The following is a 144179-nucleotide window of genomic DNA, read 5'->3' as shown; positions in this document are numbered from 1 at the left end:
AATTGATAATGTTCTTTATTATTTAGTCTAATGTTTGCTTCAGCTACCGAAATGCAATGATTCTGCAGTTAACACATGATTCTTTAGCCAATTCCATGGTTTGACAAGTTCCAAGGTGCCAACTGGGAAGCAAAATATATGGATAGGTGGAAATTGATGCACTCAATGATTTTCTCATATTATCATGAACCAGATTGATGGAAGTAGGTCCCAATGATGCAATCAAAGATAAAGTCAAACCTTGTGAATTGGAAACAGGCGAGCGAGAACGAGATATGCACGTCATGATTTGCTTTGATAATAGAAAATCATGAGCGAATTATGCTATATTATATTTTCTAGTTAAAATTAGTATTTTGTTGACAAGGATTAGGCGTAGAACTCTAAACAATTAATGCTATGATATTTATAAATAAACCTCTCGGTAGGAATGAAATGTTGTTAAGAAGTACGCGACAGTGAAGACTTAAACTTTGTTTTTAATATCCATCTTATGAAAGAACCTTTTCATTTCCATGTGTGGTTGATTATTTGATTGATAGCATGATTACCTGCTTCTCGTGGAGGGCCCCCTCGAGAAGTAAGGATTCTTGTTCGTTTCCAATAGATATAATTTATTTATAATTTCATAAGCTTTTTTTTCTGTTCAATTGGGTAGATTTTTAATTTCTTTCATATTCGAACTATGATTGTTTTACTAATCATTTCCTTTATTTATAGATTCTGGATACACATGAATTAAGTTTAGCAGCAGTGATAGAAACGATATGATTCTATACTTAGACATAAATTTATTTTCCTTATAGAACAGAGGATTTGTTTGCATAACTAGATGTTTCATTTCAAGCATGCGTGATTTATAATTCAATCAAGTGTGGATGTATTTAAGCAGATATTTATTTCATTTTGGTTTCAAACAATTATGAATGTTATTTTTACAAATGTGTGATGAGATTAACAATAGCCTTTCCCTTTGAAATTGAGTGTGTATATAATTGGTGTGAAGAGTGTAATTAATTTCCATTTACAATAAGTATGGGATTGATTTACTTATACGCAAAGTTGTGTGATTTTATTTTAAAGTAGAGTGTGAGATTTTCCATAAGTCATTTTCAATAAAAGAGTTTGATTATTTCATTTTCTAGGAATAATTACTTTTCTCATGTGCATTTCAATAACTTAAGTTAGAATGTATAGTTTGATAACTCAATTTAATTTAGAACTTATGTGAATAATCAATGACTTCTAGTACATACAGTACACTTACACTTCATCATCTTACCAACCCTAGTCGATAATATATGCAACTAATTTAAGATAATTAAATTACCAAACATTTTGGCATCATTGTCGGGGAAGTGAATATAGGAGTCTTTTCTTTTTTACTTAAAAAAAATGATATGCATAGGGAAAGAGATTATAGAGGTAGATTTGTAGGTAGAGGTAAAAGCTTAATTCCAACATCATCACTCACCCAACCATGACCTTGTAGTGCCTCACCACCCAATCAAACTCATATTCCATCATTTTCAAGAAAACATAAACTTATTGAGGTACTAAGATTTGAAATCCAACCTAGCGATTCACCAACCTCATTAACTGAAGCAGTAATAGAAGAAGAAGATCCTACATCCCCAATAGAAGAAGTAGTTTTCCTATATTCAACTGGAGAAAGACTTCTAGGAGAAGAGATAGAGATCCCTAGTGAAGAATAAGAGGAAGAAACTTTTTTTTAACTTACCATTGATAGAAGAACCAGAACCAGAAGAGATAGAAGAGGAATTAGAAAAACCAATTTTGGAACCCTATCTTAGTCTTGAAGAATCTACAATGGTTGGAGAAGGGGAAGGAGAGGTACATAATGTTAATGGTGAACAACCTAGGATTGGAGGAGGAAGAGGAGGAAATAGAGGAGGAATAGATGGAAGAGGTGGAGGAATAGGGAGAGGAGGAGGTAGAGGAGATCCAGAACCCTTTGGATTTCCTATCCTCGATGAAGATACAATAGCTACAATGAAAAACATCTCACCCTCCATCCTTCCAAATTTTCATTAATTAAGAAGTGAGGATCCTGAAACATTTCTCCTTGAGTTTGAACTTTTGTGTAGATCTTATGATTACTTGATTGACACTCAAAAGTTGAAATTGTATCGAGCAACTTTTAAGGATGCAGCATTAAAATGGTTCATGGTCTTAGGATTACATTCTATAAGAACATGGGAATATATGAAAAATATACTAACAGAGAAATATAAGGACTACTGTATGCCCCATAATCTTAAGGATGAAGTCTTTAAAATTATGCAAAAAGAAGATGAAAATATTGAAGATTCCATTGAAATCTTTTCCTATAATGTTAAAAGGGATCAAACGCATGAACTAGATGAAGAAACTTTGAAAGCTCTCTTATTAAAATCCATCAAAGATGATTGGATTCATCTTCTCAATTTGATGGGTAAGGGAGATATTTCTCAGTTATCATTTGGAGAAATTTGTGAGTTATGCATACACATTTCAAGAGGTAAGGCAAGAACTGGGACAAATTCAAGAGATCCTCTCATGTCTAGGACTAATAAATCTACAACTGGGACAGTAAGTAGAGCTGAATTAGGCAATTTTCTTGACAACTTTAAAACAGACATTTTGGGAAGTCTGTGAACAAATAGATACCCTTAAAGTACAAAACAAGAAATATGTTGAAAATGTTGCATTATCAATCTTTTTTCCCAAATGTAGAAAAAAATATGCTCTGAGAGAATGCCCTCTTGACTTAAAAAGTGTAGAAACTTGTGTTATATGTGCAAAAAATCATGATACAAAAGAAATTCCTTCAATATCAGGTCTTAAAGTTGTTTATCAGGAGGAAATAATACCAAATCAAGTATATCCCCTATGTTTTATTGCTAAGAGACCATGGCAAAACTCACAACCAAATATGACTCAGGGTTTTAACACTCAAGAATTTTCACAACCATCACAAAACAATTGGACTGCACCCATGCCTTGGCAATCTTGGCCTCAAACTTGGGCACAAGGATAGAAAAATATTTATGGAAAATATCCTCAATATCAACAACCTTACCCTACTTTTCCACCACAATATTTTCCTCAACATGTTCAAACAACTCAACCTCAAAATTCAAATCCACAACTTTCATTACCATTCCCTCAAAGACCAAATCAATTGCCTGCTCAACCACTTCCAAATCCAAATAGTAATAAAAATCCACAACCTGTTTACAATATGGAAGGACAGAATTTCCAAACCTACATGATAACTCCATTAGATCTAAACAATGTCCAACTTAGATATGATAGAATATTGGAAAAGAAGTCCCCATCAGTTGTTATTTAGGAATCTAAAAAGGAGAATCTCTCTGAAAAAGAGAAGTCTCTTAATCAAGAAGAAAATATATAAAAAAACCACCCCTGTACATTCCGATGATATTCTAATAAACGCAACTCCCATCATAGACCAACCTTTAATATTTGTCCAAACACCACCTTTTCCTGAGAGATTAAAAATTGATAAAGGGGTAGAAAAACATATTTTATTGCCTTATTATGATATGATAAATGAACTAAAGAATGTTTGTATAAAAATTCCTTTGTTACAAGATATCAAAGAAATACCAATATTTGCAAAGACAATCAAAGAGTTGAGTATTAAAAGGTCAAGAAGAAAGAGAAAAAAAATCAAAAGAATTCAATTAGTTGGAAAAATTGCAGATTTCATGATGGGAAAAACAACAATTCATAAATATTTTGATCCAGGAAGTCCCATTGTGAAAACACATGTCAATGGTATTGAAATTCCAAACACATTGATTGATTTAGGATCAGCTTTAAACATCATGGGTAAACAAACTATGAATCAATTGAAACTTCCTAAGCTTCAATATACACCTACATTATTGCAATTAGCAGACAGGTCTGTTATTAAATTTGATGATGTATTAGAAGACATATTTGTATCCTAATTAGATTCTTGGGAGTATCCTATTGATTTTATGATTCTAACACCCAAGAGTAATTTAGGAGGACATCCATTGATTCTAGGAATACCATGGTTAGATACAGTTGATGCTTTTATAAGTTGTTGATCTGGTGATATGTTTATTTATGATGGAAGTTCACAAAAGAAATTCACATTATATCCTCCTGCAAAAACAAAAATAGATGTAGAAAGTGAAGAATGGATAGATGATGATATTTATATACGACCAATCTTTATTACTTCACAAATAGATGAAGAAGATCAGATTTTGAATTTAATGGAAAATAATGAGTCTTCCTCATTTTGAATATAATCAAAGTTTTAAAGAACAATGTAATATTGAATATTTATCATCTCGTCAATTATATTTACATTCTATGGAAAAATTTGGCAATTCTCCAATAGAAATGTTCCCAAAAAAAACCTTGAATATCAATAATAATCTGGAAGAATTTCAAAAGGAGGACTTAATAAAGATGTTACAAGAACATTTCTCTACTTATGCATGGGAATACACTGACATGAAATAAATTGATTCTAATACTTGTATACATCATATTTACATTAAATAAAATGTTAAACCGATTTGACAGACTCAAAGAAGAATGAATCCAAATTTGAGAGAAATTGTTAAAGAGGAATTACAAAAATTGTTAAATGTGAATTTCATTTATCCAATATCAGATAGCCAGTGGGTTTCATCATTGGTAATTGTTCCTAAAAATAATGGAAAATGGAGAGTATGCATTGACTATAGGGAATTGAATAAAGCTACCTTAAAAGATCATTTTCCACTTCCTTTCATAGATCAAGTTTTAAACACATTGGCAGGAAAGAAATATTTCTTATTTCTAGATGATTTTAGTGGATATAACAAGATCCAAGTAGCTCCAGAAGATCAAGATAAAACCACTTTTACCTATCAATGGGGAACCTATGCCTACCGAGTACTTCCTATTGGGTTGTGTAATGCACCTGCAACATTCCAAAGGGAAATATTATGAATTTTCTCTAATATAATTCATGGTTGTGTGGAAGTTTACATGGATGATTTTACTATCTATGGAAATTATTTTTAACAAGCTCTTAAAAATTTTGAAAAATCTCTCATTAGATGTAAGGAAGAAAATCTCTCATTAAACCATGAAAAATGTTTTATGATTTTTACAGAGGAGATTGCTTTAGGACACCATATTTCAGTGAATGGAATTAGAGTGGATACATCTAAAGTAGAAGTTATTTCTAAATTATCAATTCCAACTTGTCAAAGAGATGTTAGAAGTTTTCTATGTTTTACTAGTTATTATAGAAGATTCATAGAAAACTTTACAAAAATTGCTTCTCAACTTTTCAAATTTCTCAAAAAAAATTGTGAATTCATTTGGAATTTTAATTGCCAAAAAGATTTTGAAACATTGAAAGAAAACATTTCTTAAGAACCCATTCTAAGAGGAACAAGTTGGAAGTTACATTTTCACATTTCAACCAATGCTTCAGATACAACATTATGAGTTGTATTAGGACAAAAGTATTTAACTCTTTATGCCATTTACTATACCAATAAAAATTTGACTCCTGCAAAGTTAAATTATACTGTAACAGAAAAGGATTTTTTAGCTGTTGTCCATGCCATTAATAAATTTAGACATTACATCATTGGTTACGAAACCTTTGTACATACATATCATTCTTCAATTAGGTACTTAATGAATAAACCAATCATTAATGGAAAAATTACAGGATGGTTATTGTTGTTACAATAATTCAATATTACTATTTTGGATCGACCTGGAAAACAAAATACAGTTGTTGAATTTCTATCTAGGATTCAAAATGATAATAATGATGTACTTGTAGAAGATAATTTTCCTGATGAATATATTTTTGCAGTATCTATTAAATCTCCTTGGTTTGCAGATATTGCTAATTATTTGGCTACAAGGAAGTTACCATTATATTTGTCTCCTCAAGAGAAAAGAAAGGTAATTCAAATTAGTGCATATTACTCATGGATAAATGGAGAATTGTACAAAACAGGGCCATATCTAATTATTCAAAGATGTGTCAGAGAAGATGAAGTACCAGAGATATTAAAGGCTTGTCATGATGAACCATGTGGAGGACACTTCATTGATAAAAGAACTACTTACAAAGTCCTTCTCTTAGGATATTATTGGCCTTCCATTTTCAAGGATGCCAAAGAATATGTAAAGAGATGTGATAGTTGTCAAAGAATGGGGAAACCTGTTCCTTCAGATGAAATGCCTCTACAACCTCAGGTACTCATTGAAACTTTTGAGAAATGGGCTATGGATTTTGTTGGTCCAATTAATCCACCATCAAGACAAAAAAGGTACATTATTGTTTGCACTGATTATGTTACAAAATGGGTAGAAGCTAAAGAACTTTATTTTGCTACTGAAAATGTTGTAGTTTCATTTCTTTTTGAGGATATTTTTACTCGTTTTGGTGTCCCAAGGGAAATTGTGACAAATTAAGGTACTCAATTTACATCTAATTTGGTACAGAAGATAATGGAGGAATACAAAATCAAACATCAAGGTCCACTCCATATCATCCACAGGCAAATGGACAGGTGGAATCTACTAATAAATTAATTGAAGCAATTCTTACCAAGACTGTGCATCTGCATAGAAGAGACTGGGCAGAAAATCTTCCAGAAGCTTTATGGGCATACCATACCACATGGAGAAACACTACAGGACATACTCCCTATGAACTTGTTTATGGGAAGCAAGTCTTATTTCCTATTGAGTTCCAAGTAAAGATCTTCAAAACAACAATTAAATTAGGTCTTGATCTATCTGAAGCACAGAAACAAAGAATGGAGTAGCCGAATGAACTAGATGTGATAAGACAATATGATATTAAAAGAACCAACATAGTTCAACAACAAAGATCTAGGTGGCATGACAAGTACATAAAGAAAGGAAATTTCAGCCCGAAGATTGGGCATTACTTTTTGACTCAAAGTTTAAAGATTTTCAAGGAAAAATTCAAATTCATTGGCTTGGGCCCTATGAGATTGAAATTGTATTTGATAATGGTGCAGTCAGGATCAGAACCATTGATGAAGAAAGAGTGACCTTCCTTGTAAATGGTCATCAATTGAGAATTTACAACAAGCCATTGACAAAGGAGGAATTTGTTAAAAATCTGCAAGACAATATTGATTTGAAGATGGTTAGGAAGGATTTCCCTTCCTCTACAACTTGATTTGCAAAGATTAAATTTTCTGTATAAACATGTTAGTGTTGGTTTTCATGTATATATATATAAACATGAAAACCAACACTCACATGTTTATACAGAAAATTTAGGATGAAAACCAGGAATTCTTGGCACCCTAGATTATTATTTTTAAACCCTGTTCTATTCCCATTTTCCTTGAAACCCTCTTTTTCTTTTTCAAAATAAGAAGCTACAGAATTGTTGAGAATCTACAACTTTAACAAAATTATGCAGCTGATATTGACATGGATCATCAACTGGGATAATTGAAGATTTTGGCAGAAAAGAATGATCAAGCTTGTAATTGAAGGCATCCAAGGACAATCTACAAAGATCAATCAAAGAATTAGAATTATAAGTCCAAAGGTATGTACTTATTAGATTAAAAAATAAAGGTACAAAACATTAGATTATGAAATAATATAGACGTTGCTACCACAATTAAAAATAATCATTTCTATTCCAAATTTGAATTGAGTTACAAATACTATGTCTTATCAATGAAGTTGGTTGTAAGCCCATTCATCATTCATCATTATGCAGACACTCCACTCCATAAATCCATTTCATTGATAATTTCTCTCTCATTCATATTCCATTTTCCGGGAGGCCTTTTCACCCTTTTCCATTAAACTATTTCACTCTCATCCATTCTCAGACAGCCAAAACCATTTTCACTCCATAACCCTAACAAAGGAAATAATTGCAAGTTAAAAATTCTCCAACGTGGGGGTTATTGTGAGGACAAAGTCGAATGGGAAGAAATTCATGGAAGGATATCCACAAGTCAAATAGATGTTACAGCAGGCACAATGGTTGGATTTGTAGAAAAATTGACAGTTATGACAGAGAGGTGACCAAGTCTTTTGCCCGAGCGTTTGATGGAGTGGAAGTAGAAATTGGGGATATTAAAATAGTGGTGACAGAATATTTCATGGCAGAAGTAACTGGATTACCTAGGGTTGGTGAGAGATGGTTCAAAAATAAAGGAATTGAAGGAAATGAATGGAAGACATTTCTTAAAAACCCAGGTATGGATACTTCAATTTTTAAGAAAGGCATCCCAAGTACAACTCTTAAAAGAAAATGGAGAAATTTACTGTTGGTTATCCAAAAATTCATTACTTGTGAAGGAAGGTTCGGTTGTATGTTTTTCTATCATATACGTTTGATGATGCATTTTCTTGAGGGTAATGAAATTAATCTGCCTTATTTCTTACTCAATAGTCTAAAGAAAATGATCGGTAATACTCAAAGGAAAATACAGTCTATTGAGAATACTATGTATCATCATGGTCTAATAAAAATGTTAATTGAAGCCCACCTCAAGAGTATAGGAGATGATTGGGAAATTTTTCTAGTCAAGAATCATTTTAAAGAGATAGAACAAGAAGAACCCAGCAGCAAAATAAAAAGAAGTAGAAGAAAGCTATCTCTAAACCCTAAATATGACCTACCTCTACAACCAGAGCAACCCTCAAAAGATGAAACTCCTCTTGTTGATGTATTAGAAAATCTTAAGAAGAAGAATATTAGAAGAAGAAAAACCAGTGATAAAGAAGAAAGTATGTCTAGAAAGAAATCAAAGGAAATAGAACAGGAAAAGACTGAACAAACAAAGGTTCAAAAGAAAACTGCTCTTACTAAACCTCATCTACTATTAGTGTTAGGTTCCTATACTAATAGGTTTCATTTTTCATGATTGACAGTGGAAGTGCCAAATATGTTCATCTTTTCATACTGCAAAGGTTCCATATTTTGTAAAAGGATTAGAGAGGATTAAAAAATGTAAAGAGGGTATGCCCTAAAAGAACAATCAAAGGGCAAAAAGAGTGAATTGGTCAAGAAAAAGTAATAAAAATGAACCCCAAAGAAAGACCAGGAAAGTGGCCAGCCAAAATGCCACTGCTAGCTGATTTGCAAGTTCACAATGTGCAAAGTCTTGTTGTTTATCACACTTGATGGGTGGCCCAACAGTTCAATCTGGACCAGTCCAAGTTTAAATTGCTTGTTGTAGAATAGAGAAAAAATATCTGTCCAAACAGTTTAAGCTTGGCAGATCACTAGCTAGGTAGAGAAATTAAGGAGCCCAACTACTTAATCTAGGCCCTTGGAAGAAATAAGGGTAGATTTAGCTAGGAGGGCAGATAAAAGAAAAGAGAACAATCAGGGTTTGCAAGTCTAAGTGCACCCATTCAAAAGGAAGAAAAAATGCTAGGTGTATTAGGCTGGGTAGGTAGTTTGAGGTTGCAGAATCAAGGAGAGCTCATCTCATCGATGAAAGAAATGTCAAACCAGTTGTTTGATGGCACCACTTTGGAAGCATGTCTAATTCCCCTTCAATCCCCCTAAAAAGTCTCTTACTAACATCCCCTTAAGGGCCTTGGGATCTGCCCAATAAATCCTTCTTTCACTTCATTTTTGTCAAATACTGAGTCAAGTTTTGGGTTTTCTTAAGGAAAAGAAACCACATTTCTTGTGTAAAAATCCTCATTCCAAATTCCATTCACTTCTCATATCCAAGTTTTCTTTCATAAACTTAGCTTCATGCCCCTACACTTTCATCTCACATGGTCATATTAACTTCTAACTCTATTATCTAGCTCCCTAGATCACTTCCTTACCCCCTATTATACAAAAAACTATATAAAATTCCAAAAAATATTACATATTCCACCCCAGGGCACTATAGCCCTATAACATGAGTTCGAGGAAATGCTAAGTTCATTTGGGGCTTGGCATTAGCCTTTTCGCGTTCAAACCTGGGGTTAATTTAACATTTGGTTAAGTTAATAACCATTCCCTCCCCCTTTTTACCCGTAAACCTTATTGTTTTACCCTGCGCGCTCACATTTTCGGGTTTTGTTTAAATATTTGATTAAACAATTAAACTCTACCCCCGGCGCATAACCATATAAAACCCACAAACCCAAAGTTCTGAACCCCCGCAGCATTATATAAAGATTAAATATTCAAGCGGGTCCCATACGTTAACATCCCGCCAGCTCGCAGTTCCATCCACCGTCAGATTGGGCCCTCCCCATCCGACGGCTCTCAGTGATATTAGAGCGCCCCCGACGTACGGGAGTTAGCGTCCGATAGCATGACGGTTTTGCCGTCGTACAAAAGACGCGTGGCCTGTTTTCATTGCGTCGGGCCTCCTCTGACACTTACCGCCCCCGTACAAAAGGTGGTCCGATAAAACCATTTACCGCCTTCTGTTTTGGCGCCACGTCCCCGTGATGTCACCTCCGCGTCAACCCGCCGCTGCTCTGTGTCACCGCCACCTCATCTGTCTGCGTCCCCATCCTGCCACCGTGTCTTGTGCCACATCATTGCCCCAATCAACTACCACGTCACCCTGCCGTACCCGGGACTCACCGATGACGTCATCGCAAAAAAGCACCAAAATGCCGCAAAAACACAAATTTGCGTTAAAACTCGCGAAAGTGTCGTTTTTGTTTGTTTTTTATGCAACTAAACGGTGCCAGTTCTTGCATGAAACTTACGTCTAGTTCGCATTCGACGTTCCCATCAGCCACCCAGGCGTACTCGACCTGCAACCCAACCTCTTCGGCCTCCACGTGCAACTCTTCACCACAGCAATCTCTCGAAAGAACAGGTATTTACCCGAAAAAACGCCCATAACCCTGTTTTTCATAATTTCTCTGCAAAAAGTTGCCAATACACCTAAAAATTCACCTGAAAGATGTTGGAACCCGCAAGCTTCTCCTCTCTGCCCCATTGTATAACCCGATTTGCGACGAAAACCCGGTAACTCTGTTATCCCCTGCAAAATTTCCATTAAACTCGAAATTCAGCTCCACTTCTCCCGCAAAACCACTGAAGACTGTCTGCAAAAGTCCTTTTATTTTTCTCCCTTTCAGGTGAACTTAGTGCAGAGCCCTGCACAGTCTTCATTTCATTGAGTTTTACTCATCAATAACATCTCTGCACAGAACTTAAAACTGTGAGTTCCTTGCCCAAAAAACCATTATCAGAACTCTGTTCCTTGCTGAAATACAAGCCTAATCCAACTGTAATCACAGTCAAAACATGGAGGCCCCAGTTGCCCTCAATATTGCACCACTAAATGCACCCCATAGACAGTTAGAATGGATTCCACTGGCAGATAGAGACTATCAAATTGCTGATATGGAAGGAGACAAGCCTCACCTTCAAGCTTTCTGTGAGATAAGGAATAAATTCAGAAACAAAGATGACCCATTGGGAATATGGGAGTCCAACATGCCCATGTACTACTTGCCCTCAGTAAATGTCTTTCCTGACCTCATCCATCAATGTTGTTCCAATTATGAGCCTTCTCAAAGGGCAGTGATGGGCCCTGCTAGTAAATTCCTCTTTTACATTACTCCTCAGTCTATAAATGAGATGTTGCAATTCAAACCAACTCAGCCTTTGGTCCCCCTTTCCATGAAGAATCTGTTGGATCAAGCCTCAAAGTTGCCCTCTGCAGAGATTGACTGAATTGCTAAGTTGTTTATGCCACCGGACTGTTACTCCAGATTCAAAATCCCCTATCTCCATGTTGCATTCACTGAGGAGGGAAAAATTCTTATAGATATGATCTCCTACATCCTGGGATTCAGAACAAGTGAAATTGTGGACAGCACTGTCTTTGCCTTGATGTCTATCTTCACTCCAGGACAGCCCCCTGCTGTCAAGTATGACTATGCTACCTTCATAGCCGACAAGATTCATGAGCAGTTCATGAACCTAGAAAGGGAAAGGGTATTCAAATACACCTCATATATCTATCATTTGTTGCTATATTATCAGTCTGAAAGTTTCCCAGTCTTCCTCAAAAAATTGGATGCTAGGGGGGAAAGAAGGTCAGTCATATTTTGGTCATCAGTATTCCATCATGTTAGTTACTCCCCATACACATATTGTGAGTTCATTGACCTTTTTGTCTATCCAGCTACCTGCTTATTATCAACAGATCCTCCTCCCAGACTCACTGATGAGATGCAAAAGATTCTACAGCTTTCCAAAAGCTACAGCATTGGTGACTGGTATTTTTACCAAAACCACACAGTAATTAGGGTTTATGGCTGTGAATTAGCCCCCTACCAACTGCCAAAATATGTCCCTATGAGACTCTTTGCCTTAGAATACTTTCGGCAATTTGGTAATGCAGATATGATTCATTTCCATGGCAAAAGCAAAAAGGCACAGCTGAAAATCAGACATCAATTGGGCCCCTTTATTTTCAATAAGAGAGAAGAAGCATGGAAGGATGCTGACCAGATGCTGGGAGAGAAACTTAAGCTCAAACTAAGTTTCATTTGGTCACCATATGATCCCAATCACTTTATAAGCCTTAGAAGAATCAAATATAAGCTTGCAGGATATGTACATTGCAATATCCCTCAAATTGAACAATATGCCAATCAACAAGAATGGGTAGAGGGCACATTAGTGGAAGAGCTTACTGAAGAAGAGATAACAGAAAAAGCAATAAAGAACCTGGAAAAATCAGTTGACTTGGAATCTTTTGGATAGGTCTTTTTTACAGCTCCTCGGCACCTTGGAGAAGGCACCTCATCTGCCACGGCCTCCCAACAACCAGCTCAAGAAAGTGCTCCACTACCAGGGACATCTAAAGGAAAAGTGGTGCAGCATTCAGAAGAACAAGTGCACAATTTAGAGCAGCAAGAAACAATGGCAGACCGGCCGGTTTCTACAGATGAACAGAGTCAAGGGCAAGACCCTTTAACTCAAGCAAAAGTGACTGAAATTCCTGTGTTGCAGACTCCTGCCAATGAAGAAAGAGCAAAGAAGAGGGATAGACAGGAAGAAACACCTCCAGGGACATCCACAGAGCAGCAAGGAGAAAAAAGACAGAGATTAAATCCTTTTTTAGAAGAAGAAATGCCAGAGGGGCCCACTGAACAACAAGTTCCCCCAAGCATGGAAACATCGGCCAGCTCCTTTCACCAGGAGCAAGAGAGACAACAGGGGGTAGAGGTAACATCCACCAGGCAACAGGGCTGACAGGGCTCTGACATTAAAAAAGCATTCACTGATATCAAAGCTAGGAATGAGCCAGTGAGATTACAGTTGTACAACCAGTTAATAAGGATGGCTCCCACCAATCAGCAAAGGCTAATGGCAGCCTATGACATCCAGGAAGGGAAAATGACCCTCGGTCATTTCAGACCTACAATTCAGCAACCACAATCAGCTGCCGACTACATCAGAACCAATCTGGAAGTTTTCGCCAGGGATATCCATCCGATGGACCAGATTGAATTACATAAGCAGACCGGGGAAATGCTTTATTCTACCTTGGCAGATAAAACATTATTAGCCCATAGATTACAAAACTCTCTGCACAATACTTCTGCACAACTAGAATTGGAGAAAGCTTCATCACAGGCCAAGGACAATAGAATCAAGTCCTTGGAGGAGATCATCATAGAGCTGGGACATGATCCCACTGATCCCAAGGGTGTGCAAGCTTTGATAAAAAAGAAAGATGAAGACATAGCCGCCCTTAGAAGACAAATCAAGCTGCCAGCTACACTGCGTCCTCAAACTACAGAGCTGGCACAACAAAAGGAAGAGCAGGATGTGGTAGCTTTGCTTATGACCTTACATAAAAGGTTGGTAGAGACAGAGAGTTCCTGGGAGGCATCATTACAGGGAAGATAGGGAGAGTTGGCCTCTCAGCCAATTCAAACAGCTCATATTCTTACAGCTGCTCCTCCTACGGCCACCACAACAGTCCCTCCCACTATCCTAGCATCAGAAGCAGGTACCACAAGCTCAGCACCAATTTCAGCAACTACTATAGCACCTGCAGAGCAAGGCACCAGCTTGAGAATGGACAATATGATGAAAGAAATAGAAGCCCTGGAATTGCAAATGGTGGAATTAAAAGAAACCAAGGAAAAGCTGGCTAGAATTGAGGAAAAATATGACAAGTCAAAGCAGGATGTAGCTGAGAATACAAGGGAAGTGAAAGCCTTGGAAAGAAGAATAAAGGAGCTGGAGAAAGAGCTTACTTTTGATAAAACTCTAGTAGATATCAAGAAAATTTTGTGGGCCAAGATTGGCCAATCCATTACAAACCAATGGCAAGCCATTGAAACCATCATGAGCAAATGGATTTGATCAGCTTGGCTCAATTTGAAAACCAAAAGGCTAGAGCATCTTTAGGAAATATGCCCGAGCAAGCTAATAGAATGATCCAATTCCTGAATACTCACACCAAAGGGCAGTTGGCAGCAATAGGAATCAGGAACAGGACTGAAACTATCTTGCTAATAAAAGGGTGTTAACCCTTAGGAATTTTGTGCAGACATTGGAAAGAAAATGTCAAGAGATGCAAGCAGAGGTGGATGAGTTCAGAATAAAGATCACAGCATTACAGAGCAGAGGGCTACCTAGCCTAGTAACCAGTGCTGGAAGACTGCTGTCACATGAGAATTATGCCAACAGGGTGAACAATTATGCTTCCAATCAAATCACAGCTTCCTCAAGCACATCAGAAGAAACAGGGCCTCCATCTGGACAGAGTGTCTTTGATAAATTAGAAAATCTATTCTACATTGCACATGAGATAAACCATCTCTTTGAAGCCCAGCCAAACTTTTATAGATACACAGAAGCTGATGAAACACTGATAAAGATACAAAGGCATCAGCTACCTACAGAAGATTGGTGGAGAGGAATGATGGAGACATTGCTCAGGTGATTTTGGTTATTAATTCTTTTTTGTAAACTACAGTTCAGCATATACAGATGGCACGGCCCACCTGTCAAAGGATTAAAGCAGCGTAAAGCAGAATTGGAATGGTAACTACAGCTCATTAAATGTAAAGAAACCTAGCACCAAGGATGAAGACCAAGACAGCAACAGACAGCGTACTAGCATCGGGACAGCACACGCAAAATGAATACGCATCAAGCAGCCGACTCACCCAGCCCAGAAAAGTCAAAATTTTCTGACAAAATGGATAGCTAGCAAGCCAATATTAACTATAGTGTTTAATTCTTCATTTACTCCCTTGGAAGAGTTGGTGATGTAATTTATTGCATGAAAACTCATCATCTAGATATTTTGTATCTTATTTTTGTATATATACCTCCCCATAGAACGTATTTGGGGTTGGTTGGTGATTCTCTCTAAGAGCTACGCTGTAAATTTTCAGACTTTTAATACAAATTGCTGGTGAAGTTGATGGTCTCTGCACTGTCTGGATGTGAAAGTAATGAACTGCGTTCTGCTACAGAATTCCTGTGTCGTTTAATGGAACAATAAGTTATTCTAAACCGTGTTTTGTCTTTCTGTGTTTGCAAATTTCACATATGTTTCATGATCTTAGTAACAGAGAAGAAGAATAGCTCAGGACTTGTTTGAATACACCCTCTCCTCAATCTCTGTTTCTAATTGTGTTTTCTTCAGAATTAGTCATAAATATGAATTCTTAATTGCTCATGTTTGAATTGATTCTCTCATTATGGATGCTATTTAGGAATTCTTAGCTGCTCCTAGATAATATTCTCACACTTTCCCTCTATCAGCATAGTGAAAGATCCTTGACTGCCAATCATTCCCTGATTTCATGCCATCGATTCCCAGAGTTGAAGAATTGTTCCATAGATGCCTGTCTGGCTCTGTAACATTACCTTTTCCACAAGAAACACTTACAGCAGTACACCATCATTGACTCCATTGCCCAATAGTCTAGACTGTTCTAAAATTGCATCCCAGTTCTGCCTAAAATCATCATCCAACCAAATTCAAAACAAAACTCTGTACATCATAACTAGCCTAAAATTACACCAAAAACAAAGTTAAATTATAAAGAGAGAGCCCTCTCTGGTTGCAAGTAGGCTAGGACTTGCAGCTAAAAGATTGGTTAGTGGTTACCTCAGCCGTATTCCCTTAGGAGCCAGGGAACAACCTGAGTGATAACAGTTAGGAGAAGTGTAAGACTCAACAAATCAACAAAATAATCATCTCGACAATCTGTAGAGTTTTTCAATCTTGAGGAGGATTAATAATTGGATATTCCATCAGCTATAGTTCCATCACTAGTTTCATCACCAATTGCTCATACAGTAGGAAGAACACCTGAAATTGACCTAGTTCAACAAGAGAGATATGATTATATAGCCTTTGGAGAAGAAAGCTACAAAAAAGGCCACTGCATCCTCAAATCAAGAAAAATGAATTCAATCTGATAGTCCACAAGAACCTCCAATTGTGATACTCTCAAACAAGAATTTTTTGAATTGGAGACACTAAACAGACACTTAAAACAGGAACATGAAACATTGAAAGTGCATGATGAAATACAAAGGACTCAAAATGACAACATTCTCTTACATCTTGCTCTATGGTATGATAAGAATAAAAAGCTAAAGGAAAAGAACAAATCCCTTAAGAGAAAAGTCATAAGTCTGAAGTATAAGATTCTGATGAAGAAACCAAGGATGGAAATCACTAAGAAAAAGGAAAAGAAGACAAATCTGGATGTTTTAGCTCAAGTTTCTGAAGGGGTTCAGTAATAGGCAAGGTTCATTAGTTTTGAAATTTTTGCATGAGGACATGCAATGACTTCTGTGTGGGAGAATGTTGAGCCTCATAATTGCTTCTTTGTGACACCCTTTCTCACTCTTTTTATTGCCTTTTTATCTCCATAATAAAACAGTAGGCATCAAAATGCAAGATTATGACATTGCAGGTATATAAGTGTCTTGTATTTCATAAATTGATAATGCTCTTTATTATTTAGTCTAATGTTTGCTTCAGCTACCGAATTGCAATGATTTTATAGCTAACACATGATTCTGCAACCAAGTCTGTGGTTTGACAGGTTCCAAGGTGCCAACTGGGAAGCAAAATATATGGATAGGTGGAAATTGATGCACTCAACAATTTCCTCCTATTCTCATGAACTAGATTGATGGAAGTAGGTCCTGGTGATGCATTCAAAGATAAAGTCAACCCTTGTAAATTGGCAACAATCGAGCGAGAACGAGATATGTGCCTCATGATTTTCTTTGATAATAGAAAATCATGAGCAAATTATGCTATATTATCTTTTCAAGTTAAAATTAGTATTTTGTTGACAAGGATTAGGCATAGATCTCTGAATAGTTAATGCTATGAGCTTTATAAATAAACCTCTCAGCAAGAATGAAATTTTGTTAAGAAGTACGTGACAATGAAGACTTAAACTTTGTTTTTAATATCCATTTTATGAAAGAACCATTTCATTTCCATGCATGGTTGATTGTTTGATTGATAGAGTGATTACCTACTTCTCATGGAGGGCCCCCTCGAGCAGTGACGATTCTTGTTAGTTTCTAGTAGATAGAATTTATGTATAATTTCATAAGCTTTATGTTATGATGAATTGAGTAGATGTGTTTTTAATTTCTTTCAGATTCGAACTATGATTGTTTTACTAATGATTTCTTTGGTTTATAGATTCAGGATGCAGCAGTGATAACATCGATATGATTTTATACTTAGACATAACTTTATTTTCCTTATAGAACAAAGGATTTATTTGCAGAATTAGATGTTTCATTTCAAGCATGTGTGATTTATAATTCAAGCAAGTGTGGATGTATTTAAGCAGAGATTTATTTCATTTTGGTTTCAAACAATTATGAATGCTATTTTTACATATGTGTGATGAGATTAATAGTATCCTTTCCCTTTGAAATCGAGTGTGTATGTAATTGGTGTGAAGAGTGTAATTAATTTTCATTTACAATAAGTGTGGGATTGATTTACTTATATGCAAAGTTGTGAGATTTTATTTTAAAGAAGAGTGTGAGATTTTCCATAAGTAGTTTTCAATAAAAGAGTGTGATTATTTCATTTTCTAGGAATAATTACTTTTCTCATGTGCATTTCAATAACTCAATTTAGAATTTATATTTCAATAACTCAATTTAATTTAGAATTTGTGTGAATAACCAAAGACTTCTAGTACATACAGTACACTTACACTTCATCAGCTTACTAGCCCCGGCCGATAATTTATGCAAGTAATTTAAGATCAATTAAATTACCAAACAACAACTTTTAGGACTGGGTATGGACTATATGATTTTTTTGTAGTTCCATTTGGTTTGACTAATGCTCTTACTAATTTTATGTGCTTGATGAATAGTGTGTTGCGTCCTTATCTAGACAAGCTTGTTATTATATTCATTGATGATATATTGGTATATTCTAAGAATGAGGAAGACCATGACGAGCACTTAGCAGTAGTGGTAAGATTGTTGAGAGAGCATCAGTTGTATGCCAAGCTTAGCAAATGCAGTTCTTTCAAACATAGGTACATTACTTGGTACATGTTGCTTCCAAGAAAGGAATAGCAGTGGATCGAGAGAAGATACGGGCTATCATGGAATGGGGAGCTCCTAGAAATGTGGATGAGGTAAGATCATTTATGGGTCTAGCAGGGTATTATAGGAGTTTCATCAGGAAATTCTCTCACATTGCATATCTGATTACGTCACTGCAGAGGCAAGGTAAGAAATTTGAGTGGACGGAGGAATGTGTAGCAAGTTTTTAGCAATTGAAGCAGTTGTTGACGAATGCTCCAGTGTTAAAGGTTGTAGATCTGGAAAAAGGATTTCTGGTGTGTACAGATGCTTGCAAGAGAGGACTCGGTGGAGTCCTTATACAGGAAGGAAAGTTAGTGTGTTGTGAGTCACAAAAACTGGATGAACATAAGTAGAATTATCTGACACATGATCTTGAGTTGGAACCGATCATCCATGCATTGAGGATGTGGAGACATTATCTTCTTGGTAAGAGGTTTGTATTGATGAGTGATCACAATGGATTAGGGTATCTATTTGACCAACTGAACCTGAATTCTAGGTAAGCCAGATGGTTGGCCATGATTAGTGAGTTTGACTTTGAGATTAGGTACATTAAAGGTAAAGATAACATGGTTTCATATTCTCTTAGTAGGTGGATACAGGTAAATCACATAGCATCCATGAGTTCTTATGGGACATATTTGCAAGATCGGATCTTGCAGGAAGGTCAGTAGGATAACAAGTATATGGAACTTATGCATAGGTTACAGTAGGGTATAGGTGGTCGGGACGTATACTATCATCCTAGAGTAGATGGTTTGATCAGATTTAGGGACAGGATATATGTTCCATACAACAGTGAGCTCAAGAAGACAATCTTGAGAGAGTTTCATGTAAAATTGTATTCAAGTCACCCATGATACCAGAATACCTTGACAACAGTGAAGAATTTTTATATTTGGTTGAATATGAAGAAGGACATGGAAAATTTTATGGCCATATGCTTGTACTATCAGCGGGTAAAAGCAAACTATAAGCATCCAAGTGGATTACTTTAGCCGATTCTGATTCCAAAGTGGAAGTGGGAGGTCATTTCTATGGGCTTCATGATAGGTTTTCCAAGGACATCTAGATAGCATGATTCCATCATGGTTGTGGTCAACAGGTTGACCAAGGTAGCGCACTTCATTCCAATGAAGTCTATTTATTTAGCTAATGATGTAGAAAAGGTCTTCATCAGAGATGTAGTGAGGTTGCATGGTCTTCCAAGGAAGATTGTGTTAGACAGGGATGCTAAGTTCACTTTCAAGTTTTGGAAGGAGTTGTTTGTGGCTTTGGGTATAGAGTTTCCCTTCAGCACATCTTATCATCCACAGATAGATGGGCAAAAAGATAGTGTAAACATGATATTGGAGGACATTTTTAGGATGTATGTGATGCATCAGTAGAGGAAATGGGAGGAGTACCTTCTGTTGGTTGAGTTTTCTTATAACAATGGGTATCAGGAGTCATTGAGGATGAGTACTCCTGAGCATGAGTCTGTTTGAGGCAATATATATGCAGAGTTGTAATACTCCCATCAGTTGGAGTGATCTAGTGAACAGGGTGTTGATTGGACTGAATATACTAGCAGAGATGGAACAAGAAATATAGGTTATCAAAAATAATATAAAGGTAACATACGACAGGAAGAAAATCTATACATCATAACAGATTGTTTAAGGAGTTTTAGGTTGGGGAACATGTGTATTTTCACATCAAGCCGAAGAATATATCCTTAAGGATTGGATCCTATGCCAAGCTGGAACCTCGGTTTTGTGGACCTTTCAAGATTATTGAAAGGATTGGACCAGTAGCCTATCAACTTGCACCTCCTCTGACAATGAAATTCCATTATTTTTTCCATGTGTCATTTCTTAAGAAGTATGTTAAAGATGTTGTTCATGTGATTAAATGGTGTATATTGTAGGTGGAGCTAGATGGAGAATTCCAGCCAAAACCTCACTGTATATTGAAGAGAAATATGCTCATGCTTCGAAACCAAACAATCAACCAGGTTAAAGTGCAGTGGAAGCACTTTGAGCCTGATGAAGCTACATGGGAGATGGTGGATCAAATGTGAGCTATGTATCCTTCTCTATTAGTTGGTTGAGAGAATTTTTAAGGTATATGTTTTGATGTGATTTTTTTGGTATAAGTACATATTTAGATGGATGTAAATACCGCCATGAGTTGTGTTATAAAGCTCCAATAAGCAGTATGGGTGTCATGTTGTTATGGTTGTGATGTTGTTATGTGTCATGTTGGCTTGATTCTCAACAGGTTGATCATTGTAAATATTACATCGAACTAAGTTATAAAGATCCATGGGTAGTATGTTTTTCTTACAACAGTGTTATTGGTTGTAGGTGTCATTGAACACCAAGGGCAATGTTCCACCAAGGGGGTGGGTTCTGTAACAACCTTGGTCAAAATTCCATGTAATAAAGTTAATAAAGGAAAAATAATAACCAAGGTCATGGGACACTGTTGTGGGGAAAAATGCCTATGCAGGACGATCCTATCCACCTAAGGCGTGACAGTACCTTAGCAACAAACGAACACAGCTACTTCGGTTTCTTCCTTTATGAAATATGAAAGAGAGGAGATTGGTAGACTTACCGTTATCTCTCGGTTGTCCCTTGATCTAGATCCTCTCCTCTTTGTGTGTCCATAGCTACTTGCTTCCTCGCTTTTGCACCCACGAGATCACAAGAGAACAGCGACCTGTGACAAGAGAGCAGCTACATGCAGTAAGAGAAGGACACAATACAAAGACAAATATACATATTCATAAATGATTCAGGATTAGAAGTAAATCAAATACACTAATGCAAATCATACAATAAACACCAGCATATAGGAAAGAACCAAGAAGCTTTATTGATTGATAAACAGGGTTCAGGAAGAGATACAACCCATAGGGTTCCAACCCAGCATCTCCTTCCCAGCAGCAAGGAATTCCTTCTTCAGCCCCTTTCAAAAGCATAAACACCCAATGATCCAACCACAATCCAACAGCAATTCTTTGCAATACAATCCAGCCTCCCTAGACCTCATGAGAGAGCTCTATATATAGGAGTTTTGGAGAAAGGATGAGTCAGCTTGAGGCTTGCATGAAGCTGACTAGTGTCCTCTCCCACTTCAGTTCTTGAGTCCACTTGGAGATTTGGAACCTCTTACTCATCACCAGTCGAATTCCTTGATCCAAGTGTCATTTTGGAAGCTTCCTGGGCATTGACACCTTGAGGAATGAGTCTGCCACTTGTCCAAGTACGCTCAGCGCAGGTGGCCTTCTTTGCAGTTGACATTCAGCGCAGGTACAGAGTGGAGCACTTGACATTCAGCGCAGATGCTCAGTGGAGCAGTTGACATGATCCAGAAATTGCTTGTTTTTGAGTGTTTTCAGGTGGAGAACTTTTATAAACTGCTGTGGTTTGCTGGCCTTGTTCCTCTAGGGGTAGGAACAACATGTTTAGGGACTTTAGATCCCTTAATTATTGACATTTCATTCTCAGTGATGCAAGGCACAAAAATGTCTATAACAGACACGTATTCCAACTTGAATGTTGGGAAATACATCCTAGTGTGGGTGTTCATTTGGTTTATTATGGCTAAGGAAATTGGCAAACACAATGGAAAGGGCCTTGGAAAGGAAAAATAGCATTTTTGGTAATTTATTTATGAAAATGATGGAAATTAGGAGAAAATGAAGGTGAAAGGTCGCAGGTTGCATGTGAGGAGGAAAATAAAGAAAAATAATGGAAATTTGAAGAATATAGAGGCCTCATTAATATAAAGGATTATGAGGATCAGTTGGTACATTTTTTCAGTTCCATTTTGGAGCTCTCTCTATTCTCTCTCTCACACGCTCTTGGAAACTTATAGTTTTATTGAAGCACTTCAGCTTTGGATCAAAGAAAGCAAAGGAAGGACAAACAAGGCAAAGGAAAGAAATAATCAAGCAAGGAAGAGAGCGATCTAGTCGCTACAGTGGGATTATTTGCAGGTATTAATTCGCATGTGTGATTTCCTTGCTAGATTTGGCATGCATGGTACATGCATGTGTGTATTTGGTTCTCTTGTTGTCATTGGCAGGGGTTTTTTTGTGTGATAATGTTCTTTCCATTTCCACATAGTCATGGTGTGATGGGTTCTCATGTATTTGTCTGAGTCGAATTGTCGAATGGTTTCCAAACTGGGTGAGGTAGTCTCAGAAAGAAAGAACATGAGACCTAGGAATCCCTAAACCATATTGGGATTGCAGTAAAGCCAGATTTTGTGTGCCTCGGTGGGCCTAGGAATCCTCGACCATTGTATGGTGGGATATACAATAAATCTTAGAGGTGTGTTCCCTCTATCAGGCCTAGTAATACTTGACAATGAATGGTAGGATATACAGTAAATCCTGGGGGGTAGAGTCTTGATTAGGCATAGGAATCCTCCGCCATTGTATGTTGATATATATGGTAAAGCCTACAGACTAGGAGACAGGAAAAAACCTCAAGATGTAGGTGGAGAAATTTGGTGGCATCCATGCTTCTTTAAAGCCTACTAATCCGGTGGGGATTGCGGTAAAGCTTGTGGAAACCTAGTTTGGTTTGGTTTTGAGTTCCACATTCATGCTTGGAATATGGCATGAGATTGATTGGTTGAAATAAATATTTGGTTCAACCAAACTATGGTAGGGTGGTTCGTGGAAATCCCAAACCTAGTTGGCTTATGCACTCATTAATAATAGTTCATTATCCTTGGTATTTCATGTGTAAATGCATTGGTTCATATGTGGTATATATGGTTGTATCCTTGTTATTTTTGTTGGTTATATGTTGTTTATGAGCATGTTTTATTACAATGATGATGTATGGCTCTCGTCATGTTCTGATTTATAAATGAATGAAAAATGAATATAAGATATAATAGATGATAATGCAACTATTGTGATGAGACATCAATGCTTCTTTATGAATCTCAGATAAGTATGAGACCCCTATTCTCAGATCTGTTGTGATGACCTGTAGATTACATATTTGTGACATGTTTGACAAAATGCCTGTCATGGATAGTGGGGGTCCAATCAATTCATTGATCAAATATTTGCACTAGTACCTTTGTTTCTATGTTATTTATCATTTATGGAAGTCTCATGGAGTGTTGGGCAGTGGCCTGTGTCCTAGCCCTGAAAAAGTGGCACAAAATTTGGGGTCGCTAGCACAAAACTACCTGAAAAATTCCATAGTCATTGGGATGGCCTTGTTGTGTGGGTGACTAGAGAGTCTCATTCGCACTGTTGCATTTTCATGGGAGACACTGGACTGTTAGGTTAGTGAAAGACAAGTTTCTTTAGGGGTTAAGCACATGCAAGGGTTGGTTGGCTCCTGGAGGTTTTGTAACATGTGTGGAAGGTCATAAAAGTTTTGTTTCATCGGTTCCACTTCCTTAACTGTACATGGGGAGTTTAATAACATCATAATATCATCTCTTCATATGTTTACCCTAGTGGACCAGTTGTCTTAGGTAAATGTATGAGGAGGGTTGTTATAGCTCCAAATCTCACTCTTATGGTTTGTGATGCTGTACTCATGGCCTAGGGCAACCCCTCCTTCCAGACCTGGTCCTAAAATTTAAAAAACAGTGTTTTATCCCTTATACGCGACATTGCCCTGAGTTAAACGCGTGTATACGCGGGTATGTGTATAGCCAACCCGCGTGTATGTATTAAAACACTTAAAAAAATATAAAACTCCTCATTTTCAGGCAGAGATCGCGGGTTTTACCTGCTGATCACCTGTTAGTGCCTGTGGCCCAACTGTTCCCAACCAACTCCTAACTAAAAAACTACTTTGGAGATGGTATAAAAAGACCTCAAAGGGAAGGTCTAAGGGAGGAGATAATAGAGAGAAAGGTTATTATGCTGAGATTTTTCCCTTGACCAGGTCTGAAGTCCCTTGTGCCTTCTGCACTTCCCCCATTTTGTACAGGAAACCTTTGTTTCCTTGTGTGTTGATGTTCATCCATCATTTATGACATCATGGAGAGAGGCATGGAAGGAGTTTTGTTAGAGGCTTGAGGCTGGGACGGATCCGGAAGGAAGCTTTGCTTGGAGCCTGCTGAAGGTGATTCAGGTGAACATATTCCTTTTTATCTACTTTATTTGTCTATAATAAAAGAAACACATGTCTTGGTTCCCGAAATGAATCTTCTTTATGTTAATGATAGTCATGTTTAGAATTCATATGTAAATGGTTGTTTGGATTTCATAACTAACTACCTTTCTTTATAACATGAAGATGGTTTCTTTATAAGTTTTGTCCATGTATTGATGTGTTCTTTGAATTGGTTGTTTTGCAGGACAAAAGAGAAGAAGGGAACTCCAAGAAGGGTTTGGACCCTAAAGGCCTTCTCAAACGTAGGACCAAAGGTACGTACCCTTATCATAGAATTTGCTTACTATAACATAATGGCTGTATGAATATATGTTTCTTTGAATAGATAACTTTCAGTCTGCTAGGGTTTCAACCCAAAAAGCCCTAGGGGAGTAATTCCCTCTATCAGAATTGGCGACTCCGCTGGGGACAACACTCTTGTTGTTCCTAGTTTGGGTATTTTTCAAGCCAATCAGGGCTCAGCTGCCTTGTCTGCTTGCTGTTACTGTCTGGTCTGTTCTTGAACTTTAAGCTTTGCTAGTTTCTTCAGTTTGTTTTTTATTTTTCTTGAAGCTTTTCATACATGCTATTTTTCTTAGATACAGAGGCGTATATATGCTTGTTTCTTTGAGTGAACCCACGTATACGCAGGTTTCCTCAAACACAGTCGCGTATACACGCAATCTGTACTTAAGTACAGTCGCGTATATATTGCAATTTTCGAGATTTATAAATCTTTTTAGTCTCTGAAGGCTTGTCTGGTGGTTTGAGTCAGTCTGAAACAGTCATTTTCCAGTATCAGTTATTTGTTTTACAGCGAGCATCTCGTTCTGAATTCTCTCTGATTATAAGGAGTATTGGTCTTGTTTTTTGTTGATTGCAAGCGTCATCGTTTTTGGCTAAAGCACGCAAGATTTCTTGTTAGGAATCTTGGCTGCTCTGTTTCATCAGGGTGGGGAGATTGAATTCAATCTTTGTGTTAATCTTGCTTTTGGTGACTTTTTGTTTGCTTGACAAGATCGCTTTTTGTGACCATCCACTTCTTTGTTTCATGAAAGTTGTTGATTGACACTTTCTTGGAATTTGTCTTTTTGATCTTTTGGTTTTTTTTTTACCAAAGCTTTCATTGCTGCTTTTGATTGTTAAGAGCGATTTCAAGCACATTTATTTTTGTTGAATTTTCATCCATTGAGTGGTGTTGATTCGCAAAAGTGTTTAATTGCCTATTCTTCGATCACAAGTTTCAGTGTTGTTGAGAGCATTTTTGAAAAGACTTTTTTGTTTGTTGCTTTGAAGAAAATCTTTTGAAAATCCTAGTTTTGCTTTCTTGAACTTGCTTTTCATTTGGTTTCCTTTTAGTAAAGTGAAAGTGCTTTATGTTTGTCTTAGAACTTGTTTTTAGTGTTTAGACGAAATGAATGGTAACATCTCATATTCCATCTAGGCATTGTAAGTGGCAAGATAAAGATTGATAAGCAAGCAACTTTCATTTTTGGTTTTTAGAGTAGTTTTAGATCTTGCATCCACATATAGTTGTTGCATTAGGATAGATTTGCATCCCCTTTTTAGGCATATATAGCTTTGTTAGCTTTTGTGAGTGTGAAGTGTGCATTAACGAAAAGAAAAGGAAAATTTGTTTTATTAGAAGTACCTCTGAACCCTATAGAAATTGCTCTTCATCGAAAAACGAAAAAGTGCATGTGCATGTAGTTAAGTTTTTATTAATTTATTTTGCGTCAAAAAACACCACTAGTTTCACTTCCGTTACCTTGTGACTTAAAGAACAGCCTAATAAAATCAAGCGCTAACTAAAATTCACTAGAAATTTTTGTTTTAGTCAGTTACACCAACAAGATTAGGATTTTAGGGCCTTGGATTAGGCGAGTGGAGAGTTAACTCTCCAAGGCCATATAAACATCAAACATAGGAGTCTGAATAACGAGAGAAAATCCAATAGCGTTAGGAAGACCAGGAAAGCTCCAGATCTGGGAGTTAAGCACGAGGGTCTGTGAAGACAGGGAAGAGAGATACCCCCTCTCCTACTTGTCCGAACTTACCTCATGACTGTTCCGCCTGGCTTCTGCGACGAGTTGGTATCCATAGTTGCTACTCCTACGGAACTACACAGGTGGCTGCGGAGGGGAATCCCGTGGCACCTGAGGTTGACGTTGCATCACTCTCGACAGTACTACTGGAGGGCACCCTTGCGAAGCTTGGGGGCTCGCACCGGCGCAGGCTGTTGTTAGGAGGTCAGCGTAACTTCCTCTGATACCTTCGCTGATAGGACTGGACCCTCATCATCCCAGACTATCTTCGGAAGGCCCCTTATTTCACTTTCTCGTATTTTGGTGTCCAGTCTTAATCACCCGAAGCGGAAATACTTGGAAGTTGTTTGACTGGCTGTATCTTTAGGGACTTTATAGTGCGTGCTCTGTGCTCCTAGTTGGCCTAGCTTTCAATTTTTTGAGTCTTTAGTTAGATCATAACAAAAAATTCAAAGTGGCTGACCGATCTCCAAGACGGTCTCGAAGACTTCGTGGTCTCTCGCCACCAAGTTTAGAGCCTTCTCCTAGAAGGCGCAGAGGCAATACTACCGGTGGGTTCCGTCCCACGCTAGTTGACGCATCGGGGATTGATCCTCCTCTCAGGGGCATTAGCGGCCAAGCAAGGCGTGGCACTTCTGAACAAGAGAGGGACACTCCAGTCCTTTCTCGAGTTCTCTTTCAAGCGGAAAATAACATAGAGGTAGAAGAACTTTCAGAGTCGTTAGCGGCTCCAAATTCTCCACTACCATCTAGTCATCCAAACGTACTGCAATACGTTGGGACTCCGACGCATAGACCGTCAAGTCCAGGTTACGCTACGCGCTTACCATCGATGACCACTACTGGAAGCATGGCTTCTACAAGTGCTACGACTATGCAAACCCCAACAGCGGTGCAAGGGGGAGGAACCATTTCCATCTCCTCTGCTTCCTTGTTCGGATCTTTTGCTAGCACATCTATAGTTGGGTCTACCTCCATTCCATCCACGAGTGGAAATGCCCAAACCAATGCTTTTGGTACTGGATTCTTCCCATTTGGCACCCATTCACAGGGTATTCCATCGGTTTCGTTTAGTGCCGCTACGTCCATGATGGGCAGATCGGCTTCATTCCAGGGTTTTCCTTTTGGAAGTGGTCATATACCACATTCCAACCTGACGGTAGGATCCATGCCTTTTTCTTCTGTAGGACAAAGCAGCAATCCTTTCCAAGGTTGGAATAACCCTGGGGTTAGTAGCGCGGGAACTGGGAATCCGTTTATCGGCCAACAAGGGAATAGGCCATACTCCATGGTTAGTATGTTTCAAAGTATTCCTCCCCTTGCTTCGGCTTGGAATCCCTATCAGGGGTTGTCAACTCCCTACAATCCTTTAGGAGGAAACTTTGCTGGTTATGGAGGTTATACGGCCGGAGTTGGTCAAACTCTGAATTTTGCTGGACCACAAGGCTTGCCTTTTGGTTCAGTCGGTTCTACTGGTTACTTCGGGCAGCCTGGTGCCTCCCAAATTCCAGGACAATCTTTTCAGAGCTTTGGGAGTTCTGCCCAGTCTGGGTGGAATCCCCAAGGTCCTCCTAGGCTTCCGTTTCTGGCAACGTTAAACTTGCCAGATCTCACTAAGTTAACAAATGACCCAATCAAGTACAATCCGGCCTGGCCTCCGGTCCCAACCAAACTCCCTTCAGACATTCCAAAATTCAAAGGGAAGAGTGGCGAAGACCCAGGCGACCATGTAACCACATTCCATTTGTGGTGCTCATCTAACTCCCTTATCGATGACTCGATTAGGTTGAGACTCTTTCAGCGCACCTTGACTGGTAATGCGGCCAAATGGTATATATAGTTGCCAGGGGGCAGCTTTACATCATTCGCTGACTTAGCCAATATTTTCTTAAATCACTTCCAATTGCCTGTCCGCTATGATGCCGGAACTGAACTTCTGGCCACCTTTCGTCAGGATAAGGCAACCCACATTTCTGACCATATTCAGGAATGGAGACGGAGAAAGAGGCTCATTAAAGCCGAAATCCCTCCGGAGTACCGTCTCGAGTGGTTTTTGAAGTCTTTACAACCCGAGATCTCCAAGGATGTCTCCATGTCTGGGGTCTATTCTGAGGAGCAAGCCATTTTTAGGGCCCAACAATTAGAATTGATCTACTCTCAGTCTGGGATCCTACAAAAGTACTTGCCAGATGCTCCTGGATCTAAGGTTGATGTAGCTAAGTCGAAGCCAGGTCTGCACGCAGATGGTATCGTCGGGTCAGTAGACACAACTACCGTGAACTTGTTGAATCAATTGCAGCAGTTGTCCTTGCAAACTGCTTCTAACAACCAAGTCACATCGTCTAATCCCCCCGCTTCCCAAACTTCTTCAATAAATGCCATCCAATCTGATGACCCCAAAGGAAATCAAAATTCCAATGGGAAAAAGAAAGGACGAGGTGAGAAAAAGAACCAGGATGGGAAGCCTGATGCAAATAAATCCGTCAACAATGCTGGTGGTGGTGGAAATGAGTCGAGAAAGAAAGTCAAGTTTCCTTGCAAATTGTGCAATGGAGACCATCTAACTCATCTCTGCCCCAAGATTCAAGACGCTCAGCGCTTGTTAGGGCAGCAAGGAACTTCTAGTTCTCAGGCTGTGTTAACCAACCCTTTTCCCCAAGGGCAGCAACTTCTTGCTGGCGCGAGTTCGAACTCTGGAACCTCCGCAGGGGGCAACCAGGAAGGGGACAAGTCATCAAACGTTTTCATGATGGGTGCTCACGCTAATGTGACCACACGGTCATGCGATTATGGTGAAGGTGAAACTTCCAAGGGTAAATCAGTTCCCGAAACTAACAACCCACTTCATATTGAGCGACCTTCTGTTGAGACTATACCTCGGGTGCCGAAAGGTTCCGCTAAACGCGCGACTATCAACCCTAATATTAGGGTAGCCCAGAATTACTCCATTGTTGAGGATCTGGCCCAGAGTCCATGTGCTATGTCTGCGTTAGAGGTTCTCCAGTCGTGTCCTGCTCAACGAAGTGCCTTGCTATCGGCAATGGGGGCAGTAGATCCAAGTAATTCCTTAGCTCTCACTTTTGATATGAGTAATGTCAAAAAGAGACTTCCTCATCACATGGATTTCCAGATAAAGTCTACCTACCAGAAAACGAATATTTTTCGGACGGTTGTAGATGAGGGAGCTTCCACGTGTGTCATGTCTATGTCATGCTGGAAGGCCATTGGATCACCGTCGGTTGTTCCTTCACCCACCCTATTGACAGCATTTGATGGTCATTCTCATAGGCCATACGGGATTATCCCGGCCTTTCCTGTATGTGTTGGAGGGAAGGTCGTTAATATTGAAGTAGAGGTCATAGACGCTAACCTAGACTATAATCTCCTCTTAGGAAGGAACTGGGTATACGAGATGGATGCCGTTGTTTCGACTCTGTTTCGTGTCATTTGCTTTCCTCATGAGGGGAAAATCGTTAAGGTTGATCAGTTGGACTATTGCCCAGTTGATCCTCAAGCAAACTCTGACTCTACTATTCCTTTAGTGGGTAACCCCCGTCCGCCTACTGAGAATCTAGGAGTCGGGATGTACTCTTCATTGATGGGTACGTTTAATCTTCCCCCTCCTACAGCTGGTATAGATACAATTTCATCCTCCAGGGATCCTTTACGGAGAGAGTTTGTCCAAACTCCTGATTCTTCGAATCCCGGAACCTTAGCTTCATCTGTGACCACATCAGGTGACGAAAAGGTGGGTGGAATAGAATCTCTTATATCTACAGTAGAGCCTAGATGTGAATCTATCGATAACTCTGTAGATAACCATTCTACTCCTTCCTCTAGGAAGGAAATAGATGGTGATGTGGCTTATTTTCGGACCCTTGATTCCACCTCTACATCAGATTGCTCGGATATTGTTTTTCCATTGGACGAAGCGATATTCGAAGCAATCACGGTTGTAGATCAACCGTTGGAAGATTTACATCGTCAGTTACACTTTCGTTCCCCTGTGCATGAAGTCGAATCTCGGTCCTCTAGTTCGACTAGTGATGTTTGTACGGTCCCTTTGGCTCCAACACATTCATTTGCCGAAGAGAGTATATTGATTGGTTCGATCGTCATACCTATAAACATCCCTAGGAGTAAGTTGGCAGAGCCCCCTGACGGGCTCTACCTAAGGAAGTGCTTTGCTTAGCTTTGGCCAGGCAATGGCTTCTTTGTATTTTATGTATATTTGTACATATATCATCGAGAGTTTTCTGATATCAGCACTTTTTGGTCTGCTGTGGCAGGTGTTGATGGATGATTTGGTCTATTTTGGGTTCGCCGATGGTGCTAGTCGGCACACTCGGAATCTTGCTTCCGCAGCTTGGGTACTCTATTATCCAACTGGTCAATTGATGGTATCAAGAGGCGTGTGCATCGGTCCTGCTTCAAACAATATGGCCGAGTATACTGCTGTTATTAATTTATTATCCGAGGCAATCTCTCATGGGATCGACTCGTTGGTAGTATATCTTGATTCTCAATTGATAGTGTCTCAGTTAAATAACATTTATCGGGTACGGGATCCATCTTTATATCGCCAATATTTAAGGGTGAGGTTGTTGCAAAGATCATTTACTTATATTAATTATTTGCATATTCCAAGATCTCATAATTGGTTAGCTGATTCTATCGCTAATCAAGCATTAGACTGGCATATTAATCATTCATCACAATAAAATCAAGCATCAAAAAGTCAAACTGTATATATATATATATATATATATATATATATATATATATATATATATATATATATATCGTAAAACGTCTCGAGTGTACATATGTGTGTCCAAAAAATATACAAAATTGGGACTCAAATGCCCATAATCATGTCCGGCATATCTAATGCCTCGGCTCAGGATGAGCGTCTAAGTATGTCACTATAGCATTGGCCACGTGCCGAAAAATGCGAACCCAGTCACGTGGCATGCTAACCACATGACGTTGCATATCCTCAGGAAGGTCCTCTATGATGGCCATCAGTACTCGGTAGCTCAACCTCGCCAAGTGTCGCTGGACATTGTTCAGAGTCCATTCTGTATCAGCAGCTGCCTCTTCAGCTCCTCGGCCGCGCCGTCCATGCCGCGGGAATCCATCTGGTCATACCGGCCCGATGTTTGGAACATGATCACCATATCAGTCGTTTGAATCTCATCAAAAATATTTTTCAAAATTCATTATTATATTTGAAAAATCCAAAAAAAACCATAAAATCAAAAAATCTTACCAATCTCGCCCCATGCTGCATTCGGTGGTAACACTAGGTCAGGATCTCCTCGAAAATCCAGCCCAGCATAGGGGTAGTCATCCACGACGATGATCTGCTGATCCCACCAGGTAAAGAAGTCATCGTCGAAGGCAGTCCTTGGGACCTCCCCACCCCCCAGACGTTTCATCAGATCAGCCCACCGGCCCATCCATGGATCGCGTGGGGTGCTAATGGAAACTGCTACCCTGGGGCGGAGTGCAGGAACCTTCTCGAAAAAGAAAGTACATAAGATGCTCCCATATCCAAAGTTTTTAGTCTGACCCCTCCTGATAGAAGTGAGCTGGCTCTTCATGATGGCCAGAAGAGGAGTACACCAGTCGAACATAGTAGTGAGACAGTCAACTGCCACGCTCATGTTTTGCCGTGACGCCTGATGCAGAGAGGATGATCCGTTCACCCGAGCCATGGTAAACAGGATTATCCGAAGTGATAAACTCGCCACATGTGTGATGGAAATCTGGCTCCCAACCTTTTTGGGATGTCCCGGGCAGTATATCTGTACGTAATCCTCTATCGAGAGGGCACTCCGTGTCCTGCCCCGGGACTGTACTACCTCTCCCCTTCGGGAAAGGCCCGTGATAAAATAAATATCCTCCACTTCTACCCTGAGCGGCATCTGATCGATCATAAAAGTTTCCTCATCGACATCCCAATAATCAATGAGCATCTCAAGCATACGCGTGTTCGCTTTCATATTTGGCAATTTGAAAATTTTAAGCAAATCGCATCCCCGTAGGGCATCTAATGCTTCTGGACTGTTCATAACTTCATTGTCTACTGCTGCGTTCTCTCTTTCACGCCACGTGACAGGAATCCTGAGAAAAAATTGATTCAAAGCCGTTAGTTTTCATTTAAAATGGTTCGCGGCGTATACACGGGTTCCTGTGCACACAGTCGCGTATAGGGCCCGCGTGTACACGGGTTCGATATTACCAACCCGCGTATACGCCGCGAGGAAATTTTGGACAAAAGTTCAACGGTGAAAACTCAATCAAAAATCCTAAAACTTGTCACAATCAATTGCAAGCTAAGTATAAGAGTTACCTGGAGGTTTTTGACGAATTTGAACGGTTGAATCTGGCTGTGGGAAGTTTGCTCCTTTTGCTCCAAATCTTTTGCTCTCAAACTCAAATGGTAAAAATGGTGAGTCCAAAATGCTTTTTATAAGTTTTGAAAATGCAAAATTTTTTCAAAATTTTATTTTGTTTGGCCTCATGTGACTTTTAACTTGGGAGCTTGGAATGTCGATATTGGTCTATTTTTCAGGACATTTTGGACGATTTTCAGTTTCGAGACGGTTCCATGACTGCTGACCCGTCATGGCAGGTATCGTGTTCCCACTAGCATATAGGTTAGGGACACCATTTTTCTGTTGCATTATGCATACTAGCCTCCATTTGACCGATACATCTGCCATAGGGTCGATCCCATCATGTTATGATTCGTCAGCCATCTTCACTCGCCAATTCTTTAAATCATGACACGATGGTAGAGCCATCCTTTACATGGGCATCCTAGTTAGCACCTCACTGACATTTGTTGCCCATGCTGCTCCGTTTTTAGTAGACTCGGGAGTCCTCTGTAGTCCCGCCATGACTTATGCGTTGAAGACTCATTCCTCTTAGCTTCTCCGCTTTGTTTTGGCCATATACCCTAGAGGCTCCTTTGTGTTGAGTTGTACTACTGCATTGCATGTTGACCACTTGCACCTTTTGGCCTAGAGCCGGCTTCACTTGGACTCGTGTTTAAGCCAACTTTTGACCATGACATCTGCAAAATCAACCTTGCATACCCTTGACTTCTGCAGCTTGACACACCTTGACCCGTGGAAGGAACATACCTTTGAGTGTCACTGACCAGTTTTCACCTCCCTGCATTGAGCATAGGAACGTTCCTTTCCCAGGAACTAGATCATCTGTTTCACCGACACTCGTTCTTTCCACTATACCATAGCATTCTTTTATTCTTTTTCCGGCTTAACAGAAAAAGACAAAAAAATTAAATATTCCAAAAAGAGCGGGAACGGGACATTATTTCCATTTATTGTTGGCAGCTAGAGTCAGTTGTGTCGCCCTTGAACAAAGCACTCAAAGCAAAGTCTCCTCCGCATGGGTGGGATTTAGTTTGACTTAGGTACGCCATAACCTTGTTGTTGAGTCAGTTCTCCACCGATTGGTTATCTCTTCCAATCATATGGAGGGTTCGTTCATGCCTCCTACATGGCGAACTTATACAGAGTCATCATATGCTGCCACATAGTCACATTGAGTCGTGCTTTTGTTCAAGGGAAGTTAGCCTGAGTCGGCCTCTCTGCGGTGTCTCTTGACTCATTTTTCAGTCGGCCATCCCTGGTTGTCAGTGTCATGTCTATCATCACAGCAATTATATTGGTCCTTTACTCATGCCGGTTTGAGAAGGTCCCCATTGACTTCTTACTGGCGGGTCTTGTCCTTATCGACGACGACATCTTGCTCTGAGGACAGGCCTAGAGCTGCACCCTGGCCCTATTTTCATTATTGATAGGTTACCTTGTGCTCAGCATTGATCAGTATCATGGGTCTTTGACTGAGTGGTTTCCCTTGTGTTCGACATCAGCATACATTATCACACATTGGGATTCGTGCAGTACCTTGGTTTCCATTTGACCCTATTGGTGGATACCTCGCCTCTGTGTCAGCTTTCATTATTGGTTGGTTCAGAGGGTTTCTGCCGTGCGCTAGCCACATCTTGTGTACGCCGAAAACGTACTTCGGTTGGGTTACTACATCTTTTTCGTCCGATTCCTTCCACATTATTGGCCTACGGGTTACACTCGCACTAGATTAATGAAGGATGCCTTAATGCCTTCCTTCTAGCGGATCTTTCCCTATCGACTCCGACTCATTGCTCTGGGGCAAAGATCTAGAGTCCATTTGGCAGTACCTTGGGGTTTGCAGTCATTAGTGGCAGATCCTTCGCTATCGACAGTGGGAAACCATCATTGTCTCCTGATCGATAGATTCTTACAGGTGTTCGACTCCAGCTCATCTATTCACACTTGTTGGATTGTACTGGGTACCTTGACGCTCATTATCATTATCGGTGAGTAGTCTCGCATTTGTTAACGGTATACATTAATGACCGGTAATCAAATGATTTCTCACATGGTTGACTTTAGATCATTTATTCCCATGCTGTAGAAATGTACCACGGCGGTCGGTGAAGACCTCAGGTTGTATCAGCATTCATTGGTTCACTTGACAATTGCTCCTGTTGCTGCTAGTTGATACCACTCCACTTTATATGTTGCAGTCAGTCATGGCGACATTCTATATGCTGGCACCTGAGTTTGCAGTGTAGTACCATCCTATTCCATCATGTTCAGTTGGTACCTTTTTGGGATCAGTCTTTGATATCAGTGATCCGTTGCATCTTTCAGCATCATTGACAGTCTTATATGTGATATTCAGACATGTACTTGTTCATTATGATCAGATGATCCATTATGTATCTTACAGTTATTTATACTTGTATACTTAGTGGATCCGCTTGTACTTGATATGCGTACATGCTTCACTTTTTCTAAGCATGGGTATGCCCACCTCAGACAGTGTTTCTTTCCGATCTCCTTTGGTGGCTTAGCAGGCTGAATTCTGGTGAAGTCCTCCTCGGTTTTTGACAGACTTCCTTTCCATGTACTCGCATAATATATTTCGGCCACCATGTACCCCTTCTGACCTCATATATTAGGGGGCATCTGTTATAGCTCCAAATCTCACTCTTATGGTTTGTGATGCTGTACTCATGGCCTAGGGCAACCCCTCCTTCCAGACCTGGTCCTAAAATTTAAAAAACAGTGTTTTATCCCTTATACGCGACATTGCCCTGAGTTAAACGCGTGTATACGCGGGTATGTGTATAGCCAACCTGCGTGTATGTATTAAAACACTTAAAAAAATATAAAACTCCTCATTTTCGGGTGGAGATCGCGGGTTTTACCTGCTGATCACCTGTTAGTGCCCGTGGCCCAACTGTTCCCAACCAACTCCTAACTAAAAAACTACTTTGGAGATGGTATAAAAAGACCTCAAAGGGAAGGCCTAAGGGAGGAGAGAATAGAGAGAAAGGTTATTATGCTGAGATTTTTCCCTTGACCAGGTCTGAAGTCCCTTGTGCCTTCTGCACTTCCCCCATTTTGTACAGGAAACCTTTGTTTCCTTGTGTGTTGATGTTCATCCACCATTTATGACATCATGGAGAGAGGCATGGAAGGAGTTTTGTTAGAGGCTTGAGGCTGGGACGGATCCGGAAGGAAGCTTTGCTTGGAGCCTGCTGAAGGTGATTCAGATGAACATATTCCTTTTTATCTACTTTATTTGTCTATAATAAAAGAAACACATGTCTTGGTTCCCGAAATGAATCTTCTTTATGTTAATGATAGTCATGTTTAGAATTCATATGTAAATGGTTGTTTGGATTTCATAACTAACTACCTTTCTTTATAACATGATGGTTTCTTTATAAGTTTTGTCCATGTATTGATGTGTTCTTTGAATTGGTTGTTTTGCAGGACAAAAGAGAAGAAGGGAACTCCAAGAAGGGTTTGGACCCTAAAGGCCTTCTCAAACGTAGGACCAAAGGTACGTACCCTTATCATAGAATTTTCTTACTATAACATAATGGTTGTATGAATGTATGTTTCTTTGAATAGATAACTTTCAGTCTGCTAGGGTTTCAACCCAAAAAAACCTAGGGGAGTAATTCCCTCTATCAAGGGTGTTACACCTTGCACCCTCCATCTCTCCCTTGAGTGCACAACGGACTTGGGAAGCTCGAAGCCTTCCCCTTCATCCTTCGGACTTGTGCCATGTGCCCTGCCTTGATTTCCTTCCTCCCTTGAGCGGATGAGCACATGCCAAATCCCTGAAGCCTCCTCCTCTCAACCCTTCATCCTTTCAAAGTGCGCCTATGTGCCCAAAAGCTCCTTTTTCCCCTTTTGAGTGCACTAAAAAGGCATGAATAGAAAATATGCATTAAACATGGTAGAATGTGAGAATTTTAGGCTGATAATTTCTTTTCATGAGTGATTTTAGATACAGGTATTCCAAAAATAGCATGGAAAACACGCATGAGGAAGATCAGGCAAAGAGAACAAACAAAGGAAGCATGGAAAGAACAAAGAACACATTTGAATCTTGATGATCCAAGCACCGTGAAGAATCCATTTGATCAAAGACCCTTTGGAGGGTAATGACATCAACGATCAAAGCTACTTGAAGAAAAAAATACACAAGTGGTAGCCATCTCACCACTGGCGAAGGTACATGTCACCGGTCACTATTATTCCCAATCATCAAAGATAGTGACATTTCAAGTCTCATCACATGATGATGTGGAATTCATGACGTATTGTTGTAATCATTGTAAAGATAAATAACTGGAATTCCAAGAGTCATGTATGAATTTAAGAGCCATTGAAGTTGAAATGACATGTAATCTGAAAATTCATATGTAATTCCAAAAATCATTTGGAATTCCAAAGGTTGTAGAAGTTCAAAGGTCACTAGAAATTAGAAATTCAAGAGTCATGAGGATGTGAAAGTTCATGCCTTAAGTTATAAATATGTCCTCATTCCTCATGTAAAGGAATTTTAACCTTGGCTTCTCCCACAAGGCATTAAAGAGATAGAGTTAGTACTTTTTGGGAGCGAGTAATGGCTCTAATGCTCCACTATTGGAGCTAGTGGTTTTCATTGTATTTATGTATCTTGGGACTTTTTCTTAATATTGAAGCCTTTCAGGCTAGCACATATTCACATATGGATTGTGAGTGTTTCTAATATTGTTCTTTGAATGTTTATGGTTCATGTTTACTTTCATCAGTACTAGAGTAATTGAACTATTTAGGTGACTTCCGTATTTCTTGCTGGAAATGTGTTGCTAATGTTATAATGATTGACGTATCCTTGTGAATTATTTCACTTGATGTTATATGATTATTTATCATTTATGTGTGTCTCCATTAGGGTAGTATTATTACTTATCTCTTATAGGCCCACTTTATTTTCTCCTCCGCAGTAAGAGAACCTTGATACATGTGCAATCAAACATTCAAAGGGCACACTCACTGCCTCATTCAAAAACACATGTACACTTCTCTCTCATGCTAACAGATAGAGCCAAGGCATATATTTAATAAAATGGCAGTTGGGTTGTATTTTGGATGGGGATCCTACTCCAAACTGTATGAGTTATAATTGGAACTTCACACTGGGGAGACCCCCTTGGTGGATGCATTTCCAACACTATTAACACCAATAAAGTGAAAAATGAAAAGACAAATTAAAGAAATGGTAGTCAAAATAAAGAAAGAAGGAAAAGTATACTAGCCTACTCCTAAAGCAACAAAATAAAGGTCAATCTTACTTAAAGTGAAATTTCCAATGTAACCAACAAAGAAGTTCTTGACCTATACAGGTGAGGGAATGAGCGATGAGAAACATTACTGAGCATAGTGAGAAGGAGAAAATATAGGCTAATAAAAATTGTTCTGAGACCCCAAGGCCAGACACATTAGCAGAAAAGTATAATAAGAAATATTGGACTAAATCTTTTGCAAGTGTATCTTGTTGGTTGCGCACATCTCGACAGCTTCTCACAGAAGTACATCCATTCCAACTTTAAATCTCAGCAAACATCATGAAAGATCGAAGCTTGTTACTAGAAAATGGGCATGCCATGTAAGATTCTTCTAATCACTCAGATATTAGATCATGACATGTAAAACAAGAAGGTGAAGAATATTGAGATGAAAAGAAGAACTAATTATCAACATGTTTGGTCAGTCCATGAATATTTTCACGTGATGGAATTTTGATCTGATCATGTTCGAAAAACTTACCAAGATCACAAGATCTTGACATAACCATCAGTGAGAGATGAAGTGCCTTGACTTCTTGACAAGTATCCCAACTATCAAATGGTGAATCGTCAAATATAGGTGGCGTGGAAAGATCAACACGTGAATATACAAAATCATCGTTAGGTGTGTCAATGAACACATTAAAAATGCCACTAGTTGGATTAGATCTCACATTCAAATCAAGAGACTGCTCATGGTTGGATGAATCAAATGAAATATTTTTCTTGAGTACAAGAAAAAAAAATCCCACTTATTCACAAGTCAAATATGAGGAATGATATTGATGATGAACAATAGATTCCACCCCTTCTTCATACCATTCATGATTATGATCAAAACCAGTAATATGAAGATTAGGATCATTTAAAATAAAAATGGGTGTAACAGATTCGTTGAATATGTTAGGAATGTGAGTGAATGGTTAAGGGAAAGAAAAATCAGATGAAAGATGATCTATAATAATTGATCCTTGTTCACAATCTGATGCCCACACATAATCATCATAAGAGATACCGTGAGTCTCTTTTTCTTCCATTCAAACAACAACATAACCCTGTTACCACCATAAGATTCAGATAAAACTAGTGAAGTATATTGATTGGGTGGATCAAGACATAGAGAGTCAGGAGAAATGGTTGGTGGAGAACAATAGGTGTATCTTGAAGAAGAAATAACATCAATCAAATCATATTCAAGATCTAAAAATGCATCCAAATTTTGATTATGAGGGTAAGGTGGATATGGGATTGAATCAAAAATTTGATCTCCAAGTCTTCCAACCTCAACATTAATACAACGGGCTACTTCATTTGATAAAGACATGAAATAAGATGAAGAGACATAGGAAATATTATATTCTTCCTCTGTAATTTTAAGTGCTCCATGAACAAGAAAATTTGGGAGACTTATAAGAGATTCAAAATCAAGAGGATTCAAAGAAATTTGCACTAGATAGTGAAACATTTCTTTCATAAAATCCCAATCTATGTCTTCATATGAAAACTCGTAAAAAAGGTGAAGGAAGTGACCAAGAAAATTTTCCAAAGATCCATCATATTTCATTTTAAGGAGAATAATATTCTTATATACACTTTGATAATCATACTTGTCAAAATCTTGGTAAAACACCATGACAAGTTGTTCGAAAGAGTGGAAGTATAGGGGAAATCAACTGTTCAAAACCCCTTACTATCTATTATTATTGCTTTAATCAAACAATAGATAAGAAATACAATGCTTGTTCAAGCATAAGCAACCCCTGCACTAGTATAATCTATCTCACTGCCTCACAGAATGACTATGGCCAATACTTAGCCAATTTTAGCCAATTTTCCTGCCTTCCAAGCTCCTATTTCCTTGCATTGTTTAATGAGGAATTAGCCACTATTAGTTAGGGAAATCACTCATTGAGAATTGCACAATTCCTTTGGGCCCTTTTTTTACTTCATGCACCACCTATACAACTTGAAAAATTCTACAACTGATAGTACACTTCCCTTTAACTCCAATCTCAACTAGGTAACTCGAATTCTCTACATGCAATAATTATTTTGGGTTGATTGATCATTTAATTGGATGATCACTCAGTGTGAAAAAAAGTTACGCACCCTTGACTAAAGCTCCACCAATTCTACTAACACTGAGAACTAGTTACACTAACAATAACTCAAATTAACTGCAATAGATTGCTACAAATTAGAAATCAATCATGTAGAACTGAACTCAAATGTTTCCAACTCGCATTTACTGAGTTAACATAGTGACAAGATCTATGTCACCTTAATTAACTACCTCCAAGTATTCTGTTGAAATTCAAATTCAAATTTCTCCTAATTTAATCAAGGAAAAATAAAATTAGGAATTTCTTGTTGCATTTTCAACACTCTCTCTCAACAAGAAAGAGATTATCAGATACCCTAATGCGGCTTATATGGAACTCAAATTTTCCTCTTGACAAATCCTTTGTCAAAATATCTTCATATTTTTCCTCTATTAGAATGTACAGCAACAACATCATCCAACTCTGCACACAATCTCGTAGATGTTGATATCGTATGTCAATATGCTTGGATCGATTATGAAATACTGGATTCTAAGAGAGTTTGATACAACTCTGACTGTCACAATAAATAATTGTAGGATCCATTGTATGACCAAATAACCCAACAAGAATCTTTCTCATCTAGATAGCCTCGCATGTTGCTTGACTTGCAACCATGAATTTTGCTTCCACTGAGCTGAGTGCCACGGATCTCTTCTTCCTGTTGTACTAAGACACTGTTACTGAACCAACACTAAAAATTCCTCCCAAAGTTCTCTTCTTGTATGATGGACTCCACGCCCAATCTGCATCTATGAAGCCTTGCAGTTTCACTCCCTCTACTTGTACATACCAAAGACTAAACTAAGTAGTGCCTCTGAGGCATCTCAACACATTCTTTGTTGCCTTCCAATATAGTTTGGTTGGCTTAACCATGGCTTCACTAAGTTGGTTAACTGCATAACACATGTTCGGTCATGTGTTCACCAAATACATAAGTGAACCCACAAGTTTCCTATAAATAGTAGCCTTCACTTCCTCACCTGAAGTGGCATCCTCTTTCCTTCAGTTACCTGCTAGAGGAGTGTCCATGGGTTTGCTACTCTCCATTCAGAACTTCTTCAGTATCTCATTGGCATACTTTCCCTGAAAGACACACATTTCCTCATATCCTTGCCATACTTCTAAATCGAGGAGATGATGCATAAGTCCCATGTCCTTCATCTCAAACTCTCTTACAAGGTACTGCTTGCAAGGTTTTATTAGATGCTCATCACTAGTAAGGATCAAGTCATCGACATATAGCACAATAATCAATAGTTGGCCTTCTACCACAATGTGATAAAGGTTTTCATCTGCTTCACTTTTGGGGAAGCCCAAACCAGTGAGATAGCTATCGATCCTAGTATACCAAGCACGGGGTGCTTGCTTGAGTCCATACAACACTCGCTTGAGTCTACACACATGCAACTCTCTATCAAATGTCTCAGACCCTTCTGATTTCTCAATATACACCTCCTCCTCAATAAATCCATTGAGGAATGTTGTCTTCACACCCATCTGGTGGATCTTCCACCTGATTCGTGCTGACAGTGCTAGAATTTACCTTATGGATGAGTACCTTGCTACTAGAGCAAAGGTATCATCATAGTAAATTCCCTCCACCTGAGAGAACCCCTTGGCCACAAATCTGGCCTTTTGTTTCTCTATGCTCCCATTTGCTGCATGTTTTACCTTGTAAATCCATCTCAAACCAACCACTAATTTGTCTGTTGGCCTTAGGACCACTTCCCAAACATTGTTTCTGATAATGGAATCATATTCCTCTACCATAGCATCAAGCCATACTAGTTGTTTCACTGCTTCCTCGAATGAGTATGGTTCTGTCTCAACTAGATAACTCATCAAATCCATATACCCAATGTACCAATTCGGTGACTTCCTCTGCCTATGCTATGATGTGGGCACTCCCACATCCTCTCTAGCATCCTGCAATAATCTGCCAGCTTCCCTGCTCTTCTTCCTTCCTTCTTTGGATGTCTCTCCTTGAGTCGATGCCTCCATTCTCTCCTCCTCTACTTGTAGATTCTCCTCAACTTCCTGAGGTTCGTTATTTGGAGCCAAAAGCTCCTAAACAAGTTGCAACTGAATCTCCCTCTCAAGAAAACACCTCATTGCCTTCTCCTTATCAAACTTCACATCCTATCTGACCACTGTCATCCTGAGGGATTACAAGTACACCCGATAGTTGTGAGGTGATCTCCATACCCCACAAATATGCCCAACTCAGTTGTCGGCTCTAGATTTTTCCTTGCTTCCTTGGAAACATGGTAGTAGACTAATGATCCAAAGATTCGAAAGTATGACACATATGGTTTCTTCCTTGAAAAATATTCCTCTGGTGTACTCATGCCAAGAATCCCATGAGGACTCCTGCTCTACAAATAGATCATTGTGTTGCATGCCTCATCCCACAAGTGTAGAGGTAGGCTTTGGTCATGCAACATTGCCCATGATGCTCCCACAATACTTCTATTATTCCTCTCAACCACCCCATTTTGATGTGGGTTATGTGGTGTTGTCAACTCCTATCGAATTCCTTCCTTTGCACAAAAAATGTTAAACTCATTTAACACGTACTCACCACCATTATCTCTCTTGAGAGCCTTCACCTTCCTCCCAATCTATTTCTCAACAAGTGCTTTAAAGTCAACAAATTTGGAGAATGTTTGGTCTTTCTTCTGCATGAAGTAGATCCAGAACTTTTGTGAGAAAACATCTACAAATATAACATAATACATGTGCTTGGTAGTGGAGGCTATCGAGAAAGGTCCACATACATCAAAATGGATCCTTTCAAGGATTTCATGTGCCCTATTGTCATGATCATTGATGGTGGATTTTGTGTACTTCCCTAATGTACACCATGTTTGGTCAATTTAGTGTGTCCTAAATTGCTATTTAAAATTTCAATCCGGGAGTCGTAAACTGCTGAAGTGAAGTGCACTGTATATGCAAGATAACCAATTTCTTAGTTCTTTGTCGTTTTTGAGTTTTTGGTTTGTTTTTTGGTTTATCTTCTATGGATTCCCCAGTGTGAGATGGCGAAATTGAAAGTCAAGTATGGATGGTAATGGTGATTTCTACAATGATTCAAGTAATGATGGTAATGGTGATTTCTACAATGATTTTCCAAACTTTAAAGTTCTCAAAAAGAAGGTTTCAAACTGACTGTGATGAAATCAATTCTCAAAAGGAAATAAATGTACCAAAACAATGAACTAGTGACAATGGCCCAGTATCCTTACTGCTATATGAAAAGAAAATAAAAACTGAACTCAAAGCAACTCAAAGACTGAAAGCAAAACAAACTAAATCACACTACTTCAACCCACATTCTGACCCTTCACCTTTCAACTCACTCCAGCTATAGGAAGTAATCATAAACAAGCTTAGTAATATGATATCTAAATTGCAGGAAATCAAATTGCATAAAAGGAAACTAAGATTTAACTACTCATTCATATTCCAATTCTTGAAAATGACATAAGTAATTTAATCTCTAACTTGCAGGAAAGCAAACTAAATCATACTACATCAAATAATATTCTGATTCCTCACTAATTGAGTCACTTGGCTATAGGAAAGAAATCATAAACAGATGAGTAATATGATATCTAAGTAGGAGAAAAGTAAATAAGCAAAGCAAAACTGAAAGAAATGACAATGCTGGAATTAAAACTCAGTAAATGAATCAGCAGAAAGGACAAGATGATCTCATGTCAGTAGTCATTAAAACTATGTAATTTGCTCGGGCTGCCTACAAGAACCTGAAAGACAAAGACTGATCAGCTAGCAACCATAAGAAAGCATAAAAGGAAAAGATGAACAGTAGTTAGTTATAAACATCAGGAAATATATATATAGGCAACTAATTATAAAAGCAGTAACATAATGAAAGAAGGCAAGAAATTATACAGTAGATACAGGGCTTTGGTGTATAGGGGCCCTCTGCAACCTTAGCCAATCAATACTCAGTCACAAATGGAACTCAAGAATGTTGTCTTCTCATATATTAAAGTGCAGTAAAAACATAGACATAGAGCACGGTACAGTGGCTCGTAAAACATAGTCAAGATTACATATGAAAAGCTAGATGTCAAGCGTTTGATAACGCGTTATTTATAAGTGAAAATGCTATAACTAATTCCTAGATTCTACGCTACCAAACAGACACGTAAATCTCCACGGCCTGAGATCTAGCGGTATGGTAATTATGACAGATAAATCCATGGAGTGGTGGCTGCTCGATTCAGTTCATGGATTGATCCACAGGTGTTGGCACACCTCCGGAAATTAAGGATCTTGCCACGCAAACCTTCACGTGGGCAAAACAGAGCCGTGCCACCGCAAAACTCTTGGTTTGACCCCTCCTTTGACCGTCTTTGACCATGGCTGTTTGTGAGTGATTCGGCTGAATTGAGGGGACACGCTCCATGTACATGTCATTTGCAGCTTGCCCATGTGGTCGGATTCTCCATTGGACACCTGTAACATAGTCTTTAACAAAATGGCTGCGGAAACTTGAGCTGGCTGCGGAAAGTGACAAGTTTCCGCAGCTGCTTGAACAAAAATCTAAATCAAACAACAGTCATAAACATAGTTAGGAAACCATTTCATAAGCTCTTTTTAGACTAATATGCAATGATTTGACAGCTTGGTGGATCAAATAAATGGAAAAGAAGGCTGAAAAGGTATATAGGGAAGATGCAGGTTTGGGACTCAACATACCCCCACTGTGAAGGTGTTGCATGTCCTCATGCAACCAAAATTTAGTCATTCCCCTCTAATCCATATGTTCTGAAGCCTCTGCTAGGACATCTAGCCCTCTTTTCTTCTTCTTTGGTGCTACCACCATCCTGGGTTTCCTTATTAGACATCTGAATTTGAGATTGATCAATTCTCTGCTCAACTTTCTGCACTTTTTCTTTAGTTTCTTGTTTTTCTTTTGCCATAGTCCCAAATGAAGCATAGTGTTATCATGAATAATTTTATCTACTTTGCTCTGCTCCTTGAGTGCTTCATTTTCTTGCTTGATATGCCTGTTTAGAACCTCTAATTCAAATACCTCCTGCTTTAAGGATTGAACTTGTGCATCTGGTGTCATGTGGGGCAGAGTGGTACTCGGACATGTAGCTGATTTTTCTAAAGATTCAAGGTAGTCATATACCTCCTGTTGACTGGGATCTATTTCAGGTGTCTTTCTTGGACTGAGTTCAAAATCTTGTGGAGGAGGAGGACTGCTCTCTAGCTCTGGCCGAGAAGGGCTTTCATCAATATGTGGAGGACTAGTTTCAATACTTGGCTGAGGACGAGGTGGACTACGGCCAGCTGGAGGTTTCTCAGGTGTTTCCCCACCCAAGTCAATGAAGTGGGGTTGTTTTACTTGTGTTTTACTCCCCTTTCCTCTTAGCTTGGTGCTTCTCCTTAAGTATGGTGGACTAGTACTCTCTTCTTGTATGCTCTGTTTCTCTTTTTCCTTTTTCTTTGCTATAGCAGCCTGTTCTTGAAGATGCACTAATCTCTCCGACAGTGTTTGATAATCTTCCTCTATAGATGGCTTAGGTGATTGGTAGACTTCTTGTATGTTTCTTTTGCCTTTCACTTTTTTCTGTTTCTTGTCCTTAGTTCTGTTCTCTTTTTCTTTTTGACCAACTTCTTGAGTTTCTGTAGTAGGAGAGTCTTGGACTATGGCACTCTTTTCTTTTCTCCTACTCTTTCTTGGTGTCTTTGGTGTACTACTTTCAGATGCCTCAGATGGCTCTTGAAAGTAGTTTCTTATCAAGAATTGTTCCCAGGTATCTTTGTTTTTCTTTAGTTGGTCCTCAATGAGAATCTTTACAAGTCCATGATGATATAGATGAGGTTCTATATTTCCTATGTGTTTTTGGACTGTAATACTCATCTTTTTCAAACTCAACAGTAAGAAATAAGGAAAATTAAGAGTTTGACTCTCTAAGAAATTCATCAACAGTCTAGCATGGTACATGTACATTGAACCAAAGCGTCCTTCACAAGTGATAAATTTTTGGATAACTAACAGCAGACTGGCCCATTCTTCTTTCAATGCATGAACAGGAATTCCTTTCGTAAACACAGTGGTGTCCATACCTGGGTTTCTTAGCATAATTCTCCATTCCTTTTCGTCCACACTTTTGTTTTTGAACCATCGCTCACCTTCCTGGGGTAAGCCTGTGGCAGCTACTACTGTTGTTTCAGTCACCGTGAGTTTCAAGTCTCCAATCTCCACCATTTGGCCATCGAAAGACCATGCAAAAGCTTTGGTTACCTCTTTATTATAGCCCTTAAACTTTTGGATGAAGCGTAACCATTTGGCTTTCTTCAGCAAATCTTTTTCTTGAGGGTAACCTTCTAAATATTTCAGTCCTTCTGGTTCTGCCCTTAGTAATTTTCCCATTCCTTCCTCTGTTTTGAATTTCAACTGAAAAATCAATTGCGTGTGAGGGTTTAGCAGAGGGAAGGTGGCTCAGTTGCAGGGTTTATGGTAAAATGCAGTGGCTGCAATCAATAGATGGATAGTAGGTAATGGGAATGCTTCGGGATTACAGGCGGAACAGAGGATGAGCAGCCGCAAATGAGTTCACAAGATGAAATGCGGATGTATGTGAAGAGGATGGTCTTAATAGAATGGTAAGGGAATGGAGTGAGGTCAAGATTTTTGAATTAAACGGCTGCATACGAAGTATTACACATTTTAATGGATGGCTGCGGAAAATGTGGTGGAGAGGAGCCGTAATGGGATAGGTCACATCTCATGAGTACAGGTGGTAAATGAAAGTGCAGTCGACTATGAGTTTAAACCCGAAAATCAATCATGAGACCGTTAAGAAATGAATGCATGGTGTGCGGAATAATATCGTGGAATGGGAGTGGGTAATGGAGCTATCGTACCGATCATTACACATAGTAGAGCTTTTATGGTTTGATAACTATGCATAATCATGACTTTAATTGCTATTTGATTAAAAAAATTTGCTCATATCTTTGTAAACCTTGTCATTTCTTGCTCATAGCTTTTAACTAACTGCTCTTCCTTGATCTCTTGGAGATGCTCCATGTCTTCATAGCATATGCTCAATTACACCTGCATTTTCATGATTATTGCACTAACATTTTGACTGTGAATTTGAAAAACAGAGTGGTGGCTGCGGAAACTGCTTCTGGCTGTGGAAACTGCTTCTGGCTGCGGAAACTGCTACCAGCTGCGGAAACTACACAGCACCCTCTTAGCTGAACAAAGATAGTTAGATAATAACTAACTGAGTGAAAATAGTCCTGAAAGGGACTTTTATTGATGAAATGAAAATGAAATGAGTGGAATGGAGTGAAAGTGAAGCGGAGTGAAGTGAAATGAAAATGAGATGGAGATGGAGTGGAATGGCAAATGAGGTGGAGTGAAGATGGAAAAAGAAGGAGAGAAGAGATTTTTTTTTTTTGGAAAATATAGTGTCAGGTGTCCCTGATTTTCACTCTACATTTTCTGTATAAGACCGCCAATCTGTGATTGGTTTTCAGTCTTATACAAATTTATTTATTTATTTATTTTTATTTTTTTTAACTGAAAGAAACAAAGGCTAGGCTGGTGGGGAAGAAGAATTCTTCTTCACCAGCCTTATTGCAGAATTCTCTTGAAACATTTTGACAAATTCCTCTTTTGAGAGTGGCTTATGATAAATTTTCAATCGGTGGCCATTCACAATGAGAGGAGTTTGGAATTCATCAATGGTCTTGATTCTTACCGCTCCATTGCTAAAGACTTTGCCAATATCATATGGCCCAAGCCAATGAGTCTGAAATTTACCTTTGAAGTCTTTAAACTTGGAATCAAACAGTAGTGCCCAATCTCCCTCTTGAAACTTTTTCTCTTTGATGTATCTGTCATGCCACTTAGCTCTTTGATGTTGAACTAGATCAGTCCTTAGAATTGCTTCTTGTCTGATCTCATCTAGCTCATTCAGCTGCTCCATTCATGCTTTTAGGCTTCTGATAGATTCATCCCCAACTGAACTGCCATCTTGAAAGTCTTGACTTGAAATTCAATGGGGAGCAGGACTTCTTTCCCATAAACAAGTTCATAGGGAGAATGCCCTGTTGTGTTCCTCCATGTAGTTCTGTAGGCCCACAAGGCTTCAGGAAGCCTCTCTGCCCAATCTCTTCTGTGTAGATGGACAGTTTTGGTGATGATGCTCTCAAGAACTTTGTTTGTAGACTCCACTTGTGTTATAGCTCCAAATCTCACTCTTATGGTTTGTGATGCTGCACTCATGGCCTAGGGCAACCCCTCCTTCCAGACCTGGTCCTAAAATTTAAAAAACAGTGTTTTATCCCCTATACGCGACATTGCCCTGAGTTAAACGCGTGTACACGCGGGTCTGTGTATATCCAACCCGTGTGTATGTATTAAAACACTTAAAAAAATAAATAATTCCTTATTTTCGGGTGGAGATCGCGGGTTTTACCTGCTGATCACCTGTTAGTGCCCGTGGCCCAACTGTTCCCAACCAACTCCTAACTAAAAAACTACTTTGGAGATGGTATAAAAAGACATCAAAGGGAAGGCCTAAGGGGGAGAGAAAAGAAGAGCAAGATTATTATGCTGAGATTTTCCCCTTAGACCAGGTCTGAAGTCCTTGGTGCCTTCTGCACTTCCCCCATTTTGCATAGGAAACCCTTGTTTCCATGTGTATTGGTGATCATTCATCCTTTATATCACCATTGAGTAAGACTTGGAAGGAGCTCTTGTTGGAGGCTTGAGGCTGGAACGAATCTGGGAGGAAGCTTTGCTTGGAGCCTGCTGAAGGTGTTTCAGGTGAAATCTTTCCATTATATGTACTTTACTTGCCTTTATATAAAGAAACACGTCTTGGTTCCCGAAACAATCTTTCTTTATGCTTATGAGATTCTTGTTTTGAATTCTTATGCAAGTAGTTACTTAAAGATTTTTATAACTAGCTTTATAGCATGAAGATGGTTTTCATATAAGTATTTGTCCATGTACTGTTGTGTTCTTTGATTTGTTTGTTTTTCAGGTCAAAGGAGAAGAAGGGAACTCCAAGAAGGGTTTGGTCCCTAAAGGCCTTCTCGAATGTAGGACCTTAGGTACGTACCCTAAACATTAAGAATTTGCTTATAGTAAAGATAATGGCTGTGTGTGTGTTTCTTTGAATAAGCAATTTTCAGTCTGGTAGAGTCTTAACCCAAAGGACCCTAGGGGTACTTTCCCTTCAACCAACTTGGCCATTTGCTTGTGGATGGTAAGGAGTAGATTTTCTGTGCTTGATTTTGTATTCTTCCATCAGCTTATCCATCAAGTTAGATGTAAATTGACTTCCCTGATCTGTCACAATTTCTCTTGGGACACCAAAACGAGTAAAAATATCCTCATAAAGAAAATGAACAACTGAATTTTCAGTGGCAGAAGGCAATGCTTTGGCTTCTACCCATTTAGTGACATAATCAGTGCATACCAATATATACTTTTTCTATTTAGATGGTGGATTAATGGGTCCAATGAAATCTAAAGCCCATTTTTCAAAGGGTTCGATGAGTACATGTGGTTGTAATGGCATGTCATTTGAAAGAGTCGATCTCCCAACTCTTTGGCAGCTGTCACACCTTCTGACATATTATTTTGTATCTTTGAAGAGGGAAGGCCAATAATATCCTAAAGAAAGGATTTTATAGGCCATCCTTTTGTCAGCAAAGTGTCCACCGCATCATTCATCATGACATGCCTTAAGGATGTCAGGCATTTCATCTTCCCGAACACATCTTCTGATCACACAATCTAGCCCTGTTTTAAACAATTCATTAGAAATCCATGAATAATTCGAACTCTCTTGAATAATTCTTCTTTTTTCACTAGGAAATAAATGTGGAGGTAGCTTCCCTGTAACCAAATAGTTAGCAATATCTTCATACCAAGGAGTCTTAGTAGTTACTGCAAATAAATATTCATCTGGAAACTTATCCTCTACAGGAGAATCTTCGTTAGTATTTTGGATTCTAGACAAGAAATCAGCTACTGTATTTTGTTTCCCTGGTCTATCCAACACAGTAATATTGAATTTTTGTAAAAGTAAGAGCCATCTTGTAACTCTGCCATTAGTAACAGGTTTGTTCATTAGATATATAATTGCAGAATGATCAGTATGGACAAAAGTTTCATAGCCTGTTATATAATGTCTAAACTTATTCATTGCATGAACAACAGCTAAGAATTATTTTTCAGTCACAGTATAGTCTAACTCGGTGGGAGTCAAATTTTTACTGGTGTAGTAAATGGCATAAGGAACTAAATCCTTTTGACCCAACATAGCTCCTAGAGTTGTATCTGAAGCATCTGTAGAAATATGGAAAGGAAGTTTCCAATTTGGCCCTCTCAAAATGGGTGCTTCAGATATTCTTGTTTTCAAAGTTTCAAATGCAGATTGACAATCAGGATCCCATTTGAATTCACAGTCTTTTGTAAGTAATTTGAAGAGTGGAGATGCTATTTTGGTGAAGTTTTCGATAAATCTTCTATAGTATCTAGTAAATCCAAGAAAACTTCTAACATCTTTCTGACAATTTGGAATAGGCAACTTGGAGATGACTTCAACTTTTGATCTATCAACTTTAATCCCATCCCCCGAAATATGATGTCCCAAAACAATACCTTCAGTAAACATCATAAAGCATTTTTCATGACTCAATGAAAGGTTTGTTTCTTTACACCTTATAAGGACTTTTTCCAAATTCTCTAATGCCTCTTCAAATGAATTACCATAAACTGTAAAATCATCCATATAAACCTCTACACAATCATGGATTAGATCAGAAAAGATTCCTAGTACTGCCCTTTGAAATGTTGCGGGTGCATTAAATAATCCAAAAGGAAGTACTCGGTAAGCAAAAGTCCCCATGGACAGGTAAATGTGGTCTTGTCTTGATCTTCAGGTGCTACCTGAATCTGATTATAGCCACTAAAACAATCCAAAAATGAAAAATACTTTTTGCCTGCTAAAGTATCTAATACCTGATCGATAAAGGGTAAAGGAAAGTGATCCTTCAAAGTTGCTTTATTCAATTCCTTGTAATCAATGCATACCCTCCATTTACCATTTTTTTTAGGTACTATAACCAAAGGAGAAACCCATCGGCTATCTGAAATTGGATAAATGAAGTTTACATTGAGTAGTTTTTGGAGCTCTTCTTTCACTATCTCCCTAAGGTTTGGATTCATCCTTCTCTGAGGTTGTCTGATTGGTCTACTATTTTCCTCGATATAGACGTGATGAATGCAAGTCTTAGGGTCAATACCTTTCATATCGGTATACTCCCATGCAAATGCAGTAGAATGTTTTTGCAAGATTTTGGTTAGCTCTCCCTGTTGTGATTTTTCCAAGTTTTTGTTGATATTCAATGTTTTACCTGGAAAGATCTCAATGGCGGAACTACCAAACTCTTCCATAGAGAAAAGAGACATTTGTCTAGATGATAGATACTCAATGTCAGAATCTAACTGAAATTGTGTGTGGTCATATTCTAAAGATGTTTCAAAGTTTTCTAATGTGTTCAGAATTTGACTATCTTCACTGATTTCAGAAATGGTAAAGACAGGTTGTATAGTATCCTCATCATCAACCCACTCATTATCTCCTATTTCTGTAATTGCTTTTGCTAGAGGATACAGGTTGAATTTCTTTGTTGAATTACCATTAGAAATATACATATCCCCAGACCTACAACTAATAAAAGCATCAACTGTGGCTAGCCAAGGTCTTCCGAAGATGAGAGGGTGTCCTCCTAAATTACTCTTGGGAGTTAAAATCATAAAATCTACTGGATATTCCCAAGAGTCTAAGGAGACCGAAATGTCTTCTAATACACCATCTGGTTTGATAATTGATCGATCTGCAAGTTGCAGTAAAGTAGGTGTAAAAAGAAGATTAGGAAGTTTCAGCTGTTCCATAGTCTGTCTACTCATAATGTTGATAGCAGCCCCTAAATCAATCAAGGTCTTTGGAATTTCTACCCCATTGATATGTGTTTTGACAATTGGACTACCGGGATCTACATACTTCTGCATAGTAATTTTTCCCATCATGATATCTGCAATTTTTCCTACCAGGTGGATTCTTCTTGTATCTCTCGGTTTCCTTCCTGGTCTTTTAAGACTCAACTCCTTTATTTTTTTTGCTAGAATAGGAATCTCTCTAATGGCTTGTAACAAGGGAATCTTGATACAGACATTCTTTAATTCATCTAGGAAATCATAGTCAGGCAACAAGATTTGTTTTTCCACCCCTTTGTCAATTTGTAATCTTTCAAGAAAAGGAGGTGTGGATGAAGATGTAGGTTGCTCAACTATAGGAGTTGTGGGGGTTGACTCTTTTACTTTTTCTTTTTGAATGCTTGGGTTTTGAAGAGATGCTTCAGAACCTTTATTGGCTTCAAGAGAATCTTCCTAAGTAATGCTTTGCTTTTGAGCATCTATAGAAGGCTTATCTAAAACTCTACCAGATCTGAGTTGTACATCATTGAGAGGAACAATCATATAGGTAGGAAATTGTTGTCCTTCTACCATGTAAGCATTTTGAGGGTTTTTATTGTTGGGGTTTGGAAATGGCTTGGAAGGTAATTGATTTTTCTTATGTTGGAATGGAAGCAAGAGTTGAGAATTTGGATTCTGTTGAGAAGGTTGTTGTTGTTGTGGAAATGGCAATGATAGTTGTGAATTTTGATTTGGAAGTTGTGGAGCTTGTTGGTTTTGAAAATATGGAGGATATTGATAAAATTGAGCAAATCTCCCATAAGGATTTTGCATACCTTGTACCCATGATTGAAAAGGATTTTGAGGTTGGGACCAAGGTTGTTGCCAAGGATTCCAATTTGGTGGGGTTTGAAAGTTCATAGAGTTGTTAAACCCTTGGTTTTGTTGCCCCTGCCAAGGTCTCCTTGCAACAAAACAGAGAGACTCAATTGTATTTGGATCTTCTTGAAAGACAGCTTTGAGCCTAGGAATTGAAGGACAATCCTTGGTCTCATGGTTTTCTGAACAAATCACACATTTTTCTACAACTTTTGCATCTAAGGGACATTCCCTTAGAGCATGTTTCTTTCTACATTTTGGGCAAAAGATGGCCAAAGCTTCAGCTTCTGCTTTCTATTTGTTTTGTATTTTAAGGGTGTCTAGTTGCTCACTAAGACTCCCTAAGATATCAGTTTTAAATTCATCAAGCATGTTGCCAATCTCAGACCTACTCACTGATCCAGTTGCATATTTGTTTGCTCTAATGAGAGAAGGATCTCTAGGCCCTTTTTCAGTTTTAGATTTTCCCCTTGAGAGATGGACACATAGCTCTACTATATCATGAAGTGGAAGTTGAGATATATCTCCTTTTCCCATCATGTTCAAAATATCTATCCATTCATCTCTAATGGCTTTTAATAGAAGGGCTTTCAAGGTTTCCTCATCTAAGTTATTCATTTTTGCTCTTTTCAGGTTGTATTGAAATCTTTCAAGTAAATCTTCTAAGTTTTCATCTTCTCTTTGCACCATTTTGAATACCTCATCCTTGTGATTGGTGGGCATACAATAGTCCAGGTATCTATCCAAAAAAATTTGTTTCATATCATTCCAAGTCCTAATGGATTGAGTGACTAATCCCATGAACCATTTCAAAGCAGCTCCTTTCAATGTTGAAGGAAACAATTTGAGTTTTTGAGAGTCTTCCAGATAATCATAAGTTCGACATACGACCTCAAACTCAAATAGAAATGTTTCAGGATCCTCATTTCTTAACCCATGAAAGTTTGGGAGGACAGATGGTGAGATGTTTTTCATTGTTGCTCGAGAATCCTCATCGACTATAGGAAATCCAAATGAGTTATCTCCATCCCTATTTCCCCCATTGTTACCTCTACCTCCTCCATTGTTTCCTCCTCCTCCTCCTCTACCTCTACCTCTACCGAATCCGTTTACTACTTCCTCTGTCAGGATAGTTTCCTCAAAGACTTCAGAGTCCTCTGGTTCCTCTACTAATGGCGAACGAGGAGGAATTTCTCCCTCTTCTTCTTCAGGTGATTCTACTTCTTCAACTACAATGTGTCTCCCTGTAGAAGGAAAGAAAGGATCTTTTCCTAATTCAGATTCGATGGATGGTGTGGGAGAGTCTCCTAATTCAACTACTGCCTCTTGAATTCCAGGAATCCTAAGGCTAGGAGTGTGAGTTGGAGATGATGGAGGTGTCTCTTGTCTATTCCTTGAAGTAGATGGAGTTGTAAAAATCGAACTCTTGGCCCTAGCTAAAAACCTTCCCCTAGAATCTCTTGCTCTATGCATGTCATTTTTATTTTTCTTCAAGTCGGGCTAATAATTCTCTTTCTAATCTTCCAGGTCACTCTAGGTGCAAGAAGAGAGCATACTCAAGAAATTATTAAACCAATAAATCTCTCTTTTCTGATCCTCCAGTTCACACTAAGTGCAAGAGGAGAGCATACTTTGAGAGGTTATCAATTTTCCTTCCTTGAAATTTTCTTGTTTTTTTTTTTTTTTAAGAAATTGGCTACCTAGTTTCACTTCCCCGGCAACGGCGCCAAAATGTTTGGTCAATTTAGTGTGTCCTAAATTGCTATTTAAAATGTCAATCCGGGAGTCATAAACTGCTGAAGTGAAGTGCACTGTATATGCAAGATAACCGATTTCTTAGTTCTTTGTCGTTTTTGAGTTTTTGGTTTGTTTTTGGGTTTATCTTCTGTGGATTCCCTAGTGTGAGATGGCGAAATTGAAAGTCAAGTATGGATGGTAATGGTGATTTCTACAATGATTCAAGTATGGATGGTAATGGTGATTTCTACAATGATTTTCCAAACTTTAAAGTTCTCAAAAAGAAGGTTTCAAACTGACTATGATGAAATCAATTCTCAAAAGGAAATAAATGTACCAAAACAGTGAACTAGTGACAATGGCCCGGTATCCTTACTGCTGTATGAAAAGAAAATAAAAACTGAACTCAAAGCAACTCAAAGACTGAAAGCAAAACAAGCTAAATCACACTACTTCAACCCACATTCTGACCCTTCACCTTTCGACTCGCTCCAGCTATAGGAAGTAATCATAAACAAGTTGAGTAATATGATATCTAAATTGCAGGAAATCAAATTGCATAAAAGGAAACTAAGATTTAACTACTCATTCATATTCCTATTCTTGAAAATGACATAAGTAATTTAATCTCTAACTTGCAGGAAAGCAAACTAAATCATACTACATCAAATAATATTCCGATTCCTCACTAATTGAGTCACTTGGCTATAGGAAAGAAATCATAAACAGATGAGTAATATGATATCTAAGTAGCAGAAACGTAAATAAGAAAAGCAAAACTGAAAGAAATGACAATGCTGGAATTAAAACTCAGTAAATGAATCAGCAGAAAGGACAAGATGCTCTCATGTCAGTAGTCATTAAAACTATGTAATTTGCCCGGGCTGCCTACAAGAACCTGAAAGACAAAGACTGATCAGCTAGCAACCATAAGAAAGCATAAAAGGAAAAGATGAACAGTAGTTAGTTATAAACATCAGGAAATATATATACAGGCAACTAATTATAAAAGCAATAACATAATGAAAGAAGGCGAGAAATTATACAATAGATACAGGGCTTTGGTGTACAGGGGCCCTCTGCAACCTCAGCCAATCAATACTCAGTCACAAATGGAACTCAAGAATGCTGTCTTCTCATATATTAAAGTGCAGTAAAAACATAGAAATAGAGCACAGTACAGTGGCTCGTAAAACACAGTCAAGATTACATATGAAAAGCTAGCTGTCAAGCATTTGATAACGCGTTATTTATAAGTGAAAATGCTATAACTAATTCCTAGATTCTACGCTGCCAAACAGACACATAAATCTCCACGGCCTGAGATCTAGCGGTATGGTAATTATGACAGATAAATCCATGGAGTGGTGGCTACTCGATTTAGTTCACAGATTGATCCACAGGTGTTGGCACACCTCCGAAAATTGAGGATCTTGCCATGCAAACCTTCACGTGGGAAAAACAGAGTCGTGCCACCGTAAAACTCTTGGTTTAACCCCTCCTTTGACCGTCTTTGACAATGGTTGTTTGTGAGTGATTCGGCTGAACTGAGGGGACACGCTCCATGTACATGTCATTTGCAGCTTGCCCATGTGGCCGGATTCTCTATTGGACACCTGTAACATAGTCTTTAACAAAATGGTTGTGGAAACTTGAGCTGGCTGCGGAAAGTGACAAGTTTCCGCAGCTGCTTGAACAAAAATCTAAATCAAACAGCAGTCATAAACATAGTTAGGAAACCATTTCATAAGCTCTTTTTAGACTAATATGCAATGATTTGACAGCTTTGTGGATCAAATAAATGGAAAAGAAGGCTGAAAAGGTATATAGGGAAGATGCAGGTTTGGGACTCAACACACCCTTTACATTTATCATGCTGCTCTAGTGCTCCATTTGGGAGGCCTGTAGAAATTTTTTGCATGATCTTCAAAGCACCATGATGCAAATGGCTAAGTCTTCCATGCCATAATTCATTGAAATCTCAGCGATGCACCTTCTCTTCTTTTGTGCTTAATGATGCACAGTCTTCCACATATTATTTGTAGAGTTTCTTCACTCAAAACTTGATCTACTTCATTTTTCCCATGGAGATGTGTCTCAAGAAAGCCTTCATTTTTTTGAATATCACACCATAGCCACGGTCTTCCAACACCGTGATGGAAACTAGATTATTCTTCAGAACCAATACATACATCACATCCTTGAGCCTAAGAGGGGAGCCAAACTCCCTCTGAAAATTAATTGTACTAATGTCAGTTGTGTTATACCTTCCATCAACTCCCATCTCGATGTGCATCTGGAGATCCTTCTCCTCCAAGTCACTAAAAAATTATTCGTTGCTCATCATGTGGAATGAGGCATCGTTGTTGAGATACCACAGACTACCCATCATTGTGCTTTCTATGCATGAAATGAGGGTAAAATCAAGTTCAAACTGTGAAACCAAGGCTTCACCTGCTGCTCCTCCTGTTGCCTTCTTGCTTGTATTCTTGTGTGGACATTTTGAGGCATGGTGTTCTAGTTCATGATAGTTAAAGCACTTGATTTTGGACAAGTCTTTCTTCTTGCCCCCTTGACCATGTTTTTCTTTGGATTGGGATTTCTTCCCTTTCCCTTTATTTTCCTTTCCATCCAAGGCATAGTTCTCTTCATCCTCACTCTTGGATGAAGTCTTGTCTCTTTTTCTCCACCTTATTTTTTCCTACACTAGATCGGACCATAACCGCTCCAAGATTGGTAGTTTCTCTTTACCATTTACCGAATATTGATAACTATGCAAACTCTTGGGAAGGCCTAAGAAGGCTAGAGCTACCATATCTTCTTCAGGGACAACAACACCAAATCTGCCAATTTCATCATGACACTATGTAAACATGCTCAAGTATTGTGGAATTACTTCATTCTTTTGCATCTTAATACTTCGAAGCTTGTCCTTGAGTGCTAGCTTCCAGAGGTCAGTACTGTTCTAGAATAGATCTATCAATGCTTGCCACATTGCATATGGAGTCTCTTTCCCATGGATATTAGAGACAATATGGTTCCATACTCCCTCCAATATGATCCTCCTCGCCTTGGCAACACACTTCGTCCAATCTTCTAGATCCTGAGCATCAACAGTGTAGAAATCCATTGTAGATTCAAACTACTTATGTAATTATCTAAAACAAAAGACTTTAATCTAATCTACTCTACTAGATTATTCTTCAGAACCAATACATACATCACATCCTTGAGCCTAAGAGGGGAGCCAAACTCCCTCTGAAAATTAATTGTACTAATGTCAGTTGTGTTATACCTTCCATCAACTCCCATCTCGATGTGCATCTGGAGATCCTTCTCCTCCATGTCACTAAAAAATTATTTGTTTCTCATCATGTGGAATGAGGCATCGTTGTTGAGATACCACAGACTACCCATCATTGTGCTTTCTATGCATGAAATGAGGGTAAAATCAAGTTCAAACTGTGAAACCAAGGCTTCACCTGCTGCTCCTCCTGTTGCCTTCTTGCTTGTATTCTTGTGTGGACATTTTGAGGCATGGTGTTCTAGTTCATGATAGTTAAAGCACTTGATTTTGGACAAGTCTTTCTTCTTGCCCCCTTGACCATGTTTTTCTTTGGATTGGGATTTCTTCCCTTTCCCTTTATTTTCCTTTCCATCCAAGGCATAGTTCTCTTCATCCTCACTCTTGGATGAAGTCTTGTCTCTTTTTCTCCACCTTATTTTTTCCTACACTAGATCTGACCATAACTGCTCCCATATTGGTAGTTTCTCTTTACCATTTACCGAATATTGATAACTATGCAAACTCTTGGGAAGGCCCAAGAAGGCTAGAGCTACCATATCTTCTTCAGGGACAACAACACCAAATCCGCCAATTTCATCATGACACTATGTAAACATGCTCAAGTATTGTGGAATTACTTCATTCTTTTGCATCTTAATACTTCGAAGCTTGTCCTTGAGTGCTAGCTTCCAGAGGTTAGTACTGTTCTAGAATAGATCTATCAATGCTTGCCACATTGCATATGGAGTCTCTTTCCCGTGGATATTAGAGACAACATGGTTCCATACTCCCTCCAATATGATCCTCCTCGCCTTGGCAACACACTTCGTCCAATCTTCCAGATCCTGAGCATCAACAGTGTAGAAATCCATTGTAGATTCAAACTACTTATGTAATTATCTAAAACAAAAGACTTGAATCTAATCTACTCTACTAGATTATTCTTCAGAACCAATACATACATCACATCCTTGAGCCTAAGAGGGGAGCCAAACTCCCTCTGAAAATTAATTGTACTAATGTCAGTTGTGTTATACCTTCCATCAACTCCCATCTCGATGTGCATCTGGAGATCCTTCTCCTCCAAGTCACTGAAAAATTATTCGTTGCTCATCATGTGGAATGAGGCATCGTTGTTGAGATACCAAAGACTACCCATCATTGTGCTTTCTATGCATGAAATGAGGGTAAAATCAAGTTCAAACTGTGAAACCAAGGCTTCACCTGCTGCTCCTCCTGTTGCCTTATTGTTTGTATTCTTGTGTGGACATTTTGAGGCATAGTGTTCTAGCTCATGATAGTTAAAGCACTTGATTTTGGACAAGTCTTTCTTCTTGCCCCCTTGACCATGTTTTTCTTTGGATTGGGATTTCTTCCCTTTCCCTTTATTTTCCTTTCCATCCAAGGCATAGTTCTCTTCATCCTCACTCTTGGATGAAGTCTTGTCTCTTTTTCTCCACCTTATTTTTTCCTACACTAGATCGGACCATAACCGCTCCCAGATTGGTAGTTTCTCTTTACCATTTACCAAATATTGATAACTATGCAAACTCTTGGGAAGGACCAAGAAGGCTAGAGCTACCATATCTTCTTCAGGGACAACAACACCAAATCCGCCAATTTCATCATGACACTATGTAAACATGCTCAAGTATTGTGGAATTACTTCATTCTTTTGCATCTTAATACTTCGAAGCTTGTCCTTGAGTGCTAGCTTCTAGAGGTCAGTACTGTTCTAGAATAGATCTATCAATGCTCGCCACATTGCATATGGAGTCTCTTTCCCATGGATATTAGAGACAATATGGTTCCATACTCCCTCCAATATGATCCTCCTCAGCTTGGCAACACACTTCGTCCAATCTTCTAGATCCTGAGCATCAACAGTGTAGAAATCCATTGTAGATTCAAACTACTTATGTAATTATCTAAAACAAAAGACTTGAATCCAATCTACTCTACTCATCAACAGAAAAAATTAATCGATTTAGAAATCAATAAGCATACAAGAGAAAGAATTCAATCAACACTTTACACAATGATTTCCTATGGAAAGCCATAGCTAAAAACCCATGTTATCTGTATATTGCATCATTCAGAAAATATGAGAAGATTACAATTCTTTGTTCAAGCTCGAGCAACCTCTGCACTATCTCTATATGTCTCACTTCTTCCTAGATAGACTCTGGCCAACACTTAGAAAATTTCCTAACCTTCGAAGCTCCTACTTCCTTGCATTGTTCAATGAGGAATTAAGCCCTTATTTAATAGGAATTTTCCTCCATTGGATTGTGCAGTTTCTTTTGGGCTCTTCCTCTAACTGCATGCACCATCTATACAAATCGGATAATTATATAATTGATAGTACACTTCCCTTGAACTCCAATCTCAACTGGGTAACTCTGATATCTGACATGCATGAGTTATTTATGACTGAATTTTTAGTTAATTGGTTGAACACATGAAGCAACAGCCCATTGTTAGACCTCCTACTAGTTCCTCCATTAGTTGAAACTAGTTTAACTGACTTTAATACATATTATTATGACCTTAGATGACATGAATTTAATACATATAATTATTAATATGATCTTTATTAATTATTAATTCATATTAATAAATTTCATAATTGTTTTTTCATGTTATATAATATGTTTTTTATTATGTACATGTTGCAACTTTAAGTGTGTATATATATATATATATCTATTACAACAAAAAAAATATAATAATAAAAAATAAAAATAAAAAGGGAAACCACAAAATGACGATTCAACACAAACACTTAGCTGAGAGAATGAAGATCATTCTCTCAGCTTATGTAAAAATTATAATGAACTCATTTTATAACTTATCTTAGGTATGTGAATAGAGTTATCTTGATAGTTTTCTAGCACGATCACTTTATTTTCATTTGTACTAAAGACATGTGTAGATCCTCAAATTACTTTGGGATTGGCAAGTAAATCTTCATCCTGAGATCAAATACAGTTTTTCCTCCTCCAATTAGAACATTTTGGCTTTTGACTAGTGACGAGGATATCTTGTGCTTAGTCAAGATAGGTTTCCATTTAAGTTATTTTGCGTCATAAAACTAGTCGCATTTGATTATTTTATTTCTTTTTCAAGACTCCTTGTGAAGGAGCAAGCCTCACGGTGGCTTGACTGAGCCCTCATTTCAGTCAAATCATAAAGGATCATCTTACTTAAACATTATCATACAGATGACTCCTTTTCCTTTCAGTTTGAATAATCATCACTCATAAGTGGATTGAAGGTCATTCTTGTGCATATTGTACATACTTGTTTAGCTAGCATAGACTAGGTTAACTTAGGCTAGTCCTAGGACACGGGTAACTGGAAACCCATTTGAACTAGTTAGGATTGCTATCACAATGGAAAAGAGTCTAATTAGGAATTTGATTGAGAAATTTCTCACATGTTGAGTCGAGACATTTCTAGGCATCAACATGCTGCCGACTCTAGTACTACGTCTCCTACTCTTGTATCAACACTGCTTTTCACTCCTTAGTACTTGACTGAAATTTATCCTCCTACTACTGAATATTATGGGCCCCTGTAGCAAGGGTAATGATCCATTATGCAAAAACACCTCAATGGACCCTGCCTAAATTCTATAACTTTGGGATTCTTATCTACTCATATTGTTGTTGTTACCTATGCATTTCTACTACAGTTACTGCACTAATGATTTTGATCTCTCATATCTTGAAGAACTAGCTTCCATAAGAATGCTCCCTCTAAAGCTAGACTCCCTTTGAGTCTCGATCTCCCTATGGAAAACCTCTCTGCTCCCTCCTGGAAACTTGCACAGTCCTCCTACGCTGGAAACTAGACTGCAAATCTCTACACTAGAAATCTCCTGGCTAGAATTGCACCTACATAATGCAACTAGGAAATTTGCACTGCCTATGTCACTGCAACTAGTTCTACAACTGTCGCCTGGGTACTAACTGCAACTAGCTATGCAGTTTTCATCTGGATTACTGCCCGCACGTGCTGACACTGAATCTACTAATATAATATTGTGGGCTCCTGTAGCAAAGGTGGTGGTCCCACTGCAACAATCTGGAATTGATCTGACTATTTGCCTTGTTGCAACTACGTTGGACCCTACCCAAATTTTGACCTCCTAGGAATATTTCTTCACATTGCCCTACCTCACACCTGGAGGTATGCCTGCATGCACTCCTTCTGCCCACTTGGATCGAACTCTCCTACTACTAGAGGTCTCTGATTGGTCCTCTTCACTATCATCCTCTTGGTCAGCCCAACTTCCAACTGGATGAGGCTTCCTCTTGAGAGCTAAATCATGCTCACTCTCAACCAAAACACCTCTAATCCCTACCTTACTCCTCAAGGTTGTGCATGCCTCTTCCTCTAATGTGTAGAGGCTCTCAACCCTGACACCAAATTACTTGATTTTACATGAAGAAATATGCTTGAGGTAGGCCTTCCTATCTCTGAAGACTACCTCATACCCATTGTCTTCAATCCTCAATTTCATCATCAGCTCAAGTTTCTTGGCGTTGTTTCTATTTATGAATAGCTCATTAAGGGTCTTCCACATAGCAAAGGAAGTCTCTTTTCCATGTAGTTTCAAGACTATGTGGTCTCTCCCACCCTCCAAGATGATCCTCCCAGCTCTTGATACACTCTTCTTCCACTCTGCTAGATTTTTAGCATCAGATGTTGGAGGCTTTGGGATACCATGATCTATGAATTCCTTCAGCTAATTATCTTCCAACAGTGCCTCCATCTTGTCTTTCCAAGCAACGTAATTTGAGCTACCCTCAAGGGCATACTCGAGTCTCAATCCATAGAACGGTTGATCTAAATTTAAACGGGAACACAAAAAATTATAGATATAACCATAAATACAAAGATGAAATATAAATAACACTTCATTTAATTAATATCAAATACTAAAATATGCTTACAAACAGAATGGAAATAAGACTAGCTCGAGCGATGGTAGCTTATCTCTAAGAAGGGATTTGGCGACTACATGCCTCTAGACTATGTTACAATGAGGCTTAAGGGCCTATTTATTATTGATAAGCGATGGAAAACTCCAAACATCCAAAAATCTAACCCTAGGAGATGAAACACCAAACTATGGGCCCTGTTGGGGTAAATTGGTACATCAACTTCCCGAGGTCATAACTTTGGCATACAATCTTCATTTGACGCATATGATACCCTGTTAGAAATATCTATCTGAGGAATACAACTGTTGACAACAAATATCAATTTGAAATTTGTATTCTCCACCTGTGATTTTTCCTAAAAAAAAGGTCGTTTAGGGCCTCGAAACGGCTTCGGAAGTTCAGGACCCAAAAAACTGCCAAAAATAGTAAATTATGCTACAATTAAGGAAACTGAAAAACTAAAGGAAACAATGGTGGGGGCCTATGTGGAACATGTGGTTGGCCACCAATATCCACCTAGATCATTCCTGCCTCCTTAGGAATAAATGGTCCCCATTGTGTTGAGTTCCTGCATGAGATGAGGAAACTTCTACTGAACTTGGTCCCTGGTGAGCCACTTGCCCCGGTGAGGGTGTTGGCCTACTTTGACAACTTGATATAGTTTGATTCTTTGTTGTCGAGTGTTCTTGATCTTTGTGTCCATGATCTGATCAATTGTGGCTTGTTCCATGCAGTATGGATTTAACTATGTAGGTGTGAGTTGGTTTGCAATGTCTGATGTGTCCAGTAATGGTGGGAAGTATGGTCGGAGGTGGTCCACATTGAACACTGGGTGTAGGCCAAGGAATGGGGTATTTTGAGCTCAAATGAATTGTCTCCCACGACCTTGGGAATGGTGTAAGGACCATATCAGAGTGGTCTAAATTTCTGATAGGGTCTGGTAAGGCGTTCCTTCTGCAAATGCAACCAAACTTTGTCGCCCACCTGAAACTTGTGTTGCACCCGATTTTGATCATGTCGCTACTTGTACTTGGTATTTGATTTCTCCATAATGTCATCAACCTGTTGGCAGATGTGTTAAATGTGCTCAATGAATTTGTTTGCCTTGTCGGCTTCGGACTAGACATGAGCCAAATCTGCCCGAGTTGTTGCAAATGGTATGGCCACATCAATGGGACATAGTGGTTGGAATCCCAAGCCCACATGAAAACGATTGTGGCCAGTCAAGTTGTGGAGAGCTCGGTTATAGCTTTTTTGGACATAGGGGTGGCTCTCATCCCATGTGCATGGATGATTTGAGTTTTACATGCGCAGAATGTGTACGATCATCAGTTTGGGGATGGAAAGTTGTGGACTTAGTGAGCTTGGTGTCCAGCATCAACCAGAGACTGGACCAAAATGTACTGAGGAACCTGCTATATTGATCTAATATGATAGACTCTGGGATCCCAAAGTGTACCCACACTCATTCAAAAAAGCATTTAGCAGTGGCTTCTGCTATGATATTCTTCTTGCAGGCTGCCATAATGGCCATCTTCGAGAATCTGTCAACAACCACAAAAACTGTTGGGTTGTGTTATATTCTTTCCATGACTAGCCCACGTAGTTAACCGGGGGGTTAGAGGGGGAGCGGAGCCCCCCTTCATTGCGTCGATTGTGTAGCGGGGGGGGGTCATAGGGGGTGAGGCATACCCGTAACCCCACTTTATGGGGTCTGGGGCAGCGCCCTTTAAAATTTTGGTTTTGGACCCTATGTTAGGATGGGCAGACCCACCTATGGTTTTGTGCATGATTTTCGCACATGTTTTTTGGACGTGATGGTTTTCGGTCCATGGTATTGGACGCGATGGTTTTCGATTCATGGTATTGGATGTTTCAGCATGTATAAATATGTATTATAACATTGAAAGGAACATAATGAAAAATCAAGCTGGTAGTCCCGGTTTTGGGATCCAGGGGAAAATCTCTGTGTATATGTGTTTTATGTGTTATGCTCTCGCATTGTTTATTTAGTGTTTTAGAATTCATATGCAGGTAATTTCTGTACAGGGTTAAAACCTACATTTGGTATAGGAGCAGTTTTGGCTTCAAGGGGGCGCCTTTGTTGCTAAGGGTTTTTTCTTGGGCCTATGGTAGACCCTGTTCAGTCAGAGATCTGCGAGATCGATTCTAGTGGTGAAAGAAGATGGTGAGCAGTGGAAAGACAGAGATCGAGAAATTTAATGGTCAAAGTCTTGAGTTGTGGAAAATCAAGATGGAGGATCTGTTGGTGGATAAAGATCAGTGGATCGCAGTAGATCCGGGTACTAAACCAACGGGAGTGTCGGATGAAGAATGGAATAAGTTGGATCGGAAGGTAAAGAGCACAATACGATTGTGTGTCTCAGATTTAGTATTGCTGAATGTATCAGGGGAAGCTACGGTGAAGGCTTTGTGGGACAAGTTATGGACTTTGTACCAATCTAAGTCTCTGGTGAATAAACTTTTCCTGCGGAAAAAGCTGTATAACCTAAGGATGAAATATGGAGACTCATTGACAGAGCATCTGAACGCATTTAATACTGTGGTAAGTCAGTTAGCATCTATTGATATTAAAATTTCAAATGAAGATAAGTGCATCAGTTTGTTGTGTTCTCTACCAGATTCGTGGGATAGTTTGGTTATTGCAATAGGTAGCAATGCAACTACCTTGCAGTTTGATGAAATAGTCTCATCCTTGCTGATGGAGGAGATGAGACGGAAAAATATGGAGAGCTAGAATGGTGATGTCTTGTCTATACAAGGACGGTCCCGGAACAGAAACAAAAATAAGTCATCGAGTGGGAGATCTAAATCTCCAGGAAAACCTGTAAAGGTAGTGTGCTGGAAATGTGAAAAGGAAGGGCACTACGAAAGGGACTATAAATCTAAAGCTCCTGATAAAGGAAAGGGATCTGATGATGCTCCTTCTGTAGAGGCGAAAACCACCTCAGATGAAGGTGGGGATGTGTACTTGGCTTCTTCAAGTACACATGTAGATCATGAGACATGGTTGATTGACTCAGGTGCATCCTTTCACTTCACTCCCCATAGAGAGTGGTTCTGCGAGTATGAGAAATACGATGGTGGTGATGCCTTCTTAGGGGATGATAGGAAGGCTAGAATCATTGGTCGTGGAAAAGTAAAGTTGAAGTTGCAAGGTGGAAGGGTTAGAACACTTCCGGGTGTTCTGCATATTCCTGCATTGGCCAGAAATATGATTTCTGTAAGCAAGCTGGATGATGCAAGTGTAAAAACAGTGTTCGAGAAGGATACCTGCAAAATGGTTCAAGAAGCACTGGTATTGATGCGAGGAGTTCGAATTGGAACTCTGTACAAGCTGCAAGGTAGAACTGTTATTGATGGGTGCAACAATTTTGTGGTTCCTGAAAGTGGAGCAGAAAATCTAGTGGTCTCTAGAGAGAAGACCATGTTGTGGCATCAAAGACTTGGACATATTGGAGAGAAGGGCCTTCGAATACTTCATGGTAAAGGTATGGTAGAAGGTATGAGTAATATCTCTCTAGATTTTGATTTCTATGAAAATTATGTATATGGGAAGCAGAATCGGGTGAGTTTCCCCTCTGGTAGTAAGAGGGCGAAACAGATATTAGAACTTGTACACAATGATGTGTTTGGACTTGTGAAGGTTCCATCACTGGGTAATTTTGTGTACTATGTATCATTTATAGATGACTTCTCAAGGAATACATGGATATATTTCCATAAGAAGAAATCTGAAGCCTTTGACAGGTTTAAAGAATTTAAGGCTCTCGTGGAAAATTAGACAGAGAAGAAGATAAAGGTGCTGAGGAAAGATAATGGTGGAGAGTTTTGCAGCAAGGAATTTGAAGAATTCTGTAAGAATTGTGGTATAGCATGACAGAAGACTACTCCATATACACCTCAGCAAAATGGAGTTGCAGAAAGAATGAATAAGATGTTGATGGAAAGGGCAAGAAGCATGCTCAGTGGTGCCGGGTTAGGACAGGAATTCTGGGTAGAGGCGGTGGATACTGCATGTTACCTGGTTAATAGGTCACCTTCATCAACGTTGGAGGATAATACTCCACAAGAGGTATGGACTGGTAAGAAACCCTCTCTTTCACATCTGAGGGTATTTGGATGTGATGCATATGCACATGTTCCAAAGGAGAAACGAACCAAGTTGGATAGTAAATCTAAAAAGTGCATCTTTATTGGGTATAAGGATGGTTTTAAGGGTTATAAGCTTTGGAACCAAGTCACACGGAAGGTTGTGTACAGCCGAGATGTGGTGTTCAGAGAGGTAAAAGATGTTATTAAACATGAAGTCCAACCAAAGGAACCTGAGAAGATAGAGTTTGAGCTTAAGGAGGAAGAAGCAAATTCTACAGCGGAGGAGGAATCAGAATATGAAGAGCCACAAACTCCGGGTGTGAGAAGATCAGTTCGAGAAAGAAGGCAGCCAGAAAGGTATAGTCCATCTACTTTCTGTTCAAATTTTGCTTTATCTATTACTGATGATGATCCCAGAACTGTGAAGGAAGCAGTAGAATCAGAGGATGGAAAACTCTGGAAAGAGGCTATGGTTGATGAAATGGCATCTTTGCACAAAAATGAGGCTTGGGATCTGGTGGAGTTGCCGGCTGGAAGGAAACCCATTGGCAGCAAATGGGTGTTCAAGAAGAAGACAAATGCAGAAGGAAAGGTGGAGAAATACAAAACTCGGTTGGTAGCAAAAGGTTATTCCCAGGTGTCGGGAATTGATTTTGGTGATATTTGTTTCTCCTATTGCCAAGGTAACTTCTATTAGAATACTTTTATCTGTTGTTGTTGCTTTTGATTATGAGGTAGAACAGATGGATGTGAAGACAGCATTTCTTCACAGGGATCTGGAGGAGGAGATCTACATGAAGCAACCTAAAGGTTTTGTGGTGAAGGGTAAGAAATAAATGGTATGCAAGTTAAAGAAGTCTCTGCATGGGTTAAAACAGTCACCAAGGATGTGGTATCAGAAAATTGATACATTTATACGGGGAATTGGCTTCACCAGAAGAAAAGCAGATCGTTGTGTGTATTTTAAATTAATTGGTGACCGTGTTATTTATTTGGTCTTGTATGTGGATGATATGTTGCTGGTTGGAAATGACAAAGAAATTATCCAGGATTTGAAGACCCAATTGTCCTCCAAATTCGACATGAAATATCTTGGTGCTGCAAACTATATTTTGGGCATGGAAATTAAAAGAGATTGGGCAAAGAGGAAGCTCTGGTTAAACCGGAGGAAGTATGTCGAGACAATATTGCAAAGTTTTAATATGCAGGATAGTAAACCGATGAAGGTTCCTATTCCTGTAGGTGTGAAGTTATCTGTTGAACAGTGTCCCAAGACACAAGAAGAGGAAGAGGACATGTCATGTGTTCCATATGCAAGTGGAGTCGGTAGCCTGATGTATGCAATGGTCTGTATTAGACCAGACATTGCACATGCAGTGGGAGTATTGAGCAGGTTTATGTCAAAACCAGGGAAGGAGCATTGGACAGCAGTGAAGCGGGTTTTCAAGTATTTGTGTGGCACTAGTGATTATGGTTTGTGCTACCAAGAAAGACCAGAATTGGACAGAGTGTTGGGTATTCATGGCTTTGTTGATGCAAACTGGGCTGGAGATCTAGATCAGAGAATATCTACAAGTGGGTATGTGTTTAACCTATTTGGAGGTGCATTCAGTTGGATGAGTAAGAAAAAATCTGTGGTGGGACTATCAACTACAGAGGCAGAATACATGGTAGCCACTCATGCAAGCAAGCAAGCAGTTTGGTTGCAGAGATTGTGTTCAAGTAAGGGGTTAGTACAGGAAGCTATAAGGATAGACTGTGACAGCCAAAGTGCAATTTTCTTGGCAAAGAACCCTGCATACCATTCAAATACAAAGCACATTGATGTTCAGTATCACTTTGTGAGGGATATGATAGAAGACAAAAAGGTGTTGCTGGTAAAGGTGGACACTTTGAAGAATACTATAGATGAATTGACAAAATCTGTGATCTCTGAGAAGTTATCTTGGTGTAGAGAGACAATGCGCATTTAAGGGCTGGAAAAATGACTAAGCTCTCTTGTGGCCCCCTGTGGAAAGAAAACAACAAGTGGGAGAATGTTGGGTTGTGTTATATTCTTTCCACGACTAGCCCACATAATTAACTGAGCGGTTAGAGGGGGGGTGAGGCCCCCCTTCATTGCGTCGATTATGTAGCGGGGGGGGTCACAGGGGGTGAGGCATACCCGTAACCCCACTTTATGGGGTTTGAGGCAACACCCCGGAAAATTTTGGTTTTGGACCCTATGTTAGGATGGGCAGACCCACCTATGGTTTTGTGCATGATTTTTGCACATGTTTTTTGGACGGGATGGTTTTCGGTCCATGGTATTGGATGCTTTAGCATGTATAAATATGTATTATAACATTGAAAGGAACATAATGAAAAATCAAGCTGGTAGTCCCAATTTTGGGATCCAAGGGAAAATCTCTGTGTATATGTGTTTTATGTGTTATGCTCTCACATTGTTTATTTTCTGTGTTTTAGAATTCATATGCAGGTAATTTCTGTATAGGGTTAAAACCTACAAAAATATAATCGTTTCCATACTTAGTAGAAGGAAGGCTCGACATGTAATCCATGGAGATGGATTCCCAATTTCAACTAAGGGTAGGCAACAGAGTATAGATGCCTTGGTTCTTGATGATCGGTTTCACAATGGGGCAGGGAGTGTAGGATTTGATGTAATTCCCGACATCCTATCGAATATTTGGCCAATAGAAATACTTTTGCAGTACTGTCATTGTTTTCTCGACCCCGAAATGCCTAGTGACCTAATTGTAGTGCGCTTCCCAAATCATCTTGGCACACTTTCTTGAAGGAACACAAAGGTGTCCCAAGTGGCATAACAATGCATCTTGGAGATGAAAATCTAGAACTTGTTGACCCTCCAAGAGTGTCTGGTATGTGTGGCCAAATTCTGGGTCACTTTTGTAGAGAAGTGGCCAATCAAAAGTCTTGCCCCCATAAGAGTTGATCACATTGGTTAATGCCATGATCAGTGGTCGGCTCAGACAGTCTGCAACATTATTGGTGTTTCCCTTCTTGTACTTGATATTCAAATGGAACTATTGCAGGTATGTGGACCACTTATGATGGTAATCATTCTACAACTTCCCTTGCATCTTTATGAACTACAGGGGTCGGTGGTCTATGTGGATGACCGCTTCCTTCCCCAAAATGTAATGCTTCCATTATCGACAGGTCTGCACAATAGAATACATCTCTTTGTCATAAGTGGGATAATTTCAGACTGTTTCTAAAAGTGTCTCACTGTGATATGCCACTAGATGCCCCTATTGAGTAAGGACTACCCCAATAGCATAGTCAGAGGCATCTGTCTCGATCTGAAATGGTTGTTGCAAGTCTGGTAATGTGAGAATTGGTGCAGAGTAGAGGCAATGTTTCAACTCTGCGAATGCCTTTTGTTGAGATTCAAGGCAAAAGAATTTTTCTTTTGCTCCTCCCTTAGTGACTTGACTCAAGGGCCAAGTGATATGAGAGAACCCCAACATGAACTTGCGGTAGAAATTGGCAAGACCCAGAAAGATGCGAAGCTTTGTTAGAGTGGTTGGGGCTAGCCAATCCTGAATGAATTAGATCTTGGCTGGATCCACATGCACCCCCCATTCATTAATAATGTATCCTAGATATTGCACCTGGTTCATGCCAAAAGTACATTTCTCCAAATTGGCACACAGCTTGTGTTGCCGTAGTGTTTGGAGAACTTGTTGAATGTGGTGGAGGTGCTCTTCCCAACTTTGGCTAGAGATCAGGATGTCATCCAAGTATAACACTACAAATGAGTTGGTTAATGGTTGCAAGAGGTCATCCATTAGCCTCATCAATGTTGTAGGAGCATTTGTCAACCCGAAAGGCATAACCAGCCATTCGAAAAGGCCCTCCATGGCTTTGAAGGCAGTCTTCCACACATCGCAGGGTTCGATTGGTACCTGGTGATATCTAGACTTCAAGTCGATCTTGCTAAAATATTTGGCCCCCTTGAGTTGGTCCATAAAGTCATCCATTTGTGGGATCGAGTACCTATTCCGGACAGTGATCTTGTTTAGTGCCCGATAGTCAATACAGAGTCTCCAAGTCCCATCCTTCTTCTGTACCAACACGATCGGGCTCCCACAGGGTAATGAACTCGATCGGATGTGACCTTTCTGCAGTAGCTCCTAAATCTTCCTCTTGATTTCATTGTTCTCCAGAATAGAACGTCAATAGATTGGTCCATTGGAAATGACGCACCTGAGGTCAGATCGAAGGAGTGCTTGACTTGACAATGCAGAGGCACCCCTATGGGGGAGGTGAAGATGTCCTTGTACTCCTCCACGACCTTGTCCATATTTTGTTGTCATGTGGAGGGGCCCTGTCTGGAGGTCATGTCCATCGTCTTCTTCTTTCCCTGAGGGCGTATCATCAAGAAAACAAATTTCCCAGTTTTGGAAATGAGCTTACTGCATTATTTTGCAGTAACCAAATAGATGGTAGTAGGCGGCGCTACCTTCGGTATCTTGTAAAAATTATTTCCCAAGGTAACAATAATAGTGTGAGGCCTTGACTCATACACAACATGTATCTTCCACAAGTATGGTTGGCCTAATAATACATCACAAACATCAAGAGGAGAAATGTCACATAATACCTCATTCGTGAAGGGCTTAATACTATATGGAAGGTGGTACTGCTGGCTGACGCAAAGATCCCGTCCTTGGTGAAGCCACCCAATGGTGTATGGTTGTGGGTGGGCTATGGTTAGTAAGCCCAGCTTCTTCATGACCTCTGCTAAAATGAGGTTCTTTTGGCTCCTGCTATTGATAATGAACTATAGTGGGGAACCCTTTACCCACATCTGGGAGTGGAAGAGGCGTTCCTCCTCCTCTGGATCTTCATATTCCTCCTTATGAATCTTCGTAGTGGCAACAATGGCGTTGGGCTCCGCATCGATAATTTGCTTCCTTTTATCATTCCCCTTGTCAGGTTCTAACTCAAAGTTGAAACATGCATCTGATTTGGAAGCCTTCAGCTCGACCACCAGTGAATGCTTGGCCTGACACTCACTTGTGTTGTGAGTGGAGCTCTTATGGAACTCACACCACTTTCCTATGTCCTTCTTCGGCTTCACAACATTGTTCTTTTCTTGCAAATTTGGTGGGTTGTCTTGGGTCGTCTCACCTTGTATTTATCTGTTGTTCTACAGTTTGGGGGCACCTTTCCCTTGCTTCTGATTCACAGATCCAAAGTCTCTCTTTTTTTGTTTAAGCTTATGCTCAATCTTGATAGCGTATCAGTACGCCATGCCAATAAAGGAGATGTCCAAGAACTCCATCTCATCCTGGATGTACCTATGTAGGTAGCCATGGTACTTGAGTACCAAATGTTTCTCAAAATCCTTGATACCCAACTTCGTGCGAAGAGTATGAAAAACATTGGTAAACTATGGCACATCTTGGTCCCTTCCCTACTGCAGCGTGGTCCACTTTAAGTATTTATCCTCATAGCTCCTAATAAGGTAGTACTACTCCTTGATGGAATCCCAGAATGAACTCCAAGTGGGCGCGGTGAAAACAGTGAGGGTGTACTTTCATCCTTCTGCTTACAGTAGGTTTCCCACCAATCCTTGAAGTGGGGGGTAGTTATGAGAAGAGAAAAAGAAATCTTTTCCTGGCTGGAAAAATCATGAACAGGAAAATATCCTTCTAGCATATTCAACCATTTATCTACGATGTCTGCAACTATTTGGCCCTCAAATATGAGAATGTCAAAGTTTACTTGTACCTTAAAAGGAGTGGTGCCTCTAAAGTGGCTCCTGGATGTGGATACACTATTGGTGGGCAACCATTGAAGGATCTAGGAAAAGTTATCCATCATCACATTCCTTTGTTTCTTGAGGGCCTCCTCGAGCAATATTTTGATAGGATCTCTTGCTCCCTCGTCTTTCCTTTCTTCCCCCATGGGATTCCGTTGGGATTTGCAACACTGGTCTTGCAAAGGTTCAACCAGTTCAAGCCCTAACTCCTTATATCCCGACCTCGTTGGGGACAAGCAAAGAAAAATAGAGAAAGAGAAGACCGCTCTAATACCACTAATCTGAATTTAAACAGAAAAACAAAAAATTACATACATAACCATAAATACAAAGATGTAGTAGAAATAACACTTAATTTCATTAATATCAAATACTGAAATATGCTTACAAACAAAATGGAAATAAGTCTAGCTCGAGCGATGGTAGTTTATCTTTCAGAAGAGATGTGGCAGCTACATGCCTATGAACTGTGTTACAATGAGGCTTGAGGGCCTATTTATTATTTAGAAGTGATGGAAAACCCCAAACGTGCAAAAACCTAACCCTAGGAGATGAAACGCCAAACTATGGGCCCCATTGGGGTAAATTGGTACATCAACTTCCTGGGGTTGTAAATTTCGCATACATCTCTATTTGACATGTATGATACCTGATGAGAAAGATCTATACAAGGACTACAAATGATGACAATGAATACCGAATTGAAAACGTGTATTTTTTGCTTGTGATTTTCCCAAAAAACGTTGTTTAGGGCCTCAAAATGGCTCCGGAAGTTTAGGACCCGAAAAACTGCCAAAAATAGTAAATTGTGTTATAATTAAGGAAACTGAAAACCTAAAAGAAACAATGGTGGGGCTTCAAGTGGAATAGGCAGGTGGCCACCAATATCCACCTGGATCAACGACATCCTACTAGCTCTGAAGAATGAATCTTCAAATTCTATTCACGTGCGAGGACAACTTCGAAATCTTCTCTTCTATTGTGATTTCAACTCTGATACCATGTATAAATTCCTTGTAGATTCAAACTTCTTATGTAATTTTCTAAAACAAAAGACTTGAATCTACTCTACTCATCAGTGGAAATAATTAATCAATCGAGAAATCACGAAGCATACAAGACAAATAATTCAATCAATACATTACACAATGATTTCCTGGGGAAATCCATAGCTAAAAACCCTTGCTATATGTATATTGCATTAGTGAGAAAATATGTGAAGATTGCAATCCTTTGCTCAACCTCTACACTATCTCTATCTATCTCACTGCTTCCTAAACAGAATTTGGCCAGCACTTAGCCAATTTCCTACCCTTCCAAGCTCCTACTTCCTTGCACTATTCAATGAGGAATTAGGCCCCTATTTAATAGGAATTTTCCTCCATTGGAATTCGTAGTTCCTTTTGGGCTCTTCCTCTCACTACATGCACCATCTGTACAATTTAGATAATTATACAATTGATAGTATACTTCCCTTGAACTCTAATATTAACCTGGTAACTCTCAGATTTGACATTCATGAGTCATTTATGACTGAATTATCAGTTAACTGGTTGAACACATGAAGCAACACCCCACTATTAGACCTCCAACTAGTTCCTCCATCAGTTGGAACTAGCTTAACTGACTTTAATTGAGTTAAACTAAATTAATTAATTAAAACTCAAAATAAACTCAACCACAGATCCTGTAAAGTAGGAGACACTCTACATGACTCAAGTTAGACCCACAACTTGAATTAACTAATATAACTAAGTAAATTAACTTAGTTAACTCGTACAAGTTGTCTTGTGATGTGGGATTACAATTTTCTCCTAATTTAATTGAAGGGAAAATTAAATCAGGATTTTCTTGTTGCCATTTTCAACAAGCAGTTGTTGGTTTCGGAACATTACTATCTATGAATTCCTTTAATCTGTTATCCTCTAGTACTTCCTCCATGTGGTCCTTCCCATAAACATAATGTTAGCTCTAAAGAAATGATCTTGCAAATTTGATCTTCCTACAATACCAACTTCGAATTCCCTTCTCTACTCTAAATCCTGCTCTGATACCATGTAGAAATTTAATGTGTAGATTCATAACTACTCATGAAATTTACTAGATCACAAGACTTGAAGCTACTCTACTCATCTGCGGAAAGAAGTTCATGATCGAGAATACAAATCATTAACATGCATCAAGATTCAACACACATACACAAATATTTATGCAAGGGATAGAAACTGCTCAAAACCCCTTACTATTTGTATTGCATTAATCAAATAATAGAGATTAAATGTAATGCTTGCTCAACCCTAAGAAACCCCTGCACTAGTATAATCTATCTCACTGCCTCACAGACTGACTACGGCCAATACTTAGCCAATTTTCCTCCTTTCGAAACTCTTATTTCCTTGCAATGTTTGATGAGGAATTAGCCCCTATTAATTATGGAAATTATTCATTGAGAATTGCACAATTTCTTTTGGCCCTTCTTTGACTACATGGACCACATGTACAACTTGGAAAATTCTACAACTGATAGTACATGACCCTTGAACTCCAATCTTAACTCGGTAACTCGAATTCTCTGCATGCAACAATTATTTTGGGTTGATTGATCAGTTAATTGGATGATCACTCAATGTGAAAAAACTTTACACACCCTTGACCGAAACTCCACTAGTTCTACTAACAGCGAAAACTAGTTACACTAACAATAACTCAAATTAACTGAAATAGATTGCTACAAATTAGCGATCAATCATGCAGAACTGAACTCAAGTGTTTCCAACTCAAATTTACAAAGTTAACTAACTGACAAGAGATTTGTCACCTCTGTTAACTACCTCCAAGTATTCTGTTGAAATTGAAATTTGAATTTCTCCTAATTTAATCAAGGAAAAATTAAATTAGGAATTTCTTGTTGCATTTTCAACACTTTGGAGATATTTCCATCTTAGTGAATGAGATGTGGCCACCAATAAGAGGAGGTGAAGGTTGATTGGTAGATTGTTCTATAATGGACACATTTTCGGCCTCTTGGTTATCCTACTCTTTTTAAAACTTAATGTCTTGGGCATGTATTTTCTCTTTTATTTCCCTTACAAATTACTCATCTTTAGTTTTCCTACTTTCTTCATTCATCAACTATTTCTGTTTTTCTTCCTGAAACTATTTTTATCTCGCTTCTTCTTCTTCCTTCCTTCTCAATTCTTCTTGTTCTTGCATTCTTTCTCTTTCTTTCCCTTCCTAGTCCTCTTTCTGTATATGTTCCTCCTCCTGTCTCTTTTCTTCTTCCTGCTTCTTCCTTAATTCTTTTGATTGATCTCTCCTCTTTTCTGTTGCAATGGCCACTCTCATAATAATAGAATTTTCTTTTAACTTTCAGCTCCACTCCACTACAAGATTATGTACAACTTTTCTATTGTACTTAGCAATGGTGACTGGAGTAGGAACTTCCTGTTGATTCCCTTCCTGGACAACATCGTACTCATGAACTGCACTGGAAGGGCCTACCTCACTACCTGGTGCATGTAATTGGGAAGAATTGTAACAATTCTTTATTTTCTCTTCCTCTTTTAGCAGAAAGACTCATAAGCCTAGGAAAAATGTTACTTGGAACAATTTATTTTACATACTCCCATGGGATCATACATTTGAAATATTATATCACTGAACTTAAGGTGGGTAATTTCATCAATTTCTACTTTTGTAGCCTTTAAGCTATTGAGCTCATAGGATCCCACTTGCAAAGGGAAGGAAGGCCAAGATTACTTCTTCTTCTACATTAACAAAGATAGACCTAGGCTAAGATATTAAGCAACATCCTACATGATCACCTTATTGGTCACATGCCTCGACAAAATTTTTGGAGGCTTTTGAGAATCGAACACTTTGAGGTATGTTCCCTGAGGTGAGGCAAACCAATTTGATATCTTTGCCACTTATTTCATTCCCTCATGGGACATGAAAGTATATTCTTCCTCAAAGATCATCTAATATAGAACCATGAAGAAGCGCTCAGCAAGTTTCTCATATAGCCATCTGTAATTGTACTATGACAATACTTTGCAATACATACAGTAATTTGCATTCCATGTGCTTGTTGCATTTGCATGATGTTGTTCATGGTTGTAGTGATATCGTCATGTGAAATTTGAGGCATTATTATGGAATGCATCGATGTGAGTGTATAATTGGTTAGATGTCAATTTATGTCGCCTACATGTATCATTGTAGTATTCTTGGTTACATTCTTGCATGTTTGGTTACATTCTTGTATGCTTGGTTGCATGTAGCATTCTTGCAGGTTTGATTTCAAGTATTGTTCATTGATGCTTGGTCATATGTGTTTATGCATATGTGTGGATGGTTATGCATCGCTTATGCATGTTCATGTTTGCATTTGGTCAAGTGTATAGTGACGTAATGATGATGGTTGTCATGCATGAGGTCGTGGTGTGTGTCGTTGTTAAGGTCATGCAGTAATGACTGGACCCTAGCTAGACTGACGGTTTCATGGTCATACGCTTATGTTTTATGTTTCTATATGTTGTCATGATTATGTTATACATGTATCACGTTGGTTTGTTGATCTTGCAGACAAGGTATCCTCCTAAACTATACTAAGGTACGTTGGTTTATTGTGATTTGGTTTAGCTAACATGATATACCTTGCAGGAAGAAATATCAAATGGCTAGCAACATGGTTGACTACAAAGACTCTCCATATGAATCTGAGGAGAAGTATGGTGTTGGGAACTCTTCCGACTTGGTAGTGACGCTGAAAATTTTAAAGGAAGAAATAAGGAGTTGTAAGGAAGATAATGACAAAATGATATAGGCATGGGAAAGTTAGCAGAGGTAAATGCAGTCATACTTCAGAGCTTGTTAGATTTGCAACGACAGGGACTACTTTGAATCATCCATGAGCAGGAGGATATAACTAATGGGGCATATGGTAGTAGATTTCATGGTAGTCACCAATTAGATAGAGATGACACAATCAAAGATGGCATATTGTTGGACACTCTGGATAAGGGAAGGGATAGACATAGGTATGATTCTAGTTTTGATTCAGATAAGCACTATGATCATCATCGATATCATCCTTACCGGAGGAGTGATAAGGGGTATTTTCCAGAAGAGTTTAAGAAAGAAAAGCCACCTACTTTTGATGGAGAGGTAAAGGAATCACAAGATGAAAAGGCGTGGTTTCTAGGCATGAAGAAGTTCTTTAGATTGCATGGCTATTTAGAGAACATGAAAGCTAGAGTGGCTACATTCAGTCTCAAATGAAAAGCAAACAATTGGTGGGAAGAAGTGAAGAATGTCAGAGGTATAAATGACGAATATTTGACTTGGAGTGATTTTGAGTGGCTATTGAAGGAGTATTTGTCAAAAAGATACTTTGATGACAGGGCGAAAGAATTCTATGAGCTAAAGATGGGATCCATGGCAGATGATGAGTACACTAGAAGATTTTTTGGAGTTGCTGAGATATGTGCCTTACCTCAAGGAGGAGAAGGCTAATATTTAGATATTTATTAGTGGGTTACCAATTACATTCAAAGATAGGATTGAGTTTGACGAGCCTAGATCATTGGAGGAGGCTATCCAAAAACTGAAGCATTGCTATGAACAATCAAAGCGCAGAATTGAGACGAAGCCAGACTAGAGAGGCAATGCAAAGAACAAGGGAAAATGGGACAAGAAGCGAGTAAGACCATAGGATTCGGGTAACAAGGAGAATGTTGCACCACCTAAGAGGTTCAATGCATTAGATAGAGGACATGGACACAGATCTGAGGAGCAGAATAAGGAGCTTGTGCGGTGTTGGAGTTATGGAGGAGATCATCGCAGGAAGGATTGTCCATAGTACCAGTGGTAGGCCTAAGATATACAGTGCACAGGAGGCACAGATTGTTGGAGATGTTGGTCAGAGTATTCCACGTATTTATGCAGCATTGGATAACAAACAAGCAGAGCATCAGACATCTATCATTGAAATGGATGGTAAGCTTTGTGATCAAGTTATTTCTATTTTGATTGACCCTGGATCTAATTATAGCTATGTTAGTCCTAACTTGGTGGATAAGTGTGGTTTGAGTAAGGAATTGCATGCAGAGTCTTGGTTAGTGCAGTTGGCTACAAGGTACGAAGAAACGAGTTCATCATTGGGTAAGAGCTTGTGCATTTGACTTGAATGGTATGCCTACCGCAACACATTTGAATGTATTACCGTTGGGTTCATACAGTATTTTGTTGGGCATGGATTGGTTGTATCTTCATAGAACCAAGGTAGACTATTATGATAAATCCATTGAGTGTGTTGATGAAAATGGAGAACCAAGAGTCTTACAGGGTAAGAAGAAATCTACATCAATTAGGATGGTGAAAGTTATGCAAGCTAAGCATAGTCGTAAGATAGGGTGTAAGTTATTCGCAGTACACACCTCTAGTGATAAGGGTAAGGAAGTTGAGGATATAGATGTGTTGAACAGGTACCCATTTTTGCAACAGTTCAAGGATGTATTTCCTAGGGACATTATAGAGTCGCCACCTCACCGGGAGGTATACTTTTCTATTGAGTTAGTGCCAGGGGCAGCTCCAGCATCAAAAGCACCTTACAGGATGAGCACACCTAAGTTGGTTGAGTTAAAGTTGCAACTGAAGGAAATGTTGGACAAGGGATACATTAGGCCGAGTGTATCACCTTGGGGCGCATCGGTATTGTTTGTAAAGAAGAAAGATGGAACACTCAGATTATGCATTGACTACAGGCAGTTGAACAAAGTGACCATCAAGAATAGGTACCCTTTGTCGAGGATTGATGATTTGTTCGATCAGCTAAAGGGAGCAGCAGTGTTCTCGAAGATCGACTTGAGATCTGGATACCATGAAGTACACATCAAAGTGGAAGGCATTTACAATACTACGTTTTGGACCAAGTATGGGCATTATGAGTTTGTTGTTGTTCCATTTGGCTTAACTAATTCTCCAACTACATTTATGTGTTTGATGAATAATGTGTTGCGTCCATATTTGGATAATTTTGTTATTGTGTTCATTGATGATATACTGGTATATTCTAAAAATGAGGAAGATCATGTCGAACATTTAGTAGCAATGTTGAGGTTGTTGAGGGAGCATCCGTTGTATGCCTAGCTCAACAAGTGTAGTTTCTTTCATATTGAGATACACTACATGGGACACATTGTCTCCAAGGAAGGCATTGCAGTAGATCCAGAGAAGATAAGGTTCATCATGGAGTGGGTAGCTCCTAAGAATGTATATGAGGTGAGATCTTTCATGGGTTTGGCAGGCTATTATAGGAGGTTCATCAAGAACTTCTCACAGATTGCTTATCCTGTCACATCATTGCAAAGGAACGGTAAGAAGTTTGAATGGACTAAGGAGTGTGAGGATAGCTTTGAGCAACTCAAGAAATTGTTGACACATCCACCGGTACTATAGATTGCATATCCAGACAAAGAGTTGGTGGTATGCACAGATGCTTTCAAGAGAGGACTTGGTGGAGTCCTTATGAAAGATGGATAAGTGGTATGCTATGAGTCCCGAAAACTAAACGAGCATGAGCATAACTATCCAACACATGATTTGGAGTTAGCAATGATCATACATGCATTGAATATGTGGAGACACTATCTTCTTGGCAGAAGATTTGTACTTATGAGTGATCACGTTGGGTTGAGGTATTTTTTTGACTAGCCGAATCTGAATGCCAATCTTGCTAGATGGTTAGCCACGATCAATGAGTTTGATTTCGAGATCGGGTACATCAAATTTAAAGAGAACAAAGTGGAAAATTCTCCTAAAAGACGAATACAGGGAAATCACTTGGCAGCTATGACCTCCTATGGGACAGATCTACACGATAGGATCTTGCGGGCAGGTCAACAGGATATCAGATATATGGATATTGTGCACATGTTACAACAAAGTACTGGTACAGGTACAGGTAGTGGTACAGGTATAGGTGATGATACAGGTAGTGGTACAGGTAGCCGTACAAGTACATGTATGGGTATAGGTACAGGAGTAGGTGCACAGGGTATGGATTATTGCTTAACACATATGGGTTGGTCAGGTTCCAAAACAAGATATATATACCGGATAACAGTGAGCTCAAGAAGGTGATCTTGAGGGAGTTTCATGTGAAACCTTATTCAGGTCACCCACGGTATCAGAAGACATTAACTGCAGTGAAGAGATTATACTATTGGTCGAATTTGAAGAGGGTTGTAGCAAAGTTTGTCACTAGATGTTTTCATTGTCAACGATTGAAAGTAGAATGTAAACATCTAGGTGGAATGCTACAGTCGATTGCAATTCCCGAATGGAAATGGGAGGTTACCTCCATGGATTTCATCACAGGGTTTCCTAAGACAGTGAAACAACATGATTCCATCATGGTCTTTGTGGACAGGTTAACAAAGGTTGCACACTTCATTTCGGTAAAGTCTATGTTCTTAGCTAGTGATGTGGCACGGGTATTCATCAAAGATGTAGTTAGAATGCACGGTGTTCCGAAGAAGATTCTGTCAGACAGGGATGTGAAGTTCACTTCCAAGTTTTGGAAGGAGTAATTTGAAGATTTGGGCATAGAGTTGGCCTTCAACACAACTTATCATCCGCAGTCGAATGGAAAGATAGAGAGGGTCAACAAGATATTGGAAGACATGTTGAGGATGTATGTTATGCATTAGTAGAGGAAGTGGGAAGACTGTCTCCCTTTGGTAGAGTTCGCATACAACAACAGTTATCAGGAGTCACTAAGGATGAGTACTTTTGAAGCATTGTATGGGAAGAGTTGTAACACTGCTATTAGTTGGAGTGATCCAGTTAACTGGGTGTTGATTGGACCAGATATGTTGGCAGACATGGAACATGAAATGTAGGTAATCAAGAAGAATCTAAAGGAAGCACATGATAGGCAGAAGATTTACGCAGATAGGAGTAGGTTGTTCAAGGAGTTCTAGGTTGGGGAACATGTGTACTTGTGCATCAAACCGAAGAAGAGCTCCATGTGGATTGGATCATGTGCCAAGTTGGCACCATGATTTTGTAGACCCTTCAACATCATTGAGAGGATTGGGCCAGTAGCCTATCGACTTGCACTGCCTACAACAGTGAAAGTCCATGATGCTTTCCATGTATCATTGCTTAAGAAGTATTATAAGGATGTTGATCATGTGATTGATTGGTCTGTATTGCAGGTGGAACCAGATGGAAAATTCCAGCCGAAGCCTCAGTGTATATTGTAGAAAAAGGTTCTCATGCACTAGAATCAAGCAATCGAGCAATTTAAAGTGAAATGGATGCACTTTGGGCCCAATGAAGTTACATGGGAGATGACGGATCAGATGCGGGCTATGTATCCTTCCTTGTTTGTTAGTTGAGGCAAAGCAACTTTGATATGGTGGTTTGGTATATGATTTATGGTGGTTTGATATGTGCTTTATGGTGGTTTGGTATATGTTTTATGGTGGTCTGATATGTGCTTTATGGTGGTTTGGTATATGCTTTATGGTGTTTTGATATGTGCTTTATGGTGTTTTGATATGTGCTTTATGATGGTTTGGTATATGTTATATGATGTTTTGATATATTCTTCATGATGGTTTGGTATATGTTATATGATGTTTTGATATATGCTTAGATATGGTGTTTAGTGTATGTTTCGATATATTCTTTGGTATATGATTTGGTATATGTTTTGGTATATGTTTTGGTATATATTTTTGGTAATGTTTCTATATGTACACATGTATATAGACGTAAATACCGCCATGAGCTATGTTATAAAGCTCCACTATGCGGTATGGGTGTTATGTCATTATGACTATGTTGTCATGTTATTATCCTATCATGTCGGTATGTTAGCATGATGTTATGATGTCATGTGGAGTGGCACTCAGTAGGATGATCATTGTAAATACCGTAATGAGTTGTGTTGTAAATCTCCACTAGGCGATATGTTGTCATGTTGTCATGATGTTTTTTTTGGAGCAGATATTTCATTGTAAATATTGCATCGAGTTATGTTATAAAAGTCCATGAGCAGTATGTCTTCTTTCAGCAGGTTGCTGAGGTATATGTGTGATTGAACGCTAAGAATGGTGTCCCCGAAGGGGAATGGTTCTGTAACAACTCTGGTGAAAATTCCATGTAATAAAAGTTAAAAATAATAACCATGAATGATGGGACACTTATTCCAAGCTGAATGTTGGGTAGAATCCTAGTGATGGGGATCATTTGTGATTGCTTATGGCTAAGGAAATTGGCAAAGGCAATGGCTAAGGCTTTGGAAAGACAAAATGGCATTTTTGGCACATTTATTTATGAAAATAATGGAAATTAGGGGAAAAGGGAGGTGAAAGGTCAATGTTGCATGTGAGGAGGAAAGTGAAGGAAAATAATGGAAAATGAAGAAAATAGAGGCCTCATTCATAAAAAGGTTTCTAAGGATCAATTGATAACCTTTTGTCAGTTCAATTTTGGAGCTCTCTCATTATTCTCACTCTCTCTCATACTCTTGGAGACTTAGAGTTTTCTTGTAGCACTCTTGGAGGGTGTGGCATACTTGGATTCTTGGAGCAAGAAGGCAAAGGAAGAGTAGGAAAGTGCAAGAAGGCATTGAGATCAACAGCTACATCAGATTTTCTTGCAGGTACCGAGTTGCATGTATGTTTCCTTCACTAGTTTTGGCATGCATGGAATATGCATGTGGATTCTTGGTTGTGATTTGTCATTAGCATGGAGGATGGAAAGGATTGACAGTGGATTGCCTAGCCTTGTCATTTCTTGGATAGCCATGGTGATTATAGGTTTATTTTTAGTGTTGTTTTTTCGGTTGGTTCTCATGTTTCCTTAGCTTATGTTGAGTTACTAGTCCTGGAGCCTTGGTTGGACAAACCCTCTAGAGAACTGGAACAACTTGGGTTGAGTTACTAGTCCTGTAGCCTTGGATGGAAAAACACTCTAGACCCTTGGTGGGTTGAGTTACTAATCCTAGAGCCTTGGTTGGACAAATGCTCTGGAGCCTGGTAAAAGTTGTGGGTTGAGTTACTAGTCCTTGAGCCTTAGCTGGACAAATGCTCTGGAGCCCTGGAAGGCTTGGATTTAGACCGATCAGATGATGGTTTTGTGATGTCCGACCGTGAGGTGGAATCATTGTTTGATGGGTTGAGGTGGATGACCTCTAGAAGCCCTGGATGGTTTTATTGATATGTTCTATGAGATCCCACATTCATGCTTGGAATGTGGAAGTCCTATCCCGGGTTTGGATTTTGCATCATTAATGAAAGGTTATTTCTCCTTGTATTTCTATGAGAATTTTGATGGATTGTACGTGGTCTATATGGTTGTACTTTCATGAGTATTTATGTCCCTATTATGTTGGTTATGTATGTGTTTTATAACAGCAGCCATGTATGGCTCTCCTCATGTTTTTACTTGTACTTGTTTCTTGACTTGCAGCCATGTATTATGCTTCCACTGAACTGAGTGCCACAAATCTCTGCTTCCTATTGTACCAAGAAATTGTTTCTGACCCAACACTGAATATTCCTACTGATGTTCCCTTCTTGTCTGGTGGACTCCTTGCCCAATCTACATCTATGAAGCCTAGCAACTTCAATCTTGTTTTTTGTTTGTACCAAAGACCAAAATGAGTAGTGCCTCTGAGTTATCTCAACACATGCTTTGCTTCCTTCCAATATATTTTGGTTGGCTTAACCATGGTTTGGCTAAGATGGTTAACTACATAGCACATGTCTAGTCATGTGTTCACCAAATACATAAGTGAACCCACAAGCTGCCAGTAAATGGTAGCCTCCACTTCCTCACCTGATGCAACATCCTCTTTCCTCCAATTACCTACTAGAGGAGTGTCCATGGGTTTGCTACTCTCCATGCAGAACTTCTTCAATATCTCGTTGGCATACTTTCCCTAGTAGACAAACAGTTCCCTATGCTTCCAAACCGAGGAAATAATGCATGAGTCCCATGTCCTTCATCTCAAAATCTCTTGAAAGGTCCTCCCTAAAAGATCTGATCAAATTCTCATCACCAATAAGGATCAAATCATCGACATATAACACAATAATCAATAATTTACCTTCTACCACAATGTGATAAAGGTTTACATCTACTTCACTTTTGGTGAAGCCCAAACCAGTGAGATAGCTATCGATACTGGTATACTAAGAACAGGTTGTTTTCTTGAGGCCATACAACGCTCACTTGAGTTTGCACACATGTGACTCTCTGTCAAAGGTCTCAAACTGCTCTCACTGCTCAATATACACCTCCTCCTCAATAACTCCATTGACGAATGTTGTATTCACATCCGTCTGGTGGATATTACACCCCATCTGCACTTATAGTGCTAGAATTGACCTGATGGGTGAGTACCTTGCTACTGGAGAAAATGTCTCCTCATAGTCAATTTCCTCCACCTAAGAGAACCCCTTGGCCACAAATATGGCCTTGTGTTTCTTTATGCTCCCATCTATTGGATGCTTTGCCTTGTAAAGCCATCTTACACCAACCACTAATTTGTCTGTTGGTCTTGGGACCAATTCCCAAACACTATTTCTGAAAATGGAATCATCAACGCATATTGGTTGTTGCACTACTTCCTAGAATGAGGATGGTTCTATCTCAACTCTCTCATTCATCAGAGCCATCTACCCAGTGTACCGATCTAGTGACCTCCTCTTCATGTGCTATGATGTGGGTTCTCCCACATTCTCTCTAGCATCCTGTAATAATATGTCAGCTTCCCTGGTTCGCTTCCTTCCTTCTCTAGATGTCTCTGCTTGAGTGGATGTCTCCACTCTCTCCTCCTCTACTTGTGGCTGCTCCACAACTTCCTAAGGTTCTTCCTTTGGAGCCAAAAGCTCCTGATCAGGCTGCAACTGAATCTCCCTCTCAAGAGAACACCTCATTGCATTCTCCTCATTTAACTTCACATCTTGTCTTACCACTATCATCCTAAGGGATGACAAGGGCACCCGACAGTTGTGAGGTGTATTTTTGTACCCCATAAACATGCCCAACTCTACTTTCAGCTCTAGCCTTTTCCTTGCTTCCTTCGAAACATGACAGTAAACTGATGATCCAAAGATCCTGAAGTGTGACACATCTGGTTTCTTCCCTGAAAAAAGCTTCCTCTGGTGTACTCATGCCAAGAATCCTGTGAGGACTCTTGTTCTGCAAATAGACTGTTGTGTTGCATGCTTCAACCCACAAGTGTAGAGGTAGGCTTTGGTCATGCAACATCGCCCGTGTTGCTCCCACAATACTTTTGTTCTTCCTCTTAGCCACCCCATTCTGTTGTGGGTTATGAGGTGTTGTCAACTCCCGTTGAATTCCTTCCTTTGCACATAAATTTTTAAACTCATTCAACACGTACTCACCACCATTATTTCTCCTGAGAGCCTTCACTTTCCTACTAGTCTCTTTCTCAACAAGTGCTTTAAACTCAACAAATTTAGAGAATGTCTGGTCTTTCTTCTGCATGAAGTAGATCCAATAATTTCGTGAGAAATCATCTACAAATATAACATAATACTTGTGCTTGGAAGTGGAGGTTGTCGAGAAAGTTCCACATACATCAGAGTGGATCCTTTCAAGGATTGCATGCACCATGTTGTCCCAATCATTGAAGGTGGATTTTGTGTACTTCCCCAAGGTACACCCTTTTCATGTATCTCACTGCTCTAGTGCTCCATTGGGGAGGCCTGTAGAAATATGTTGCATGATCTTCAAAGCGCCATGATGCAAATGGCCAAGTCTTCTATGCCATAATTCACTAACATCTTGGCTCTGCACCTTCTTTTCTTTTGTGCTCAATGTTGCACAATCTTCCACATCTAATTTGTAGAGTTTCTTCACTCGAACCTCGATCTACTTCACTTGTCCCATGGTGATGTGTCTCAAGAAAGCCTTCCTTTTTCTGAATATCACATCATAGCCACGGTCTTCCAACACCACGACAGAAACTAGATTCTTCTTTAGACCTAGTACATACATCACATCCTTGATCCTAAGAGGGGAGCCAAACTCCCCTTGAAAAGTAACTGTACCAATGTCAATCACGCTATAACTTCCATCATCTCCCATATCGATGTGCATCTGGAGATCCTTCTCCTCCAAGTAACTGGAAAATTCTCTGTTGCCCATCATGTGGAATGAGGCACCTATGTCGAGATACCACACACTACCCATCATTGTGCTTGTCATGCATGCAATGAGGGTAAAATCAAATTTGAATTGTGAAGTCAAGACTTCACTCATTGCTCCTCCTGCAGTCTTCTTTCTTGTCTTCTTGTGTGGACATTTTGTGGCATAGTGTCCCAGTTCATGACAGTGAAAGAACTTGATTTTGGACAAGTCTTTCTTCTTTCCCCCTTAACTAGATTCTGCTTTGGATTGGGATTTATTCCCTTTCCCTTTCTTTTCCTTTCCTGCTAAGGCATAGTTCTCTTCATCCTCTCCCTTGGATGAAGTCTTGTCTCTGTTACTCTGCTTTATTTCTTCCTACACTAGATCAAACCATAACCGCTCCTAACTTGGTATTTTCTCCCTAACATTTACCGAATCTTTGTAACTATGCCAACTCTTGGGAAGGCCCAAGAGGGATAGAGCTATCGTATCTTCTTTAGGGACAGTAACATCGACCCCGCCAAGTTCTTCATGATATTATGTAAACCTGCTCAGGTACTACGGAATTGTTTCATTCTTTTGCATCTTAATACTTCGAAGCTTGTTCTTGAGTGTTAGCGTCCTCTGGTCACTATTATTCTCAAACAACTCTATCATTATTTTCCACATCACGGACGGAGTCTCTTTCCCATAGATATTCAAGACAATATGATCCTAAACTCCCTCCAATATGATCCTCCTCGCTTTAGCCACATCCTTCTTCCACTAAGTAAGATCTCGGGCATCAGATGCTAGGGGTTTTGCTACATTTGTCTTGATGTATTCTAGCAACCCATTGTCATCCAATATTGCCTCCATCCAGATCTTCCACACCACAAAATTTGTGGTTCCTTCTAATGCATACTCAAGCCTTAGTCCATTGAAATCCATCTTCTCAGTCCTGGAGAAAACCTATAACATTGATCTTCAAATTCGAACCTCGTACAATGACAACTTCAAAATATCTTCTCTACTGTGAATCTAGCTCTGATACCATGTAGAAATTAATATGTAGATTCAAAACTTCTCATGAAATTTACTATATTACAAGACTTGAAGCTACTCTACTGATCTGCGAAAAGTAATTCATGATCGAGAACACAAATCATTAACATGCATCAAGATTCAACACACATACACATAGATTTATCCAGGGGAAAGCAACTACTTAAAACCCCTTACTATTTGTGTGCATTAATCAAAGAATAAAGAAGAAATGCAACGCTTGCTCAAGCCTGAGCACACCCTGCACATGTATAATCTATCTCTCTGCTTCACTAACTAACTTTGGGCAATACTTAGCTAATTTCTCAGCCTTCCAAGCTCCTATTTCCTTGCGTTGTTTGATGAGGAATTAGCCCCCTATTAATTAAGGAACATTACTCATTCATAATTGTGCAATTCCTTTAGGCCCCTCTTTCACTGCATGCACCACCTGTACAACTTGGAAAATTCTACAACTGATAGCCCTTGAACTCCAATCTCAATTGGGTGACTCGAATTATCTGCATGTAACGATTATTTTGGGTTGATTGATCAATTAACTAGATGATCACTCAGTGTGAAGAAATTAACATACCCTCAACTTGACCTCCACTAGTTCCACTGATAGTGAGAACTAGTTAAACTAACAATAAATCAAATTAACTGAAATAAATAGCTACAAATTAGCAATCAATCATATAGAATTGAACTCAAGTGTCTCCAATTCGAATTTACTAAGTTAACTGAGTGACAAGAGCTATGTCACCTCAGTTAACTACCTCCAAGTATTCTGCTGAAATTGAAATTTGAATTTCTCCTAATTTAATCAAGACAAAATTAAATTAAGAATTTACTGTTGCATTTTTAACACTAGGAATGTTACAAGTTCTCAAACTAACTACCTCTTTGAATAATGTTAGGCCTCACTTGATATCGCCACTGAACTATGTTGTAAAAAATGCATTCAACTAGTTTGTTGAGATTTTCTGTTTTGAATAAAATAGGCAAAATCTCAGTAGATGACAACAATAGGAATTAGTTCCTAGATTAGCTCCAGTTTGTTGGGAGGGAGTTAATGCATCCTAAATTTGAGTTGAGAGGATTTATGAGGCAGTTAGATCCTCCTTGCTATAAAACAGGTATTCATACGGATTGTTTTTTGGTGAGAGTGAGAGTTTGTGAGGATTTGATTTATGTAATCTCCTGTTTGATTAATAAAGAATTGTCGATGCCTATGTTTGGTGGACGTAGCCCAGATTGGTTGGGTGAACCACGTTAAATTCCTGTGTTGCCTGTGCATGATTTTATGGCTGTGTATATGTTTTATTATTTGTTGTGCATCTGATCTCCAACAATTGGTATCAGAGCATGTTGGAGGTGTTGTTGATTGCTGGAGGCCGAGAACCGAGGCGAGTTGGACTTGCGTACTGGAGGTGGAGCGCAAAGGCGCTGGAAGTGCTTGGTGCCTGCTGCGTGAAGCAACGTGACTGGAGTCCTGCGTATGACATGCTGGAGCCTTACCTGCGTGAACTGGTGGTGCGTTGCCTGTGGAGCGCGTGAAGAAATAAAGTGGCTGACCGAGTGCTGCATACTGCTGCGTGGTGGAACATCTATAACCTGATGGCAAAAACTCAAAGTGCCCGATTTAATGGCAAGAATAATTTCGAGATTTGGAAGGTGAAAATGTACGATTTGCTTATCCAACATGGTGTGGCAAAGGCGTTGTTGGGAAAATCCAAACAGCCTTACAACATCACAGATAATGAGTGGGTCGAGATGGATGAAAGAGCGATAAGTGATATTCGACTGTGTCTAGCTGATGATGTCCTGTTTAATATCGTGTCGGAAACAATAGCTGCTGGTTTGTGGACGAAACTGGAGAAACTGTACATGACCAAATCCTTAACCAATAGGATTCTCCTAAAGCGACAGTTGTACAGTTTGCGAATGAAGGAAGGTACATCGATTGCTGATCATTTAAATGCTTTTAATACTCTTCTTGTGCAATTACAAAGTATAGAAGTAAATATTCAATCCGAGGATAAAGCTATTACTTTATTGTGCTCGTTGCCCGAATCATGGGATCATTTTGTTACTTCTATAAGTCTTAGTTCATCAGAAACTATTGAGTTTGATGATGTAGTTGCATCCTTATTATCGGAAGAAACAAGGAGAAGGTCGCATTCCGAAACCTCTACATCAGAAGCTATGATGGTTAGAGGTCGTTCGAAAGAAAGACACTCCAGGAGGCCGAGCGACTCACGTTCAAAGTTGAAAGGGAAGAAGAGTAAGCTAAAGTGTTGGTTTTGTGGCAAATCAGGGCATTTAAAGAAGGACTGTTGGAAGCAACAGCAGCAAACTTCAAAAGCAGATTCTTCGACAGAGAAGAAGGAGGCAAATACGACAGATACAGGTTCGACATCTGGTTCAAGTATGAGTGATGAAGTATTATCAGTTAATGTGTCAAATCATGGTCAACATTGGTTGTTAGATTCCGGTGCATCAAACCACATGTGTATCCATAAAGAATGGTTTAAGACATATAAATCAATTGATGATGGTGTTGTGTACATGGGTAATGATGTAACATGTAATAATGTGGGAATTGGGAGTATACAACTGCAAATGTTTGATGGGACAACAAAAATATTAACTGATGTGAGGCATGTACCAGATTTAAGAAAAAATTTGATTTCATTAGGAGCACTTGATTCAAATGGATATAAAACTGTAATTCAAGGTGGAGTAATGAAAATTTACAAAGGTATTTTACTAGTTATGAAAGCTAAGAAGGTAGGAAATCTATTTCAGTTAAAAGGAAGTACAGGGTCAGATTATGTGTCTACGGTGTCTGAGCATGACAGTAGTTCCATTCACTTATGGCATCAAAGATTGGGGCATATGAGTGAAAGAGGGTTAAAAATTTTGGCTGATCGCAACTTACTTCCAAATCTAAAGTCTGGAAAGTTAGATTTCTATAAGCATTGTTTGTTTGGAAAACAAAGTAAACAAAAGTTTAAAACAGGCAAACATACTAGTAAAGGCATACTTGATTATATCCATTCAGATGTGTGGGGTCCAGCTCCTACAACTTCATATGGTGGTTCGTCTTATTTTGTATCATTCATTGATGACTTTTCTAGGAAAGTGTGGGTCTACATGTTGAAAAGGAAGTCTGATGTTTTTTCAGTTTTCAAGCAGTTTAGAGCATTGGTAGAAAACAGCACTGGTAGAACAATAAAATGTTTAAGAACTGACAATGGTGGTGAGTTTACTTCCAAGGAGTTTGACAGCTATTGCAAGGATGCAGGGATCGAGAGACATAAGACCACGGTTTATACTCCTCAGCAGAATGGAGTTGCTGAACGCATGAACAGGACTCTTCTAGAGAGAGCAAGGAGTATGCTGAGTAACGCCGGGTTGCAAAAGGAGTTGTGGACGGAAGCAGTGGCAACAGCTTGTTATGTGATAAACCGATCTCCATCAACGGCGATAGGCTGCAAGATTCCACAAGAGGTATGGAAAGGACACCCTTGTGACTATTCTAAACTCAGAGTGTTTGGTTGTGATGCATATGCTCTAGTGCCTAAACATCAGCGAACTAAATTAGATCCAAAGTCGAAAAGGTATATCTTTGTTGGGTATGGTGTTGGAACAAAGGGATATAGATTGTGGGATCCTACTACCCGCAAAATCATCATCAACAGAGATGTAAAGTTTAATGAATCCTCTCTTGTACAATTAGATGTAGATAGTAGATTGAAACAGGATGATGTATCTGATTTTCAGCACATTCAGTTTGATAACATTTCTAATGATAGTCATGATGACAATAGTTCAGATACTAGCCATGAACAAGTTTCAGAATCAAATCATGAACAGGGTGCAGGTCTAGATCATGAACATGTCTCAGATACTGATCGTCAAGAAGTTCCTACAAATGGTAGTCATCCAATCGAGGAAGCGCCAGAAACATCATTAAGAAGGTCGACAAGAATCAAACGACCACCGAGAAGGTATGATGATTATGTCACTTCTATTGCATTTACTGCTAATGACGATGAACCTCTGTGCTATCAGGAAGCAATAGAAGGTTCGAAAAGTGATAAGTGGAAAGCAGCCATGAAGGACGAAATGATGGCCTTGGGTAAGAACGGCACATGGGATCTGGTTGAGCTTCCGAAAGGCAGGAAAACTGTGGGGTGTAAATGGGTTTTCAAGCTGAAACGGGGTGTGAATGATACGGAAGACAGGTACAAAGCGTGGCTGGTTGCAAAAGGGTTTTCTCAGAAAGCTGGTATTGACTTTCATGAGATTTTTTCACCAGTGGTTAAAATTGTTTCAATTAGAATTGTGTTAGCATTAGTGGCTTTGCTTGATTTAGAGTTGCAGCAATTAGATGTTAAGACTGCATTTCTACATGGTGACTTAGATGAGGAAATTTATATAGAACAACCGGAAGAGTTTGTTCAGCATCGCAATGAGAAATTTGTCTGCAGGCTCAAGAAGTCTTTATATGGCCTGAAGCAGTCGCCTCGGCAGTGGTATAAGAAGTTTGATTCTTTCATGTTGAGTCAGAAATATGTTAGAAGTGAATATGATCATTGTGTTTATTTTAAACAGTTAAATAATGGCATATTCATTATCTTAGTATTGTATGTTGACAATATGCTTTTAGCAAGCAAAAGCATAGAAGAAATCAACAGGTTGAAGGCTTAGATGGCAAGGACATTTGATATGAGAGATCTAGGAGCAGCAAGACAGATTTTGGGCATGGAGATTTTCAGAGACAGGAGCAATGGTAAGCTATGGCTATCACAACACAAGTATATTGAGAAAATACTTTTGAGGTTTGGTATGAATAACGTGAAGCCTGTGTCAGTCCCTCTCGCTTCCCATTTCAAGCTTTCTTCGAGTTTATGTCCTAATTCAGATGAAGAAAAGGATTATATGTCTCGAATTCCATATGCTAATGTAGTAGGGTGTTTAATGTATGCGATGGTGTGTACGCGACCAGATATTTCACATGCAGTTGGGGTTGTCAGCAGGTACATGGCAAATCCGGGTAAAAAACACTGGTCAGCAGTGAAATGGGTGCTTCGGTATCTGAGAGGCACAAGTAGTTATTGTATCACTTACAATAAGGGTAGTGAATTTGTTTGCGGATATGTTGATTCCGATTTTGCAGGTGACTTGGATAAGAGAAGGTCAACTTCAGGGTATGTCTTTACTCTTGCAGGTGGAGCTATAAGCTGGATGTCAAAGCTACAGAACATTGTCACTTTATCCACTACTGAAGCAGAATACATTGCTGCTTCGCATGCTTGCAAAGAGGCGGTTTGGTTGAAAGGTTTGCTTGGTGAGTTTGGTAGGTTACATGACAACATCAGGTTACTTTGTGATAGTCAAAGCGCAATACATTTGGCTAAGAATCCGGCCTATCATAGTAAATCAAAGCATATTCCAATTAAGTATCATTTTGTAAGACAGGTTATCACTAAAAGGGGAGTCTCTCTTGAAAAGGTGCATACAAAGGAGAATTGTGTAGACATGTTCACGAAACTAGTTTTGTTAGAGAAGCTACGTTGGTGTTTGGCTTCTCTTGGCTTGCAGAAAAGATAAAATAATAATAACAGGGCATCAGGCTAATTGTTGTCAAGGTGGAGATTGTTGAGATTTTCTGTTTTGAATAAAATAGGCAAAATCTCAGTAGATGACAACAATAGGAATTAGTTCCTAGATTAGCTCCAGTTTGTTGGGAGGGAGTTAATGCATCCTAAATTTGAGTTGAGAGGATTTATGAGGCAGTTAGATCCTCCTTGCTATAAAACAGGTATTCATACGGATTTTTTTTTTGTGAGAGTGAGAGTTTGTGAGGATTTGATTTATGTAATCTCTTGTTTGATTAATAAAGAATCGCCGATGCCTATGTTTGGTGGACGTAGCCCAGATTGGTAGGGTGAACCACGTTAAATTCCTGTGTTACCTGTGCATGATTTTATGGCTGTGTATATGTTTTATTATTTGCTGTGCATCTGATCTCCAACATAGTTAATGCTACATACCATCCTCAAAATAAAATAAAAAAATACTTGGAAGGTTCCTCGAGATGTGTTCTCCTTCAATTAAAAAGGAAAAAAAAAAACAAAAATAATTATTAGTTAATAATAAAAAGCCAAAATACTACCCTTGTTATATGGGATACACTAAAGTGGAAAGCAAATTTTGGGCTTCTCGGGGTAAAGCCTTTATAACATAAAGGCATGTTAAAGGCATGTTCAAGTTGAAGTATCTATATTTATGAGTTGATTAAATATGTAGTAATTTTTTTACTTGTTAAATTTGATGATTTAAAAAATCACAGATGGAGTGAAACCGAAATTTTAATTGATTTTGTCAGGTTAATATAATTGGTTTCAAAATGCCTCTTCATATAAGGCGACGGAACGGAAGTTCCAAACTCATTAATTATCCAAAGGGAGCATTTAAAATCCAATTATTTAACTTATTAACAAACCGAAAAAAAATATTGATCTATATTACATCTTTGGCCATGGTTTACTAAACTCTATAATTACTCAAAGGGAACATTTAAAATCCAAGCATCTAACTTACTAATAAACCAAAAAAAATATTGATCTATATTTACATCTTTGGATATACTTTTAGTGTAGTTATAAGTTTGAGTGTTTTACAAATTATTCTAATTTCAACCAGTTACAAATTCACTATGGTAAAATAAAAATAATAATAATTAATCTCATAAAAAAAATAATTACTCCTCTAGTGATCACACTTGAAATTTTCATTAAATTTAGGGTAAATTTATTATTGAAATAAAATTCAGTTTGTTACAAGTTTAACTTATTAATTTCCATATATATTATTACGAAAAAAATCTACGATATAATTATTTTGACATTGTTGAATTGAGGCTTCTGTGATCCATAACAGTTATAAAAGGGTTTTAGCGTAAATCATATGTAGAAAACATTTGTTGACGTGTTTCGAACCAACTAATGTAGTTCATCGTCAGAACAAGTTGAAGAGTCAAATCATGGCTGCATATTTTGACATTGTAAATTTAAAAGATAAAATGACTATTTCATTATTAATGGGTTTGCCGATGTTGTCATCACTTTATGTTGACGCTTATCCGTCGATGGAAAAGTGAGGAGTATTCATGAGCACGACGATGTGGTCGGCAATGTAGGCGGTGTATCTTTTAGATTCTAGGACTTTAATTCATTATTTTCCAACAACGTAATTGAGAAGTTTAACATACCTTTTTCGTATTGATTTGACATTATTACACGTTTAATTTAATATTTTTATAATCTATTGTAATTTAGAAAATAATGGCTTTTTATTAAAAAATTATAAATTAATTTAATTTAATTAATTTTTATAATTAAATTAATATAACTTTCCCACATTAAATAAATTAACTAACATAAACCAACAAAGACAGTTTACAACTAACCAATATCTTCGCTTTTAATGCTTCCATTTAATCTTTATGTCTGGTACAAAAATGTAAAAATAAAAATTAAAAAACAAAACTGACAAAAGAGGAAATGAGAAAGATATTTTGACAACTAACAAATACCGTACGTAATAAAATATTTTCCATTATGATTAACTTTAAGGTGCAACAATCCTAAAATTAATTCGACAAAGAACAAAGAACGGGGAGAAACATTATTCAAATAACAATAAATATCAAAGCTCGCTGCCCAATGTTTCCCCTCTCATTAACCTTACACTTATACATTATCTAAATGTGCAATAATGTTAAAAAAGTAAAAGAAAAAAGAAAAAAAATAGAATATCTTTTCGGCTGATATAAAATATTATTGAATTTATGTTTTTGTGATTTATATCAAGTTTATTGAAAAAGTTTTGGGTGATAATCACATCAAAATTTATTTGTCCATATTTTGAATTAGCAAATGTAGTTTATCGTTATGATAAGATAAAAAACCAGATCATAATAACAAGTTAAATAAAGAAACCAATCATTCAATAGCTAAAAAAATCTAAATAATTATTATTCTCTTTATTATTTTAAAACTAAATAATATCTTATTCATTAAATATTTTTTCATTTAATCAACTTTAAACTTTTTAAACTTTATATAAATATTTATTTAATCAACTTTAAAAATATCTATATATATATAATATGGTAGAGAGAGGCATCTTTAAAAGTACAATAATGTTAAAATTGACAAGGAAAAGGAAATAATGTTAAAATGGAAGTGAAGAAAAAGACGAAGAAAAAGGAAAGGGGATAGACATTATACACCTAACAACTTTGTTAGGTGCAAAATGTTTCGAATTCAATCAACTTTATAACTATATAGATATATATATATATATAGTATATGAGTCGATATGGCCCAGATAAAGTAATCGTTTTGTTGATTGGCTCCCTACCTACTATTCAACTTTACATCGGCTAATCAAAGTTTATTTGATGTAAAGTTGATGTCATTCTCGCTCCACACGATTGTGATTTTCACCTCAAAAATATGCTTTAATCATATCAAACACTTTATATATAATTAATCTTTTATTAGAAAAAAACACAAATTGACTATGTGGCTCCAAAGCAAGTCCAACTCAACCGAGGGGCAGGGTGGGGTAATGTGCCATTTTGCATTAAGAAAAAGATATTCACGTCAATGTGGGGGAATGAATGGGGCATTTCGGGAATCAGGTACGTAACGCATAGGAAAAGGTAGAAAGGCATGGGTCAGGGGTTGGGGTGGAGAAGACCCCACGTCAGCTATAGTAATAATGACAACAACGATATCACCCACCTAACATACGGACTGAACAACCCGTCACTCATCCACTGCAATTGGATGCCCATTTATTGATTCTCACCAACCAACTAAGTCAAAGGCCAAAATATGCTATAACCGCCTCTTCTTATACTAGTGCCTTTATCGGTTCCATTCAAACTTGCTCACGGATTCCGACCCTTCCGGCTAAAGCTGCTTCATTCCTGTGTGTATTGAAGATGGGGAGATCTCCCTGCTGTGAAAAAGCTCATACAAACAAAGGGGCGTGGACCAAAGAAGAGGACGATCGCCTCATCGCTCACATTCGAACTCACGGCGAAGGTTGCTGGCGCTCGCTTCCCAAGGCCGCAGGTTGCTTGCCTGAACTCTGTTCTTCAATAGAATTATTTAGCTGATTGCAAACTGAAAAGATTGTGCACAACGTTTTCTTGATTTTCCGATAGAAGAAGAGATTTTCTTGATTTTCCGATTGAGGAGATTATATGACATTTTCTTGATTTTCCAATCGAAAAGAGCTTCTTGATTTTCCGGTTGAAAAGATTTTCTTGATTTTCAGGTTGAAAAGATTTTCTTGATCTTCTGGTTGAAAATATTTCCTTGATTTTCCGATTGCAGGGCTGATGCGCTGCGGGAAGAGCTGCAGGCTCCGATGGATAAACTACCTGCGTCCTGATCTGAAGCGTGGAAACTTCTCAGAAGAAGAAGACGAACTCATCATCAAACTCCACTCACTACTCGGCAACAAGTATGTTATTTCATCGCCGCTATTGCTTCAATCCGTTCCCTTAATTATCCGGTCATGAACCGGACTGAATTTTATATTAGGTCTCGTTCTGTAAGAGGCCGAGAGGTTTCAAAATTCATTGAAATGTCAATCTTGATTTTGAACTGAAGTCTTAATTATGGACGGAATTGACCTTAATTAGTCCGTGAACTTGCGCAGGTGGTCTCTTATTGCAGGCAGATTGCCCGGGCGGACGGACAACGAGATAAAGAACTACTGGAATACTCACATCAAGAGAAAATTGCTAAACAGGGGACTCGACCCCCAGTCTCATCGCCCCCTCGGCCAGCCGCACAACAGCAACACTATCTGTCCCTCTCTGCCCGCCCTCGAGCACGAAATTCTGGCGTTCCAGAGGCCAAGAACGCCGGAGATAGCAGATTTCTTTCAATACGAACGTTCTGAAAGCTCGCCGATGGAACCGGCCACTTCTAAAGACGCGGAAGAGCATCCCGACCTCAATCTTGATTTGTGCATCAGCTTGCCAGTTCATTCGCCCCCCGCCACAAGCAGGGCTTCGAGCGTCGATGGAACCGTGGATTCAAAACCTAATTCGGTTTCTTCTCACATGGGGTTGCAAGTAAATTATGGTGTGCAATGTGAGAACAGATACTGTGAAGAGAGTGCTTCCGGTGTCTCGAGTTTTTACACGCTCGTCTTATAGAAGATTTGAGCTTTATGGTTTGCTTATTAACACCACTAAGCATTCATATGATGAATAGGCAGAGTGAAACTATATGTTTGCTCATTGTGGCAGCCCGGAGTTTGCAGTTAATAGACAGGGACGCAGCTGGACAGCAGTTACCCAAATTATTGATTAAAGAGTGTAGATAGCTCACCTCTGAAGATAGGAATCGCTGTTTCACCATGGCGCTCTGTAATATTTAAAGCGATTCATATGGAAGCTTGAGCGCGAAGTCTCCAGTGCCCTATCATCAACTAATGTAATTGAAGTGCAATTGGTCACATGCCCGTGTAAATAATGATACTATGATTTTCATATTTTCCCAGTTTTACTGGCTGTTCCGCACAGCTTTCTTTATATATATATTTGGCTTGTATTGAATGTCATATTTATTTGAAGATGTAATCTGCGGTTTGTATGGATTAGAGCGTAGTGTAATTCGCCGGTTATCAGGTAAACATGTTATGATTTTGCGGCATGGCGTATCTGGCTCGCTCATCTCCCCTGCTCAGGTAGCTGCGTGGGCAGTTTGCTATTTTTCACTCTCTAAACTGTCCTCTCAAATCAATTCTCCCCTGCACCGTTGGGAGACCTGTTACTGGGAGACCTGTTATTGATCGAGGAAAAGCTGGGGTTTTTTCATGAGTCAAGCTAAGAGGATGGGCTTCACTGTGGCCTGGGCTCTACACTACATCTCTAGAAGTAATGTTTGGGTTTTTACTTTCGATGATTCAAGCTTAAGAGGATGGACTCCATGGGCTCTGGGTTTTACAGGACATCTCTCGGTGGAAAAGTTAGGTTTTATTCCGATAAGACAAGCAAGAGGATGAGTTTCATTGTGGCCTGGCTTTACACTACATCTCAGACAGTCACTCTTTTCATGGGAAACTAAACTTGGACCCTGGTTCAAAATTTCAAACAGCTTTGAACAGTTTGAAAATAAAGTAACCAGAGTTATTATCTACCTAATTTATACAAGTATTTGCAAAAATTGAAAATAAAAAATATAAATATGCAAATTTGTTAGTATCCACCAAAACCTATGCAAATTGTTGCACAAAATTTAGATAAAAGAATTATTAATATGGTTAATTTTCGTGTAAATGAATGTTTATCGGATATCCCAAAAGTAAACCCTCTCAAATTTAACCTTCACTTTCACATATAATTTCTTAATACGAGGGAAAAAAATGATGATATAATTAATATTTGGTAACCATAATCAAAGTTGTGTCCGCAAGATTTTGGAAAGGTTTTCATATAAAATAATATTAGATCCTATCCAAAAAGAAATTTGGATGGTTTGAAAACGCGTAGTCTAACTAGGGGGTTTGGATGGTTTGAAAAAGCCTAGTCTAATCACGCGGAGGAGTTGTTTGGAAAGTTATGGAAATTTCAGTCATTTTCAAAGAAAATCAAAATAATAGTCCTTAAATTTTAAAATTTTAGGTGTCTTATACTTTTTTACGTGGAGGAGTTGTCTGGAAATTTCCGTCATTTTTAAAATTTTAGGTGTCCTATACTTTTTTACGTGGAGGAGTTGTCTGGAAATTTCCGTCATTTTTAAAATTTTAGGTGTCCTATACTTTTTTACGTGGAAGAGTTCTCTGGAAAGTTATGGAAATTTCCGTCATTTTTAAAGAAAATCAAAATAATAGTCGTTAAATTTTAAAATTTTAGGTGTCTTATACTTTTTTTTTTTGATGGTGTTGAATAAGTTTTTAATGGTGTTGAATAAGTTTTTGATGGTGTTGAATCTCTTTCTACCATCAAAATTACTATTCAAACACTGCCTCTACAAGATTTTTTGAAATTTTAAGAAAATCAAAATAATAGTTGCTAATTTTAAAATTTTAGGTGTCCTAGAAGTTTTTGATGGTGTTGAATCCGTTTTTGATGGTGTTGAATCTATTTCTACCATCAAAAATACTATTCAAACACTGCCTCTATAAGATTTTTTGAATTTTTTTGCCTGGATTCCAACCACTTTTGACGGTACAGAGGATTCGAACACTGTGTCTACATGATTTTTTGAAATTTTTTTACCTGGATTCCAACCACTTTTGACGATCCAGGCAATCTGCCTGGTTAGAGGACTCCATTTGAAAATCGTTTTAACAAAATAATTGCAACAGTGCAGTCTTTCTCCGACGCTGTTTGCACCCGCTTTTTCTTCGACGCTGCTCTCACGAAAAGTCTATGTTATAAAGTTGGGGGACCTAGATTCGTTACAGTTGAATAGGTTCCATCACATTATTTCAAGGTTTTGCTGCACCCTGTTATACATGGTTTGTTTAGAATATTTTTATGGAATCGTTAGAGGTTTGGGCGACAAAATTCAGAGAAACATCAAATACAGGAATCATGTGATAAAAAACTGGGAAAGATAAAGAAATGCATGTTTCAGAAAAAGAAATAGGAACGACTGGGGAATTCATTCCTCCAAAGGATTAGTCCCTGTCGCACCTCCGCCTAATTCAGTAGTCGTATCTTCCAATTTTCGTACGCCCCTGTCGAGGGAAGGGTCACTCCGGAGTTCTCTTCAACGGCTCATGGTTAAATCGAAGACAGGGACCTGCTCATGGCTAAATCAGATTGGATTTGAAAAAGATAAAGAAGAAATATGTAAGGTTAAATTCAGCTAAGAACTTAACCGGTAGGTAAAAACAAGAGTCAATTCAGCTAAAAATTTAACCTGCACAAAGATACAATGTGAACATCAGCTAAAAATTTATGTTAAAAAATATAAAACAAAGGTTTTTATTTTTTTCAAATGTCATATTGAATCTATAAATTTAGATCAAAACTCATGTTTGACTGTGTAAATGAGACTTGATATTGTGTATTGCTTTCAAGATGTATTCCAAATTATTTAAAAGAAGTTTTTAATCTATTCACAATATTCGACATTAAATTTGATAAATGAGATTTGTCCAAATTATTTAAAAGAAATTTTAATTTATTAGATATTATTTTTGGGATTCACTTGTGTTAATTAAGTCATTCATCTTGGTAATTGACTAATTTTTCATGATTTTGGAATAGATTATTTAGTACTCATTGCATAGGGTGATGCTCACAAGGATAAAGAAGTAGGATTACAAGGTCATTCATCTGTGACCATTTCCATGAGTGGTATGACTAGTAGTGGTAACTGACTAATTTTTCATGATTTTGGAATAGACTACTTAGCACTCATTGCATAGGGTCATGCTCACAAGGATAAAGAAGTAGTGTTAAACACACATGGATAGGAAAACAATATGAAAGATAAATCATGTGAATGCTTTTTTATTAAGATGAGATACACATTTATAGTACAATAGGTGACTCTTGGGATTCAGATCCCAAGGTCTCTTGGACTGCTTTTGTCCATTCGAATTCCACACTAACCCTTTAGGATTAGGTGTCCAACATTCCCCCCCTTAATCCGAAGGGTTATGTATGAGTCCAAGAAGAGAGCTGTAATACAACATGTGCAAAAAATGCATGGCAGCACTAGGCTGAATGTGCTCTATGAAATGTTGGTAAAAAAGGGTGGTGGTTTAAGGATGACCACCAACACTGGAACGCTTAGTGCAGTTCCCGGAACTCTTCCAAAACTGGCAAGAAACTGAAGTTTTCTGCTAGAGGAAGTGATCCTATTGTTTTAAAGAGGGAAACCTTCAACCATGAAAGGGAGGTCTCACCCCGCATAAAAGGTAAAACTTCAACCTGAAAAGGGAAGTCTCAACCTGTGATGGTTTAAGGATAACCAACAACTCTGGAATGCTTAATGCAATTCCTGAACTCTTCCAATGCTGGCAAGAAGCTGGAGTCTTCTGCTAGAGGAAGTGTTCTCAATCTGTGTTCACGGGCATCTTTGTCTCTGGCTGCAACTCTGAAACTGGTGTGGCAAGTTGTGGCTCAGGCTCGCTTGATGTGGCTTTGAAGCTTGTAGATGACCATCATTTTCCCCCCTGTCAGGTACAAGGTGAGAAGATGGAGAAAACTCAACTGCAAGACTGCTCAATACTCTGGAACAAGTTCTGACATGTGTTTGGAATATCTTCTTGGCTGTTGATGCCCATTGCCAAGAAGCGATCCATCCTAGATGAATCTTTGTTCTTGCAGAATGTTTGTTTCTGAAGCATCTGTGTGAAGAATGGCTGGTTTTATGACAGTGCTTACATGGATGAAGATCAAAACAGTGATCTTTCAAATGCCCAACTCGGTCACAGTGTTGGCATTTTACAATCTGTTGTTGTTGTTGCTGCGGTGGAAGAGGAGTAGAATCTGGAACAGCTGAAACTGAACTGTCATAAGGAGCAGGTGAACTGTCATAAATGAATCCAGCACTCTGAAACTGAATGGGCTTGGCATAGTCTGGAATATGAAAGGACAAGTCCTTGTCATAACCAAGACCAGTTTTGTGCTTGTTGTGGACAAGCTGTTCCCAAGGTCTGATGATGGGCTTGGGAAGTGCAGACTGAGTTTCTGCATCTGCATATACAACTGCTACTTTATTTGAATGAACTGTACCATTATTAACATGCTGCTGATGGCTGATTGTCTCAATGTTCTGAACAAAAACAGGTTCAGAATGGTGTCTATTTTGATGTAGCTCTTCTTGCTGTAGCTGTGATTCAAGCTGCAAAAAATCAATCTTTTCTTGTACATTTTGCAAGCAAGTTTGAATGTTAAAAAGAGTTTCCTTACTGACTTTTACCATCCCATCAACAGTGGAAAAGATTAGACTATTTAATAACTGTAATGCATCATCGATTTGGTCCATTTAATGACAATGTTGCACAAATATCTCACACAATGCCAAATAACCGCAATTTTAAATAATATAAACAGCCCCCAGTTTAATATCAGGGTATTGTTCTGCTAAAAAAACCTATCACTGTAATGTTCTGGACCAAAAAACTGTCAATTTTTAATGCTACTGTAATGTTCTAGATAAAAACCCAGAACGTGTCTTGTCTATCACGGTATTGTTTTGCTTCTGGACCAAAAAACTGTCAATTTTTAATGTTACTGTAATGTTCTAGATAAAAACCCAGAACGTGTCTTGTCTATCACGGTATTGTTCTGCTTCTGGACCAAAAAACTGTCAATTTTTAATGTTACTGTAATGTTCTAGATAAAAACCCAGAACGTGTCTTGTCTGAACTCTTAAAAAGCACTTTCCAGAGCTGCAAGGCTCCTGGATAGAAAATTCATCGCGACAAAACACAAGGTGATGCTCCGATGTTTGCACATGGAAATGGACTCATACAAAGCACATTATCAAAGTGAAATTCAAGATTCCTCAGGATTAATTACAGTGATACACCACAGCAATTCGATGGTCGAAGCAACCGACCTCACTAAAATCCCCTTCACACCAAATGTTGGAGATTGGCACGATTGGACCTGTTGATTGGCTCTTATGATCTGTACCTGGCATAAAGTCACAGACGTCCGTAAGAAAGTCTCTTAACACTGACTCTGCACAGAAAACTGGTGCTACAAACAAACTCCACTGTGCACCTAGGCGTTCTCAGGCTATTATTACTACATCAAATGAACCACAGAGTAAGAAAAACTCTAGGCAAGGGTCAAAGAAAACCACTGCCGTGAATGACTTGCTTCGTTCAGATCAACCTTCCTCTAGTGACATTGCTTAAAGAAGAGGACGAGGATAAACTGGGTTCTCAGAACAGGCACCAACTAAGCAAATGCAAAGACTCCAAGGACTCGCCCAAGGGCCAGCCCTTTCCTTGTTTTCTGTCACAGAAGCTCGAAGTCGAAGTTGGGGCAGATCAGATCGGTGAACATTCTTCCGCATGGAGCCGTCCAGAGATCATCCCACGCCTTATCCAGGTAAAACTAGGCAAAGAAGGTCCATTAGGCAATCTGCAAAAGACAAGCCTATAAAGCCCAGCAGAAGATTATCCGTTTCGTCAAAAATGCAGTTCCGGTTTCAAAAACTGTAAGTAAAGATATACGCTTTGCAGTGTCGGAGAACAAATCTACTGCCTCAAAATCATCTCCCCTTTATGGAGCGTCTCTGCCGAAAGCTGGTAGAACTTTGGAAGTTGAATCATAACATGTGTAGACAACCCTTTTATACGCGTTCCTTACTTCTTTGTTTTACGCTTCCACGGACCAGATAGAGCTTAAGAAGGCTATGTGGGTTCCTCACGTCCTTCGTATCAGCGTAGCACAGTCCGAGATGAGGCAACCCATTACAGTTCGTTCATGCAACCCCGTGGATTGGACATATACGACAGCCACCGGAACTAAAATCTCCGTCAGGGTTTCAGAAAGAAGAGCGCCCCTTTGATACCATGTTCTTCAATAAAACGCAGTCATCATACCATTCAAACACAAGCAGTTATTCTTTCACCAAACTCAGTTTTGAAAGGCTGCGGGAGGTAGGTCACACAGATTTTACGTTTACACTGCTCACTCTCCAAATTCGAACTCTGTCTGACAATGATGCTACCCCACCAAACCAATCAGCTGGACAAAAAGAAAGATTCATCGCCCTCAAGATGCGTTATGCGTTATGGACAGAGGTGGTGCATAAACGTATGAAACGTATGACTCACTTGAATGTCAGAGAATGCAGATGCGTTATGCGTTATGGACAGAGGTGGTGCATAAACGTATGAAACGTATGACTCACTTGAATGTCAGAGAATGCAGATGCGTTATGTCTCGCCCCCAGGTTTCATTCAATGTCAGTACCTTATTGAAAACTGTCGTTTTTCCTCTTAGTCTCTCAAGATTTTCGAAATTCTAGGCCTAGTTGAAGGAATGCCAATCGCTGTTTTCGAGGCCATCTGCGTCATTATTCTGCCTGCAAGACACATGCTCAACCCTACATCTTTGAAATATTCCTTGAAATATGGCGTTATAATACCTCTTTGTAGCTCTTTTGAATTAGAGCACCCGATGATGCCTCGTACTCAACCGAAAAGAGCGTCGAATTCAGTTATATTGTTCATCTTCTTTGAACTCGCCGTAGAATTCTGATCCAGCCAAACGTATCATATCAGTTTTCGAAGAAATAAATGCCGGCATCGATTCTCTTTCTCGAACTTAACTGTCCTTAAATAGGTGTGCGTAATCTTCGCTACCGAACGATCAGTCTTACAGGAATCATTAATGAAATAACAGTCGTGATATAGAGCTTCCCTTGAAAATGGAATAAAATCGTTTGTTTGCCATCAATACTCCTCTGATTACAATGTGAATTTTCTTTTTGATGAATCCCTTCAATGGCTGGCCAGAAGCGCTTGAAGTGTCACTTCCGAACGCATTTTTCAAATGGGCAAGCGACGTTCATGGACGCCAAATCCATGCACTTTAAGGCTATCGACACTGTCGAGACGGGTCTCGGTATATGCACAATCTTTCCTGAGCAGGGTCTCGGTATATGCACAAACTTTTCTGAACAAGGTCCATCCGATAATCAGGCTTGGAAGCAAGTGAAATGTATCAATAGTGGTTGAACGCTTATGACAGGGAGCAAGTCAAGTGGATACCAAATTTGCAGAAGTTTCAGAGGACGGTGGGCTGAGAGAGGAATGTGGTGTCTCCTTATAATATTACCATGGTATATCCTTCAGACTTGATTACCCAAGGGGACTGGACAGTCCAACATGCACCATCGATTTGGCCGATTCCAAGGGATTTAAAATAGCGATTCAACAACAACCACAAAACATATGAAATTCACTGGTAGAATTTTGACTAGCGTAAATTTAAACTCATTGGATTCACCAGCACAACATTTAATTCAAGATTTGTAACATGTTTTCTAGGCATACCACGACCATCAAGGTTTTAGCGCAGAGATGCATTCAAACGTTTTGTATTCCCATAAAGTACTCTCATAATTCAAGCTCAACCAACAATATTATTGCACCCAGAATTCACAATCCACATAACATTAATGGTCAAAGCATAGGTTTGGTGACTAAAACACAACAAAAAAGCCACAAGAAAACAGTGACTCAAATATGAGCAGCCCAGGAGATCGCCCGCTCTGATACCATGTTAAACACACATGGATAGGAAAACAATATGAAAGATAAATCATGTGAATGCTTTTTTATTAAGATGAGATACACATTTATAGTACAATAGGTGACTCTTGGGATTCAGATCCCAAGGTCTCTTGGACTGCTTTTGTCCATTCGAATTCCACACTAACCCTTTAGGATTAGGTGTCCAACAAGTAGGATTACAAGGTCATTCATCTGTGACCATTTCCATGAGTGGTAGTCGTAACTCACTAATTTATCATGATTTTTGAATGGTCCACTTAGCACTCTTTGCATAGGGTGATGCTCACAAGGGTAAAGAAGTAGGATTGAAATTAGTGAAATGAATCACTAATTTCTCATGATTTTTGAATAGTCCACTTAGCACTCATTGCATAGGGTGATGCTCACAAGGGTAAAGAAGTAGGATTGAAAAATCATTCATCCATGACCATTTCCATGAGTAACCAGAACTCTTCCCGGGAGGTCACACCTTGGGCTTGCCCCTGGTAACCATGACTCTTCTCGAGAGGTCACCCATCCCACATCGCCTCTTGTTCAAGCGCGCTTAACTATGGAGTTTTCCCCACAATCAAACCCACTTAGCTTGCTACCCCATTTGCAAATGGGGTAGCAAGCTAAGTGGGTTTGACTGTGGGGAAAACTCCACAGTTAAGCGCACTTGAGCGCAAATGGGATAGCAAGCTAAGTGGATTTGACTGTGGGGAAAACCCCACAGTTAAGCATGCTTGAGCCAGAGGCGATCTCAGATGGGTGACCTCTGAGGAAGGTGATAATTGATGCTATGTGATTCATTCATTTCACTAATTTCAATCCTACTTCTTTACCCTTGTGAGCATCATCGGATGCAATGACTGCTAAGTGGACTAATAACAAGTATAACTGGACTAACAAGTACAATACGACACATTAAATTTGATAAATAAAATTTGATATTGTATATTGGCTTTGAAGTATATTGTTTTCCAAATTATTTAAAGACGTTTTTAATCTATTCAAAAACAATACAATACACTAAATTAAATTTGATAAATGAGATTTGATATTGTATATTGGTTTTGAAAGATGTTATATTTGATAAATGAGATTTGATTTTGTATATTGGCTTTGAAAAATGTTGTTTTCCTCGAAGTAATAGCATGTTGCATTGAATTTATATTTAATTTATTTACTACTAAATATATATTTTGAATTATAAATAAAATGTGATATTGTGTATTTTTAGGCATGTTTCATTGAATTTATATTTAATTTATTTATCATTAAATATATATTTTAAATTATAAGTAAAATGTAATATTATGTGTTTTTAAAAATTATAAATAAAAAGGAAAAATTAAAAATAAAATTATTCCATTCAAATATTTTCTTATAATTTATTTTAAAAAAATATATTATATTAAATGTGTATACATATTTCAAATTATAAGTAAAATTTAATAAATTTATATTATTTTAAAAAATTATATAATTTATTTCTCAATATATATTACATTAGATTATATTTAAATTGAAACTTATTCAATATATTAATATATCACATTAAACTATATTTACATTAGGTAAAATATATCAATATATGACACTAAATTATATTTTTATTAAAACTTAAACTTATATTATATATTATAAATGTTGTTCGATATTAAATAGTTATTTTGTCAATTGAGGCTGTAAAATATATCACATAACATTATATTTTTATTAAAACTTATATCATATATTATAATTGTTGTTAGATATTAAATAGTTTATTGTAAGAATTAATCTATGATATAGTTTGAATAAGTGACATTTCAGCAAAGAGCATTTTATTTGAAAAGTAAAAGAGTTATAAAATATATAATTTAAATTAAATTTAAAATATAATATTAAGTTAAATTAAATCAAAATGAATTATTATATTAATTTTCTTGGAATTCTATAGAATAAAATTTGATTTATTTAAATAAATAAATATTAAATATAAAGAAAATAATTAAATAATTAATATATATATATATGTGGTTTAAAAATAAAGTGAGTGTATGATAGGCATTTTTTACAACTTATTAAAAAAAGATGTATAATTTTTAGAATTTTAATTTTAAATTTTTTTATTTATTTGATATATAAATAATAAATAAGATTTTACGTTATTTTATTTTGTTTTTGATGCCATTTTAATGTGTTATTTTATTTTGTTTTTGATGCCATTTTAATATGTATAATTTTTAAAATGTAAATTTTAAAATATTTGTTATTTATATATATAATTTTTAAAATGCAAATTTTAAAATATTTGTTATTTGATATATAAATAATAAATAAAATATTATGTTTTTTTAAATGTAAGTTTGGATTATAGTTTAGATTTGAGAGAATAAATAATGGAAAATGATTTCAACTTAATTTTCTTAAATTTGATATTAATATATAATATTTATATTTAGGAAAAATTAGAACATATAATAATATAAATATTTTTTTGTTTGTAAATTAATTTTTATATTATTTGAAAATGTCATGTCACTTTATTTTAAACATCAAAGTTCATATTATTATTGGTCTGAATTTGTTTCTAGGGAAACTAAATTTTGACCAATAATGTGATAACATGAGTCAAAATAAAGAGTCTAGTGCTGTAGTTGACAACTAATGCTAACAAAGATAGAGTAATAAGAACAAATAGAAAACCAAAGCTAGTCATAACAAGTGCTCAAGAATCTGATGAGGTCACTGGAGCAGGATCATGTGCATTGGTACCAATAGCAGCAGAAGGCTTGAGTTCACATTAAAGATGGCTTTCCACAAGAGCTAGACGAGCATCCGAGCTAGCCAAACAAGAACGTTGATGATGATACACCCTTTTAATCTCATTCAAGGAAGAAATAATGTTGGTCCAATCTTCGTGTTTCTCTTTCCGAACTCTACCTAAAAATTCTACATGTGTCAATGAAGGGTGATGAAGTTCAGGTACTAGTTCCTTCGTCCCTTAGTATGCACAGGGTCAGGAAGTCAGTTCATTACTTCCTCCATTACCTAAGAGTCTAAATATGCATGTCAGTCATTGGTAGCATATGTTTCTAACTAGTGAATTTCTTCACATATGTATAGAGGAGTGATAGATTGAAAATTGGCTACAACTTCCTGATCCTATGCTTGGGCTTGCAGACGATCTTGTTGGCCTCTACCCACGCTACCCATGCAGTTGTGCATGCATTGTTGAGGCATGTTGTGACGATAGGAAGAGAGTAAAGAAAGACAAAAGGCACACACCAAACTCGGGTGAAGAACAAGGATATTAGTGATATCAAAACCAAGAACAAACCCAAAGGTGTAGAGGAAACAAGGTGGCCCACACTAATAGGAGACCCATACAGCAGAAGCACAAAGAACCTCCTCTAGACATAAACCCCCTCACACTAGTGACCACTAGAGAGCTAATCTCGGTGCACCCTGAACAAAATTAAACATAAAATTATGAAATTAAACCAACATGACCCAAAAGCATAACAATAAACCATAGGAAAGGAAGGATGAGATTGAAACCCACAACAATTATCCCTCGTCAATAAATCCGACCAAAATTAGATGCAAAAACCAATGAGGCATTGTCTGAAGTGAATAACATTAGCCCCAATAAAACCCACAACACTTCAAGTCGAGAAAACACAATGTACCTTGTTTCAATTGGAAGACCTGCATCCATCATCTCATGTGGGCCACTATCTTGTGGACTCGTGAAGTAGGATGGATTTCATGCATGTCTAGGTCATTGATGCTCCAAAGCCATAGGCAAGTGGCCCAGACTCAGCAATCAAAGGTCATGCCATTGATTTGTTGATTTTCCTCCTAACTCTAGTTCGAGATTAACAAACTGCTAAGACAATAACCCAACCAACGCCTGAGAGGGAAACCAAGACCAACATAAATACCAAATATCAACTCATCGATTCACAAGACGAACAAACATACGAAGGTTGTCCATAATAAGAAAATGAAGTTAAGTCCACATGTGTTGCATGAGACAGGCAAGCAATGCCACCCCTATTAAATCTCATAAAAGATGGTAAGGTAACCAACACCCCAACCTCCCTTGCCACTTAAATCATCACCTCGATAAAAAACAATTAGATTATTTATTATTTAAATAAAGTTTAAAAAAAATCTAAAATCATTTTTTATAAAATATTTTTTTTTAATAAAATTAGTTAAAAATAACTTTCCGTTAATTTTTTTTTTCCTTAAATGGTACATGATTGTAAATAGACTTTAACTTGAAAGCTACTCCAAAGAGAATATAATTAATTTTTTAAAATACAATTTTTTAAATTAAAAATTATATATATAAATATTTAATCATTTTACATGTGCAATAAATAATTTCAAAATTGAAAAAAAAAATACATATAATATAATAAAGAATATATCATTTATTTTTAAACGTATAAACTAATATTATCAGAATATTTATATATTTTCTTCATATTTCTGCAGATAAATCCATTTTGATTTTTAAATATGATAAAATCTCTTCCGATTCGAAAAGCGTCATTAAAACATCCAATCTATATCGATTTCAATTCTAATTATTGCATATTATTTTAATTTTAAATCTAATCTGATTTTCGGTAACCGTTTTAAAAATAAATTTCAGAGAAAACAAAATGAAGCTGACATCAACATACTGACACATGTCATCATGGTGGTTGGCTCGTTAAAATCGCTAGATAATGTAATACCTAGCTGTACCTACTTAATTGGTGTTTGGTAGGTCGTGATGGTGTACAATCATCTGCACATGTCAGTAGCCACGTGTCAATGGAAAGCGAGGGCAATGGGGTACATTCACAGGAACCCAAGGCAAAAATAATTCGAACAGCCAAAGTGGGCCTAACCGGAATCTCGTGGGGTGTTTGAGTCGTACAAATTTTCGAATACAAGGCGTACAAAATTTACCCACCTAACTTTGCAATTTGATAATATGTTTAGATAAGAAAAGATTGGTGGTCATGGGCACCCGGGCCCACACTTGGCGTCATTGAGAAGGTTCCTTATTGGCAATTTTTCTTTTATTTTCTTGACCCCCCAAACACACTAGTGTGCCACTGGCATGCAATCAGCTTCACCTGGGGGATGATTGAGCAGTTGGAATTTGTGACCGGAAGGACGCTTTGCCTGGGAGGGGCCCCAAATTATTTATGTGAAATTAGTTGAGTTGTAATTGTCATATCCTCCTCCTCCTCTTCCAATTACTAAAGAGATTCCGTTATTTGAGGGGAAATAAGATTTTATCACAAAAGAAAGCCCAAGATATGGAGATTGGGCAATATATTCGATGTTTGACTATTTGGGGTTACCATATCATTTTGATAACGGAAAACAGCATGGCCCATCTTTGTGAGTGGGAGGACCCCTTTGTTTTTGATATTTTAATGATACCATATGGGTGGCAAGGGGAATATATTTTTTTAAATGGATGGGGATGAATTGTAAGGTTGTATGTTTATATCCTCTTAAATATATTATGCTTGAAGCATGATGTTACTGGCATTGATGTAACCACAAAATAGAACCATTCATCGAGAAGATTCGAATTATGATAAAATGATTAAGATAATTTAAATTAACGAAATTAAATTAATTATATTATCTGTCATTTTAGTACAATTTTTTATAATTTTGATGGGGAGTTGGAAACAATATTCATGGAGGGAGGAGAAGGCTCACCACCTTGCCACCACCGATAGCAATAAAGAGGGTGATAGTGTGGTCAACTCCTTTATGCAATCACATATGTTGTGAGTCATGAGGAACCAATGAATTAATATGGCAATTGTTGTGACCTCCATGTCTTATTGCCAAGGTTGGAATTGCTATGCTATTTTTTGGTACCTTCGTGATATCACTAGGCTATAGGTGGGATTTTTCCTTCTCAAGGTTTGGTTGTGTGGCACTCTGATGAAGGAAGGCCTAAGCCCTCTTCGTCTAGCCTTCCAAAGTCCTTATCCCATTGTCGGTTGGAAACTTTGCTACCTTCTCATGATAGCAGGCGTGCATGCAATGGGTCTGAGCGACATCCAACAAGGGGGTTGATACCAAGACTTGATTGAGAACTTTTGTAATGAGCACACCTTCAGAACACTGGTAAATTCTTCGTTTTTCACCATATCTAGCAAGCATTGTCCATACAATTATGTGGTTATGATTCTCTAGTTCATGATTCTGGGTGTTATCGTTGAGGGTGAGAAGCCTATTGTTACTCTTCTAGTCTGAGTCCCTTTGGCTCCCCCCCAAACCCATAACACCCTCTTACTACCTACCATGGTCTTTCTTTTATTATTGCTAATCTTTTGGCTTGCACCATTTTTTTCCTACACTTTAGAAGCATTTCTCTCTACCTGCTCTATGTTGACCTCATTCTAACTCTCATTCCCCGATTCACATCCATCTCTTGAATTTACAATTCTTGGGTTCCATCCCTCACTTAGCATCATGTTGAGGAAAAGAACGTGCTCGAGATGTGGTTTCAGTAGTCGAGACTCCTCAAACAAACCCACAACTCAGACCCAAGCTCAGTCAGCAACTGAAATTATCTTTCTATCACCCCACTTGAAGTGCAAGAATAAATTCGCCAACTTGCAGCCTAAGTTGCAAATGACTGTAATTCCCATTCAAAATCAGAAATTCAAGTAAAAGTCTCTAACTAGGTCCTAGACCCTAGCCATACTAAAGGTCATAGGAACTAGTGTTTTCATTCCATCGCCCTAAATTTGCAAATGAAAACTCTGCTAGGCCACGTCATCAAAGAAAAATAGGAGGATCGCAATGAAATCATAGCCTACCTCAATGGCATCCAACATTTTCAAAACACTAATGCTCTTGTCTAATTAGCCTGGATGCCCGAATGACCCACATTGAGAGGCATCTTCAGTGTGGGAGACACTCTCAAGTAGGCCCAAACACGCAGAATCATGTCTCGACTACTTCCTTTGATAACTGATGCATGCATTAGTCTCCTGGTTTTTTCATGTTTATGTTTAAGGAAATATATTATATTCTCTCATATGGTTCACAATTATGATTTTCTAGCACTACCCAACTGATTATATGTAAGTTTTTTTTATAATTGTTTATTCAAACATCTATCTTGGCATAGTGATACTCAGACAATAGGTTTATTTTTGTCCATTTTGATAGACAAAAAGAATGTTACAATACCTTTATTTTCATTGGTTTGGTTTCCCTTATGGCAGACCACGACAATAAGGTTGTCCCCTGATATGTTTATATAATGGTTTGAAAATAAATAAATATTTTTATAATTAATTATTTTAATTTTTTTTTTCTTTTCATATTTTTTTCCTTTTAAATAATGTGAAGATGTATTATTTATTTTATATGTTGTACAGTGACATTTTATTTATTTATGTGGTGAATATTTAGAAATTATTTATCTACATTATACATTATTAAACAAGATAGTAAGTTAACTAGTGGACAAGTTATGTCTCAAGTGTAGATTCATTGGTGATAGAGTGCACTAGTAAGGCACTCCTTGTGACGCCATTGGTTCAACCCTCAACTAGTCATGTGTACTACATGCAGGGCAGTGTGGATACCCTAGAGGTTATAGTGCTAGTGGAAGGAATTGACCTCGTGTCACACAAGTACACATGCCAATTATTGATTCCATTAGATACCAAAAAAAATTATAGACAATCTCAAACATTTTTCCATTGTAAGTTTTATCTCATTGATGGGAACATTGACATTAGGATTTTGTTTTCAAGGGTTTTAGCCCATTTTAGATGATCCAAATCATCAAATGTTGAAAAAGTAAGTATATCGCGGAAGAACTTTGCCATGTCAGCAAAAAAAAAAAAATCATTGAAAAAGTTAAGTTCATCCACTTGTTAAGCCACTTTTTAAAATGAATATATTATGAATTGAAAAGTAGTTTAGCTAATATAGCAATCCAAGCTAAAATATCAATGGGTGTATAACCCTTGTGTGAGAGAGAAGGTATTTGACTTCTCAATGTTAGGTTCCTTTTGTCAACAAAAAAGCATAACATAAGTCAAACAAGGCAAATTGATTTAAGTGAATGTTGTTAATAGGATCCTTTATCCATTCCCAACTCCCCCAAAAGTTTCCCTTCACTCATTTTAGAAGTATGCTAGGTATTATAAAGAAAAAATAGATAATTGTGTATGTAAGTTAATACAATGCAATTTAAGTTAATATTGTTCTTGTACATTAGGTAACTAGGCATAATCGTGGTCTAAGTGGGGGTAAGACTCACTTCTATGAGGAGGGATAGGATACCATGTATTTCCTTTGATTTTGAGATTATAAATTATAAAAGAATTTTAGATTTGCTCTATCTTTCTTCATGATTCTCTAGAGATATGAGAGCCCCAAACTTCACAACTATATAAGACAACATGAGTGATGAGAGTCTCAAAGAGGAGTTTCTTCCTATACCATCAATAAAGGTTCATTGATTTACAAGAGTTTTCAAGTCCACAATAAGCTTTCCACCCTCCATTTAGTGTTTTCTCAATGTTATAGTTCTAGTTAAGATTGTGACAAAGATTGACTCCAATATATTTGTATGAAGTCACTTCCTCCATGTTATTATTGTCATACATGAAATTCATTATGGATTTAATTATTATAATCTTCATTATGTCAATCTTAAAAATCATAACCATACTAGAGCAAAAATACTTGAAAATTTTAGTTGCTTGTCAAGATCATAGAGATTCCTCACCATAAAAAAATATCATCAACATAAAGAAGAATGACGATGACTATACTAGCTATAGTTGTGCTGACACAACGTACTTCTTGTAAACAACCCTCTAACTTGTCAATGCATATGGTGAAAAGGGTAGGGGACAAGGATAAGCTTGCTTAAATACAATACTATAATTAATTTGTTTCGGCCAACCTCAATATTCCTAAACTTAGAAACAATCTTCTCCTGCAACCTTATTGCAACAACTCAACTTGAACAAAATTTTTAGCTCTTCTAAACTAATCCAAAGATTAGTTCCACACACTATGCCAAAAACTTATCTAAAGTCAAGAAAACAACACAAGGGATTGCTTTTATTATTGTGACACTCCTACACAATGATCCTAAGTGTAATAAGGTGGTCCGCAATTGAATGAGAACTCCTAAATCTAGCTTGGCCTTTAACCCTTCTTTTGAACCTTTATACCCATACATTGATCTTATTTTCCAAAATAATTCTATATAAGTGGATATGAGGGTCATTTTTCTACTAAGATACCCATTACCAAGCACCATGCAAATGCCACTTTTTTACTTCTTACACAGAATTTGAAATATTGGTAATTGAGTCATTTGGTTTATTTATTTATTTATACTCAAAAAGATAATTTCCAGAGAATCGATAACTTCAAAAGATCAGTTACAACTATTAAACCAGATACGACTATTTCATAAATGCCACAAACAAACTAATTGTTCACGAAACCACTCAAACTAAAATCCATTAATAAATAATTTAGTGTTTTCGTAATCCCTATTTTACCAATTTTTTAAATATCAGTGTCATTGTCGAACACATGGTCTCCTTATCTCCATTAGGAAGGAAAACTTTAAAAAAACGTACCTCGCATCCATAGGTACACATCCACCTATAGAGAGTTGTTGGTTTGATATCCTGAAACTAACCCATAGGTACACATCCACCTATAGAGAATTGTTGGTTTGATATCCTGAAACTACTTTGAGGTACTTTGTGTCGCATAAAACAAAAGTTTAGTTAGTGTGGATGCATGTACAGTCACGTGCACATGTCGGAAGCCATGTGTCCCTAGAAAAGTAGGGGGAGGGATAGATTCACAAGCAAACGATCTCTATAAGTGAGTGGATGGGGAAAAATTATTACACCAACCACAATCTTTTCAAGTGTTTGAATCGTACAAAATTTCAAATACCACCACAACATAATAATGTTTAGATGAGATATTTGATTTTGATGTATTTTTTTTTTTATTTATGTCAAAAGTTTCACTTTGCGTTTTCGTTAAATATTTTAATTACATAAAAGACATTAAAGCAATAATCACCATGGCCATACGCAAAGGAATTGAAGATGAAGATATGCGGTGTTTTAGAATTTACAATAAAAAAGCTACTTTGCGAATTTGACTCATTGGGGTGCAAATTATTTGTGAATAAGTAATTGATTCAGTGTGGTCATATTCTCCCCCATTTAATGGTGTTGGGCTATCAATTTTGATTAATTTTTTGTTATTTATATGAGTTGGTTAGTGTGAAGTTAACTTATGATTTAAATTTTATGGGAAAAGGTGAAGATGGAAGTTATAAAAAAATAAAAAATTGTTTCAAACATATTAAATTTTACACAATTTAATGATATTATTGTATAAATAAATCATTTTTCTATTTAATATTGAAGTTATCATCCTTTTTTTAAATATAAATATAAATAAATACATATAAAAAAACAACACTTTTGATGAATTTTTGAGGAATGCAATTGCTTATGTATTGGAATTTTGGGTATTTAGTTTTTTATTTGATAATTTTGATAAAAAAACAAATGTTGAACATGGTTGATCATTTATTTAAATCTTTTAAAAAAAATAAATGATTCAAAAAATATATCATTTTTATTAATTTAACAATTTTTATTAATTTAACAACTGTATTATTTTTTAATAATAAAAATGTAATTTGTTTAATTTTTTAAATGATAAAAAAATTAAATTTATTAATTTATTTTTAAAACAGTTGTGTATATTGTTCGTTTGGGGTAACTTAATTGGCAATGGTTGTGGAAATGAAGTCTCACCAAACTAGAAGTCTAGTGTTCAAATCTTGTGCTATTCCCCAATCGGAGTGAGAAGTTGAACATGATGAAAATGTAATCCTACCAAGCTTATTCAATTTAACAAATGAAATCTAGACAAAATAAGTGCTAAAGCAGTCTCGTATATATCAATTCATATTACGAATTTTAGTATTTTTAATATTGATTGTGTAATAAAATAATTTTATTACAATTTAAAATAATAATAATGGAGTCTTTTCTAACATAAGTGAGATAATATTAATATTCTATAAAAGTATATATATATATATATATATATATATATATATATTTCAAAATTATAGTGAACTGATAACATATTAAAGTAATTTAGGCACGGGGATTCACTCAGTGAACCTTTGACATATCATGTGCATTCGTGGCATATTAAACAATACCCTTAATTTGACTACATATTGGAAAATCCCTCTAAAAATCATATTATTTAACCCCCTACCAATATGAACCCAAAACAACTTCCCAATTTAAAAAACCTCTACTTTCTTTTTTTTGTAAGCTACAGAAGGATCTATTCTATTATATGCATAAAAATATGTACAAGCAACAGGTGATCTCAACCCGCCCCGAAGGGAAACCGGGTCTGTTGATCCCCATCAGTCTGAGAATGACAATTCAAAGCATGTGAACATACACCACCGAGTCTACAAAATGTATCTTGTTTTAACTACGAACAGCCTTATGATTCTACCAACATACAACATTATGATTCTACCTACATACATCATTATAACAATTCAGGAACATTATCAAAAAACTGGTTCTCCTAGCGATTGACTGAAGGATTAAAAAGAAGACTGAACAGAAAACTCAATCTACCATGGCTTCCGTCTTGACCTCCTCCTTGCGCTGTCCATTAGTTATCTTTCTCAGCATAGTTTGAATTTCCTCTAACCTGGTATCCTGCATCTGGATAGTGACATGAAGATTTTTCATCTCCCTTCTTAGGTTGGGGATTCCTTGAGCTATTTCAATCATCTCTTCTGCTACCTGTTCCATTGCTTTTGCTATTAACCTTTTCACTACCCAATAAACATGCAGGGCTTGTTTGTACAGAGATAACCGACCCCTAGTGTTTCCTGGGTCAGGTAAAAGAGTGCTCCAGTCCTCCATTTCAGGGTCAGAGGGTTCCTGCAACACATTGTTCTCCAGCTCCTGAATAATTTTCCTAATATCCTCATTCGTCCCTTCATTATACGCCTTTTCCGCGTCCTGAGCCATCTGCTCTGTCGTTCTCCTTCCTCGTTTCTGGCGGTTTGTATGTTGCATCTCGGCTTCATAAGCATCTTCTTGCCAGCTTCTTCCCCAGCCTCTGCGACCTCTACCTTTGCCTCTACGGGAGGGTCTTCCTCTATTACAACTCCGGCTGCCTTGCCCGTCCTCGACTGTCGCCTTTCCCCTCTGATCTTCCATGCCCGCTTCTATTTCTCCCTCTTTTCTCCCTTCTTCCTCTTCCGACTGTTCCCTCTCCTGATTGTTCACCCTCTCCGCTCTTCCTTTGGATGGCATATGTTTTTCAACTTCTTGCGGATTTCCTCGCACCTTAGTTCTTTGCCTAGCTTGCTCTTTATCCTTCTAAGCTCCCTGCTTGTCCTTATCCTGTCCCATTTGGCTTCCTTTCTCATCTGTATTTCCTCCTACCCTCCTTCTTCTCTCCGCCATTGTCTCCTGCCCTCTCCTGAGTCGAATACCCGGTTTTCTTTGACTGTTATTCTCTGCCCTCACCACTTTTCTAATCCTCTGGGTAATTTCTGCTTTGGTTTCGCCAGCTTTTAAATATTTTCCGTTGCCTATCCTACGCTCCATCGCCCCTACTATTCCATCATTCTCCCCTATTCTCGCCATTACTCCTTCTCCTCCACACCTCGGTTTTCGACCACCTCTGCATGCCGGCTCTGCATACCTGTGGATGATTAACTCAGGAGGTGGCTTGAGCTTCCACGTCCTGCTTGCCATCATTTCTGCATACCTGTGGATGATTAACTCAGGAGTTGGCTTGAGCTGCCACGTCCTGCTTGCCATCATTTCTCCGCGTCGTGTCCTTTTCTTCACCCCGATCGGGGTTAAAAAACCTCTACTTTCACTAGATATTGTAGGTATCCATTTTTTCATTAATATTTTTTTATACCCCTTTATATTTTTTCATTAATTTTAAGCTCTATTTTTTATATTTGTTAATATAAAAACCCTTTACCCCCTATATATCCTCCAATATATTATGTCATTTTTTTCTCAATATACATCCCCCAATATGAACCCACATGGTATGATATTGCTCCCCCAGTGAAGCCCCTGTCAATTTAGGAGACACAAGATCTATTTTTTTTGGTTTTGTTGGGCAGTGATTTTGAACTTGATAACTTTTTTTTTAATTGGTAACGTGTTGGAGTAATCCTTATCACAATGGGCCAAAGATGCCCCCCATAAAATTTTAAACTAGGTGGATGGGATACCATCCCATTGTTTCCACCACTCTGTCATCCCACAAGGAGACTAAAGTTGATATCTTTTTTATAATAATAATAATAATATAATTCAAAGGTCACGACCAAGCCAAACACCAAATTGGTGTATGAGACCCCCTTATTGTTGAGTAGTGGCAGTGAATAAATGCAAAGTAGTGGCAATGAATAAATGCAGAGCACTAGTAAGTCATGAATGATAGGCAAAAGCAATTGGCCAATTACTTGTTGGTGGTTTCCAACTTGTAGAATTGGAAAAGTATAAATGGTTTAGGGTTTTTTAATTCCTATTTATTCAATGCTAGGGATGAAGGAAAATAATGCATGTAAATTTTAACTTATTGTTGTGCTACCAAAATTTCTCCAGAACCCTTATGCTACTACTAGACATTCTTGCTCAGAACATAGAGACTATATTGTAACAATTTATTCATTGAATAATACGTTGAGAATGACTTAGATTATGGAATTTTCTCCTTGAAGGACTCTCCCTAGGAAATTGTGTTGTTAATGTTTTGTTGTTTATTTCAATTTTCAATTGTTCTATTTTACCTTTCTGCACATTTTTCTCTCAGGGATTAGTGTACAAAACATATTATATGTAAGACCCCAAGGATTACCCCTATGTGTATTGTACATATCATGTGTTAAGCTAGTGAACTAGGAAATATTTTGAGCCTTGCACGCCCATGTACATATATGTTCAGGCGAGTGTGTTTGTGTATATATGTTTTGAGGCTAGAGTTCCTTTGTGATTTTAGATTTTTGAGCCTATGTGTTAAAGGGCTAGCAAGCCTAGCTATATAAATATGTAATCACACTCATATTAATAACAATATGCCACTATTGTGGACCAAGTTAGACAAGAGAGTATGGGGGCTAGGATTCCATGAGTGGGAAAGGGGACTAAGAGATAAGTGATGAGGAGATTAAACCTAGGGGGATAACCCATTATTAAAATGAGCCTAACATCAAAAGTGCACATGTTTTTATCCTAAGTTATGCAAGTGACTTGCTTGAGTGCCACTTGTCAAAAAAGGCACACGCACATAAAAGTAGGAGTTTTAGTGTTATTCCATGATTCCATTCCATCATTCTTACCATGAATGGGAACTACTGCACTTGCTAGAGGAAAAGAAGGGTACTCTGTGATACTTTTACCCTATTGATCCTAGGTGGATCTAGGTGTGCACTTCTCCTTGGATTGCCTTGGGTTAGATTGGAGCTCTAAAGGGAGAAGTGTAGGGATGGGTACCTTATTGACCCAAATTTATGAAGGGAATGAAATGAAATACAAATTTAAAACCAAAATATAGAGATACAATGAAACTTGACTTCAACTAATAAATGGAAGATGTTGAAACTATATACATGTAGAATGAAAGAAAAGTAGCTTGAATGATGATAACTTATCTATGAGAAGAGATGTGACGACTATGCCCTTCTGAAATATGTTACAGTGAGGCTCTAGGGCCTTTTTATTATGAAGAAGCAATGACAAACCCTAAACATCCAAAAACCCAACCCTGGGAAATAAAGCACCAAAGGCTTATGGGCCCTGATGGGGTAAGTTGGAACGTTAACTTTCCAGGTTGTAAATTTGACATAATATCTTCGTTTGACATGCATGATAACCCATTAGAAAGGTCTATTCGAGGAGTATAATTTTTTATTTCCAATGAGGTATGTGATTGTCATTGGCTCTTTTCCCCAAAAAAAGGTTTTAGGGCCTCAAAATGAATTTGAAAGTTTAGGACTTGAAAAACTGTCAAAAATATAAAATTACCAAAAATGGAAAATTGTGCTATGAGCCAATGGAATAGGTGGGTTCGCATTGATATCCACCTAGACCAGTCCCCCCCTCCTCAGGAAGCAATGGTCTCCATTGCATTGAGTGCCTCCATGAGATGGGGAAAATTATGTTGAACTTGGCCCTTAGTGAGCCACTTACCTTGGTGCAGGAGCTATCTTGCTTTGACAATCCAATATAGTTGGACGCTATGTTGGTGAGTGTTGTTAATCTGTGTGTCCATGACCTGATCAATTGTGTCTTGTTTAATGTTATTGGGGTTGAGCTCTGTTGGTGTCACCTTCTCTATAATTTTTTATGTGTCCAATAATGGTAGAAAGTATGGTCGAAGACATTCCACATAGAACATTGGGTGCAAGCCAAGGAATGGGGGGATACTTAGCTCAAAATAATTATCACCCATAGCCTTGGTGATGGTGTAAGGTCCATAGCGGAGTGGTTGAAGCTTTTGATAGACCTTTCCAATGAATTTATTCTGCAGATGCAACCAGACCTTGTATCTCACTTGAAACTTGTGTGGCACCCGATGTTGATCATTTCATTGTTTATTCTTAGTATTGGCTTTCTGCAAGATATCATAGAACTACTAGCAGATGTACTGAATCCATTCAATAAACTTGGTAGCTTTGTCTACTTCAAATTGAACATGTGTGAATTCTACCCGTGTAGTGGCAAGGGGAAGTGTGCCACCAATGGGACCTAATGGTTGAAATATCCAGCCCACCTGAAAGGGGATATGGTTAGTTGAGATATGGAGAGATTCATTATATTTGTGCTGAATATAGGGGAGACTCTCATGCCATGTGCATGGAATCTTTGAGTTGTACATGTGAAATGTGCATGATCATCCTATTGACGACCTCTATCCAGTCATTAATCTAGGTGTGGAAGGAAGTTGATTTTGGTGGCTCGACCAAAATGCACTTAGGAACTTATTATCCCGATCTGATATGATAGTTTTTAGGACCCCAAAATGTACCCACACATGTTAGAAGAAGATATTGCTAATGGACTTTTTGTGATACTATTTTTGTAGGCAATCAGGATGGCCATCTTAGAAAATCTATAGACAACCACAAACACAAAGTCATTATCATGCTTAGTAGAAGGAAGGCCAGAAATATAGTCCATCAAGATGGATTCCCAGGGCTATTTAGGAGTAGGCAGAAGGGTGTACAAGCCTTGCTTCTTAATGGTTGGTTTGGAAATGGTGCAGGACCTAATATACTTGCAAATATCATGTCGAAGTTTCAACCAATAAAAATGATTATGTAGTATTGCCACTATCTTTTCCACACCAAAGTTCCCTACTATCCAACTGTAATTTGCCTCCCATATCATCTTGGCATTCTTTCTTGAAGAACACAAAAGTGTCCCAAGTAGCACAATAGTGCATCTTGGAGGTGGAAGTTTAGAACTTGCATGCCTTCCATCAACATCTGGTATGTGGCAGTGAATTCTGAATCATTGTTGTATAGTTGTGGCCATCCAAAGGTCTCATTCCCAAAATATTTGAGAATGGTGGTCAGTGCCACAACTAGAGGCTAACTGAGGCAATCTATAATGTTTTTAGTGCTACCTTCTTATATTTAAAGTTCAAATGGAATTGTTGCAGATATGTGGACCATTTATGATGATGGTCATTCTGAAATTTCCATTGTGTCTGCATAAATTAAAGAGGTTGGATATATGCGTGACGATCATCTCCTTTCCCAGAATATAATGTTCCATTGTCGACAAGCCTGCACAATGGAATACATCTCCTTATCATAGGTTAGGTATCTCTGAATAGTATCAGAGAGTGTCTCACTATGATAGGCCCCCAGATGTCCTTACTATATGAGGACTACACCAATAGCATAGTCAAAGGCATATGTCTCAATCTCAAATGGTTATTAGAAGCATGGCATGGTGAGGACTGGTGCATAGAAAATGTGGTGTTTCAGTTCATCGAATGCCTTCTATTGTGAATTAGAACAAAAAAATATTTCTTTTGCTCCACCCTTGGTAACTTGAATTAAGGGCTAAGTGATATAAGAGAACCCCAACATGAATCTTCGAGAAAAATTAGCAAGTCCCAAGAAGGTGCAAAGCAAGTCGTCAAGGTGGGCCAATCTCGAATGACTTGGATCTTAGTTGGATCCACATGCACACCTCGCTCATCAATAATGTAACCTAGATATTGGACTTTGTCCATGCCAAAGGAGCATTTCTCCAAGTTAGCACATAGATTGTGTTGCCACATAGTGTTAAGGACATGTCAAATATGATGTAAGTGATTTACCCAACTATTGCTAATGATGAGGATATCATCTAGATATAAAAACACAAAATATTTGGTGAAAGACTGCAAGATGTTATCCATCAGCATCATGAAAGTTGTTGGGGCATTTGTCAAACCAAAAGGCATGACTAACCATTCAAAAATACCCTCCTTGTACTTGAAAGCAATCTTCCACACATCATTTGGTTCTATTAGAACTTGGTAATATTCAGAATTCAAATCAATCCTCCTGAATGTGACAACCCCAAGCTAATTCCCCCTCATTGTAAATATTCCATATACTTTGATTATAATTAAAAAGGCCTAAGAATTAGGGGACAAATTTCAGAGTTTGAGGAAGGAGGTTGCTTTGGATTCAAAGGAAGCTTAACTTGTTTTATTACAACCATTAGTGGATGATAGGTATGATTTAAAACATAATAATTATATCAGTTAATGGAGTTGGGCAAGAGGGTGAAGGAACCATGCTTGCCTTGGATAAATTCACAACGCAGAAAGGACAAAAAATTAATGGATGATGGGTTGTACTGGTAGAGGGGAAAAATGGAGTACACCAACAAGAAAGTGGGAGGGGGGACCTGGCACAATGACATCCCCACCACCACTCAAGAATGAGAACCACCATGGCCAAGTTGACGACAGGAAACAAGGGTGTCAGATCACACAACCAAAACGGTTACAACATGGTAGTGGAAGGATTTACGGAGATGGGAGCACGACTGGGTGGGCATTCTCTAATCACACTTCATGCACTTAGGGGAGAATATTCTACCCACACAAAGAAAGAAAAGGAACACGAAAAAAAAAGGCTAAGTGGGACAAGAACAAAAATACAAGTCTCAGGAAGATGATTGCATAAGAAATAAATGTGCTATAGAGGAAGAATAAAGCCATATTGCATGAGGAAAAGAGAAGAAATCTTTTTGCTACTACCAGAATGTAAGGAGTAGAGAAATAATTCGATTGAGCATTGGGAGGCTAGAAGAATATTTCTTAGGTGAGGACAATAGTCTATGGGTTCCCTACAAGGCTAGAGGGTGGAGATGCTTTTCTCAAAATTCCATTGACATCTTGGGTGGGGTATTGTTTCTTGGATTCCTAGTAAGGAGAGTTATTTAGCCGCCTCTTCATGTTTCTTGGTTTTACAGTGAGTTCTAGATTCCTAGGATTGGGTGGAAGAGCTGTGTAAAATAATTGTTGAGGGTGTTGGTGTTAAGCCTCTAGATTCCCTTGCTTGAATAAGGGTGGAGGTATGAGCCTTTGGATTCCTTGTTTGATTGAGGGTGGAGGTGTGAGTCTATGGATTCCCTTATTTTGAAAATGGTGGAAGTGGGACACCTCTAAACTCCCTTTTTTGGCTAGTGGGTGGAGGTGAGCCTCTAGATTCCATATTTCAGCCTGCGATGGTAGAACTATAGTTCTTATTGAAGTAGTTGAAGGACAAAGGTGGTAGGCCTATAGATTCCCTGTGAGCAATTGAATGCACTAAGTAGCTAGTAGGTGGGGGTTGGAGGTCCTCTAGAGTCCTTGTTTCTGCTAGCAACATTGGTTTAATCCCTTAATCACTCCTCTTCAAGCTATGGAATCTGGCTTCGGGATGAAAAATGCAAGAAAGGCTTGGCTGCAGTTTTTTTAAGGTTGGGTGGAGCGTTGAAGTCCCAATCTCAGTTGCTAACACATTTTATAAGATAAGTGTATACTCAATCCTTTGCACCTTGAATGTTAAGCATATGTTTAATGTGTTGGATTAAGGCCTATTTTGGTATTGATTCAATGTACTGGTCTAACGCTTGTGATATATTGTGGAATGTGATTTCCTTCATGCATAAGGAATGTTTATTTCCTAAATGTTCCTAAGTAAATGAATGAATTCTTTTATGTGTTCATGATCTGATTTTATGTTCATTATTATTCCAAGAGACTGGTAGATCTTTGAACTATTATGAGCCTGAAATTATCCCAATGGGATTAAATATGAATCGATGGCGAGATCTCTAGCGATTTTATTATGTAGTTGAAAGATTGGCTAGCATGCTTTGTTTTATCATTACCAAGCTCAGGAAGGATAACATTTATGTGTAAGTAAATTATACACACAGAAACATATATATGCAGGCTAGTTGAAGCCTCTATAAGATCAATAAGGATAGTGTAAATGCCATATATGCACATACATTATAAGCTAAAGAGGGATAGCTTTAACAAGCTTCACAAAAGCATATATATATATATATATATATATATATATATATATATAATTGCATGGGGTTGAGCCCTTAAAGAATTAAAGGGTTTGACCCTTGAGCCTTAATAGGTCCATGAGTTACAGAGTGTTGTAACCGAGCGCTGGGGGTGGGGGGAGAAAACATATATACACATATGCCTGTGTGGGTTGGAATTCATTAACTATAAAAATATGGCCCAGACTCCTTGTCGATCCATGTGGCTAGGTGCCATGACGAAGGGCATGCAAGAAGGGAAGCTTAGAGTCGTTGGATGCCATGAGATTATTAGCTTTGTTGATTACCCCAGAAGATTTACCATGGAGGTTTTGAAAGGAGGCTAGGAAAAACTCTATGGATTTAATCACCGAGACAACATGGCAAAGTGGGGCCATTTGCTTTCCATTTAGTGTAATAAAGCGGAAAACCATATATATTTTATAACATGAAAATATGTTTTACCATGTAGTGGAGGACTGGTGGGACCCATGGCCAACATGGTAGGCGTCATGGACTACAAAAATGTTGTGACACTCCATAATCCAGGTGGGGTCGACATTAGCAGGATGTGGGGTGATGTCACTCTGAGCTGATGTCACTTGGCGATTTCTTGTGGTGCTTGGTGTAAAACCTCTGGGACTTTTTCCCTAGGAGGATGTAGCAAGGTGAACCAATGAGCATGCTGCATTGGAGCAGGGAAGCATTATTATCTATCCATGTCACCTCGGAGGTTCACACGGCTAGGTCATCCTAGTGTTTTTAAACGAAATTCAAGGGCGAAAGTCCAGGGTGATATGGCATTGGTAGAGCTCGAGCGCATCACTATGAGGGGAGGTGATATAACACATAGAAGGAGGGGTCCACAAAGAGGGATAGACACCATGAAACTAGCTTAATACACTTCTCGGTAGTTACAAGGATGACAACACGGCAAGGTTGTGTCCACATAGTCTGAAGTTGATGTCACCTAGGAAGCTCTGAAAGGGGTTGGAAAGGAAATCCCCATGATTTTATCCTTGAGGTGATGTGGCAACGAAGGGGCCTGCATGTCTCTCTCTCTCTCTCTCTCTCTCTCTCTCTCTCTCTCTCTCTATATATATATATATATATATATATATATATATATATATATATATAGGGGGTGATTAATCCCTATGTGCGCATTTGGCTATATTACCAAAGGGGGGAGCACACACATAATGTGACACTGCATGAGCGAGTCAACTCCTACCATCAATGCTATGACGTGGGAGGCCACGTGATCTCCATGGAATATCCATGGTAGTTTTTGAATCGTATTGGTATAAGAGCAAGTTTCTTTGGGTATTTTTTGGAGTTTTTTAGGGGATCTTGATTAATAGGGTGAAAAGTTGAAAAACCCTAATCATGGCTGATGAATCTGTGAATAACTCCTCTGATCTTGCAGAGGAGAGGTTTTCGTGGTTGGAACAACAATTCACAAATATAAGTTGTAATGTAAATCTCCTCATGGTAGTCTCAAACAATAATCTTCGGATATTTAGAGAAGATGGGGTTCAAATGCAAAGGACAAATTAGAAGGGGATCAAGAGATCGGGAAGAAACAAAGAACCACCTGAAGAAAGAACTTGAAAATAATAACACAATTCGAGTGTCGTGAATCAATCCCATCCGCTGTTTAAAATGGAAGCAAAGGTTGATATCAAGCCATACCATGGCGATATTGATGCTTTGAAGCTTAATCACTGGTTGCAATTACTAGAAGTGTATTTCAACGTCCATCAAATGGAGGAAGAACAAAATATTTCCTTTGCATGGCTAAAATTAGAGGGCCATGCCTTAACTTGGTGGGAGAGCCACACAGAGACCCTGAGGTTGGAGGGAGAGCCTCTAGTGACTAAGTGAGAGGACTTCAAATCACTCATTAAGTCACAGTTTTTCCCTATTAGGTACGTAGAGGACTAGTGGATCTAGTGGCACTACTTTAGGCGAAAGTCTAGGAAAAGCATGCAAGAGTATAACACAAAGTTAAAAAAGATGGCCACAATGTTGGGTATCTCCCCAAAGAGCCCAAATGTACTCCTTTAGTATTTAGGGGGTCTACATCACCATATGTGGGAGCAAGTGATGATTTTCAAGCCCAAATTAGTGGACTAGGATTTTGTATAGGCACAATACATGGAGAACATAGGACTAAAGAGAGCAAAATCAAGTGGATCGAAGTAGAAGGAGGAACATGACACTTCTAAGGAGGGGAAGGAGAAGCAAAAATGGGTAAAAGACAAAAGGATGACAACCATTGTACACCAGTGAAAATATCTCAGCAACCACTATATCCACTGCAACATTGATGACCATATGGAGGAGAAGTGTTGGAAGTTGCATCCAGAGCTAAACCCAAAAAATAAGAAGAAACTCACTAAGAATAAGAATCTCATGGCCACTAATTTGAGCAACCAAGTTGAAATAACTCAAAAATGGATGAGAATATCGTTTGTACATCAATGCAAAAGGAGGTGAATCTAAGTATCCTTCAACAACAAGAAGAGAAAGAAATGACCAAACTCTTCCATGTAAATATACAGGCCAAGAAGAAAAAGATCGATGGTCTGTTTGACTCAGGATCACCAACAAATATCATTGTAATAATGTTGGTTAAGAAGTTGGGGCTAGAAGTTTGTGATCATCTAAACCCATATCCAATGGGATGGGTAAATAAGGATGCATAAATGAAGGTAACAAAATAATGTAAAATCATATTTTCCATTAGTGCTAAATTTATTGATGAAGTAGAACTAGATGTGGCTCCCCTTGATTTTTGTGGAGTTGTGTTTGGGAGTACCTACATGTACATGTGAGATGAAATATTCATGAAGAGAATTAACTAATATTGGCTCATTAAGGATGAAAATTTGTTCATCATCAACACACAGAAAGTCAAGACAAAAATTTCCCTGGTAAGTGCCAACCAAGCCATGAAATTGATCATTTCCACCAAAAAGTATGTTTTATTGTTTTTAAGAGACAATTAGTTTGTAGAAGAGTCAGTAAGAAGCAAGGCATCCTTGAAGGGGTGTACTAATAAACAAAAACAACCGCTATTAGAGTTTCTACAGTCATACAGGGATTTGTTTTGAGAACCTAAAGGGTTACCACCTAAGAGGGAAGTGGAGCATGAGATCCAACTATTATTGGAGTCCCCATTACCAAACATTGGGTTGTACAAGAAATTTGTTATAGAATCAAGTGAAGGGAATAAACAATTACAAAAGATAATGGAACAAGGTTCCATTTGACCAAGTACATAACCATGTGGGTCACCCATCATCATGGTTCCAAAGAAGGATGGAACATGGTGGATGTGTATAGATTCCAGGGTGTTGAAAAATTCACACTCAAGAATAGTTACCCTCTACCTAGGATTGATGATTTGTTGGATCAGTTGCAACAAGAAAAAAACTTCACCAAGCCAGACTTAAAGTTTCGATATAACCAGGTTCAAGTCAAAGAAGAAGATACCTATAAAACTACCTTCAAAACCAAACATGGTTTGTGTGAGTGGTTAGTCATGCCATTTGGCTGATGTAATGCATCAACTAAATTTATGAGATTAATGAATTATGTATTGTGCCCTTTTATATATTCATGTGTTATTGTCTATTTGGATGATATATTGGTATACAATGCTACCTAGGAGGAGAACATCGCACATTTGATGCAGGTGTTGGAGACATTAAAGAAGCACAAACTACTAGCAAATCTCAAGAAGTGTGAATTTCCACATCAGTCTTTGGTGTATCTGGGGTATGTGATAGGTGGAGGAGAGTTGAAGATAGATCATGCCAAGATGGAGGCCATCATGAAATGTCTAGTGCCTACTAATATATTTGAGGTCAATATTTTCATTGGGGTAACACAATACTTGAGGAAATTCATAGCCAAATTTTCAGCTGTAGCAACACTGCTCCATGCCATAACAATAAGTGGCAAGAGTTTCTAATGGGTAAAGGGTCAACAGAGGCATTTTCAGGAGCTAAAGTAGAAGATCAATCAAGCACTATTTCTGGCATTGTCAAACTTATAACGACCATTTGAAGTGGAGACAAAAGTGAATGGGTATGATACGGGAGTTATCTTCTTGCAGGGAGGAAGGCCTGTATGGTATCATTATGAAGTATTTCATGGGGTGGTTCTTAACTACCCTACCTATGACAAGGATCTCTATGCCATGGTGTAAGATGTGAATAAGTGGACACACTATCTAATGGGAAAGGAGATAGTAATCCACACAAATCACCAACCACTATAGTACTTGTAGGACCTGAGTAAGCTACAACATACCAGGCATTACAAGTGGATGGGGTTTCTAGAAACCTTTTCATTTGGTGATAAAGTGTAATAAGGGCATCAAAAACAAGTTGGTCGACATGCTTTCATGGCATGACCCACACCAACGATCAGATGTTTTGAAAATCTTGTGCACATGGAGCCATTTACCCATGATGCATAAAAAGAGACATATTTAGAGGATGAGGACTTCAAAGAGGTGTTTTAGTAGTTGCAGAGTTAGAGTCATGTGCATGATGACGACATCATTTTTGAATACTATCTCTAGGATGGGTTACTCTATAGGATGGATAAGCTATGTACTCCTAAAGGTGGGAGATTGCAGATGATTAGAGAGGCTCACATGTCCAAGGTTGTAGGAAATTTGGTGTAGGGAAGACCATGGCCAACTTGCATAGGTATGTGTATTGGATCAATATGCAAGAGAAGGTAGCTAGGTTCATAAGAGGATACATGATTTGTTGTACCTACAAGCCTAGAAACATGAACAAAGGTCTATATCATCCCTTACCTATACCCAGTCATCCTTGGAAAAGAATTTCCATGGATGTTTTTAGAGGTTTACCAACAACCAGAAAGGGAATGACTACCTGTTCGTGGTAGTTGACAGGTTCAACAAGATTTGTGTTCTGATGTGCTATTAAAAGACCATCATTGGGAAAGAAGCAACAAACTTTTCCTTTGGACAGGTCTAGGTGCACTTTGGGATACGAAGAAGCATCATTTCAGACAAGATACAATATTTCTCAATGCATTCTAGACCACATTATGGAAGAGTATGGACATGAAGTTGAAGAGATCTACAACATTACATCCATAGATAGATGGGCAAACATAAGTAGTCAATGAGACCTTAGTGAAGATTCTGAGGGGATACAACTAGAAGCATATCAATACCTAGGATGAAAATATGGTATATATACAACATTCTTACAACAGAGAAGTCCACACTTCTACATGAAATTTCCCATTTGAAACTTGTTTTGGATATTTGTTGCCTTCACCTTTGGACATTGCATATGGGCAACAAGGAGGAGTGAGGAAATATCCTATAGGATATGCCTTGAGGGATAAAAGTTTTGTAGAAAATATTAGGCAGGTCCATATATAGGTACAAGAAACACTATAGAAGTTGTAGAAGAAATACAAGGGCAAGCATGATCAACATAGAACAAAGAAATCATTTGAGGTGGGAGACAAAGTATGTTTATAGTTGAGTAAGGAGAGGTTATAGGGGACTGGTAAGAAAATGAAGGATCTGAGGTATGGTCCCTTTGAGATACTATAAAAGGTGGGTGATAGTTCCTATCGGTTCAATTTGCTGCCATATATGCACATTTAATTAGTTGTGAATGTAGATAATTTATAACTCTATGAACCTTCCATGCTATATTAGGAAGACGAATAAGTCCTACCTTCTATGGGGGATTTGGAACCAGATGCTCAGATAGAGTTGAAATAAAATATTGTTTTGTAGAAGGGGTCCATAAATACAATATAGAGGTAACATGACCTTTGGAAAATTGGATTGAAAGGACAACTTCTAGGCAAAGCTAAATGGTACACCAGAAAGAAGGAGGAGGAAATATTTCCTCACCTCATCTAGTAGAAGATTTTTGGGACTAAAAATCATCCAAAAATGGGGAGGCATGATACAAATTGGATCATTATATTATTTTTCATCTAGATCAACGCTTTTAGAGTGAAAAAAGTTGAGGAAACAACTCACGAGATTGTTTTTACCGGTGGGACCTAGTTTGGAAAAATATGGTCTGAAACCTTCTAGGAGAATTTTGAGGCATCAAATTATTTTTTAATGGGGGGTAAAACTTTTCCTATTTAGTGTGACACCTTTTCATGTATTATACACACAAATACCTTTCCAATGACATAAGAATCACGTTAATCAGATTCCATATGCGAAAGTTATGCTACTCAGAAGTTGGCCTTCCTATTTTGACCACGATAATTCAAGAGGATGCTACATTAGCCCCCATTATTCATGGAAAAGGGGCTAGCACTATGATTATGTGTAGAAGACTCTAGAAGAGTCTATATTGTAACTCTGGTTAAGAGTTGAGGTATTCAAATCTAACCACTAGGAGGCTATCGAGATGTGTTATAACCGAGCCACTAGGAGGAAAAGGGATTCCATTCTTTCGAGTGCATTTGTTCCATAGTTGAGAAAAAATAGCCAACAAGGATAGGAGGTAGAGAAAACAGAGAGGATTTGTGCACTGAGTATCCCATAGGCCACAACCCATACTTCTTTGTACTCGCAGCCTTATTTCCATCCAAAGAAAGAGATCAAAAAGATCTCACTTTCCAGCTAGGTTTTTCTCCCGAAAGGGTTTCTTAAAGAAAATATTGTGTCAATTGTGTATGTGAGATTTTTATTTTTTTGTTCTCTATTTTATCCATAATTTTCATTCACATGCATGCACTATTAATTGTAAATATACAAATCTAGAAATCTAGTAAAACTGTAATAATATAGAATTTCAAATTTAATATTATTAGATATGTTGTGACAAACTGTCCAGTGGAATATCCACGACAATTTACAAATCAAATTTAATCTAATGAATGACCATGGAGGGCTGAATTATTTATTTTTTCAACCTAAATTAAATGAAAGGAAAGCTAGATGGTTGACCACACTCATTGAATTTGATTTTGAAATTAAGTATATAAGGGGCAAGCAAAACCAAGTTGTTGATGAACTTAGCGGGAGAGTGAAAGTAAACCATATAACAGCCATAAGATCTTATGGGACTGACCTTGAAGAAAGGATAAAAAATGTTAGGTAGGAAGATGGAAAGTGTCAACAGTTTAAAGAGAAATTGCAGTAAGATTCTAAAGGCAAAGAAAGTAAAGAGTATGGCATTACAGACAATGGGTTGATTAAATTCAAGAATAGAATCTATGTACAAAATTATGGAAATATAAAGATGTTTATATTGAAGGAGTTTCATGCTAAACAATAATCCAGTCACCGAAGTTACCAAAATACTCTTACAACTATCAAGAAATTTTACTATTGGCCTAATCTAAAAATAGAGGTGGTTTATTTCATTTCCAAGTGCATAGAGTGCCAAAAAATAAAGGATGAGTGCAAGCACCCAACTGGCTTATTATATCATATTCCCATTCCAGAATGGAAGTGGGAAGTGATTTCTATAGACTTTATTACAAGGCTACCAAAGAAATCTAAACAAGATGATGCAATCATGGTAGTGGTTGACAAGTTGAGAAAAGTGGCTCACATTGTAGCAATTAAGTCTACAAATTCAACAAGTGAAGTGGCTCAAATTTTCATAAGGGAGATGGTGAGATTTCATGGAGTTTCTAAGGAAATCTTCTTAGATAGATATTCCAAATTTACTTCAAAGTTTTGGAAAGAACTATTGTAGACTTGTGAACAAAGTTGGCCTTTAATACATCTTATCATCCCTAGACTGATAAGAAAATAGAGAGGATGAACACAATTCTTGAGGACATTCTAACAATGTATGTAATACACTAGCCAAGGAAGTGGAAGAATATCTCCCATTTTTTTGTATTGTTCAACAAACCCCATTTTAATATATTATAAATTTCCTATGAAATTTATTATGTTAAAATAGGAACCCTTCAATTTTAGAAAAGCCTTTGATTTTATTTCTTTAAAAAACCAAAAAAATAAAAAATAGAAAATCAACATAAAAAATTGTTAATAAAATCCTATAATCAAAGTTTAATACTTAGGATTTTTAATTAAAACCCAAGTATTAAACCTTGATTATCCAAAAAGTCAAATTTTAATAGCCCCCAAGACCAAAACTATTCTTAGGCTTCAAAAAACCTTAAGTATTAAACAATATGGGTTATTTAATTAAAAAACAAAATAATTGGAGTTTTAATTCCCAAAACTTAAATCCTTCATAAACTCCGACTCATCCCGCTTCATCGCATCACAGTTTCCAAAGGTCCTGCCTCCTGCCACCTGCCTCATTACCTTCGCTGATTTGTGATTGTGATAAAGCCTGGACCCAACGGGAAAATTAATCCAGTTCATAATTCCCCGCGTCCGTTGCTATCGCAAAAGTTTTAAAGGCTTAAGTCCTTCCTCCTGCCGATTTGCGATTGCGATTAGACCAACCGAATTGCGATCTGTGATCAGGTCCGGACCCAGGGGGAAAATCAACTGTGATTCATGAAAATCTCGTGTCCACATCTATCACAGTTCAATTAGCCATGCCACCTGTTCCAAAGACTCTTTCCAAATGCGATTGCAATCTGTGATCAGATCCTTTCCACTATCGTATCATCTGCCACGTCATCTTTCCACATGGATCTTCCACATCATAGTGACATCACCATCACGTCATCGTGCATATTGCAAATTAAAAGTCTTTCGGCCACCTATTAAAGTCTGCCACTCCTTAAAACCGATTGCGATATAAAAGCCTGACTTGCCTTGATTTAATAAATGGCTTAGATCTGCCTAGATCAATGGTAGAGAAGACTTCAGACCCCCTTGCGCTCAATTTAAGTTTCTCAAAGGGGGGGGGGTGTCCAAAAAGTGGTTTTTTGTCCAAGCCATATATCCACGTGTCACTCCTTTGTTCTTTCAGACCCCCCTCTTCACAAACCACTTACCACTTTCGACCCCCTCTAAAAAAACTATTAGCCATCCACCTTTCCGCGATTGCAATTGCGATTTTATTTGAAGTACTCCCAACCTCGAAGCGATTGAGATTATTCTCAGTTCTGCCCCGGTCTAAAAGTGATTTATGATAAGGCCATAAAGTCCGCCTCTCTTATCACAAGCATCACTCAACATTCCTCTCCATGATGGTTATGTTTGAGATTTATTACGCTCTACGTTTTTCTTGATTTCCTGTAAAACGTGATTTGTTTCAAATAAAACTTGCTTATTAGTCTCATTTATTTTTAGCTTATCGATTCTTGTTTTCCTTGTTTAGGTTCATGATAGAAGAGGACAATTGTGTTGATAAGCAGCAGTTCAGTTCAAACAGACAAACAAGCATCCAGATAATCCGATGGAACAAACAAAGTTGATGAAGACAACAAATCACATTCAGATTTTTCTACCAAAAATTTGTTTTCCTTTTAGCGTTATTGAAGGGATCTGTTTAAATTCCCTCAATGATCTACACAATAGATTCAGTTGTTTTTTGCTATTTAAGCTTACTTGTTGTATGAAATAGTGGTCCGGAATTTTATGAAGAAAGGCTTGTGAAAGCTCACACTATTGTACTTTCATACTTTTCTCAATAGAATGACTGGAACATTGTTTTAGGAATTTTCATTCAAAATTTTGAGAAGTTGCATTTTTGTACTCTCGAAGTCATCTTTGTGAGAATGACTAAATTGCTTCTATTTCTTTTATGAGCTGAGCAATGTGAATCTGGTATTTCTATCAGTGTACCTATGTTTTGTTAATAAGTAAATAGTGAATTTATCTTTTCAGATTGTTTAATACATGGCATTTAAAGAACAATGTTACATGTATTCATTTCTAATCATGTTGCCATTGATATTTTTTACATGTTAAGAAATGTTTTTTGATATTCTGAATGTGATATGTGTTATACACATTATTTTGATTAACTATTTAGTAAAAGTAATCATCTTGAAATATTTTCATTTCCATTGGTGTTTGAGAAATCTATATTGTCATTTACTAAGGAAAGTCATTATAGATCGCATCTAGATAAATGTTAAACAATCCCGGGTTATAGAGTAGATTAATGCATATGTTTTCCATTTAATTCATTACTGCAAATCCATCTATTTCACTTCATTATAAGCATTACACATTCATTCAATAACCTTTCATTGGGAAACTGGTCCCATTATCCCTAGTCAAAGCCACTACCTAAACGGAAAAGGAGTTGTCTTAAGGTCCGGACCAGGTGGTTTTCCCCCGTGTTGACGTAACGATTTTTGAGGCCTCAACACATTTTGATGCTAGAAGGAGGGAATGCATACTATGAATGGAAGTTAAGTCCAAACTAGAAACAAAAGGTCGTTCCAAGAGTCATTCCCCCTCCAAATCTTCTACAACTTCCAGATCCCCTCCAGAATCTCCTACTTTAAGATCAAGAGTTGTACAATCACCTCCCAAGTCTCCTAGAATACTTCCTGAGGTCATCCCTATGGATTATACTCCAGAATCACCAGAAATTACAACTTTGATAAAGAAATTGGAATACGTCTCCATTTTAGCAGAAAAGCATGAATCATCTGAAGTTTCTAAAAGAAGTATAACTTCTATTTTTCACAGAACTGGTGTTTTGAATCGGTCCCAAAGTGAAAAAATTGGCATCTCGCCATTTGAATTTCCACTTCAATCCTGTCAAACTAAAACTGCTACATAAGATTCCCAAACATCTACTAGTGAGATTACCTCATTCTCTCATTCAAAAACATCTCCATTTATTTTGTTTCCATTTCCTTTTTCTCTACCGATCACTTCAACTATTTCCATTTCCTCTACACAAATGACTAGTGCTGCCTCATCCAGTACTATCACAACTTCCAGTTCTTCTTTCATCACTTCTACCTCCCAAAATGTTACAATGGCAGTTAGATCGTGGTTTAATCCGGGAGTTGTTCAAATGCCAACACCACTTCATCCTCTACCAAAACATCCTGAAAGATGGCTTCCCAAATTCAATCCTGATAATGGATTACCTACTGAAGAGCACCTTCATAATTATATGCTAGCCATCTATATTAATGAGGTATATGAAGAAGATGTTGTTGTTAGATTATTCCTCTACACTCTTATAGGATCAGCAAGGTCTTGGTACTTTTCATTACCAACCAATTCTATTACTAGTTAGGATATTTTTGAAGAACTATTTTTGACTAAATTTGGTGATGATCACTCAACCACATCTCTTATCAATGAACTTTCCAATTTAAAAATGAATTCAGGGGAAAAGATAAAAGATTTCAATTGCAGATTTAACAAAATTTTAAATAAAATCCCAACTACTTCTAGACCTGGTGTTAATGTACAAATTGAATGGTATATTTCATCTCTTCTTTCTAACGTAGCAATTTTGTAGATAGATCTAATAAAAATACCTTGGTAGATAACATGAAAGAAGATATGTCTGTAGAGAAGGGGATAAATGCACTAGAAAAGAAAAAGGATCGGGAAGACATAAAATTAAAAAGAGTTACATTTAAGGATGAGCCAAAAAAGAAAACACTTAAAGATCCGTTTGATCTTGAAGGCTTACAACAAGTCCTTAAAACTTTGTCTAACGAGATGGTAGAGATAAAAAAACAAGTAGCTGAATCTTCTTCCAAAAACCTTTTAGAACATTCAGAAGAAATCGGCCACCTAATCCACAGCCTCCAAACATGATATATAATGCAGAAACTGATGATGAAGATGAGGAGGAAGCAACATTTTCTGCTGATGAATCCCAAGATGAACAAATAGTTGAGTTAAATGGAATGTGGGATTTTATTCTTCCTATTTCTGATAGTGAAAATGAATATGAAGCATTACCTGTTGGCACAAGAAGTAAAGGTCCAGTTGATCCTATACAACCAATTCAAAAACAGAAACCTTCAACTTCCACTGCTAAAGATAAAGTTGTTAAAAAATCCACTTCCACTTCCCCCCAAGTAATTCTGTCTTCATCCAATTCTCCATATTCACCCAAAACCTTAGTAGTTTCAGATACTATTGAGTAAAATATAGTTGAGGATATTAAGAAAATAAAAGCAAAAATCTCCCTTCATGAACTCACTAAACTCAAACAACAACATGAATTTTTACTAAAAGAATTGAGCGCAGTACCTGCTTCTCCTCTTCCCATTGTTGTGGTATCCAAAGCTTCTAATGGAATGGGTAAACCTCCTATTCATTCATTATTCGATTCCTCTGATGCTATTTTGATAGGTGAAAAGTCTAATTCACATACTCCTCCTTTTCTTTTGACTTTTGAAATATTTAATAAAAATGTACATAACTACTTGGTAGATTCAGGGGCTTCTTCGAATATCATGCCATATTCAGTTTGTCTGAAATTAAACATGTCACCCCAGAAAACTGCAGTTCACATTATGCAACTCGATAGGACAAAAGTCAAATTCATAGGAGAAATGAATTCAGTTCTTATTAGATTATCTTCGAATCCTAAAGTTTGTCAAATAATTGATATATTAGTTGCTGATATCCCAGATTTCTACGGTTTAATTCTTAGTAGAGATTGGTCAGAAAAACTACACGGTTATTTTTCCACTGATTGGTCTCACTTATGGCTCCCATTTAATGGAAAGTCGAATCAAATTAGAATCAACCAAGAAAAACACATGAAACATTTGGGAACCAATTTCGAAGGTGAAAATGAGGCAATAGCATTTAATAACAACATTCTTGGAAACTACTCTACTGAATCATTTTTTGAGAATTTTAAAGCACAAAGTCACCATTTTTGAGTATTTCTATAACTTCTCAAATTGAAATTTTTTCATAGATAAAACTTTCTAGATGTGTAAATATGTTAGAAAAACCATTAGTTAATTCTTTATTCTGGACATTATATTTTGATGGGTCGAAATCAAGTGACGGTGTAGGAGAAGGTTTCACTATTGATTAATCCTGAAGGTGTGAAGACAATGTTGACTTGCAGATTGGAATTCAAATGCACAAATAATATTGCAAAATATGAGGCATTGGTCCAAGGTATGTATAAAAAATTATCCTTGACTTTAAATACCTTCAAGTTTATGGAGATTCAAAAATTGTAATTAAAAAAGTAAGAAACATGATGCATTGTATCTCTACACACTTGAAGCATTATTAGTCATTAGTTTAGTTTCTCACTTCACATTTTTTAGCGTTTAACATTTTGTTGTTCCTAGGATTCAGAATGCTAGCGCTGACCTTCTTGATAATGTTGCATCAAAACTGATCCCATCCGAAGGTTAAAGTCCCGATAGATTTTCTATAGAGTTAATCTTTACATCATCCATTCCCGATAATATCATCAATTGGCGGGTATTCAATGATGATGAAGACATTTTAAGCTTCTTAACTTCTAAAAAATCATATAATAACCAAATACTTGATGAGGAAGTGCACAATAATCAATTAAAACAGAAAATTGATGATAATCCCATACCCAAATCTATAGTCAAACTTGGGGATCTCTATGATTTAAAAGACATTTAAAAGAGTTACTAATTCAAAACTATAGAGTTCAACTTTGAGATTTGAATTAATAAACCTTGGGACAAATCTTAAACCTCAGAACATCAATTTAGGACTTGGTCTCTCGTCTGAAGAAAGATTATCCTTCATTCATTTGTTTAAAAAATATAAGGATGTCTTTGCTTGGAGTTATGAAGATCTCAAAACATTTGACACTTCCATCATTCAACATACAATTCCGATGTTATCAAATGATAAACCTGTCCAACAAAAATTAAGGAAAATTCACCCGAACTTAGAAAATCAAATCAAAACGGAATTGAATAAACTCCTTAAGGCTAAAATCATTTTTCCTGTTAGGCATTCAAGATGGGTTTCCAACTTGGTACCTATTAGGAAGAAAAACGGTGATATTCACATTTGTATAGATTTTAGGAATCTCAATAAGGCCAATCAAAAGGATAATTTCCCACTACCCACTATGGAATAGATTTTACGATCATTTGTTGGTTCCAAACTTATGTCTTTTCTTGATGGTTTCTCAGGATATAATCAAATCATGGTCCACCTAGACGATAGGCTAAAGACTACTTTTAGAACTAAATGGGGAACTTATGTCTACCAAAAAATGCCTTTCGATTTAATAAACTCAGGGACCACTTTCCAATGATCCGTGGATATAGCTTTCAAAGGTATGTTAAACAAAACAATTGTTTTTTTTATCTCGATGACATTATTGTTGATTCAAAGAACAAAAATAATTATTTGTAAGACTTAAGACAAATTTTTGAACGCTGTAGAAAATATGGGATTTCATTAAATCCAAAAAAGTATTTTTTTTCGCTCTTAGTGAAGGGAAACTTTTAGGATCCATTGTGTTAAAAAATGGAATTTACATTGACCCTAATAGAATAAAAGAAATTTCAAAAATTTCTCCACCATATAACAAAAAAAACATGCAATCATTGTTTGGATAGATCAATTTCGTTAAAAGTTTTGTCCCTAATTTCTCACAAATTATTTTGCCGTTGCAACAAATGATTAAGAAAGACACAGTTTTTAAATAGGGTCAACATGAAAAGAAAACATCCGATTTAATCAAATAGGCAATTATTAATGCTCCTTCTTTAAATACTCCAAATTTCTCTGATCATTTCATCTTATATACCTTTGCTTCTTCAACATCTTATGCTATTGTTTTGACACAAATTGATAATCAGAAAATTGAAGCACCCATCTCTTTTTTCAGTTCAAATTTTCAGGGTGCTGAATTGAATTATTTAGAAGTAGAAAAAAGCATTTGTTGTATATAAATCTGTAAATCATTTTAGACCTTTTCTTTTAAAATCACACACGAAAGTAATAGTTCCATTCCCAGCAGTGAGGCAATTACTAATGCAGAAATAATTAGGATAAAAGAGAGAAAATTGGGTAACAAATTTGCAGGAGTACGATATCAAAATTGAACCAGCTAAAATTGTCAGAGGGCAAGGTTTTTGCAATCTGCTTACAGGAGAATCCAACATACCAGCCGAAGGGGACACAAGTAACAATGAACACATTTATGAGGTAAGTGTAATTGATGCTGAGTCCCAATACACTGATTTAATTTTTTATTTGAAAAATGGATATGCTCCTCCCAAACTCAATTATAAAAGAAAAAGAGATTTACGATTAAAATAAAGTCATTATGAGATTGTTGATAATGTGTTATTTAGGAGAAACTATGATTCCATATTGTTAAGATTCCTTGAAAAGTCTGAAGCACAAACAATTTTGCATGAACTTCACGATGGACCAGCAGGTGGACACTTTTGAGGAGATACTACTACACAAAAAATCTTACATGCTGGATAATACTGGCCCACTCTCTTCAAAGATACCCACGCATACGTAAGAAAATGCAAAACATGCCAAAGTACTTCTGGAAGACAACGGAAACCAACCTTGCCTCTGCAGCCAGTCAACATCGAACAACCTTTCGAACAATGGGGACTAGATATCATAGGTGAGATCGTTCCTCATTCTTTTAAACAACATAGGTATATTCTGACTGCTACAAATTACTTCACTAAGTGGGTGGAAGCAATTCCACTAAAGGTAGTCAATTTTGAATCTCATATTGAATTTATTGATCAATTTATCATTACAATATTTGGTTTGCCTTCTGCACTTATATTTGATAATGCATCTTATTTTTTGGGTACCAATATGATTGAATTTTCAATTAGGAGAGTATTTAAACTCAAATATTCTGCTAATTACTATCCCCAGGGAAACGGTTTGGCAAAATCCACTAATAAAAATCTCCTTAGAATAATCAAAAGAACTGTTGATCAAAATCAAAGAAACTGGCACAAAGCTTTAATATTTTCTCTATGGGCTGATAGGATAACTCATAAGGCCTCTATAGGAACCTCTCCATTTAACCTAGTCTATGGGAAGGAATCCATTATTCCATCACATTTAAATCTTCCTTCATTATCCCTAGTTCAATTTATTGAAGAAACACCCTCTTCTTCCTTGCAATTAAGAAATTCACAAATCCTAAAACTAGAAGAAGAAAGTGAAAAGGCCAAACTCACACACACCAAACATCAACAGATGGTGAAAACTTATTTTGATGCAAGTTCAGTCACACAAAGATCCTTCCAAGTTGGAGATCTAGTTCTCAAGTGGGACAAAGCACATGAAGAAAAAGGGAAACATACCAAAATTCAGAAATTATGGCTTGGTCCATTTCAGATTGTTGAGAAGATAAGCCCATCTACATTCATACTACAAGATTTATCAGGTAAGAAAGATTCTCTTCCTGTCAATGGGTTCATCTTAAAGAAATTCTTTTCTTAATTTTTTTTAAAATAATAATAATAATAATAAAATCTGTAAAAAATGACTTCCATTGTACATCCCGCTGCAATTTATTTTTCCTTTTACAGATTTTGTTAATAAAATGTTAAATAGTACTCTATTGACTTTTCAATCATCTCCTGAAATTATTTTTATTTTTTCATTTTGAAGGTAGGAAATTTTTAAGAAGTGGTTACCAAAATTGAAAATTAGATAAAAATTATAGAACTCTGAAAATCTTTTCCATTAAGTTGTAAAATCTTAAAAAAAAAACCTCAAAATTTATATCTTTTTACTCTAGTTTCAGTTAAAAAAAAGGTTATCCTCAAAAAGTAAAGATTGTCTTATGACTAAAATACTTTCAACTCGAATTTGTCATCCAAAACTCTTAAGGAGTGAATGATCCTCCCCATCCATTAAAAAGATAATTTTTAGAGTGTAATTCTAAAATATAATAAATCTAAAAAGATAAGAGGTCTCATCACGAGCCTGCTTACCATGTTCATAGGAATCAATTAAACTGACATTACCACACTGAACACCAGATCAGGGTAATGGCTTATGATTTTTTATTGTAAGACAAGGGGCCTCATCATGAGCCAACTTGTTCGGTTTTAATTATTACCAGTGAATGGCATTGTCATTTTCTGGCCACCAAACCAGGACAATGGCGTTTTAGCATAAAAAAAAGAAAGAAAAGAAAATAAACTTACCTCTAATTATTGCACTATTAAATGGATGGGATATTGGATTCTTGTTGGTTAAAAGGTAACCCTGTCGAGGCTATGAATGCTTGCTGGCAACAGTGGCTCTACCTATGACAAACGAGTACACTACAAATTAAGTTGTAAAAGGCCCCCTACTTTATTTTTACAACTGATTAATGATTGATACAAGTAAATAGGAGTTTTTCATTCACGAAGGGTTTTTTAAAAAAATCACAATTTAATGAGTTTTATATTCAGAGTAATTTTATTTATCTAAATATTTCGAAAAGTACTTTCAACTTCTTAAATTATTTTTACTGAATTTTTGGAAAATTTCATTTGTCGGAGATAACTGGTTCTTCTAGTGAATCACCAATTGTTGTACTGTTCAACAAACTCCATTTTAATATATAATAAATTTCCTGTGAAATTTATTATATTAAAATAGGGACCCTTTAATTTTACAAAAGCCTTTCACTTTATTTCTTTAAAGAACCAAAAAATTAAAAAATAGAAAATCAACATAAAAAAATGTTAATAAAATCCTATAATCAAAGTTTAAT

General features: G+C 37.9%; 1 protein-coding gene across 1 annotated transcript; it reads left to right on the top strand.

Moving 5' to 3' along the window:
- Positions 1-97495: 97495 nt before the first annotated feature.
- Positions 97496-99186, top strand: LOC149217375 (myb-related protein 308-like). Its single transcript, XM_089392991.1, has 3 exons — positions 97496-97737; positions 98002-98131; positions 98330-99186. The coding sequence occupies exons 1-3, from the start codon at positions 97605-97607 to the stop codon at positions 98832-98834; spliced, it is 768 nt and encodes a 255-aa protein (XP_089249117.1). The 5' UTR covers positions 97496-97604; the 3' UTR covers positions 98835-99186.
- The last annotated feature ends 44993 nt before the right edge of the window (positions 99187-144179 follow it).

This window comes from Pinus tabuliformis, chromosome 1_1 (assembly GCF_031772625.1).
Source record: "Pinus tabuliformis cultivar Carrire ecotype Pingquan chromosome 1_1, CPIR1, whole genome shotgun sequence".
Taxonomy (NCBI): domain Eukaryota; kingdom Viridiplantae; phylum Streptophyta; class Pinopsida; order Pinales; family Pinaceae; genus Pinus; species Pinus tabuliformis.
This window is presented reverse-complemented; position numbering and strand designations above follow the sequence as displayed.

What these genes read in the sequence shown, in the direction of transcription:
- LOC149217375 (XM_089392991.1), top strand. Translation starts at nt 97,605, where the DNA reads ATGGGGAGATCTCCCTGCTGTGAAAAAGCTCATACAAACAAAGGGGCG. An exon ending in CTCGCTTCCCAAGGCCGCAG is followed by an intron (nt 97,738 to 98,001) that starts GTTGCTTGCCTG and finishes TTCCGATTGCAG; the next exon opens with GGCTGATGCGCTGCGGGAAG. An exon ending in CACTCACTACTCGGCAACAA is followed by an intron (nt 98,132 to 98,329) that starts GTATGTTATTTC and finishes GAACTTGCGCAG; the next exon opens with GTGGTCTCTTATTGCAGGCA.